This window comes from Bos mutus, chromosome 28, assembly GCF_027580195.1.
Source record: "Bos mutus isolate GX-2022 chromosome 28, NWIPB_WYAK_1.1, whole genome shotgun sequence".
Taxonomy (NCBI): Eukaryota; Metazoa; Chordata; class Mammalia; order Artiodactyla; family Bovidae; genus Bos; species Bos mutus.
The window spans coordinates 183,792-302,230 of NC_091644.1; the positions used below are offsets into that span (position 1 = coordinate 183,792).

The following is a 118,439-nucleotide window of genomic DNA, read 5'->3' on the forward strand; positions in this document are numbered from 1 at the left end:
TATGGGATGCTCTTCCTTCTAAATGTTTTTAGGAAGAAATTGAGTCTCCCCAGAGAAGCTCTAATGAATATGGAGCGGCCTGTCTTGCTACACAGGATTCTTTTCACCTGGGAGTTCTGAGTGTCTTCTCTAGCCTCCAGAAAGTGTAGGTGATCTTTAAAAATAATAATTAATAATTCAATGAGACATGGGCAGAGCTAGGAAGAACTATAGAGAGCTCCTAGAGGAGAAGGATGCCCAAAATGTGGAATACAAGGAAACTTTTTTTTTTAATCAGTGTAGCTATTTTCCTTTTAATTATATTGCTTTAAAAATACCAACATGAGCCTACATGTTGAAAAGTAAATCTTTCTCCTTCCCAGAATGGAACCATTGTTATGAGTTTGTGGGGTTTCCTTCTAGAACTTGTGCTATGCACATACAGCATCAGAGTGTATCAAAACAGACCTACATGTAGCTGGATGAAGAAGAGTCAGAGAGACAGGACCGGAGTGGGATGCAGAGAGGGACAAACACACAGCTGATGTCAGCTGTTCCTTCCGGTTATCAGGAACAGGGAATAAGAAGAGCCTAACTCTTGGGAACAGAGTGAGGAATAGAAGTGTTCTGTTTCTAGTCAGTTCAGCAGAGTTACATCAGGAGAAACAAGCCAATACTTGGGAGGAAGGAGAGGCCAGAGAAGCCAGATCCAGATTTCTAAGACCAGTGGAAGAGACGTGTTGGGGTTACCCAACACGACGGAGGGCCTGAGCCCCTCTGCCCCGGATTGCTGCAGGGTCTTTGTAGAGACTGGACTGTAAGCCCTAAAGCACTGAAGAGTGGCTTCAAGGATCTAATGGCAAGTGTGCTGTCAGCGGAGAAAACTACAGGGCTTGACTGAAAATACCAAATTTGGTGAGGATGTGGAGCAGCTGGAACTCCTACACACTGCTGGTGGGAATGAAAATCATACAGACAGTTTAGAAAACAGTTTGAGACCGTCTTATAAAGTTAAACATACACTGACCATATGACCACTCCTAGACATTGATCCAAGAGAAATGATAACAGGTGTCCAGAGGTTGCAGACAAATGTTCCCAGCAGCTTTATTCATAGCTGACAAAAAGCCAGAAACAACCCAAATACATCCATCAACTGGTGAATGGAAAAACAAAGTCTAGCATACATATACAATGGAATACTTCTTAGCAACAAGAAGGAATGAAGTACTGGTGTGTGTGTGTTAGTTGCTCAGTCATGTCCAACTCTTTGTGGCCTATAGACTGTAGTCTGGCAGGCTTCTCTGTCCATGGAATTCTCCAGGCAAGAATATTGGTGTGGATTGCCATTCCCTTCTCCAGGGGATCTTTCCGACCCAGGGTTCAAGCCCGGGTCTCCCACATTGAGGGCGGATTCTTCACCAGCTGAGCCACAGGGAAGCCACAAAGGACTAGTGTACACAGCAACAAAGGCTCGAAAGCACTATTCTAAGAGAAAGAAGCCAAATAAAATACTGTGTATTGTATGATTCCATTGATATGAGATGCTACAAAAAAAACTATAGTGATAGAAAGCAGACCAGTGACCTCCTGAGGCTAGCGGTCTGGGGAAGGGATTGACCACAAAGGGCCATGAAAGAACGATTGATCATGGGTAACAGAAGTATTCCATTCGACCACTGTGCAGGTGGTCGTAGACGACTGTATATGCGGGTTTCATCAGTTAAAACCGGTGAATTTTATCTCAATTCTTTAATAAAAAATTGTACTTTACTAAAGCTGATAAAACTGCTTTTAAAGAAAATTTTTGTGGTTTTATTGTAGCATGAGGCATTGAAACATCTGAACAAATCAGTATCTGAGCGGTGAGGCAGCTGCTTTCTCCTTCATTTCTTTGGGTTATTAGAGCCTGTCAGTAGATTAGGAAAAAAAGACAATCTTTTGCATTACTTAAGTCTTTCCAAGGCACATGCTGGTACAACACAAATCTCTCCTGTCAGATGCAACTTATTTTTTTTTTAATTCAAGCAAAAATAAGGAAGGAAATTGATAACTGGATTGAGAGATGGGATCTAACTAGAGGAAAAGCAGACTTCTTTTAGAATATCATTAGGAAGTGAAGTGAAAGTCACTCAGTTGTGTCTGACTCTTTGTGATCACACAGACTGGGGTCAACTTTGAATACGTATATCTTAAAATGTAGTTGAAATGGACAATGATTCAGAAAAATATGACTTAATAAAGTGAATCAATAGAAAAGTTCTTAGCTGGTTTTACTATGCTAGCATAACCCAGATGCCCCTGAAACTATCAAGGACAGTGAGGAGTTTGAGGGAGCAAGACTTCTTTTTGTTAAATATATATTTTTTATTAAATTTTTTTTTATATTGAGTATAGCTGATTAACAATGTTGTGATAGTTTCAGGTGGGCAGTAAGGGACTCAGCCATACATATATATGTGTCCGAGGGAGTAAGACTTTTGACACCAACTTCAAGTTTAGGGCTCTTGAAACCACACTTAGGTTTGATAATTCACTTGGGGAACCTGTAGATCTCACTGAATGCTGTTATGCTAGCAGTTATATTTTATTATAGGGAAAAGATATAGATTAAAATTAGCCAAGGGAAGAAGTACATAGGGCCAAGTCTAAGAAAGTGCCAAACTCAGAGCTTCCGGTCATCCTCTTACTGTGGAGTCATGAAAAGTGTTACTTTTCCAGCAGTGATGTGTGACAATATTCAGAATACTGGTGACCAGGGAAGCTCACTTGGACCTTAGTGTCCAAAAAAAAAAAAAAGTGAGAAGGAAATTAATAGCAGGATGGAAAACTGGGATATAATTATAGATAAAGCAGAGGTTTTAGAAAACATTGTATTCGCCTGAATGGCTTTATGGTGTATTCTGATACTTGGTAAGATAAACTTTGTCTCATTGTTCTTTCATGTAACTTGCACAACTACTTTCAGGCGTTTGGGCTTCCCTCATAACTCAGTTGGTAAAGAATCTGACTACAATGCAGGAGACCCTTGTTTGATCTCTGGGTTGGGAAGATTTCCCGGAGAAGGTAAAGGCTACCCACTCCAGTATTCTGGCCTGGAGAATTCCATGGACGTTATAGTCCATGAGGTTGCAAAGAGTCGGACACGACTGAGTGACTTTCACTTCACTTCACTTCAGACATTTACGTTTCCTTATAAAACTTGGATGTTATATTAGTTCAGCTTCATTGAGTTACAAGTGCACACTGTTTACCCTCCATGAGTGAGTTTAATTGCTGTGTAAAAATCTTCTAAGAGATGACATAGTGACTTGGCACTAAAGTGAAAAAGTCATTGTGAACACAGTTTTCATGGAAATAGCAACTGAAAAAATAAATTTATATTAGTAAATGAAATTTGGTTATCAAAGGAACTGACTTCATTTTTCTGTTTTCCTGCAAAGCAACAATCAAAATAAAAGACATTTATAGAGCCAAGAAATAAAGCTATCCCCCAATCACCCCTCACACACATATGAATTCTATTATATTTCACAAGATCCATGCCAAAGGATTATAAAGCAAAGGAAAATTCCTCAAATATCTTGATATAGATAAAAGAAATTCCAAAGCAATAAGAGATTGTTATCACAATTCATGTGTTTTGAAGGACTGCCATTAACATGTAAAACATCTATTTATCAAAACTTCCTGTTGATTTTGAGCAGAAGACAATAGTGGAACTGTTTTTAAGAAATGCTGCATTATCAGTGTTTCTAATAACCCAAGGATAATCAGTTCAGTTCAGTCATGTCCGACTCTTTGCGACCCCATGAACCACAGCAGGCCAGGCCTCCCTGTCCATCACCAACTCCCAGAGTCCACCCAAACCCATATCCATTGAGTCGGTGATGCCATCCAACCATCTCATCCTCTGTCGTTCCCTTCTCCTCCTGCCCTCAATCTTTCCCAGCATCAGGGTTTTTCAAATGAGTCAGCTCTTCGCATCAGGTGGCCAAATACTGGAGTTTCAGCTTCAACAGTCCTTCCAATGAACACCCAGGACTGATCTCCTTTAGGATGGACTGGTTGGATCTCCTTGCAGTCCAAGGGACTCTCAAGAGTCTTCTCCAACACCATAGTTCAAAAGCATCAATTCTTCGGTGCTCAGCTTTCTTTATAGTCCAACTCTCACATCCATACATGACCACTGGAAAAACCAGAGCCTTGATTAGGCAGAACTTTGTTGACAAAGTAATGTCTCTGCTTTTTAATATGCTGTCTAGATTGATCATAACTTTCCTTCCAAGGAGCAAGTGTCTTTTAATTTCATGGCTGCAGTCAAAATCTGCAGTGATTTTGGAGCCCAGAAAAATAAAGTCAACCACTCTTTCCACTGTTTCCCCATCTGTTTTCCATGAAGTGATAGGACCGAATGCCATGGTCTTAGTTTTCCGAATGTTGAACTTTAAGCCAACTTTTTCACTCTCCTCTTTCACTTTCATCAAGAGGCTCTTTAATTCTTCTTCACTTTCTGCCATAAGTGTGGTGTCATCTGCATGTCTGAGCTTATTGATATTTCTCCCGGCAATCTTGATTCCAGCTTGTGCTTCCTCCAGCCCAGCGTTTCTCATGATGTACTCTGCATATAAGTTAAATAAGCAGGTGACAATATACAGCCTTGACGTACTCCTTTTCCTATTTGGAACCAGTCTGTTGTTTCATGTCAAGTCCTAACTGTTGCTTCCTGACCTGAATACAGATTTCTCAAGAGGCAGATCAGGTGATCTGGTATGTCCATCTCTTTCAGAATTTTCCACCGTTTATTGTGATCCACACTGTTAAAGGCTTTGGCATAGTCAATAAAGCAGAAATAGATGTTTTTTGGAACTCTCTTGCTTTTTCCATGATCCAGCAGATGTTGGCAATTTGATCTCTGGTTCCTCTGCCTTTTCTAAAACCAGCTTGAACATCTGGAAGTTCACAGTTCACATATTGCTGAAGCCTGGCTTGGAGAATTTTGAGCATTACTTTGCTAGCATGTGAGATGAGTGCAATTGTGCGGTAGTTTGAGCATTCTTTGGCATTGCCTTTCTTTGGGATTGGAATGAAAACTAAACTTTTCCAGTCCTGTGGCCACTGCTGAGTTTTCGAAATTTGCTGGCATATTGAGTGCAGTACTTTCACAGCATCATCTTTTAGGATTTGAAATAGCTCAACTGGAATTCCATCACCTCCACTAGCTTTGTTTGTAGTGATGCTTCCTAAGGCCCACTTGACTTCATATTCTAGGATGTCTGGCTCTAGTTGAGTGTGACTGATCACACCATGGTGATTATCTGGGTCATGAAGATCTTTTTTGTACAGTTCTTCTGTGTATTCTTGCCACCTCTTCTTAATATCTTCTGCTTCTGTTAGGTCCATACCATTTCTGTCCTTTATTGAGCCCATCTTTGCATGAAATGTTCCCTTCATATCTCTCATTTTCTTGAAGAGATCTCTAGTCTTTCCCATTCTATTGTTTTCCTCTATTTCTTTGCATTGATAGCTGAGGAAGGCTTTCTTATCTCTCCTTGCTATTCTTTGGAACTCTGCATTCAAAGAGATATATCTTTCCTTTTCTCCTTTGCTTTTTGCTTCTCTTCTTTTCACAGCTATTTGTAAGGCCTCCCCAGACAGCCACTTTGTTTTTTTGCATTTCTTTTTCTTAGGGATGGTCTTGATTCCTATCTCCTGTACAATGTCATAAACCTCCATCTGTCTATCAGATCTAGTCCCTTAAATCTATTTCTCACTTCCACTGTATAATCATAAGGGATTTGATTTAGGTCATACCTGAATGGTTTATGGTTTTCCCCACTTTCTTCAATTTAAGTCTGAATTTGGCAATAAGGAGTTCATGATCTGAGCCACAGTCAGCTCCTGGTCTTGTTTTTGTTGACTGTATAGAGCTTCTCCATCTTTGGCTGCAAAGAATATAATCAATCTGATTTCAGTGTTGACCATCTGGTGGTGTCCATGTGTAGAGTCTCCTTTTGTGTTGTTGGAAGAGAGTGTTTGCTATGACCAGTGAGTTCTCTTGGCAGAACTCTATTAGCCTTTGCCCTGCTTCATTCTGTACTCCAAGGCCAAATTTGCCTGTTACTCCAGGTGTTTCTTGACTTCCTACTTTTGCATTCCAGTCCCCTATAATGAAAAGGACATCTTTTTTGGGTGTTCTAAAAGGTCTTGTATGTCTTCAGCATGCAACTGTTCAACTTCAACTTCTTCAGCATTACTGGTTGGGACATAAACTTGGATTACTGTGATATTGAATGGTTTGCCTTGGAAACAAACAGAGATCATTCTGTTGTTTTTGAGATTGCATCCAAGTACTGCGTTTTGGACTCTTTTGTTGACTATGAGAGCTACTCCATTTCTTCTAAGGGATTCCTGACCACAGTAGTAGATATAATGGTCATCTGAGTTAAATTCACCCATTCCAGTCCATCTTAGTTTGCTGATTCCTAGAATGTCGATGTTCACTCTTGCTATCTCCTGTTTGACCATTTCCAATTTACCTTGATTCATAGACCTGACATTCCAGGTTCCTATGCAATATTGCTCTTTACAGCATCGGACCTTGCTTCTATCACCAGTCACATCCACAACCGGGTGTTGTTTTTGCTTTGGCTCCATCCCTTCATTCTTTCTGGGGTTATTTCTCCACTGATCTCCAGTAACATATTGGGCACCTACCGACCTGAGGAGTTCATCTTTCAGTGTCCTATCAGTTTGCCTTTTCATACTGTTCATGAGGTTCTCAAGGCAAGAATACTGAAGTGGTTTGGCATTCCCGTCTCTGTGACAAATACAGACATCAACGATTCTGAGTCTAAAAATGCAGAAGAGTTAAACTTTTGATGTAAAGATGTTTTAGGAATACCTTAACACATTAATTTCACTTCTATTTATCCTTTAAATTGTGCATGCAGTGATGTATGAGATAGACACTAGCCCAGGCTTAGACCAATCAGAGCACATAAATAGTCTGTCTACCATGACTGGCCGATCAGAGTGAGGCTCTTGACTTTGTTCCCTTCTTAGTCTAACTGGCCCCTCCCCATGCTGGGTCTTGGAAAGCATCCTTTGACCATAAGAGGAAACAGACTTAACATGAACCAACACATGGCTAACAGAGCAAAGAAGCAAAAGGACCTGGATACTTGATGACTATATTGAACCACAGGAGCACCTCGGGGCAGCACGTGTTTGGTCTCTGTTACTCGCTTTAGAAGCAAGCTTTAGAACTAAAGCTCTCTAATCGAATAAATGTGGATGGAGCAAATATAATAAGTGAGGACACTCAAGGCAGCCCTGCTGTGTCAACCGAGGGACCGAATGATCAAGCATACCATCCAGCTCTGGGTTAGTCATTGATCCATCTGGTGAACCAGGTATTGTCTACTGAGGGCGCCAGAGAGGTTTTGCTGTGAGGCACACTGTGGAGGGAGAGCATCTTTATAATACTTTTTAAAAAATAAGGAAGAGTGGAATTTGGAGATATTGGCAAGTAGAAAGATAGCTGGAGCTGATCCACGCACATCTCTTTCTGTGCTTCATACATGTTTCCAGATCTTGATTTGACTTGTACGCATCCACAGAATGAGAACCTGGCCTGAGAAGATGAAATCAAGCACCTATTTTTACTGTACTTTCATGTTGATGCTAGCTGCTTCCAGAACTGTTCCCAATGAGCCAGACACTTGGCAGGACCACCAACTTCAAGAATCATGTTATGCTGTTGGCCTGGATTACTGCTGAGTGAACAGATGAAGATAGGTCAGTCTACAGGCAGCTGTGACACTGAAAGAATCACAAATTTTTACTTACAAATCTCTGCCTCCTGTTAGCAATGTTTTCTGCCTGCCCCAGGGGATTTGTGAAGGATGGAACAGTTTCCCTGCCCCTATCGAGAGGGTAACACAGCTAAGTTGTCACAAAGCCCCTAGTCAACCCTCAGTTCTACTCCCCTAAATTCAAAATCTAGGTTATTTCATGGTCTTCAGGACACCAGAACTACTTTTCTCTTTAAAGCTTGGCAGATTGGTATTGGTGTTTTTAATCCTTGAGTTTTGTGAGTTTTCCTGTGCCTACTTGCTCATAACTTATTCTTCTGGTCTGATGACCACTTTTTAATGAGTTCAGCCTGTGCCTTCTTGGACCAGTTGGGAGTGTGAGGAGTGTGCTAATTAGCTATCAGATCTAGCTTGACTTTTGAAATCCAGAGCTTTGGAATGCTACAAAAATGTAAATATAATCCTGGCTTTTTGCATTTGGTAATTATCCAGAGCTGCAGCCTCAGGGAGCCTTCCACCTTAGGATTCTGAAACCCACAACCCCTGGATGGTTCTGTCATTAATGGTCAGTCTCCAGGGACCCATACAGGGAAATGGTTTCCTGTTTTGTTCTAAGTGGCTCTTCTTCCCTGCAACCTTTCTCCCTGTTGACTAAATATTCTATTTCAGGATGGCTAGAATAAGCCTTTTCCCTCTCCCCTTCATGCGGTAAGAAGGTATTTATTAACAGGAGTGAGAAAGGCCCTCTGGGGTAAACTGTCTTCTTATGACTACACTTACACTGAACCAAATTATATCAAATATTTTCAGGCCTTCAAATACCTACTTCTGCAAGAAATCTGCAAGATCACCCACAGATCGCTCTCACCTCCAGCCTAGAAACACCTTCTGTTTTACAACACTTCCCATCTATACCTCCGTGCTGGCCTTGGGCCAGGCTCTGGGCTCCTAACGATGAAGAAAAGGAATTCACCATCTGCTAAAGGACAGGTCTCTTAAAGCAAGGATCTCCATCCTCCAGAATCCGATGATCTGAGGTGGGACTGATATAATAATAATAGAAATAAGTGAAGTTGCTCAGTCCTGTCTGACTCTTTGCAAATCCATGGACTGTAGCCTGCCAGGCTCCTCCGTCTATGGGATTTTCCAGACAAGAATACTGGAGTGGGTTGCCATTTCCTTCAATAATAGAAATAAAGTGCACAATAAAAGTAATGTGTTTGAATCATCCTGAAACCACCACCACCCCATCCCCACATCTGTGGAAAAATTGTCTTCCATGAAAGTCTCTGGTGCCAAAAGGTTGGGGACCGTAGACTTAAATGGCCCATAAATTTACAAGATACTTGGAGTCTGAATTGGGAGGGTTGGGAAGGTGAACCAGACCTCTGGACTTTGCACATCAGTAGGCAGTGCCAGGTGAACTCAGGGGGCAAAATACAGTGAGTGTGTCAGCCCTGCTATGCTGTTTCATTGCACGCTACCTGTGACTGATCAGTTGTCCCAGTGATATTTTAAGTGTTGATCAGTTCTTCCTATCTCTGAAAAGGCGTTCTCTCAATCGCTGACTTTTATAAAATAGTGTGAACATTTAACACATAACAAGTAAACGAATGTATGGAAGAACCATTTGGGTCAGACTAGACCCTGACTTCAGAATCTGTGAAGTCTGGCAACATCCCAGGAGCCAGCGCTCCAGGCTGCCACTCACCACCCTCTACCCAACAGACAGCACTCTGAAGGTGAATGAGGTTGCGGGATGGGGGTCAGAGGCTGGCAATTGTGAATTTGCTCCTAAAGCTTGAAGGGACACTCACCACAATGCGTCCGACCTAAAGCTTCTCGCTCCCTATACAAAACAAAAACCCCCCAAAGACAGAAAAGCCTTGAAAAATTAACTGCTCAAAAACGGTGAGGACTGAAACTCTAATACTTTGGCCACCTGATGCAAAGAACTGATTCATTGGAAAAGACCCTGATGCTGGGAAAGAGTGAAGGCAGGAGGAGAGGGGAAGACAGAGGATGAGATGGTTGGATAGCATCATAGACTACGGACATGAGTTTGAGTAAACTCCGGGAGTTGGCGATGGACAGGGAAGCCTGGCGTGCTGCAGCCCATGGGGTCGCAAAAAGTCGGACACGACTGAGCGACTGAACTGACTGAAAGGGGCTGTCCTCGGGCTACAGGGCTTCCACATCCAAATAGGGCACGAGAGCCTCCTTTTGCTCCAGAAGGCGCTCCTGACAAATGAGTCAGGAGTCTAGGGTCACCGCTAGCGAAGGACTGAGTTAAGCTGGAGCTGCGAGAACGAAGGGCCGGAGGATAGCGGGTCTCGAGAGCCACAGAGGGTTAGACGCGCGTTCGGAGTGAGAGACAGCGTCACAGCGCCGCAGGCACCGAGCCGCGGTGGGCGGGGCGGGTCACTTGGGCGTGGCCCGCGCGGCGGCGCAGGCGCGAACCTGCGCAGGCGCGGGGGCCACCCCTGCGACCCCTTGGGCCGGGGAGGGTTTATCAGTCAACCCACCCGGCATCCTACGCTAGAGGAGGCGGGAGGCCGGGGAGCGAGAGTCGTAGGCGCGGCGCGCTGGGGGTCCGCGAGGCTCGTGACGTCCGCGAAGGCAAGTGAGGAAACTGAGGTAGGACGGGGCGAGCGAGGCCGGTTGGCGCGGGCAGGTTAGCTGGATGCCGGACTCGTTAGGTCCGCCCGGCGATCAGCTTCGGGGCCCGCGGGAAGCTGCTTCCGAGCCGGCCGGCTGCGGCCGCACCTGCTGAGCCCGAGGCGGCCCCCACTCCCGCGGAGGACGACGCCCCTCCCACCCCAGTGCCCCGCGCTCCGCGAAAAAGCCAGCGTTTGCGGTCAGAAAACCAGGTTTCGGGACCGGCGTTGATCCGTTCGGCCAAAAATCACCCTTTTCACCGCCCCCAGGCTTTGAGAGAGGCTGATTGCACAGGCCTGCCTAGATTATTAGGACAAAGAACGGAGAAACGGACTCTTGTCCTGGCGCGTCTGTCCTGTGGGGCCGAGCCGGGATGAGCCTGGGGTTGTTTCCCAGGGGGTGGCGGGCGGACCAGCTGGCAATGTGCAGGTAGAGGCCGAGAACCTGGTCATGCGGGGCTCTGTGTTTTATGGGGTAGCGATTTCTCGCTTTTTTCATAATCTCAGAGGCACCTGTTTTGCCTCCCTCCTACAAAGGCAACTGAAAAGAGCCCAACCGTACGGATTTTAAAACACTGTGCTGAAGTGTGGGAATGAAAAATCAAGGCACTGATGATCAGACAGTCGCACCTCGAAGTTGTTGTAGGGATCAGAGCTGAAGCAGTTGGAGAAGGTGGTTAAGGCCCAGCCTGGCCAGGGTCGTGGGGAGACAGCACCCCCAGAGAGGCCAGAAGCCAGCTTGGGCTTCAGCCCCAGCTGTCTCTGGGCTTCTTTTTGTTTACACACGAGGCTGTTTCCACAGCCCAGCTCCCTACCCCTCCGTTTAGTTTTTTTTTTTTTTTTTAAATATATTTTCCTTTGAACTTGGCAGATGATTAAAAACAGAAAATAATTACTTCGGATTTATTTAGCTAAGCCTTGTCCGGGAGCCAGCTTGGGAAGTCTCGGATGCTCCTGTTTCGGCTCAGTCGGGCAGATGAGAAACCCTGTCTCCTTGGAACGTATCCAGCCATTAGGAATCCTCCATCTTCATGTATAGACAACATTTTAGGGGCAACCACTGACTAATCGAGAAATGAGTAAGAATTACACCTCACATTCTGTCACTCTTTGTAAGGTAGCTTACAAAGCACCATGCATGCATTTAATCCTTCAGTTCTACAACTCTGTAGGTTACCTTTTGTAATTTGGGAATCGTTCCTGTTTTACTAATGCAGAGCCTTGTCCAGCTTCTTACAGCTTGCAGCAATTTGAATTAGGTTTGAGTTATCCTTGGTGTGAACCTGCTTATCTTGCCCTTCTTTATAAAGGCATGCCATTTATTTGAGATCTTATGCAGTGTTCCTGAGGTGAATGAAGACACTTCTTACTTAATCTGCTCCTGTCACTTAAAGAGTGCTAGGAAAGTCTGGTGAGGACTGGAATTCTGGGGCTTGAAGCCCCAGGATCTGTTAGTATCCCAGAAATAAGGCAGCTCTCCTGCCAGCTGGGTACTTGCCTTTTTGTGAAATGTTGAGCAGAAACACTCCAAATGTCCCTCTGCTGAGGCGTGTGTGGCAAGAACTCTCTGGAGGGAACCAGCCTCACCCCTGAACTCAGTAGCCTCTGGCCCAGGGAGATTACAGCTGGGCAGGGCCCTTTGCCTTTTCTGGTGCTGGCGGGCTGTAGAAGGACAGCCTGGAGTATGCACTGTAGAGTGGGCAGAGGGGCCAGAGAAAAGCCAGGGTTCCCTCCAGACCCAGAACTTATGCCCAGGAGGCAGGCCTGCAGTGACACAGCTGGAGCAGCTGTTCAGTGTTTGGTGTCTGTTCTGCTTCACATCTCCTGCCCTTATAAGAGAATGAGTGAAGCGGAGTCCTGCAAAGAAGAGAACAGTGCTGCTTTGCAGTTCATTCCTCATTGCTCTTCTCATATTTTCTTCCTGAAAGTGCCCTTATTTTAAAGGAGAGCTGAGGTTCAGAGGGACAAGGTGAACTCTCAGAATCAAAGAGGAAGAAATAGGATTTTTGTCCTGAAGCCCAGTGTCTTTCATAGATTGAGCTTGCCTTCCCATCCACACTCATAAAACTGAGCCCAGACTGGAGGCTATGCAAGCAGACGGCAGAATGGCCAGGGGTTTTGCAGGGCAGGGGGTGGGAGAAGCCTCAGGATACTGATGAGAGGAAAAGATGTCTCCCAGTCCTCACATTCCTTACACTGGCAAGTTTCCCAGTAACTGAGATGTCCTCTTGTTCTGCATTCAGCATCTGATCAGAACTTTGAATCTGGCATCTGGGAGACAGTCATCCCAAGGAGCAGAGCAGGAAGTTGGAGACTGAGGCAAGTAGGTGAGAGCTCCTTGCACCTGGCTAGTTCCTGGTGGTTGATGACAAGGGTGGGTGGGAGTGCGTCCCCTATTGCTCCTGGGGCCGTAGGTGCCATGACACCAGGCTGCTAAATTGTCATTTTCGAGGCTATCTTTTTATCATCCAGAATTGAGACGACCTTGTGACCGTGGGGAGGAGAGGTACAGAATGGCTTCTCAGCCAAGAATGGGCAATGTGACTCTCAAAAAAACATTTGACTTCGAATTATAAACTGCTTGCAAAGCACTGGACTTGGGAGAGATTAGTGCTCTCTCTAGCCACATGATTTCCCAGGCTCTGTTCAGGAGCAGTTTTGCTTTCAGCCTTCTTCAGACCAGTGAGCCTACTTGAGGATCTCTGGGCCCCTTTCCTGAGCCCCACACTGTTGCAGCCTCTGCAGGTGTGTCCAGTGCAGGCTAAATAGCCATGAACTGGGAGTTGGGAGCCCTGAGACCCAGCGTAGTCACTAACCAGTCTTCCCCAGAAGTGACCTGGGACTAGCTGGTTCCATCTCTGGGCCTTAATTTCTTCTTTTACTTCGTGAAAGAGGGGCTGAACTAGAACTCTGAAAGAACGTGCATTAGCGATAGCAAAGAAAAGAAGATGAAGCATGCTTTCCAGCCTCCTAGTTTCTTCTGTCTTCCTGAGGACCCCTTTCTTCCTCCTGCCCTGTCTCTGCCTCAAGCCAGCTCATTCTGAGTAGGGAAGATTCCCTGGGTGGGGCTTGGTTGGGCAGGTGTACCCTTAATGTTTGGAATATGATGCTGTCTCTACTTGTTTCGGGCATGAATTAACCCACCCAGTGCTGATACCTTGTTTTAGTAAGACTTTTATCAGTTCTTGCCCAGAGGCAGCTCCTTGAACAGGCAGAATGAGGCCTGGGGAAGCCGAGGGCGAGGCTGCACACACCCAGCAGGGGAGCAGTAGTGGCACGTGTCCCCATAACTTTCTGGATGTCAGAACCCTGGAGGTGCAGTCGTGCAGTAGTTCAGAGTCTTTGGATGGCAGAGCTGAGACAACCTCATAAATTTGTCAGTTCCCTCCTGTGTATGGATGAGGAGACCCAGGCCCAGAGCGTCTTCAGAGCTTGCGTCAGATCACCCTACCAATGAGCAGAGGAGCTAGGAACCCACCTAAGGTCACCTAAGCCCCAGGCTCAGGTATTTTCTTTAAGGTCAAACAAGCTACAAAGTAGTTCCAACTCTGCCTCACTGTGGAGTTGAAAGGGTAAAATTGAGATCATTGCATCCAGACATTTAATGCCTAGCAATTGACAGGATTTATGTTAAATAGATTCCTGCTGAATTTGCAGGAATGGATAAAGATGGCAGCTCCTACCCTCAGATTGATCCACCATATTGTGTAGATAGACGTGTAAATAACTAAATACACTTAAGTCCATCTGCTTGTGCAATGTGCAAAAGTTATGTGTGTGTTTGCACACATGCATGCAGTCTGACCAGAGGTGAGGGAGCAGTCAGTTGTCAGGACTTTGAGGAAAGGCTCCGGGGAGAGAGTGTTAACCTGTGCCGTGCCTTTACCTAGTTGGCCTGGGTGGGGAGGGCATTCTGGATAACGGAAACAACACGAGCTGCAGTGCGGAGGCCTGACATGACATGTTATAGTCCTTGCACATTGAGTGACCAAGGAGGGTGCTGAAATGGCTGGGAGTGAGGCAAGAATGGTGGCCTGAAGCTGAACTGTGAAGGGCCCTGGTGGTGGGTTGCAGAGTTTGTTTACAGTGATAATCTGAAGGCAAGGGAAGGATGCGATCCGGCTGGGGAGTGTAACAGTTGATCTGCCTACAGCACGGAGAATAAGCAGAAGAGGGCTTGGAGCCAGCCAACCTCAGATCTGTAGTTACTGAGGCCAGGTGCAAAGTAACAAGGGCTTCACTCTGGACAGCAGCAGTGAAGGTGAGAAGAGGGCGGGTACTGAACCCATTGCATAGGATGGACAGAACTTCGTGACTGATTTTGTGTGGGTGATGAGGGAGAATGAAGAAGAAAATGCACTTCTCAGTTTCTGGCTTGCACAGTTGGCTCCATGCTTGTGTCATTCACTGAGCTGGGGAAAAGGAACTCTGGAAGAGAAACTGACTTTAGTGGATGTCAGCTTTTGGTCACAGAGATAAACTATAGAACTCTCGAGTGGAAACTTCGAGTCCAGAGCAGCACATGGAACATGGAAGTCAATCCCAAGGTGGTGGGTGAAGCACCGGCCATAGGTGAGGTCACTGAGGCACAGAGTGTGGGTTTCAAGGTGTCTCGAAGTGGCAGGAAAAGAAGGGAGGGCAGAGGGAGGTGAAGAAGAGACAGTGGTAAGTGGCCTCAGTGGTGTGGGGTGGAGGATGGGGCAAGGAGGCTGTCTGCCTAACTTGCACTGCTCACCGCACAACAGGCCAGTAAATCGAGAGACAGGGTGTCAGGGGAAAGAATAGCGATTTTATTCAGAAAGCCACTAGGCCAAGAAGACAGTGGACTGGTGTCGCAAAGAATCATGTTACCTGAGTTAGAATTCAGCCTTCGTTTATATGGAAAGGGGAGGGGACATGGCTGATTGTTGCAAATTTCTTGATGCAGATATTCTTTGTTCTTGCAGCTGTCAGAGTAGGTCCGGTCACAGTGTTCCTTTAAACCATCAACAAGACAATTGTTATTTTCTGTTGTGCAACTTTTTAAAGATCAAAGCCTTGAGAACACCTTTCATGTATATTTCAGGTTCTAGGCAATGTTCTTTCACAAAGGTGCAGTAAGTACCAGCTGACTAAGCACAAAGCACGAGGGTTAGAGCTAAAGGAATAGAGCCAGCGTGGAGTCAGGCTTGTTTGTCTGTTACACAAGCAGCCATGGAGAAAGGGACAGCTCCTTTTATTTCAGTTACTGTGACCCCAGGACTGTGTTAAGGTCTGCGTTAAGGACTTTGCTTCATTAGCCTGCTCCAGAAAGCAGAGAGGGAGTCTGTTGGCACTTGATAAATGTTATAATCTGCATGACTGCAAATGACTCAACATTTGCTCAGTGTTTTGAAGGACTAGGGGGTCTTGGCAGCTGTCCATATTGATGTTTTTTGGAGATTGACTATTGGCAGCTGAAGGTGCCCCACGGTTTGTGGGTGGCCTGGTCCTGCCTATGGAGTGAGTGAGCTTAGGGCCAAAGGCGGGACTCGAGAGCCCAGCCTCCAGCCTTCCCCTGCCACCTGCTCCTTGCCTACTCCTAGCCGGTCAGCAGGACCCGGGGTGTGTACTCTGTGCGTGGGGGATGGTGAGTGCCTGGTTCCCAGGTTTGAAAGGTTGGGTATACGGGACCATATGTGGTCAAGGGCAGGTGCCTTGTGAAGCTCTGGGTACCGGGGAAGAAATACTCTGAACTTGAGACTGGAGGGGGGTGGAGGTAGGGTCATGATCAGGAACCCAGAATGCACAGGCTCCAAAGTGAGCTGTTCCTGAAAGAATCTTGTGATGTCACTGGGTGCTTTGGAAGCTTTGCCATTCACCTTGTCCAACCCCCTCATTTTGGAGTTGAGGGAAAGGAGGCTGGGGGAGGGATCAAGCCAGCAGGGCCTCAGGAGCCCAGCTGTGTCTCCTGCCCCCATGCTCATCCCAGCCCGGCGCTGCCACTCTGAGCCGCCCCAGCTGTTGTTTGTGGTCTTATCAGGCTTCACCTTCTTCTGTGGGAGAGCCCGGATCAGATAAGTCCCACAGTGGGCAACCGAATACTGTGGTGGTGTCAGGTGAGGATCGGCTCTTCTATAAACAGCCTCACTATTATCTTTCAGAGAAGCACTGACCCTTTCCTTAACAGAAGGGGGATAGAGAGGGGAGGAAAGAGAAGAGACCTCTGTCACATGGTGAATTTCCTTTCAACATGTGGTTTGACTGTATGTGATGAATGAAAAAATAAGTTGATCTTTTAAAATTCTAAGACAAAAGACACCAGGCCCCTTGACCTCCAGAAACCCCACCAGTGAATGCTTTGAGAGGCCTGTGTAGTAGAAAGATTCAGGGTCTTAGTGGTCTGGATCCAGGAGACAGTACTGCTGCCTGCTAGCTCTGTGACTAGAAGGAGGTACTGAACTTCTCTAAACTTAACTGTTGTCAGCTGCGCAACGGGAGGCTATGTGCGTGATAAGACTGGAGAGAGAGTGAAATTGAGGCACTCATTTTGGATGGTACTAAGTAAGTGCTTGGAGAAGGCAATGGCACCCCACTCCAGTACTCTTGCCTGGAAAATCCCATGGATGGAGGAGCCTGGTAGGCTGCAGTCCATGGGGTCGCTAAGAGTCAGACACGACTGAGCGACTTCACTTTCACCTTTCACTTTCATGCATTGGAGAAGAAAATGGCAACCTACTCCAGTGTTCTTGCCTGGAGAATCCCAGGGACGGGGGAGCCTGGTGGGCTGCCATCTGTGGGGTCACACAGAGTCGGACACGAACTGAAGAGACTTAGCAAAGTAAGTGCTGCTGTACTGGCCACCCTCTCTCTCTAGTTAGTAGCCTTAGAGGTTCACATGATTCGGCATTGTTCCATGCAGATATTAAGCTTCCCTCTACCTCCAGGCTTCCTTTTGTGAGTGGAAATAGCTGTGATTCAGGTTTCATGGCACATGCCCCAAGGCTTGTTGGGTTGGGAATTGTTTTGCAACTTAGTGGGGCTTGGCTGGGAGGTGGATCTATACACTCTACTTCCCTCTGGCAGAAGGGCCAGCTGCTCGAGGCCCACTGGGAGCATATGTTCCCAGAGAGGCCTGCCTCTCCCCTCTGGTGCTGATAACACTCTCACATCTTAGTGCTTCGGGGCCTGGGGTTGAGGGCGGAGCTCCCCAAAGGGATGACTCTGTGCTCACGCCTTCTGGATCACAGCTAGAGGTGCGGATGGGGTGCTGAACAAAGCTCCTGGGAGTTCTGAAGCCCCTGTCTTGTGTTCCAGCTCATGAACTGGAGGTAGAGAGTCAGGGGCCTGTAGGACATTCACACCCAGCCAGTCTGCTGTTTCCCAGGCTTATTGAACCCCAGCCTGGCCTAGCTCTTCCATCCTGCTCTCTGAGTCTCTCCAAAGCCACTTCCTTCTAGGTGCTTCTGTGGCTCCCCAGACCAGACAGAAGCGTTTTCACCCCTGCACTGCCCCAGCGCAGTGTTGATACCGTGCCTGCGGTGTGGTGTCTCACCTTTCTTTTTCCCCCTCACCTTTCCACCCTGTTACCAGTGTACTAGGCCTGTAGCTCCTAGAGGACTGTTTATCATTTAGTTAAAATTCCCAAATTGCCACTTATTAAACAGATCAGTGCTGAATAAATGTTTGGAAATAAATGTTGAGTCTATTTGAGCCTGATTCCCTTGTACTCAGGAGCAAACAGGCTCAATGATGATGGATGGGCAGTGGAGAGATGGAGCCTGTTTGTCTCCAGGAACAGCAGTGGTGTGTTAGAAGGATGCAGAGCTGACTGCGAGGGTCCCCGGACTTCCTAAAACTTAATGATGTGTCCCAGGAATTGAAGCGAGTCCTTTGGAAGGGTAGGTGTAAGCTGGCCTTTGTGAGCTGACGCAGAAATGGTATCGAATCTGTGATCAGAGACCGTAGCCTGTGGATCTGAATCACACACACTTATCAGGAGTCCAGGGAGGCTTTGGAAATACGTCAAGGTACAGAAATTGCACCCCGCTCTGGAGAATCTCCTGTTTATAGCAGGCAGGTGAGAGCTGTGGTTTTCCTCCTGATTGTTCTATGAACCATAATCCAATAATGTATAACTTTGCCACATAAAAAAACAAATTGGAAGTCGGCCTGTGGAATGTTCTTTCCTGCTTGGCCCAAGTGCTTTGGTCGTCCATAAATCACCATTTCCATCACTCAGTCTTGTCAAATTCATTTCAGCACACATTTATGAAAAACCCACTGTGGACCACAAACAGGCCCTGTGCTGTCCACCGGGAATTCAGAGATGAATTGAGGAACAGAGTCAAAAGAGAGACAACTTGAAATCGGGTTCAAATGAGTGTGGTGAACACATCAGAAGGACCATGGTGCAATGTGGACGCAGGCTGGGGAGAATAATCCCCTCTAGAGGGAAAGTGGGGATAAGCGGAGCATCCAGGAAGACCTCTGGAAGAGGTGTTTGGGTCTTAAAAGAACAGAATGAATGAGGCAGGACGTTCCGGGCAGAGGCGTGGAGACATGTCCTGGCTTTTGACTCTCATTGTCACTGTGGCAACTGAAGCTGGCCTTTGAGGAAGGCCCAGCTCTCCAAGGCCAGCCTGCCTTCATAGCTGCACTTGATTCTGTGGCTTATGTCCAGCCAAGCACGAAACCGGAATTCTTTGTCCTAAGACAATGCGTCTCACACTCCAATATGCCTGTGAATTGTCTGCCACATCTGATGAAGATGCAGGTTGTGATTCCTTAGTTCTGAGGTAAGACTGGAAATTCTGCAGTTCTCCCTGGTGCCAATGCTGCCAGCCCATGAGAGCACATTTTGAGGTTATACGACGTGCTTCTCTCCCAGTTCACTTGGTCCCTCCCCCAACACACACACAAATAGACACATACAGCCTCCCCTTCTTTTTCCTCTTCCCTCTGGTACAGATGCCAGATTCCTCTTTCTTAAAGGCTATTTTCATTGGTTATTCCCAGTTCACACCCCACACCCACTGCCTGGAAGTCCCCTTTTATGTCTGAACTCAAGTCTAAACTTCTCAGGCTGACCTAAACACTAGTCTGGCTTACCTTTTCTGCCCAAAACCATCACCACCAAGTTACTCCCAACCTCACCTCTTGGCAGTGGACCCCTCCCAGCCCCCTCCTTTGGCTATGACGTGCGAATTTCTGGGCCTTTGCTTAAACCTTTGGAGAAGTCCTCTCCTGAGTAGAGTCTCGCGGGGGGAGTCAAGTCTTTGGTTAGGTGGGATGAGGTCAGGTGGGTCACAGAGACACAGACACATAGATACACACCCCAGGACGGTCCCAGTGATCCTAGCAAATAGAGTCATGCTAGTACTTAGGGAGGAAGGCTCCAGTGTAAGTCAGATCCTAGGATGGCTAGTGGGCCAAATGGAAAGACAGAAACTGTACGTGGTTGTCAGGAAAAGAAGGCTGGATAGGGTATCTGCCACTCTTACAGAGGTGGGTTGCTTCGAGGAGCTTGCACCCAGAAGCACAAGGCTTCCCAACTAGAGGAAGCCCTAGTGCAGCCCCTGAGCACGAGCTGAGGATGAGGCTAGATTCCACAGGACCTGCCTGCGCCTCCATTTCAACCGGTGAGCCCCCTGCCTGACACAGACATCTGTTGCCCAGCCCTCTGAAACAGACCCCCCCCCCCACCACCCCAGCACCATGCTCTTTTCTTACACAATGCCTACTCTCTCAGACTGTGACCCTGTTCCTTCAGCAGACATCTGTGTAGTTCTGTTCACAGGGGGAAATGTCAGATTAATAGTAGCCATCTCTATTAAACTATATAGTAAGGGTAGATATTTAGAGGACATTTGCGTTGTCAACTATGGTTTTATGTAATGCTCCTTTTTTGTTATTTGCTTGTTTTCACTTCGAGCCTGTTTTATTTGTATAATGATCAGAAAATAAAAGTCTTCTCAATTGGGAGAAATGTACTCAGGTTGCCTGTCTGCCTCGAGTCAGGTCCTGCTGGGCACTGTTGGGGGCTGGATGAAATAGGAGGACTGGTCTCTCTGTGCCTGAGGGGTTCACAGTGAGGAGGAAGGGTAGGGTAACAAGAAGGGGATCGGCACTCTGAGTAATCTAATTACACAAGAAGCTGCTCCCTCCCCAGGGAGGTGGGAGCTGTGACTCCTGGACTGAAGGCATGGACAGGCATTGAGGAGGAGGGAGGGAAGTGCTGGGGGTTGCAGCCTGGAGGAACACCATCAGACCAGGAGGTGACAGCTTTGGGCATGGGAGAGGGAGCAGCAAGAGAGGCTGTCACTCTCTTGCCTGGCTCCTGACCTGGAAGTGAGCTCCTTGGGTCAGGAACCTCCATATGTCCGTCATAACCCCCCAGGCTCCTATGGTGGCAGATCCCTTGATAGCATCCCTTGTCCAGTCCTATCTCTGATGCTGCAGCTCCCCCTCCCTTGGCCTCTGGCACCCTGATTAGCTGTCCAGCCAGAGCCCTGTCCCAGAGATCAGATTACAGCTGTCCTGTGGGAGCAGTAACATCTTCTTCCTTCCTCTCAATCCCCAGAAATGTCTTTCCTCCAGGATCCCAGTTTCTTCGGCATGGGAATGTGGTCCATTGGTGCGGGGGCCATAGGAGTCGCTGCCTTGGCACTGCTCCTGGCCAACACAGACATGTTTCTGGCCAAGCCCGAGAAAGCAGCATTGGAGTATCTGGAGGACATAGACCTGAAAACACTGGAGAAGGGTAAGTGGTGACCCCACGGTGTCAGTACTTTTCCAGGGCACTGGGATGCAGGCCTACTTATTTTTTTTCTCTCTGAAGTAGTTCCTTCTTTTTGTTTTCACTGGGAAGGCAGTGTAACATTAGAAAAAATTTAATAACACTTTTTAAATTACTGATAATTTAAATTTTAAATTACCATTACCCTAACACAATAATCTTTTTAATTTTTGAACATTCTTTTCCAGGTGTACATGTTGTAATATGTATTTGTGATCTGAGTGTACATGATTTCTTTTACAGTATAGCTTTTTCTTATCAAAAGCATTATTCATTTTCTCATGTTGTCTCTCTAAATGTAATGATAATTGTTCCGTAATATTTAGTAACAGTGCACCATGGCCAACTCAGCCACGCCTTCCAGAGTGTGGAGTGTGTCCTGAGGGATTCAAGGCGCCTGGGCCTTCCCAGGTGGTGCTAGTGGTAAAGAACCCGCCTGCTAATGCAGGAGACAAGAGACGTGGGTTTGATCCCTGGGTCAGGAAGATCCACTGGAGGAGGGCATGACAGCCCACTCCAGCATTCTTGCCTGGAGAATCCCATGGACAGAGGAGCCTGGTGGGCCACAGTCCATAGGGTTGCAAAGAGTCAGACACGACTGAAGTGACTTAGCATGCTCACAGGCATGGATCTTCAAAAACAGGAGCTCCTGAGTCAAATAAGTTTGAGAAATATTGTGTGTCCAGTTCCATGTTCTGATGCGAGCACAGGGCTTTGCTTACTGAGATGAGGTGTCTGAATTTTCACTGGTACAGATGTGGGCAGCCTCACCTCTGGTACAGCCAGGGTACCCCAGGAAGCACAGTCACATTTTTAGAATAGACCCGCCTGTCTCCTTCCTGGGGAGCCCACTAGAGTCCCTGCTGGATGGCTGAGAGCCACATGTGATGACTCATCTGCCTTCCTGTGCTCTTGGCCTTGGACCTGAAGCTTAGGGGGTTTCAGTCGTACCCATACTGTGGGTTCAGTGGGCATGAGAATTAGGTGCAAGTTGGGGCTCACTGACTGGGTGGTCTCCAAGTTGACCCCTCAAAAGGAGACCATCATTTCTGTTCAGTAAGTGAGGAAGCTTGTGAAGGGAAGGCAGGAACTGTGATTGCAGATTTATGATGTAGCTTCCCTTGGTAAGGGACTAAGAAGCCATGGAGACAGAGAGCTCTGTTTCACTATGTTCAACCCAGAATTTCCCCGTATGATTTGATTTCAACCCTCTCCCACCTTTATTTTCCTAGGTAACATTTCACAGGCACATGGATTCCTCACTGAAATAATAAGGGATAGTGCTTACTCAGCCCTCACTGACTCTATTACGAGATGCTGCAGTGAGCTCTTTTATATCCATGTTTTAATACTCCTTGTGGCCCAGAGTGGAGCTGCTAGGCGTCTGCATTTACAGATAGGGAAAGGAAGGTTCAGGGAGGAGACATAGCCTGCCTGGGCTCACACCTAGATGCGACTCAGGCTGACCAGAGCCGGGCTTGAGCTGCACTGCTCTGCTACCCGAAGCATCTCCTTCTTGGGCATTTTCTACCCTCTCCTGTGGATAACACTGGAGTTAACATATTGAGGTTAAATTTAGAAAAAAAAAAGTTCAGTTGATTTCTTTAAATACTTCCTTCAGAGTTGGGATTTTCTTGGCCCAGTGCAAGATCTTGTTCAAGTTTTGGCCATGTGTTAGCCCTAAAGCACTGTTATAAGGTCCACCGAGACCAGCAAAGGAATACACTACTTTTCCAGAAATATTCCAGTTTGGGATATTGCAGTTCACAACTAGATTTTTATGGGGGAGGGGGCTTCTGGTTAGGGAGTAGGGCTCTTCCACTGGATTCATTTTCCTCCAAAAGATGAATATTGCCTGTCTGTGTTTCCTGTTTGACTTTTTCCTCAATGTGTGAAGTACTTTTCCAGGTCCTCTGTTAGGCCTGGTGCTGTTTATGAGGTGCTTAGAGGTCGGGGGCAGCCAAGAGGAAATGATACTGAATTCTCTTTTCTTCTCCTCAGATGCAGTAACTTTTAAAGCGAAGGCGCTCTGGGAGAAGAATGGAGCTGTGATTATGGCTGTGCGGAGGCCAGGCTGCTTCCTCTGTCGGGAGGTGAGTGCACTGGAGGACCTGTTCATAGGAAGGGATCCTAGCAAGTGGGAACTGGGGCATTTCCAGCCAGGACCAGCACTGGCGCAGTCTGTCATTTATTCCAGGTTTTTTGTTTTGGTCTAATTCTCTGTTTCTCTTCATGTAAGAGTTCACCTTATCCTAGGGTTAACACCATGCTTGACCTTCCTTTGGCAATCCAAGGCCTGTGAGTCTTGTACTCTGTCCTGTACCAGCTCCAATGCCCATGTTCCTGATGTTCAGCACAGGGCTTTGCATACTGAAATGAGGTGTCTGGATTGTCACTGGTACAGGTGTGGGCAGCCTCACCTAGGGTGCAGCCTTGGCACCTGGGGAAGCATGGCCACACTTTTAGACTAGACCCACCTGCCTCCTTCTTGGGGAGCCACTGGCATTCCTGCTGGATGGCTGAGGGCTGGAGGTGGTGACTCCGCTGCCTCCCTCAGCCTTGGATCCGAAACTCGGGTTTCAGTCTTGCTGATCATGTGAGTACAGTGGGCATGAGAGTCTGTTCTCCTGCATTTGGTGCATTTGTCTTTCCTACACTCTGGGCCTGTAGGAGATGGTGTTGGCTGGCCACAGAGTCCCAGGAGTTCATGCCCTTGACCTTTCCATTTTTCTGCAGGAGGCTACAGATTTGTCCTCCCTGAAGCCCAAGTTGGACGAGCTGGGCGTCCCCCTCTATGCAGTGGTAAAGGAGCACATCAAGAATGAAGTTAAGGACTTCCAGCCTTATTTCAAAGGAGAAATCTTCCTGGATGAAAATGTATGTGTGGTGTGAGCCAGTCAGACACAGACTGCTGGGGATGGTGCTCATGCATGAAGAGTTTGGTGGCTCCCAGCCTGTCTGGCCAGGAGCTGAAGTTGGCTTCCCTTTCAGCTTCCCCCAGCCCTCTGAGCAGAGCACGAGTGAAAAAAAAAACTTAAAAACTGTCTTTCAGATTTTACTTGAGCCCTTCCTGACTTGTGACCCAAGAATGGGAGCCTTGAAAATAGCTAAGAGCTCTGCTGGGTCCCCCGCCCTGTAGGGGGGTGCCCAGCACCAACGCCTGTCCCGTAATTCACTGTGCCCTTATTCTTTCCCCTACACTCGCCTCTGCAGAGTGTAGGACTGTTATCACTTGGTCAGGCCCAAGAAGCCTGTACGTCTGTAGCAAGAGATAGCAAGAGTTGCAAGCTGCAGGGTTCTGTTTGGTCCCGCGCAGTTTAGAGCGCTCTTGGGCGGGAGCTGTGTGTGTGTCAGGGGTGGAAGATGTGAACCAGCAGAAGGCAGGAAGGCAGGCATACGGGCTACTCACATGGGGTCTATCTTCCTCAATCCTGCAGAAAAAGTTCTATGGCCCACAGAGACGGAAGATGATGTTCATGGGATTTGTCCGTCTGGGCGTCTGGCAAAACTTCTTCCGGGCCTGGAATGGAGGCTTTTCTGGAAACCTGGACGGCGAGGGCTTCATTCTTGGGGGAGTCTTTGTGATGGGACCAGGAAAGCAGGTAAATTCCTAGCATTCACTTGGGGGTCTGTGAGCATAAGACACCAGTCTGTTGGTGGGAGGGTGATTTTCCCTAATCGGAGTCTCCCAGCCTTCCTTCCAGAAAGCCAGGGATGATGTGGATGGGGAAGCGGGCTCCTCCTGCTCTCTCGGCACCTCACGCGGGAGCCGCCTCCCCCGTCACAGTAACATCACAGCATAGTGTGAGCCTTGCAGGAGTACCTTGTGAGGGCGGTGAGTGAGCGCACCAACCAGGACAGCTCCTCAGTGGCACTGTGGGGGCCTGACCCAGGTTTTCTGATGTCGAGTTCTGTTTTCCACATTAGAACAAAAGCAGAGTCTTTATTCTGTGAAAAATTTACTCCCTTGCACTGTTCCCTGTTATTGAGGACGGATAGTAAAGTGACGAGAAGGAATGGAAACAGACCTCGCTGGGGGAGCAGCTGGGGGAGCAGCTGGGAGCTGTGGTGGGCGGGGTGCTTTCCGCATGGGGGTCCTGGTGGCAGGGCACAATTCTGTGTACACTCTGGCTTGGGTCCCAGCCGTGGGGATCCAAAACAGGGGCCTAGGAGGAGAAGGTGTAGAGAGATGAGGACTCTGTGGGCCCAGGAGGTGGTGGGTAGATGTTCCATGTCAGACTCAGGGCAGTGCCAGCAGAGGCTGGGCAGGTACAGAGCTAGGACAGGGTGCAGTGGGTGCCGGCTCAAGGGCCTGGCAGGAGGACCCAGAGACTCAAGGTCTGAATTCTAAATCTCTAGGCCTGTCTCGCCAACTTTAGGCATGACATTAATACTTGGGCTCATCTGTAAAAAAGACAGGATTGGGAATTCCCTGGCAGTCCAGTGGTTAGGGTCAGTACTTCCACTGCAGGGGGAACAGGTTCAATCCCTAGTTGGGGAACTTAAAATCCCACAAGCCTTGTGGCACAGCCAAAAAGACAGGGTTGGTCTTCATGGTGGAGATTCCTACTGACACTGCTAACTGCATACTTTTACCAGGCAGGGAAGAATAAGCTAGTGGGAACAGAAAGCCTTCAATTTTTTTAAAAGAACTTTTTATTTTGTATTGGGGTATAGCTGATTAACAAGTAGTTGTTGTTCAGTCGCTCAATCGTCCAACTCTGTGACCGCGTGGACTCCAGCACACCAGGCCTCTCTATCCTTCACCATTTCCCAGAGCTTGCTTAAACTCATGTCCATTGAGTCAGTGATGCCATCCAACCATCTCATCTTCTGTCATCCTGTTCTCCTCCTGCCTTCAATCTTTCCCAGCATCAGGGTCTTTTCCAATGAGTGGGCTCTTCGGATCAGGTGGCCAAGGTATTGGAGCTTCAGCTTCAGCATCAGTCCTTCCAATGAATATTCAGGATTGATTTCCTTTAGGATTGAGTGGTTTGATCTCCTTACATTGCAAGGAACTCTCAAGAGTCTTCTTCAACACCACAGTTTGAAAGCATGAACAAACAGTGTTGTGATATTAATAGTTTCAGGTGAACAGCAAAAGGATTCAGCTATACATACACATATATACATTCTCCCCCAAACTCCCCTTCCATCCAGGCTACCACATAACATTGAGCAGAGTTCCATATGCTATACAGTAGGTCCTTGTTGGTTATCCATTTTAAATATATCAGTGTGTACATGTTGATCCCAAACTCCCTAATTATCCCTTCCACCCACCCGCACAACTATAAGTTCATTCTCTAAATCTTTGAGTCTTTCTATTTGGTAAGTAAGTTCCTTTGTATTGTTTCTTTTTAGATTCCACATAAGGGATGTCAGACGATATTTCTCCAGAAAGCATTCAATTTTAAGCTGTATTTCAAGTCTTTTTCTTTTAAACCTTGGGTATCTGCAGTTGCTTGTCTGAGAATCTAGCATGATCTGGTGTCTGGTATAACATTAACTTATTTGCTAACTTTCTGGTAAATTTATCAACATGTCTTAGTGACAGGGACTGCCAGTGAGTACCTGCCTTGTGCCAGATGCTCATCTACATGATCTCATGTCTTCTCTGCAGTCAGTCTGGGGTAGTCAGTATTTTTATTCCCACCTACATGTAAGAGAATGGGCCTATGAAATAACTCAGCAGGAGAGAAAGTGACTCTCTCCTGCTGCAGAGACGCCGCCCTTCCCTTGCCCATAGCTCCTTCTTGCAGATGGTTCCCAGAGATCCCTTCTGGGTACCCTTGCAGTTGGGCAGGCCACTTCCTTAGGATCCTTCAGCCTCTCCCCACTCTGGACTCCTAGGATTCCTTCTCTTCCTATCCCTGCCTCTCTCAGCCCCCAGGGCAGGGCCCGGCTCCCCTGCCAGCCTCCTCTTGCCTGGCAGTGACTCACCTGGTGCTCACAGGCTCCCTAAGCCCGGCTGCTTGCTCTGATGTTGCTAGGTGTGTTGCTTGACTTTGTTGGTGCCCCTGGAGCTCCTGCCTTCTTCCTTCCTGGTGGAAGGTTGACCAGGCTGGCCCAGCTTCAGGACTCACCTCTGTGTTTCTTGAGAGCAGAGTTTTTGCAGTTCCACTGTGCCAAGTGCCACTCAGTAGGGATTTTCTTTGTAATAATCTTTAAAGCATACTTACTTTTAAAATAATGCACTTTCAGCGTAGGAAATATGAAAATGGAGAAGGTGGGGAGAGCTCAGTTAACAGGGTCAACTTGTTAGAACAGAGCTGAGCTGAGGGGCCTTTTATTTTTTTTAGAAAATGATATCTTACTAAATTAGATATTCTCTTTTAACTTAACAGTGTATCATGAACATTTCCTCATGTCATCATATGTTCTTCCTCAGTGTTTCTAATGTCTGCAAACTGCCCTGATGAGCAAGTAAATATAATTTAATTTCCTGCTGTCCTTCCCGGTAGTGGAAGGAGATCACCCTTCCCACAGGGTGGTGATACTTTTTATTTTTTTTTTAAGTCTTTACGAATAATGGTAAAAAGAACATGTTTACAGTGTTTACTTTTCAAATTCAATTTGAGTTTAATTTATTATGTGTCGGAGAACTCTCTAACAAGGATTCCTTGATGCTGATCTCCAGCATATTATTTTGTCTTTTTACCACTTCAGGGTACTTTGGGGCATACCATGTCTTAGTGCATTATGCTTCACTAAATGCACCAAGACTCGCAGGTAAACTGAAGAGAGGGTCACCCTTCTCAGGTCGTCATTGGGTGCCCATCAAGGCCTGACCTCGGAGTTCCACTTCCACACCATCAGGCTTTTCTGAGCAAGCTCCTGTTCTCTTCTGCCTGGAATGTCCTTTTCTCTGCACCTCTCCCTTCACCGTCCATGGTGTATTGTCTGTGAAGCCTTCCTTGATCGCCCGTTACATTAATCACTCCTGACTTCCTGCTCCCAAAGTGCTGCATGTAGAGTCCAGATTATTTTGAGGGAGACTTCCTGATCCACCTTCCCCAAAAGACTGCACTGCTCAAGGACAGAGCCCATCCTGATTTGGATCTCTGTGCCTTGCTGCCCCAAGCATAGGGCTTAATGGACAGCTGGCACTCAGAGTCTGTCTCATGAATTTCTCAAGAGTAAGGACTGATGTAGTCTCTTGTTTCCTTTTAGGGCATTCTTCTCGAGCACCGAGAAAAAGAATTTGGAGACAAAGTAAATCTGACTTCTGTTCTGGAAGCTGCTAGGAAGATCAGACCACAGACTTCGGCCTCAGAGAAACAATGATTGTGTGAAACTGCCCAGCTCAGGGATAACTAGGGCTCTCACCTGTGTTTGCAGGATGTGTTGTGGTTCCACTGCTGTCCCTAAGGAGTTATAAACCCATTTATGCCATATTCTCAGTATAGACCATTAACATATTTTAATATTGTACTCTGTGTAGGTCTCATAAAGCAAAATAAGGTCTAATAAGCCCCCAAACAAGACTGATAAAAATCTAAGAAGTTAATAAGGCTTATTTCAGCTAAAACCTGGAAAATCTGAGGCTTAAAGTTGACTGTTACACTTCATCACAAATGTACATGGTGTTTGAGTGCTATTATTTGAAATGATTTTTATCTTCATGTCTTTAAAAATCTTAGAAAAGTTGATGATTGACTTGATTAAAGATACAAAGTTTTTGGCTCATGTTTTCACAGTAATAATGAATGATTTATTTTATAATGTTAAAGTAATACATAAAAGAATTGATGTGCTTTGGATGACTTGATAAAGGTAAATAATAAAGTGAAATCTCATTGTCTTCCATTCTAATCTTGGAAATTTGATTTTCTAGAAGGAATGATCTTCTAGAAAGCATGGTTCTGGTTCTAATAAAATTAAGCATCAAAAATTGTCCATATATACACATTTCTGATAAAACTAACAATAAAAATATTTACAATAATGGCTGAATTTATTAAATCATTGGTGTCAAAGACACTGAATGTGAAAAATCAGTGCTCTGCATGTATATGGGGTATGGTTGGTAAAGGAGTTCCCCTCGTTCTAATGATCTAGGAGATTTCCAAATGACCAGAAAAGTTCATCCTGTCATTCACGTGAGTGATTTTGCTGTCTTTTCTAGAGAAATGACTTGGCATTTAAAATTGGTAGTTGCTTTCTTATTGATGGTCTTTTGGCCTAATTTGGTAACTGAAGGGAAAAAAGGACAGAGAAGATGAAATGTAACTTAATTCATTAGTTTGTTACGTTTGAAATTTTGTCGTGTGAGTAAGTATGATGCCCACAAAAGCCTGAAGGGGACTCTGCCCTAGAGAGTCTGCTCAGGGCACCAGACCAGCCCAGGAATAGGAAGGCAGCGATGGGAGTCCAGAGGAGAGGAGTACAGTGGTCCCCCTCTACATGTATATGTTCCAAGAACCCCTCTGGCTGCCTGAAAACATGGAAGACACTGAACCCTATGTATACCGTGTTTTTTCCTATACATGCATACCTATTATAAAGTATAAATTAGACAAGAGATTAAAAACAATAATAAAATAGAAAAATTATACTCTGATAAAAGTTATGTGACTGTGGTCTCTCTCAAAGTATCTTAACGTACTATACTTATCCTCCTTGTGATGCTGAGATGGTATGTGCTGAGATGAAATGAGGTGAATGACGTAGGCATTGTAGGGTCAGGCTACTGCTGACCTGACAGTAAGTAAGAAGAAGGATCATCTGCCTGCTCCAGGTGATCCTGGATCCCTGAGCCATGACAGTGTTGGGGTTTGGGTGCCAGAAGCAGATGATGTGGATGCTTGTGCATCCCACGCAGGGCAGCGGGGCAGAGCAAGATTTCATCACGCTACTCAGAACAGTGTCCAATTTAAAACCTCAGAATTTTTTTTTCTGAAATTTTCCATTTAATATTTTCAGAGGGCAGTTGACTTCAGGCAGCTGAAAGGGTGGAAAGCAAAACCATGGATAAGGGGGAACTACTGAATTTACCTAAGAGGCCAAACCGGCCAGGAAGAAGGGAGTCAGTGTTTATCCGGGAAAGCAAGAAATGAAGATGGAGGGTGGACATAAAGCTGGGAAGGTAGGCATATCGGCACTGAGCGTACAGTGAGGAGGGGTGGCTAGTTCAGGACTAAGACCAGGACTGGGTCTGACTTCATGTGGTGGCTGTATGGTGTGTGCAGTAGCCCGTGAGGTGCTGGGCTTCTTGGAGGCAGCGCTCTTCAGTACTTGAAGAGGGTGAACAGTGACTCATCCCCTACTAGCTGTGACCCCTGGGACTCCAGGTAATGATAGGATTTTCCAGATGAGAATTCTTTGGTGCCTAGGAGACACTTGATTCTGAAACAGTTCTCATACAACCAAAGAAGAGCAGAGCCTGCAAGATGTCGCTGAAATGGATGCCTGGAGAGGAACCAACCTTATTGTGATCTTCTTCATCAGCTGTTTCACTCCTGGGTCCTCGCATGCGTTGTGTCTTCTCTCCCCAATCAGCATGGCGTTACGGAATGAGCACTGGACTGAGTTATGAGATGAGCTCAAGTTCTAGTTTAACCGTGTGACTTTAAGCAAAGCTCTGACCTTAGGCTCTCAATCGTAGAATGGGCATAGTAATTCCTATCTGTCACTGAGGGCTGTTTATTAGAAGTCATTGAGGGAATGATAAATACGAAACGGTACTTCTCCAACTTTCATATACATGCAAATCACCTAAAGATCTTGTTAAATGAATAAGGTTAGAGAAAAGCCAAACACTAGTTAAAGGCACTGTAAGTGGAGTTTACTTGGTAACCCCTACAGTTAGGGCAGAGGCTTCAGTGCAGAACTGAATTCAGCCAGGCTGTGCACAAAGGTGACTGGAATTTTAAAGGGAAGATGAAGGAGTGGGAGGGGAGATGAGCTGGGATTTGAACAAAGTCAAAGTGGTGGAAAATTACAAACGGCAGGTGGGGGGCACTGATCACTGTGATCAGGCTGTCTCTGCTAACTGGCTCATTCAGCAGGTTAGGTTTCCATCCTTCCACAGAGACTGGAAGATGGAGCCCTATCTGTCTTGCTGAGGACATTTCAGAGGGATGCCCCCAGGTCCTTAAGGAAGATACTCCTGGGTTTCAGGAGATAACATACACATCTTAAAGGGACAGAGAACATTTACAGTTGTGAGGGGTTTTTTCTTTCCTTTTTTTTAAAGTAAATGCTCTAAGCAAAGGGAGGTAAAAAAAAAACAAAAGGAAGAAAATGGAGTCTGTTTGCTGTCCACCTGAAAATATCACAATGTTGTTAATCAGCTATACTCCAATATAAAATAAAAAGTTTAAAAAAATAAAATATACATCAACTTAAAAAAAGAAAATGTAGGTCAGAGGCCTATGGTCAGATGTTTGGCTGGAGCAATGGGTAAATTCTTTTGACAGCCTTGAGCTTCCCCAGGCAAGGACTCAGGGGGCTGGATCTCCCCAAGAAACCTTGAGTGCTAAAAACTATGCTAGGGAGCATAGTTTTGTTCAGGTCTCCTACTGTGGGGGATGGACAAAACCATTTGTACTGAAAGTTACACAGTTCTCAAGACTGGAGGAGGGGTGGGGCTTGAGTTTTCACACCTCTAACAGGCTCCTGGTAATGATGTTCTACTGACCCATGGACCACACTTTGAGAAGCAAGAATCTAACGACCCTACAGAGCAAACCTTTTAATATCTGTGTACTTCGGGCTTGAAGCTTCAGCAGCCTTTGACAAGCAGTAGCATGTTCCCTTTTCTTTATTTTATAAACTAATCAAGAATCCATAATAATTTAAACTACCTGCAGAGAGAGAGTCCTTGCAGGAAAGCTGATGGTTCTTAAAAATGTTGGCACGATAGAATTACCTGAGGAAGTTGGAAAGATTCTGATGCCCTGGACACACACCCAGGCCCATTAAATCAGAATCTCGGGGGTGGGACACAGATAAAACATTTCTGAAAGCTCCTGGGTGACTCCAATATGCAACTAAGGTTGAGAAGCATCTTCAAAGAATTTAGCATCAAGTCTAGACCAGCGCTCACACCTTAAAAGAGAATTTACCCAGAACCAGACTGCCTTTGGTAGTCTGTGATGATTTTTGTAAAATGGTCTTTGGATGGCAAGGGTCAGGGATGGCATGGACATGGATGTAGGGGAAGCCTGGGCTGAATCTTCAGGGTGGAGAAGATCTGGGTCGGTGCACAGGATAGTAAAGAGGTCATTTCAGATAGGATCAAGCCTCTGAACCTCAGAGGGAAAGTACGTAGGCATGGGAAAATGGGAGAGCCTACTTTATTTACCTGGTTCTTCGTTCTCTTTCTCAATACACTGATTTCTCAAAAGCATTACCCTTCTCACATCAATGAGGAAACAGCAGATCCAAAGGCCCAAAGGTGGGGTTGGGATTGTTATAGTCAAGGAATAAAAAGAAAGCAAGTGTGGCTGTAACAACATAAGTGAGGGGGCAGAGGTAGATGAGACTGTCTAAGAGAGAAAAACAACCCTGACTCATTGGATCTACTCCTTTAGCTCCAACTCCTGTGCTCTTTGCCTGTGCGTAGTCACGCTGGCGCTGCACCTTTGTGAATGAGTGTTGCCTAAAGCCTGAAAAACACAGAACAGTCCAGTCTCAAGGCTCTGACTTTTAAAAAGTTGAAGAACAGAAAATAGCACCTGTCTTCTTGGAGGTTTACAGGAACACTGTAGCCACACCTATGTGGACAGTGGCAGTCATAAAGGATCCCTGCATCAAGAAGTATGCAACAACCAGCCACCTGCCTCTCCTTTCAGAGGCCCCAAATTCTAACTCAGGTAATATGGTTTTCGGGACACTAGTCCACCATCTTCTCGGTCTGCTGGCTTTCTAAATAAAGTCGCTATTCCTTGCCCCAACAATCCCTCTCTCGATTTATTGGCCTGGCATGAGGCAAGCAGTATGACCTTGGCCTTGGTAACAAGATGAGAAGGTGGTGAGATAGATGGTGGAAATGTACACCATGTTCTGGCATACCATGGTAAAACGTTTGAATTTTACTGAGAGATGGGAATCCTTTGGAGGGTTTTGAGCAGAGGAATGATTTGACTTACATTATTCTGATTGCTTTTCGATGATCGATGATAGAAGATCAGCCATGGAGACCAGTTAGGATGCTACTGCAATAATCCAAGCAAAAGATAATGATCGCTGGAAGCTGGTGGTAGCCGTAGAGGTGGTGAGAAATTGTCAGATGTATTTGAAGATTGAAGATGGAGCTAAGGGGATTTCCAAATGAATAAATTTGGGACACACACACAAAAAGAGGAGTCAAAGATGACTCCAAAATCTTTGACCTGAACAACTAACTGCTCGTGAATTTTGCAGTAAAAGAGAGCAGAAAATGATGGTGTAGAAGTAAGGTTTTAATAAGCTGTTAACACAATAGTTGGGATGAATGAACCAGGGGTCTAAGTATCAACTGAGACGCATAAAAACAATCTTAGGTAAAAACCAAGCTTCCCAAGGCTATACTCAGTAGCACACAATTTACATAAAATTTTAAGACTGACCAACAGTAATGTTTAAAGCTTCATACATATGAAGTAAAGTGTAAAAACACATATGGAATGATAAACTGTGTAGCCAGGGCTGTGCACCATCTGGTTGCTTCACACTTTTACAACTAATGCCCAGGCCAGATCCTACTCCAGTTAAACCAGAATTTCTGGGTGTGCATCCAGGATGGATCCAGTATTTTTTAAAAAGCTTCCTAGGGGTTATAGTGTGCAGTCAAGGTGGAAAACACTGCCTTAAATTGAGAAACAACTGTGGTATGTTAGAGAAGTATAAGGAATGTTCCTCATCTATATCTTAAGCCTTGAATAGAGCATCTGTTTAAGAGCTAGATAAGAGACACCCATGCCCTAGTTAGTATGGTGTTCAGTCCAGAAACATGAAAAAACTCTTCTGCTGCTGCTAGGTTGCTTCAGTCATGTCCGACTCTGTTCGACCCCAGAGACGGCAGCCCACCAGGCTCCTCCGTCCCTGGGATTCTCCAGGCAAGAACACTGGAGTGGGTTGCCTTTTCCTTCTCCAATGCATGAAAGTGAAAAGTGAAAGTGAAGTCCCTCAGTCGTGTCTGACTCTTAGCGACCCCATGGACTGCAGCCTACCAGGCTCCTCCATCCAGCAGATAAGCCCACACTGTCATCTTCCAACATCAAAGAAATGGCTGATTACAAGCTTAGGGCCAAGAATGTGTACAAGCTCACCTGGAATATCTTGTCATATCAGTTATCAAGCAAGTGCTCCAAAACCACTGAAGGCTTGTAGAAAGAAAGGACTCAAGATCTACCGTGAAGGGTTCTTTCTTGCAAAAGATGGGACAACATGAGCATCTTTAGTTAAGATGGATTAGAACATATAAGATATGTTTAAATTCATAAGTTCACAACAATCCTTTAAAAATTTTTAAATGCTAAAAAAAAAAATTAAAAAGTCTTTGGATGATACTAGAAAATTAATTCATTTTAAAACCTGGGAAAGAAAAAAAGAAATGAGCACTTATCCTGTCTCTCTTGATTCAGAGGAACCAAAGAGTTGGCGAGAGAACCTTCTCATTACACAAGTACATGCTCAGGGCTGGCCCAGCCATATTTAGAATGGGAGAGGTCACGGAGTAGCCAGAGGCAGAGGCCAGGTCTCTGGAAACTCCTCTCCTGGCAGAGCTTCTTTCCAACAAATAATGCCTCAAACTACTCTCTACATCCAGCAAGACACGCTGGTTCCATTTCCTACTTGAAATACTCCCACCATAGACTCAATGAGTTAAAATCTTGATCCTACCCCTCACTTTATGGGGTAAAACAGAGTTACAGAAATATGATGTTATAGGATCCCAAACAGGTCAGTACCAACATTTTGAAGAAGACAAAAGAGCTCTGAATTAAGCCCCCAGAGCTGAGGCTACAAAACCTTTTGCTGATGGCCACAGGACTGGAAAACGTGAGTTTTTATTCTGATCCCAAAGAAGGGCAGTGCCAAAGAATGTTCAAACTATTGTACAATTGCACTCATTTTATGCTCAAAATCCTTCAAGCTAGGCTTCAGCAATACGTAAACTGAGGACTTCCAGATGTACAAGCTAGGTTTAGAAAAGGCAGAGGAACTAGAGATCAAATTGCCAACACCCATTGGATCATAGAGAAAGCAAGGGAATTCCAGAAAAACCTCTATTTCCTTTTCATTGACTATGCGAAAGCCTTTGTGTGGATCACCACAAACATTCAGTCCGTCAGTTCAGTCGCTCAGTCATGTCCGATTCTTTGGGAGCCCATGGACTGTGGCATGCCAGGCTTCCCTGTCCATCACCAACTTCTGGAGCTTACTCAAACTCATGTCCATTGAGTTGGTGATGACATCCAACCATCTCATCCTCTGTCGTCCCCTTCTCCTCCTGCCTTCAATCTTTCCCAGCATCAGGATCTTTTCCAATGAGTCAGATCTTCACATCAGGTGGCCAAAATATTGGAGCTTCAGCTTCAACATCAGTCCTTCCAATGAATATTCAGGACTGATTTCCTTTAGGATTGACTGGTTGGATCTCCCTGCTGTCCAGGGGACTCTCGAGTCTTCTCCAACACCACAGTTCAAAAGCAGCAATTCTTTGGCATTCAACTTTCTTTATAGTTCAACTCTTGCATCCATAAATGACTACTGAAAAAACCAAAGCTTTGACTAGACTGACCTTTGTTGGCAAAGTAGTCTCTGATGCTTTAATATGCTATCTAGGTTGGTCATAGTTTTTCTTCCAAGGAGCAAGCATCTTTTAATTTCATGGCTGCAGTCACCATCTGCAGTGATTTTGGAGCCCCAGAAAATAAAGTCTTTCACTGTTTCTATTAGGGAAATCCCCATCTATTTGCCAAGAAGTGATGGGACCAGATGCCATGATCTTAGTTTTCTGAATGTTGAGTTTTAAGCCAACTTTTTCACACTCCTCTTTCACTTTCATCAAGAGGCTTTTCAGTTCCTCTACGCTTTCTGCCATAAGGGTGGTGTCACCTGCATATCTGAGGTTATTGATATTTCTCCCAGTAATGTTGATTCCAGCTTGTGCTTCATGTAGCCTGGCATTTCACATGATGTAATCTGCATATAAGTTAAATAAGCAAGTGACAATATGCAGCCTTGACGTACTCCTTTCCCGATCTGGAACCAATCTGTTGTTCCAAGTCCAGGTCTAACTGTTGCTTCTTGACCTGCATATAGATTTCTCAGGAGGCAGGTCAGGTGGTCTGGTATTTCCATCTCTTGAAGTATTTTCCACAGTTTGTTGTGATCCACACAGCCAAAGGCTTTGGCATAGTCAATAAAGCAGATGTTTTTCTGGAACTCTCTCACTTTTTCGATGATCCAACGGATGTTGGCGATTTGATCTCTGGTTCCTCTGCCTTTTCTAAATCCAGCTTGAACATCTGGAAGTTCACATATTGCTGAAGCCTGGCTTGGAGAATTTTGAGCATTACTTTGCAAGCATGTGAGATGAGTGCAACTGAGTGGTAGTTTAAGCATTCTTTGGCATTGCCTTTCTTTGGGATAGGAATGAAAACGGCCTTTTCCAGTCCTGTGGCCACTGCTGAGTTTTCCAAATTTGCTGGCATATTGAGTGCAGCATGTTCACAGCATCATCTTTTAGGATTTGAAATGGTTCAACTGGAATTCACCTCCACTAGCTTTGTTCGTAGTGATGCTTCCTAAGGCCCACTTGACTTCGCATTCTAGGATGTCTGGCTCTAGGTAAGTGATCACACCATGGTGGTTATCTAGGTCATGAAGATCTTTTTTGTATAGATCTTCTGTGTATTCTTGCCACGTCTTCTTAATATCTCTCCTTCTGTTAGGTCCATACCATTTCTGTCCTTAATTGTGCCCATCTTTGCATGGAATGTTCCCTATAGTGCAAAATCAGAAAGTGTAATGCCTCTAGATTTGTTCTTTTTTAGGATTTCTTTGGCTATTTAGGGTTTTACGATAGGTTTCCCTAAAAGGTATTCTAAAAATGCCATTAGAAATTTGATAGGGATTACACTGAGTCTGTAAATTCCTTTGGGTAGAATGGATATTTTCACAATATTAATTCTTCCAATCCAGGAACATGGAATATCTTTCCATTTATTTGTGTCTTCTTCTTTTCCTTCCCTTTTTATTTCTTGTATCCTCTTTAGGCTCTTTCATCAATGTCTTATACTTCTCAGTGTACCCGTCTTTTATCTCCTTGGTTTATTTAATTATTTGGATGCTATTGTAAATGAGATTGCTTTCTTTTTTGCTATAATCTTTTTTATTTCTGAAAATAAAATAATGGCCCTTTTTATTAATGATTTTAATAAACTGAGTTTTTTTTTTTTTTTTTTTTTTTACTAGTCTAGCTAAAGATTTGTCAGTTTTGTTGATCCTTTTAAAGAATCAGCTTTTGGTTTTGTTGATTTCCTCTTTACATTTTTTCTACATTTTTATTTCATTTATTTTGGCACTAATCTCTATTATTTCCTTCCTTCTGTTTGTGTTGGGTTTAGTTTGCTCTTCTTTTTTAGTATCTTGAGGTACAAGGTTAGGTTATTGATTTGAGATCTTCCTTTTTTTTTAAATATAGATGTTTACAGCTATAATTTTCCATCTAAGCACTGTGTTGGTTGCATAAACTTTGGTATGCGGTGTTTTTGTTTTCATTCATTTCAAAATATTTCCTAATATCCTTTTTGATTTCATCTTTGACCTTTTAGTTATTTAGGAGTATGTTGTTTGTGTGCTAGTCAGTCAGTCATGTCTGACTCTTTGAGACCCCATGGACCCATGAGACCCACCAGGCTCCTCTGTTCATGGGATTTTCCAGGCAAGAATACCAGAGTGGGTTGCCATTCCCCTCCAGGGGATCTTCCCAACCCAGGGACTGAACCCAGGTCTCCTGCATTGCAGGCAAATTCTTTATTGTCTGAACTAACAGGGAAGTGTAATATCCACATAATTGTGAATTCCTCAAATTTCCTTTTGTTAATGATTTCTAATTTCATTCCATTGTGATCAGAGAATAAGCTTTTGTATGATTTCAATTATTTTACTTTTTAAAGATTTATGTGATTGCCTAACATATGGTCTGTACTTAAGAATGTTTTTTAGGGAGACTTCCCTGGTCCAGTGGTTAAGAACCCACCTTACAGTGCAGGGGATGTGAGTTTGATTCCTGGTTGGGGAACTGAGATCCCACATGCCACACAGAAACTAAGCCTGCATGCCATGTGCTGCAACTAAGACATGAAGCAGCCAAATAAGCGCCCAGAGTGTTTCCCAGGCACTTGAGCAGAATGTGTTCTGTAGTTGCTGCGTGGAATGTGCTTACAGATGTCTACCGTGCGCTCACTCACTCAGTTGTGTCTGACTCTTTGTGACCCCATGAACTGTAGCCTGCCAAGCACGTCTGTCCATGGGACTTTCCAGGTAAGAATAGTGGATTGGGTTGCCATTTCCTTCTCCAGTGATAGATGTCTATTAGCTTAGCTATCTATTAACTTAGAAAGCTTAGGTTGCTTTCTTGCTCTTTTAGATAGCTTGTTGTTAGTGTATAGAAATACAATTGATTTTTATATATTGGTTTTATATCTGCAACTTTACTAAATTCATTTATGAGTTTTAGCAGTTTCAGGGTGGCCTTCAGAGTGATCTGTATCATGTGATCTGTAAACAGATTTCATTCTGATGAAATTCTGACTGGATGCCTTTTATTTATTTTTTTGTTGCCAAATTGATATGACTAAGACTTCCAGTCCTATGTTGAATAGAAATGGTGGTAGTGGGCACCCTTGTCTTATTTCTGATCCTAGGAGGAAAGGCTTTTAGCTTTACACCACTGAGTATGACGTGAGCTGTGGGCTGAGGAATAATGCTTCCATACTTAATCTGTCGGTATGGAACAGATCCTTCCATACTTAATCATACTCAATCCTATCATGAAAGGATGTTGAATTTTGTCAAAGGTTAAACGTACTTCTTTCTCTTAAGGTATGACCTAGAAGAAGCATGTATCACTTTTGCTCACATCCTACTGGCCAGGATTAAGGGCTGCACGTGCATTCCTTGGAGATTTCATGGGTTCAGTTTCAGATTACTGCAAAAAAGTAAATATAGAAAATTTAAAAAAAAAGCCAGTCAGATGAATTTTTTTGGTTTCCCAGTGCATATAAAAGTAATGTTTACACTGTATTGTAATTTGTTAAGTGTGCAGTAGTATTATGTCTAAGAAAATAATGTACATATCTTAATTTAAAAAGTTTGTTGCTAAAAACGCTATCATCTGAGCCTTCTGCAAGTAGTAATCTTTATGCAATAGTAGTAGCATCAGAGATAACTGATCACAGATCACCATAGCAAAAATAAGAATGATGAAAGTTTAAAATATTATGAGAATTACCAAAAATGTGACACAGAGACACAAAGTGAACAAATACTGTTGACAAAAAATGGCGCCTATAAACTTGCTTGATGCAGCATTGCTACAAACCTTTAATTTGTAAACACACATACACAGATAAACAAAGCAAAGCTCAATAAAATGAGGTATGCTTGTACTTAACTGTAACAGTGGCTGGGAGAATGTAGTCTTTCTCATGGATGGGTTTATACCTTGCCAAACTTTGATGACTCTATCCCTAGAAAAAGAAAACAGAATGGATTTGAGGATTCAACCGACAGCGTCTTCCATAACATCCTGATAAGGGCCTTCCCTGTACCCTTTCTGATTGTGCCTGTCTAGGGGGAGAGAAGACTAGCCTGCTGCCCTTATCGGGAAAATAAACGAACAGTAACAGTATTTGCTTTGAGGAAGAGGGTGGTAGGGACACAGGTGAGAAGAAAATGTCCGTTCCAAAGCCTTTTTGAACTTTAATACATGTGAATGTATTAACTAATTAAATATTTTTAATGAAGTAATAAAAATAGCATTATCCTATCTGCTTAGTAAACCTCTGTATCTGATTTACTGACCAAAAGTTTTTTGCACCCTCACCCTCAGCCCCTCCGAGAGGGTTATAGATGTGGCATGAAGCTCAGGGCACATTAAATTGTATAGAATCAGTATGGCTGGGTAAGCCCAATGGGCCTGCATGGGGAGAGGAGGCCTGGAGAGGAATGCAAATTCAGACAAGCCCTTGGGAGAGTTGCTCTGCCTGTCAGTGGATCCAGTCGGCATTGGGCCTTCCCTGTGCTCTTTCTAATTGTGCCTGTATAGGGGGAGAGAAGACTAGCCTGCTGCCAGGCCCTTATCCCGGCACTGCCCATACTCAAGAGGAGGAGGAGGCCAGGGCCCTGAGGGCCAGAGGGGCTGGGGAGCTGGGCCTAGAGACACAGCCAGCTCCTTGGGTGGGCTGTGCGGCTTGCCCTTTCAAGCAGGAAGCCTTTGACACGTTTGCCAGGCAGGGGCCTCAGCTGCCCTTATCTGGCATTCATCTCTTCCCCAACATTCATGACTCAAAAGAACCTTGAATCAACTTCAGGCCTGTGTGGGGTGAGGGCTGGGGGGCCACCAGCAGTGACTCCCTTACCCTAGAGCACAGGGTCAGCCCCCTTCAGTGGCCCCAGCTGGGCCACAGGGCAGAGCACAGGACAGACACCTTCTCACCCCCGGTGCACAGACAGTGAGAGTGTCCTGCTCCCTGGACTGACTCTCAGCACCCCTTGGGCTCCCCACAGCTTACTCTTTAATGCCCAAGGAACTCTGTGTACACAGAGAAACACAGCCAGCTCCACACTTTGTCTCACATGCAACATGGGAAAGCGGAAACAGTTAACATTTCTTTAAATATTCACATACTATGTCTGACTCTTTGCAACCACAAGGACTGCCCCATGCCAGGCTTCCCTGTCCTTCACTACCTGCGGGATTTTGTTCAAAACTTAGCAAAATCCCGGAGGTAGTGAAGGACTTTTTTGAGCAGTGAAGGACAGGGAAGCCTAGCATGCTGCAGTCCATGGGGTCGCAAAGAACCGGACACGACTTAGCGACTAAACAATAAACCCCCACAGTTAACAAATTGACCTTTTATAATTTTAACAAAGTAGATTGCCCTGAACATTTGAAGTTAAGTGTAGTCAATGACAGTCTTCCGAATTCTGATGATTCAGTCTCATAAATGTTTTAAACACCTTTAAAAATCGACCAATAAGACTATAATCATCACAAAACCGGATCTGCATACTCATACTCAAACTGGTTGCAAATGCTAATATGTAGATCAAACTTTATTATCTCGAGTCAGCAGCCCTAGCAGCAGACAAGAGAGGCACTATGCACTCATTTGCCATGCATCACTGCCCTCTCCTGGGGCTTTCATGCAGCAGCTCCACTGGAGTCCCCTCACCAGAGCTCTGTACCCCAAACTGTCCTGGACAGAGTGGCTGGACCAGAGGTGGGTCCTGGACTCTGAGTTAGGGCCCCATGGACTGGTCAGGTATGCAAGGCAGACCAACCTGCAAAGCTAGCACAAAAGTTTTGTCCAAGAAGTGATATAGAGGGTGACAGTCAACCAAGGTAATCAGCTTCTCACTCTTGGGGTACACAAATGTGCCTCTCTGAAAGAGGAAGAGGGCAAGGGCTGAAGACTCACAGGGCAGCAGGCAGAGCCCCCGCAAGGAAACTGGGGACCAACTGGCCAGAAGTAGCTGGAGCAGGAGAAAGAAAGGGAGACACTAGGGCCAGAGTGTGAGTGACACTCTGGAAGCTGGTGACATGGGAACATCCAGGCCCATTCTTCTGAAGGACCTGGCTGAGCGGTGGGGCTGGCTGGTTTCTTCCTTCTGTATTCTCATACAAAGGGAATGGGCAGAAGATGTTCTGAGTTGAGGTGATAATATGTGCTGTGGTCAAGTGCACTGGAAACAGAAGCTGATCCAGAGACCTGTGTGCAGGAAGTAAGGGAAGCAGGACAGGGTGGAGGGAGAAATTGAACTGAAACTGAACTCTGGCTTCATCTGACCCCATGGGGAGGCCAGAGCCAGGATCACTCATCACTTGTCCAGAGTGAGGTAAGAGGATTTGGCAAGCTCTGGGTCTAAGAACTCTGGGTGAGGCAGCTTCCTTCAGCCAGAAGCCATTCAACGGATTCCAACACTGGGACCTGAAGGGCAGGCTGTGCAGCCAGCCCTGAACTAGAGGTGGCAGACTGGATCACCGAGTGTGAAGAAGGCCAGTGGTCAAAGCCGTGGTTACGGGGACCTGCTCAGATGTGGTTATGGGGACCAGGCTTGTGGAGTTGTGCAGAGTTCAGGGACATGAACTTCTCAGGGCCTGGGGGAAGGGGAGCATGGAATCAAGTTCTCCTTCTAGACTGAGGCTGGGGCTCATGAGACAGGGCAAGTCTGGTGATGAACATGAAGTGTGGCCAGTGCATGGAAGGTATCTAAAGTCACATCAGCAACAGAGACCTCAGAGAGCCTGTGGAGACGGTGGAAGCAGGGAAGAGAAGAAACATTTACAGGGAAGGGAGATTCGGATACTCGGAGGAGGAGGCGCATAGTCCTGTCTGAGTGGGTAACTAGGAGAGGGGAGCCAGGAGAACTAGTGCTCCAGGAAGGAAGCAGCCTCAGACCAGACCGAAAGCCCTTTTCTCCTGCCCCAACACACAGAGCAGTGGTTCCATAAAGCCAGTTCAGCTGGCTGCCCCTAGATGGCAGTGTGTGCACGCGCAGGAGCTAGCACGCACTGCTCCCCAGGGACAGCCAGCTTCTCTCACGGAACCGGGGGAAAGTCCCCAGAGCTGTGAGGCATCCAGGCAGAAGCGCTTGTGATGTGTACAGCATCCACCTCTGCTCTGCTCTGCTTCAGGCAGCTGGGGCAGGTGCCTCTCTGTCCCCCTCCCTGGGGTTCCTATCAAGGGTCCCTCCTGGCAGAGCCTGAGCATAGGGGTCCCAGCGGCTCAGTGAATCCCCAAATCCATGTGATCATGACTCTCCAGTCTGGGGTGGAAGATTGAGACACAAAGGTCTGGACATAAAGCCAACAGTTCTGGTTCTACGTCTTATGGGGTGAGTGACTCACTCTGAGCCTACCTTTCCATGTTGTTTTACAAATGCATAGCTTTGTCAAAGTCAGTTCACATGAGATTATTTCAGAAGGAATAATTCTTCACTGTCAAGTGATTTTCACATTTGCACACAGTCCACAGTTCCCCTAGTAGACAGCTTTCAGGGGCAAAGCTGGGGTTGACCTTACTCTTAATCTCGCTGATTGGCACCCTCCCTCTGACGTCTTACTGGCAACATGTGGACCTTCCTGCTTTGGCAAAACTGTCTTCACCCATTTGGAGAAATTACAGTAGGGTTGACTCACAGGCAGTCAAGGCTGGAAGGGCCCTGGGAGGTTACCTACTAAACAACTGTCCCCTCTCTCCCACCCTCAGTTTATAGGTTGGACAACTAAGGAGAGATAGGTAGGACTCCCCATTACCATCATCTATGACAGTCCTGGCCTCCACCATTAAAGTATGCTCCACTGTGTCCTGTGCTCACACATGGGATCCTATCACAAATCTCTATGGTCTGGTAGGGATACTTCTGAGGACAGAAGACTCACAGCCGCGGTGGCCGCTGTATATCGGAGCAAGAAGCCCTTGGAAATTTACAAATTCTTTAAAACAGATATTTGGGTAGGCATTGGGTGACAGGCTAACAAATTACTTTCTTTTTACCTTTCTCCACGGCTCTCTGATCTTTTCAAGAAAGGCAACCTTAATTCAAGATAGCTCAGGGTGAAAGATGTTAGCGCCCGGCTCACCTGAGTCCTGCCATACTTGACCCTGACTTCCTCACTCCAAGGGTCACTGATTCCTTCATTCCAGCTCAATCATTCCCACCCGTGGATACATCCCTCTGTCCGACCTAGCCTCGTGCAACCACTCCTGTCTTTTGTAGTCAATGAGGGCCCTCCAGCTCCACTCCCATCTTCTCCTTTCTCTCCGTCTACTGGCCCTTCCAGCTATCACTTCTCTCCCCCAACACCCACAGCTCATGATGCAACACTTCAGTGCTTTCTCTTCAATTGTCTTCAACCCTCTGTACCATTGTTTTCTATTATGCCTTTCCAGCAACTCCCTCCACACTTTGATCAATTCTCCGGTCTGTGCTCTCTACACCGGGACACACCCCAGTCGCTGAGGACTGATGAAGGCTGTCTCATTTGAGCTGTGACTCTGACTCTGGTTCACCATCCTCAAACCTTCCTGCCTGCCTTCCTCAGAAGCTTCTCTCATTTTCTACTAAGTTTCTCTAAAAATCCCTGGATCCCACCAAACAGCCACTTTCTTTCTTTCTTTTTTTTTTTTAGCCACTTTCTTTTAACAGGTGACCTATTTCTCCTATTTTCAGAAGGAAAAAAAAAGCCTGCTTTCAGTCAGGGACCCCCACTAAACCCACAAACATCTGTATCCAGCTCGGCTCTTCAGTTTTTGGTTGCCCACTTGTCCTGAATCCCAGTCCCTCCCACCTTCTCCAGCAAGCATCATCTCTTTTCCTTCAGACTCTTGGATCTCTCCTCTTCTACTGTCTTTCCTGCATCATTTAAACGTCTTCAAGTCTCTCTCTTCATAAAAAATCCAAACAAACCTCTCCTTCAGCCTCTTACCCCCATCATCTTCCAGCTAACGATCTCACTCTGAGCCTCATTTAGTCTCCAGCCCACTTTTGACTCAATTATTCCACTAACCCAGCTCTCTGAAGCTGCCGATCCTCATTACTCCTCAGCTTCGTCTTGCAGTCCTCCTTTCAACACTGGAAACTGGGGGCCACTCCTTCCTTCCTAAAACCCTCATTTCCCTTGACTTGTATACATACTACCTTTCTGGCTTTGCACCTGCCTTGCTGATGCTCTTTCTCAGGTTAATTAATCCCTCTTCTTTTCTCTTTCTGGTTGGCCCCACGTTCATCGGGATTCGGCCTCAGTTACTCTCCCTTCTCAACTCCCAGTCCCAGGATAATTTCCTCTACTTTTATAGTTATTAATCAGTTTCTCTGTGCAGCTCTCTCAAGAATCATTCTCCTTTTCTTTCTGTCAAACAGGCTTGGACTTATTTCTTTAAATTACATTTCCCAGCCTCTCATGGAGCTAAGGACTTCCATGTGACCAGACTTGGCCAATAAGGCATAAGCAGCAGGCAGTGGGGATTTCTGGGAGAGGGGTGCTTTCCTTAACACAGGTGCTGCTCCTTCATCCATTCTGCTCTTTCTCCTGCATATGTGGAACGCAGTTGGGAAGCTGGAGTTGCAGCAGCCACTGTATGCCCACAGCTGACTCTGAGGATGCAAGCTTCCCAGTAAGGAGAGCCAGAGCAGACTGACAGGGCAGACCTGGGCCCTGAATGACCAGTCTTGCTCTGCTTACCTTCAAACTTGGCGTTACGTCAGAATTTTCAATAAAGAGAGCAACAAAGAGCAACAAATACCATTTAGTTAAAGCAGTGTGGTTGGGTTGATGTTACAGGAACCGAAAACAAGTTCTGATTAATACAGTTCTCAAATATATAATGTTGCTTAGGTGTTTCTCCTGAACTTCAAACAGCAATTTGGACCTCTTTTCTCTATCCAGAAATCTCTCAAAGGGAAGAGGTCCAAGTTGTGACCCCCTCACCAAATACACACAGAGTCACTTGGATTCCTGGTCTCAGTAAACAGCATCACTGTCCATGCAGCCAGAATTCCTATTAGTCACCATCCTATTAGTTCCCCCTCAGTTCTACCTCCTAAATATATTTTCAATCTGTTCACCTCTTACCATTTCCTCATTATCAATTTTCTGAACCACTGTACAGGTTCCTTCGTAACTATTTTAAAATTTTGCTCCCTCCAATCCTTCTGCAGCCTTAGGGATCTTCTCAAAGCACAAGTGTAATAATGTTACTATTTTGCCTAAAACCTTTCAGTGACTGCTTAGGGCCTAAGGAATACCAGGCATATATATACTGTAAAACTCTGCCAAGAATTAGGCTGGTCCTGCACCCACCACCTCTTCTTTGGCAAAGATGTTGCTCTACTGACCACAGGGATGGACATGTTGACCTATACCTGGTGGAACTAGGGAAACCTCTCTCCCTTGCCACAGTGATTGGTTCAAGAGTGGGCACATGACCAGTTTGGCCAATTAAAGGCCTTCCTTGGGATTCCTAGAGTGTAGAGTTATGTGGAGTCACATTTCCAACATGGGGCAAGCTCTGAGCACTAGGAGAAACAAAGAGAAAAGGGCTCCTGGTCTGTGTAGCCCACAGGATCAGCCCCTAGTATCCAGAATCAATCGAGTTTCAAGTTCTTCTTTTTGATTTTGTGAATGACTTGAGTATCCTTCTAATAATTTTCTTTCCTTTGGCCTAAGCTAGTTTCGGTAGGGTTCTGTCACTTCCAACCAAAACATCCTGACTAAAGTGAGGACCCTTGGTCGTCTGGCCCTAATAAGGCATCTTTCCAAGAAAACAGAGTTTCTTCTAGCTTAGAGGATGTTTTACAAACGTTATTTCATTTGATTCTTACTACAAGCTTGTGAGGTGGGTTCTACTATCTTGACTTCACAAATAAGTAAGGCTCAGAGATGTAAAATATTTTGCTCATGATCAAGAGGCTGAGAATTAGGAACCCTTGGACACCAAATCCCTCTTATATTCAAGGTGTTTCTGTTTATTCCCCACCTCTTGTCCTGTACACACACACAGAAGTGCTAGAGTGGAGCCCAGCGTGAGCAAAAGCAGCCCTGGGACAAGGACCAGACTGGGGCGGGGCGGGGGGCAGAGTGGGGCAGTGGGGGAGGGGGGTGATGGGAGGGTTAAAGGAGGAAGTCAGAGGATGGTAATGCCAAGTTCCTCCATTTAAATTTTATAGCCACTCCAGGTCCAGGAGAAGAAAGTACTCTCAGCTTCTTTCTTTTACCCCTCCTTGTACTATTTTCTGTTCCGATAATCTATACCTCAGGCTTGCAGTAGGTGCAATAATTCAGTTATATTCTTGGCAATTACAGTTCTAGGGGCTAGCCCGGAAACTAAATCACCGTTAAAATACAGCCTTTTTATGAGTTGGGACTGTCCATATCTCCATTCTTCCGCTTTAGGTTACATGGTACTTTTTTTTCCTTCTTTCAGTGCTATTGAGATGTAACTGACCTATGGCACTGTGTAAGTTCAAAGTATATGGTAAAATGATTTGATCTACAAGTATCATAAAATGATTACCACAATAAGTTTAGTGAGCAACCATTAACTCATACATTAAGAGAAACAAAATAAATTTTTCTCGTGATGAGAACTCAGGATTTCCTCTCTGAATGACTTTCATATGTAACATACAGCGGTGTTAATTACATCCCTAGTACTGTATCTCACAACTAGAAGCTTGTCCCTTTCAACAGTCTTCATCCAATCCCCCTCCTGCCCAGGCCCCGCCTCTGGTAACCACAGATTTGATCTCTTTCTCCCGTGAGTCTGCTTTTGAAGCATGTAATTGACCTACAACACTGTCAGTCTCGGTGCACAACATAGTGATTTGATATTTCTGTACATTTCAAAATGATAACCACTGTGATTCCTTTTAGTTTTTAAAAAAGGAAAAGAAAATGGGCCTGCTCTGAGTGTCCCTGATGCTCTCTGAAAGCCACAACAAATTATTGTAAAAATGGGTCAGGTAAAGCTTGGTGGGTCTCAAAGGGCAGCTGGGAATGGCAGGTGAGTGTCACAGTAACTCTCAGTGAGGCCTGGTGGGGGTGGGGTGGCGGCCTTGCTGGCTTTAGGGCACTTCCCTCACCCTCTTCATGTCCTGCAGCAGTATGGCCAACTGCGCCAGGAAGCAGCTGTCTCTCTGAGGCTGCTCATGCTGGCAGGACCACTAACATCATGGGGTCCATGATTCACAAAGTTGGCTTTACTCTCTCCTCCTTGTTCTAGGCTCACGACATTCTTCACCATCCAGGGTTAAGCAGAAATCATCAGGTGTGGATGATCATCTTTCCAATCCCAGCCTTCACTGGAAATATCTTGTCTGCCTCCACATCCCCCTTAATAATGGTGGGGGCACCCCTCTACTAGAGGGGACAGCAGCATTCCTGCCCACATCCCATCTCCTTCTACTTCTTCCGAATCATCACTCCTGCCATCTCTCCTGAGTCATTCCTATCACTCTGCAAGCTTGTTCTACTCCCTTCCACATTTGAATAAAATCCAAATATCCTAACCAAAATTAAAATTAGATATGGCTATAAGCACTGGAAAACAAAGGATGAAGTAGGTAGCCCAGAGTAGATACAGCAAATCCCTAAACATCAGGAACCCAAAAACTTGTTGCCCTAACATCCTCAACACACAGCTTCCACTTCAGCATTGAATAAGCCTGCTTGAGCTGCAGCTACATCTTTACATATTCCATTGGTCAGGAGAAAACAATGGCTGAGGCCAGCACACCACTTCCCTTTACAGCTACTTATCCGGTGTTGCACATGCTCACCTCCATTTACTTCCTGTTGGCTAGAACTGAGTCATGTGATCATGCGGAGCCCTGAGGGAGTCCTAGAAACTTGGTTTTAGTCAAGGAAGCTATGTGGCCAGCTAGAATTGGAAAGTCTATAATAAAGGAAATAGGGGAGAATGGCTGTTAGGGTCATCCAGCATTCTCTGCCAAAGCCTCCTGTCCTTCCGCATCCCTTCTAGACCTCTCCCAGTTCTGTGTTCCCTGTTGGAGAAGCTGTCCAAACACAACCGCTCTACCATCTCGTGGCAGCCACCCACTACTCTAGGAACACTGCCCTTATCATGCGCACCAATGACTTTCATGTTGCCAGAATCAAAGGCTCCTTCCCTTTCTTCATCTTATCTGGTTTGTGAGCAGCATCTAACACAGCTGACCACTCTTTTCTGGAAACACTGTTTTGTCAGTCTCTGGGATATAGCACTCTCTGGTTCTCCTTTCGCTTCCTCAGCCTTTTGAAAAAGAAGCCTTTTTCAGTCTTCTTTCTTGCTCTGACTCTTCTGACTCCTCTGGGTCTCTCTTGAACCCCCCTCCCCCCTTCTACATCTACCTCTTTGGCCTGGGTGACTCCCTCAGATCCCAAGGCATTTACCATCTTTAGAATGATGTCTCTCAAAGCCTCACCTCCAGCCCACGCCTCTCTTCTGGGTGTGTAGTGACTGGACAATCGAACTGGATCTCTGATGGGCATCTTGAACTCAACATAAACACAGGATTCTTGATGTGCCTGTCTGAGCTGTAGTCCCTTTCCTCCAGCCTACCCTAACCAATAAATGAGGCACTGTTCACCCACTTACTCCAGCCAGAAACTTGAAAGTCATCTTTCGTTTCTCCGTTGCCTCCCCCACATCCATCCTATGGATGTCCACGTCCAAAACAGCATCTTTCAACTACTGATCTTAGTGTGGCCATCAGTTTGGTCCAAACCACAATGAGTTTGGGCCAGGGCTGCCATAAGAGTCTAACTGTCGCCTTGCTTTCATTTTTGCCTGCCACCCACCCAATTTATTCTTCACACAGTAGAAAATCAGGATACATTAGTCTTCTGCATAAAACCCTTCAATGCTTTAATGAAAGGTCTCCAACCTAAATCAAATCCCTTATGATTATACAGTGGAAGTGAGAAATAAATTTAAGGGACTAGATCTGATAGACAGAGTGCCTGATGAACTATGGACAGAGGTTCGTTACATTGTACAGGAAACAGGGATCAAGACCATCCCCATGGAAAAGAAATGCAGAAAAGCAAAATGGCTGTCTGGGGAGGTCTTACAAATAGCTGTGAATAGAAGAGAAGTGAAAAGCAAAGGAGAAAAGGAAAGATATAAGCATCTGAATGCAGAGTTCCAAAGAATAGCAAGGAGAGATAAGAACGCCTTCCTCAGCTATCAATGCAAAGAAATAGAGGAAAACAATAGAATGGGAAAGACTAGAGATCTCTTCAAGAAAATGAGAGATACCAAGGTAACATTTCATGCAAAGGTGGGCTCAATAAAGGACAGAAAAGGTATGGACCTAACAGAAGCAGAAGATATTAAGAAGAGGTGGCAAGAATACACAGAAGAACTGTATAAAAAGGAGCTTCACGACCCAGATAATCACAATGGTGTGATCACTCATCTAGAGCCAGACATCCAGGAATGTGAAGTCAAGTGGGCCTTAGAAAGCATCACTATGAACAAAGCTAGTGGAGGTGATGGAATTCCAGTTGAGCTATTTCAAATCCTGAAAGATGATGCTGCGAAAGTGCTGCATTCAATATGCCAGCAAATTTGGAAAACTCAGCAGGGGCCACAGGACTGGACAAGGTGAGTTTTCATTCCAATCCCAAAGAAAGGCAATGCCAAAGAATGCTCAAACTACCACACAATTACACTCATCTCACATGCTAGCAAAGTAATGCTCAAAATTCTCCAAGCCAGGCTTCAGCAATACGTGAACCGTGAACTTCCAGATGTTCAAGCTGGTTTTAGAAAAGGCAAAGGAACCAGAGATCAAATTGCCAACATCTGCTGGATCATCAAAAAAGCAAGAGAGTTCCAGAAAAACATCTATTTCTGCTTTATTGACTATGCCAAAGCCTTTGACAGTGTGGATCACAATAAACTATGGAAAATTCTGAAAGAGATGGGAATACCAGACCACCTGACCTGCCTCTTGAGAAACCTATATGCAGGTCAGAAAGCAACAGTTAGAACTGGACATGGAACAACAGACTGGTTCCAAATAGAAAAAGGAGTATGTCAAGGCTGTATATTGTCACCCTACTTATTTTACTTATACACAGAGCACATCATGAGAAACGCTGGACTGGAAGAAGTACAAGCTGAGATTAAAGACTGCCGGGAGAAATATCAATAACCTCAGATATGCAGATGACACCACCCTTATGGCAGTAAGTGAAGAGGAACCAAAAAGCCTCTTGATGAAAGTGAAAGAAGAGAGTGAAAAAGTTGGCTTAAAGCTCACCATTCAGAAAACTAAGATCATGGCATCTGGTCCGATCACTTCAGTGGGAAATAGATGGGGAAACAGTGGAAACAGTGTCAGACTTTATTTTTGGGGGCTCCAAAATCACTGCAGATGGTGACTGCAGCCATGAAATCAAAAGACTAAGTTTACTCCTTGGAAGGAAAGTTATGACCAACCTAGAGAGCATATTCAAAAGCAGAGACATTACTTTGCCAACAAAAGTCCGTCTAGTCAAGGCTATGGTTCTTCCAGTGATCATGTATGGATGTGAGAGTTGGACTGTGAAGAAGGCTGAGCACCAAAAAATTGATGCTCTTGAAATGTGGTGTTGGAGAAGACTCTTGAGAGTCCCTTGGACTGCAAAGAGATCCAGTCCGTCCTAAAGGAGATCAGTCCTGGGTGTTCATTGGAAGGACTGATGCTGAAACTGAAACTCCAATACTTTGGCCACCTCATGCGAAGAGTTGACTCATTGGAAAAGACCCTGATGCTGGGAGGGATTGGGGGCAGAAGGAGAAGGGGACGACAGAGGATGAGATGGCTGGATGGCACCACTGACTTAATGGACACGAGTTTGAGTAAGCTCCAGAAGTTGGTGATGGACAGGTAGGCCTAGCGTGCTGTGATTCATGGGGTCGCAAAGAGTTGGACACAACTGGGCACCTGAACTGAACTGAACCAAACCTAGACACAGTCTTACATGTCTTGGTCCCATATGGTCCGCCCACCTCCCCATATCATCCTGGTTCTCTTTCCCAGGCTCCATACTCTGGCCATATTATTTTTGTTTTTTTTCCTTCCTAGCTCCTTGACACATTCACAACTTACCTTTCTCAGGACCTTGGCACAAGCTGTTCTTGATTTGGGAGAATTTCTCTCCCTGGCTTTTCCCAGCACTGTCTCCTCATTCTCTTGACTTGAATTCCAACATCAACTCCTCAAAGACATTTTTCCTGCTGGCTCCACCTAAAGAATTAATGGCTCCTATCTTCTAACCCAGTCCCTTGTTCTTCTCCCAGCATTTACTTCAACTTGCAATTATGTCTCCATCACCAAAAATCAGCTTTATGGAGTAAGAGGCTTCCGCTGTCTTGTTTATGGCTGTATCCTGAGCATCAAATCAGGGCCGGGCACTCAATCAAACACCCACTATCTCCTCTAGATGAACGGATGGGCAGTTCTCCAAGGTCTCTGAGCTGTCTGGGTGTCAGAGGCTGGCTGCATACCCCTTAATAAGAAAAAACTGAGAATGGACCCAACAGTTCCTTTACAAGATCTCCTCCTTACATTGCACTTAACCTGTTGGTTGCTTTTACCATAAGGTGGAGCAACCAGTCTGTCGGCCCAGTTCTAACAGATTCGAATTTCCTGCTGCCCAGCAGAATAGCCTAGTTCTTCCCCACTGAATGAGTTCTAGGCTCAGTGGCGGTGCCTGGGTCTCATTTTTCAGATAGGTGGGTTGAGACCCCAGAGGTCAGCCTTTTTAACACCAGAGCCCAGTCGGCACTGTGAATACCTGTCTACCACAGGCTGTACCTCTAGCCCCCTTTCCCCTCAAGAACCCTCTCAGCCATCTTCTCAGGATGAAGGTGAGGGACAAATCTCGGCAGGTGGTCCAAAGAAAGCCTGGTATTTTTAGCACCAAAGCTACCAGGAGCCAGTCTTTACCTGCCGGTGGGTGTGTAAAGGAATAAACGTTAATTTACTATTCTAGGTTGGAATCCTACCCCCACTCCCAGACTCTGAGGCCGGGCAGGAACGCCTTTCTGTATCTTCAATTCAGCCATTTTTCTAACCCTGCGCTCACCTCTCTACCCGGTCACCCTCGTAGTGCCCCGCCGCGAAACGTGGCCCCCAGAGCTCGCGCTCTCAAGAAGGCTGGGTTCCGGTTGGGTCAGTGACAACGCCGACGTGGCGTCCGCATATTGCGGAGGCCCCAAACGCGGGGTGCGGGTCCCGCCTAGGCCTGCGCCACGAACCCACCCGGCGAGCGCCGACCAGGGCCGCCTTCGCCTCCCGCCCCGCCCAGACTGGTTCGAAGGGGCCCGGGGCCCCGCGGGCTCAGCCCAGGCGCGGACTGGAAGGCCAGGAGGGGCGGGGCGGGGGCGGGGCTATAGGCGGGGGCGGGGCGCGGAGGGCGGTGCCGCGCCGGGAGGCCCAGGGAAGCGGCGCCCCTTTCTCAGCAGCCACCCGGCGCCGCGCCCCCGGCCCCGCCCTCCGCGCCCCGCCCCCGCGCTCGGACGGCCTGAGTCGCGCCCTACCGCCCCGCGCCGCCGAACTTGCTCTAACTTCCTTGGCCGAGCCCGGCCGCGTCGCTGCTGTCGCCGCCGCCGCCGCCGCCACCGCGCCCGGGTGAGTAGAGCGCGGAGCCCCCGCTGGAGCGTCGGGCCCTGCCCCGCTCATTGTCTGAAGCCGATCCCCCCCACTCCCCCCAGCGCCCTCTGGGGACAAGGACTGATCCCCTGGTCCAGGTTCGGTCCCTCCAGCGCCCTCGCTCCTGCCCCGGGGCGGCCCGGCGGCCAGCGCTGGCTTTGTCTGCTCAGATAGCCCGCGAGGGGCTGAGGCCTTGGCCCGGACCCCGCTGAGCCGAACTCGGGCGCCGAGCGGAGTGAGAGCCACAGCGGTCGACCCAGCTGGCGCTCGGGGTTCTGTCGCCCTCGCCCTGTCCGCATTCCCGGACGGGTGCCTGCTGGGGCCGGGCGTGGGTGGGAGCACTCGGGGAGGGAGGGATCAGATCGCCGTGGTCGTGGGCTCTGCTCCCCTCCCCAGCCGCGAGCCTTGGGATGGGCACTCCTTTCGGTTCCGCCACAGACCCTCGGCCGCCCGGAGCTCGGGCTAGAGGGTGAAGGGTGGCGCCGACCGGGGAGGGCGGTCCCCTCCCCTGCCCCCCAAATGTGCTCCCAGTCGCCCACCCTGGCCCTAAGTCCCATTCTGCCCTTCACGGATTTGGGGCGGTCGGAGTTTGAGTAGGTGGTGATCCTGCTTCTCTGTGTTGGTCGTTTGGAGTTGTGCTTGGGAGCAAACCAACTCCTGATATAACTGGAACTTCGGTCGAGTTGGGTCTGTGGCTGTGGAGTTCGTTCGTCCCGGGCCACTGCTCCTGCCCGGTAGGGGTGATGGTATTGGTAGGTAGGGTGTGTGTGTGTATTTGTGTAGGGACTTGTGCATCAGGACCGCTGGGACACGAATCCGGGGGAACACGAAGTTGGTCTCTCGCTGGAAGCAGTCCGTGCTGTTGGGAGTCGTGGGGAAGCGGCTGGCCCCGGTGCTGGCCTGGCAGCTTGATCTGGCAGCAGTGTACCAGTTCGCAGGCTGTCCCTGGTGGTGGGGTCTAGGGGCATCAGGTCAACCTGGGCCCTGAGTGCAGGGCATTGCACTGGAGCCTGTGCAGCTGTGCTCTCTGAACCACAGTCAGCTCCATAGGATTCTTCTCCACTTCTGAGATGGGGGTTGCCCTCTGGTTGATAAAAGTGGGTGGAGCTGCTTGCTAAATCCTTCAGGGTAACCTTTCCCCTTCCCCTTGACCTCAAGGTACAGGAAGTTAGTGCCTGCAGAGTGCTTGGGTCACCCTTCCCTGGTGGTGAAGAGAAAGCTGGCGCCTCGGTCATCAAAGCACCCCAGCACCCCTACATCACCTCTATCGTTCAGTAAGCCCTGTGGAAGGCCGAGCGCCCTTGTTTCCAGGGATCCTTCAAGCACTCTCAGAATGAAACTCATACTCCTCCATGATGGCCCTACATGTCCTTCCAGCTCCTCTGCTATCTCCAAGCTTTGTCTTATCTTGAGGATCCATGATGTCTGAGGGTCAGGCCTTGGAAGCCCAGGCTACTAGAGGGATTTCCCCTTCTGTCTTCCTGCATCCTCACATCTCTGAACTCCACTGCTTGAACCACTAAACATGGTCTTCAGTTCATTCAACAAAGCGTGGTTGAGAATCTGTGGGGTGCCAGGCATTGTTGCAAGCACTGTTCTAGGCTCACAGCTCCCTGATTGGCTGTCAGTTCTATGCGGTCTTAGAACCTGGGCTGGACATGTAGTAGATGCTCTGTAGTGTTTACTAAGCTGAACTCAGTCTCAGCTTAGCAGCACTGTTCAGGCACTGGAGTTCAAGCCCACTGGTGCATCCTGAGGTTTGTAGCTGCCTTTAGCAAGAAATTTGGAGAAGGAAATGGCAACCCACTCCAGTGTTCTCTCCTGGAGAATCCCAGGGACGGGAGAGCCTGGTGGGCTGCCGTCTATGGGGTCACACAGAGTCGGACATGACTGAAGTGACTTAGCAACAACTAGCAAGAAAGGGCAGGGAAAGGAAGGCCGCGGAAGGGTTGACTGCTTAGGAAAGTTCCATCCTTTGCCAGCTGGGTAGCTGTGCAAATCTCTGAGGCCGGGTGAGGGTGCCTCCCATCCTGCATTTGGGAGTGGGAGGACAGAAGGCATTCTCCCTGGGGGAGGGGAGGGAGCTCTGCCCCATGGGTCCTGGTGGCAGTGAAGTTTCCAGAGAGGCCAGGAAACTGGGTTGTGGAAGCATTTCCTGAGGCCCCACGCTAGGGTTACCTTGTGCTCAGGGATTTGACTTCAACTTTTACTGGGACAGAATTCAGCTTGGCAATGCTTACAAAGTGCCACTGTGCCAGTCCTGGGAAACCTTTGCCAGATTTAAAAACTGGACAAGCTTATAGCAATTACATGGAATGTTTAAATGTGTAGTAATTGTGTTTATTAAGACAGTGTTTATTGAGACATATCACATACTATTGAAGAAGCTTTGTGTGTATTCATTTAATCCTTGAAAGAACACAGTGCAGTGGGTAATGTTAATGTCCCACTTTACAGATGGTGAAACCATGGCCCAGAGAGGTCACCGAGTGAGGTCTGAATGTGAACTGGGTTTTCTCATATCTAATTAGATAAATTAGATAAAGCCTCCTCTCAGAAGTGATTCAAGTTGATTAGTACACTGAAGAGCCTGGCCCACAGAGGAGCTAGTAAATTCTTCAGTGCAGGTCCCCTCATATCCTCTGCTTCTGAAAGCATTTCATCTGTCTGGGCACAAAGCAGGTGTCTCTGAACCTCTGCTGGTTGACTGTCAGTGTAGCTTTTATCTCCCTAAGGCCAGGGAATGGGAAGACGACCAGCACTACCTTGCACAGAACACTGGGGAGTGAGTCATTGCCTGTAGCTGTCTAGATAGATCAGGGTTTGCCGTGGTAACAATCCTCAAATCTCAGAGGCCTGAAGCATTGAAGGATTATTTCTTACTCACACCACATCCATCGCATATCTGCTTTATGTTGTTCTCATCATGGGACCCATGCTGATTAATTGGAACGCTCCTAGTTACTTGCACCTGGAGACAGGGAGCACAGTGAATCTCACCCTGGCTCCTAAAGCTTCCACCTAGAAGTGGCGTTTCAGTAGCCAAAGCAGTCACATGGCCATACTTCCCTGCAGGGTGGGGAGCAAAAGAGGACTGGAAACATTTGGGAAACAGCACTGATGTCTGCCACCTGCCCAACACTGTGCTGTCCCTGTAACTTATTTCCAAGGTCTAGATCTGAGTGTTGTGTGTTTCTGTGCCACCAGGAACACCAATCATGAATTAGTCAAAGAAATGTCATTTAGGTTAGAGATGAATTGAGGTGTCACATTTGAAGGGCAGAGGTATGGTGAACAAAAATGCTTATTAGCATAGTAAGAGGTGGTCTGCAGAAGCAACTTGTTCCTCTGACCCTGGACAAGGTATTTTGAGTTCCTTGAGTTCTTCTTTTGTTATTCATTTATTCAGTCATCAATTCGTGGGCCCAAGGACTGGTGCAGAGACCCTAGCCAGGGATTCTCATTAAGCACTTGTTTATCTCCTTGCCTGGCGCTCGGGGCTGTGAACTGGGTTCCAGGATCCCTGTTTCCTGCTGCTGGGTCCTGTGGCCTTTAAGGAGGGATGGTATTACCCATGGTATGGGAAGCAGGCTCCTGCTCCCTGTCTCTGCCCTGACACGTCAATCCTTGAATTTCTTGTCTTCCTCATATTCTGTATGTGGCGAGTAGGGGCAGCCAACTTTCTTAGAAGCAGGAGCAGGCAGAAATACCCCATAGGCTTTGCTCTTCCCCTTCCACCAGTGAGATTCCGAGGCTGAGCTTGCAGGCCTTGGGGTGTGGAAAGGTAAAGTGGTGATGTTACCTGAAGGATGGAGCCACATGGAGATCAGGCTTGGATGTGGGGTTGGGGTGGTTCTCTGGCCTGTGAAGCGGGTGGAACCCCTTTGTTAATTGCATTTTCCCACCTGGGCCACCCTTGCAGGGTGTCTAAGAGCTGGCTACACTTTGCACCCTGCTTTTGTGCTTTGTCGCCTGCTTTGTCCCTGGTGACTTCCAGCAAGGCCAGGAAACCCTGGTGGAGGTGGTGAGACCTCAGGTTCTTCTGCTTGTGGTTAACTCACTATCTTTGGGCATCTTTCCTCCTTTTTCAGGGCTTCTGTTTTCCTATCAGGAATACAGGGAGAGGTAATGGTGATCTACAGCAATGGTCTCGATTTTGGCTGGTCATCAGAGTGCTCAGGGGACTACATACACCAGTTTTTTGAAAGTCTTTGGCCTAAGTGAATGCCAGCATTCCTGGTTTGTCTTATCTTCATTATAGCAATGGGGGTAATTCATAATGTGTCAACATCTGTTTTCTCCTTTAACAGCGTGTTTTTTTTGGTTCAGACAGAAAAGTGGTGTGTTGGACTAGTAGAGGGTCTGGCCTGGCCAGTGGGAAACAGTGCCTTTGCTGGTTGAATGTACCAGTGAAGAATGTTGTCTGTCACACAGAGTGGACAGTGATGAGGCCAGCTTTTGAGCTGTACCTACTTTGTCGCTGAGTGATCTAGACAAGCCTTTGAATTTTCTTTCTCCCTTTCTTGAACTTGGTGTTTTCATTTGTAAAATGAGAAGAATCCGCCCTCCCTGTTCGTGGTGGAGTTACTGCGAAGCATACACACTTGGGGTTTGCGATGCAGTATGTGCAGCTCTTGAGTTAGGCTGATATACTCTGCTTTGGGACTGCTGCCATGACTCTGATGGCTCCCAGCAAAGTGCTCACCAGCTGCGGGTTCTGGGAACCCCACTTCCTCCATTCTTGGGCCTGGTGGGGGCTGGGCGGGGCTGGGCAGGGCTGTGGTTTTCTTTTAGGAGGCAGCAGGCCTGGTAATCTGAGATACGGTGGGCCTGGGCAGGCTTCTGGAGGTCTGTTCTGTCTCCCTCACTCAACAGCCAGAGAGAAGTTCCTGGAGCCCTGGTGTCCATCAGCTGGACAGCTGGAGGGACCGGCCTCTCCCTTCTCGGGCTCTGTCCACCTGTGTTTAGTGGCTGTGAGCTGTGGTGGTGGGGCCTTTGGGATCCTAGTCAGAGGTGCATTCCTGGTGCTGCCTCTGTGTCCCCCTGGAATTTAGGAGAGCTGAGGCCAGGCTTTCCTGTATGGGTAAGGTTTGGGGAGAAGCCACGCTTTGGGACTGAGTAAGGGTTGACTCCGAGAAAAGGGTTGATGAACCTCCCCCTTCTCTGGCTTTTCCCTGTCTACCTGTACTAATCACTGGGGCCTGTGCCAGTCTATTTTGCAGGGCCCAAAAGTTAAAAAAAAAAAAAAAGCTTGGAGGAATGTGTAGTCCTGATACTCAGGAGAGGGGCCCTCAACAGCAGTTGGAATTACAAGAGTGTTTCCTGAGTGGTGAGCCTGGGAGGGCCGAGGGTAGCAGCGTATCCCTGGACACAGTCCTAAGTCAGGGTCTGCAATTATGCATCAGAAGCCCCCCAGGGCACCGTGGGAAACTCAGGCTTATTGGAAAGTGGCAGGTGGGAATAAGGAATATGATCGCCCCAGCTTCAGATTTGGTCTCCCCTGGAGGGGCAACTGGGCCCCACACACCCTGCTCAAGTTCAGGCCATGGTGTGACTTTCAGCTTTCGGTGTGTTTTGATGCCCAGCCTGGAGAGCCCATTCAAGCTGTGCTCAGGACTAGCTCTTTCCACGCCTCCCGGCTGCAGCCACCAGCTGCTCCAAGGAAAGGCTCTGATTGCCCACTTGAGTGACCATTGCTGCGAAGAGACTCTGTTTCCTCTCCAGGTGACTTCCCTGATGTCTCGCTACTCTGTAGCTGGTTTCAGCCCTTTACTTCTGGGCCAGGCAGACAGCATCTGTCCCTGGGGATTCTTGGGGGAGGTCAGCGTCCAGCCTGAAATGCCAGCCCCAGTTGTTCTCACAATCCAGGTCCAGGAAGACTTAGAGCTCCATATTGTTAAAGGAAAAAATATATATATATTATTCTGACACTTGTGAACACAGTAAGGTAGACTTTCTTCAGGACTGTCATGATAGATGTAAAGACTATAACAATGGAGCTTTGCAGTAAGGGAGAGAGATTGGGCTCACCCCCAAATATTACAGGGAAAAGTGGGAATTTACAGCCAGGGAACAGAGTAGGGGGAGGGTGGATGGATGGAGAATTTATGAGAGGGTAGGGTAGTTCTTTGTTAACAGACCTAACAGAATTCTTGCTGAAGTCAGGCTAGGGTGATCAGATAACGTGGGGGATGCTGCACTAGGAGGGTGAGGATTTGGTCAGACGTGCAAGGTGACCAGCAGTGGAGGGGTGGGGGATCCTGGCTAAACTGCCTTAGCGGGATTCTTGCTAAAACTGGAATCTAACAGGACAGAGACAGAAGGGGCAGAGGGCTCAGAGGAGCCTGACTGGCTCGGTCAAAGAAACTGTCAGTGTATGAGGCTAGCTCAGCCTTTGTTCGGTCTTGCCCACGCTTCTCGCATTGGCCTGAGCTCATCACTACTCACGCTTGTCACTCAAGGGTGGTACCCTCTTTGTGGGCATCACTCTCTTGTTTCCAGAAACCCTAGTCCTTTTCTTTTCAGCATTTACTGGCTCCTTGGCCCCTGGCTCCCTCACAATTGGCCCCTTGACCACCTTCTGCACCCAGGAAACAGACTTGGGTGAACCCTCGGCCTTGGTTCCCTGGGGCCCACCAGTGCTGGCTGCCCTTGTTGCCAGATGTGTTGGGAGCCAGATAACAGCCTTTTGACTCTGGACAACCCTCCCTACTTGACCCTCTTTCCTCGGCCTCTCTACCTTGTGTTTCCTGTTCTCCGCATTCTGGGCAAACCAGTCCGACAACTTTATGGATCTGTTTCTCTCCCACAGGCCTTGGATACAACTAAACTGCCTGACCTGGGCCAAGGGAGGTACAGTGGGTAACTCTCCCCTCCCCACCCTGCTCCACTGCTGCAGCTCCAGGGCCTTCTGGCTGGATCCCCCCCTACCCCCAACTGCTTCCTTCCGCTGTCTGTGGCCTTCCCATCCTCCTGGTTCTCTCTGACCTTCTTGTCTGTTTGCTCACACCTGCACAGAAGACCCTGTTGGGTGTGTCTGCTACTCTTGGAGGTGTTCGCGTCTCAGTAGCCAGCTTTTTAGGAACGACGCCACCCGCTGTTGTGAGGAAAAAAAGGGAGTGTGGAGAAGACCTGCTGGCTGCGGGGCTCGGAGCCTTCTCCACTTCCTGAAGGCTGGCTTCCACCCCAGCAGGGGAACAGTGGCCCTGTGCACCCATCCTGCCTCTGCTGTCATCGTCTCCTTTGTCCTCGTTGTTTCCTGTGAAATACAAGTAATGATATAAACAAGGGGCCTGTCAACAACAAAAGAGCCAGGAGTTGCCTTGAGGTATTCATTCCCAAGGGAGTAGGGCGGAGCCAGTGGCGTGAACCCTGGTGCAGGGGTGTGGTGTGCAGATCTCTCTGGGGCTCCTCTGGGCTGGGGAGTCCTGATGCTCTCTCTGTGGGAAGACAGATGTGGGGAGGGGCAAGGGGGGAGGTGCCAGCTGGGATGCTGTAGGATTCAGTGTGTTGAGCATCAGTGCCTACCTGGGTGTGGGAGCCCTGCCCATTCATGCAGAAAGACTGTGGGAGAGGCCAGCCTTGGTCTGATGGACCACAGCTCCTGAGGGTCCACTGAAGGGCCAGGAACTTGTTTCCAGTAGCTGAGGTCAGAGGGCTCTGGCTGCCTGCGTGATTCTGCTTGTCATGAAGTCTCATTTGTACTCCTTTATTTCCAGCCTCCTTGTTGAACATTGAACACTCATCAGAAAGCCTCTTACAGAGTAGGGGAGCAAAACTTACACCTCCCCCATTTCTAGCCACCTTTCTCTGTGGCCTGGGCACTCTGCAAGTCCTTAGGGGATCTTTGTGGTGGGCTGGGGGTGGGGCAGGGGACCTCTGCTAGGTAGAGACAGCTCCATCCAGGAAGCACTCACTCCCTGCCTTCCAAGTGGCCTCACTCCAATGGTCTGGCCCATCCTGGTTCTAATAGGCATTGTGTCATACCCCTCAGAAGCCAGAGAGAGACTGAGATTAGTTATTCTGTTGTCCCTTAGGGGGAAAATCACTCGGAGGAAATACATCAGTGCTTCTGAGTGCAGAGTATTTATTGATGTGTCAGTTAAAGTAGGCTTTTAAACAACATGTATGTATCCCTTTAGTAAGGAGGAAGTGTGCACACCGATCTCGCAGCTCCATTTTGCAGCTTGCATTTCCTGAAAGGTGCAGGGAGTTTAGTGGTTAAGGGATTGGAGTTTAGAGCTGGGATTTTGGAAAAACTGTTTTTAGCCTGTCCTTGGAGTTGGGCCAGGCCTAGAAATCTGTTGAAATAGCTTTCTTCAGCTGCTAAAATTGGGATGGGTTCGTAACATGAGGACCTTGAGCCTCACTGATGATTGGGGAGGGCCCTGAGAAGGGTCTCTGCCTAGGCCTGGGATGCCTGTGACTCAGCGCCCCCTGATCCTGGGGGTCTTACAGTCTCATCACAGATGGAGTGGACCTGGCTACAGATGGTCCTCTGTATGGAATAACAGGTTTCCTTTCTGCCTTGGTCAGAATCCGCTCTTGGTCTTCCTAGGAAAACTTTCTGTTTTGGGACCTGGGGAGGACTTGTGAGCTGGGAGCTCTATGAGTTGGTATGTCTGTCTTTATTTCAAAGACTGGCACCCCCCCACCCCACCCCCACCCCTTGCCGCTTCTTATTCTAGGGAACCGCCTGCAGAGAGCTACAAGCCAAATTTTTTGTGCTATAAATGAGGGGTTTTAAATGTCAATTCAGTTTTAACTTTTTTCATTTTTAAAACTACATGTTTTATTTTTAAAAATACATATTTATTTCAAAGATCTGATATGTAGTGAAAATTAATATTTCCACCCCTGGCTCCTTCACTTCTGCTCCCCTGAGGCCACATAACCATCACCAGATGTTGGGTGCCTAGTGAAGCGTGTCTGTCCTCTTGTTTGTCCCCATGCCGTACACACCTAACGGTGTTCTGATTTCTACCCTCAAGTGTATCTTGGGATTGTTTGATTTCAGCACATGTAGTTCAGGCCATTCTTTCTAACAGTGGCATGGTATTCCTCTGTGTGGTCAATCATGGTTCACTTTATCAGCCCCCTGTGGATGGACATTGAGGTTGCTCTCAGTGTTCGGCTGCTGCAAGCCAAGCAGCAAGAAATGCCTTGCATGTACACGCTCAGAGGTTTGTTGTAGAGATGGTTAGATGGGGAATCCAGGTGTGGGGTGCTTGACCAGAAAAGAAACATGCTGTTTTGATTCCAAGAGGGAGAATGAACGTTTCTGAGTTTTCCTTGTGGAAGGATCTTGTGTTTATGCCGTCATACCCTCGAGCTGGAGGGGCCATGGTGCTGGCTCGTTCCCATGTGGTCTGAGCATTTCAGCTCAGGTCATCCTGCCTCTGGAGCACCTGGTGTTTGTAGCCTTTGGCTGTGCCCCGTGGGCCGTGCAGCCTGTGCACCCAAAAGTGTGATTATAAGAGTGTGAAGAGGCAGGCAGAGCCGCGGAGGGTCTGGGGAGGCCAGGCGTGGGGAACTTCTCATACGTGGGCTTGAGTGACCCTAGGAGTTTGTAGGAATTGAGCTGGGTATGAAACCTGGAGTCTTGGAGAAACAAACAAGGAATTGGGGATCAGTTTTTAGAAGAAAAGATCCTCCTTGGGTTTCAGGGGTTGGTGTGAGGCCTCTTGTCCAGGTCTCACTAGACCATCCACCGCCCTGAGATCCCCCATCTCCTAGCTGCCCAGCAGCCCTGCCTGGCTTTGTGCAACTTCAGGCTGCTCTGGAGAAGACTGCCCCCTTGTGATTTTAAAAGCCTGTCTAGAAGGCACCTGGTGTAAATAATAGATGAGGTTTTCTGTTTTGAGCAGGCAGCCTCCTTGAAGAGCAGATGCAGGGGGTGAGGGCAGGTGAGGTTTACTTACTGGGGTGGTTTTGAGGGTTCGTGTCTACTGGGAATCCTTCTGGGGGTCCTGGGAGTGCTCTGGCAGTTTCTTCACCCCTGTGGCCACCGTGTGCCCCTGAAATGACCATAATATTCCCCTGTCTGGCTCTGGCGACCTCATGCCTAGACAGGGCAGGGCAAGAAGGGAGGAGATTTTAGGACTGGCTGGCAGATAGCTCCCCTAAAAAACAATGTGCTTGGTATGACCCTGCCCTGGTGAGTCTGAGGCCCACATCTCTGCCCTCTCTCTCCCACCATTGCCCTTACATGCTGCCCGGTGAGAAGTCCACAGCTTCCCATGCCCACAGCTCTATTGTATGGGGCCTGGAGCTTGGCGGCATACAAGTTTCTATTGTGGCAGGGTGGCAGCTAGGGCTGACCTGTGGGGCTGAGGAGGTGGGGCCTAGGGACTGACAGTGGAGCTATTCATGGGCTCTGCCCCATTTCCTGCTGCCTCCCATTGTGGACAATTTTGGGGGGAGGGGAGGGGAGGAGGAGAGGGGGTGGCCAGTGCAGCTATTGTTCCTGGCAGTGGGAGCCCATTATGCTTAATAGAAGTCCTTTGATGAACAGATCTTAGCCACTCCAGGGCCCCTGTCCTGTTCTCTGATGTTGGGTGAGCTGCCTAGCCAACCCTGCCCTCTGTCAGCACTCCCCATCGCAGGAAGTCTGGAAGGATCCTGCCCTTTGGGTACTTCTGTCAAGACTCCCCGTCCTCCCTCTCAAGTCCCCAGGTTCTGCCTGGAACCTCCCTGGGTATGAGCACTGAGCAACTGGGCAAGGAGTAGGGATGCCCAGCCACCTGCCCACTGCCTCTGGGAGTGGGTTTCTGCCTGAGCTCTCTCGGCCCAGCTGCATCCTTGGGTGGGGGCCAGGCGTGTGCCTGGGCAGCTGTCACTCTTGAGGCCCCCACTTTCCTTTGTACTTCAGCGCCCTGTGTCCCTGTGCCTCACTGGAGTACTCAGCTGCAGAAAAGCCTGCTTGCTGGTCGGCCGGCCTGCAGCCTCCTCGCGCTGCCTGAGCCACAGCCATTTTTCTTTGTTCTGCCATCTCTGGGCTCTTGAATCTCAGGCAGGCGGTGGCAGGCTGGGCAGGCAGCAGGCAGCAGGCACACAGCACCAGCGGAAGCCCTTATGACATGAATCTTCCCACTGAGCCGATGCTATGCGGTCTGCTTGCTGTACCGTCACTTCCCCCAGCTGTACCCCCGGCTCCCCAGTGGTGCTGAGATTTCTCTTTGTTTAAAGAGGGTCTTGCCATCTTATTGGATCACAGTGCTGCTGGTTTGTACAGTGGGGACAGAGAAAGGGCTCGCCTGCTCGTGCCACTGAAGATGTGTAAGAGAGGGGAAGGACTGAATTCATGGATGCCTTTGGGAGCACCGTCCTTCTGGTCTTTGGCAGAAAAAGCCACTCCCAAGTGCAAAATGTGATCTTCCTTTACCTCCTGGTCCTTCTCCATGAAAGAGTCATATCAGGACAAACTCTTAGCATTTAGTGGCAGGGGTAGATGAGAAAACAGTGATTTTTGTTTTTCGGGTTTTTTTTTTTTCCTTTTGAAGGGTCTCTATGGTTGTGGTATTCAGTATTCTTGCCTGGAAAATTTCACGGACAGAGGAGCCTGGTGGGGGCCGCAAGAGTTGGACATGACATAGCGTGCACGCGCCCCCCCAACACACATAGCATGCGCCACCCACACCCCCAACACACACACCCATCATCCCCGGCCCCTTTGCATCTGAATGTCTCTCATCCTCAGTTTTTGGTGGGCAAATTGAGCTTCCTCCTGGGGAGTCTGATTTTACCCAGTGTGAGGTCACAGCCTAAGCTGAGGGTTACTCTTTCTGAAAGTGTGCCCACCCCAGCTCACAAATCTCCAACTTTCTTAACTGCAGTCTGTAATCGTCTCCCTGCCTTTGACATAGAGTTGTTTGATATGAGAACTCCTGAGCTCTCACTACTTTCTGTATTTATCATTTTATCTTTCCAAAACCCATCCATCTTGAGATCAGCCTGGCTGTCTTATCTGACTCTTATCAGCCAACCTCCTAAATTAGGAAGCAGGTCCCAGGCCTGGACAGGGTTGCCCCCTTGGAGTGCCCTTATTGCAGCAAACGTTGAACCAGACTCAGTAAAAAGAGCTAGGTTCGCTGTCATAAATGTTGAAACACAGATGCACCTTTTAGGGTTTTTTGTTTGTTGTTGTTCTGTCGCTAAGTTATGTCCAACTATTTTATGACCCTGTGGACTGTAGCCCACAGGTCTCCTCTGACCATGGAATTCTCCAGGCAAGAATACTGGAGTGGGTTGCCTTTTGCTTCTCCAGTGGATCTTCCCAAACCAGGAATCAACCCCTTGTCTCCTGCATCGGCAGGTGGATTCTTTACCACTAAGCCGTCAGGGCAGCCCAGTTTTTAGGGTAGTTGGGCCCAAACGAGGGTGGGAAAAGCGTGATTGAGGCAGCATGCTGCTCTGGAAAATCACAGGGAGGTAAGGCGAAGCGTTGGGTCCCAGCTGTGCCGCTGGCCTTCCGGGTGACCTTGGTCACTCATTTCCATGGGCGTAGGTCTCTGGAAGATGGAAAGGTTGCTCAGATGAACTTTGGTTGTTTTTGAGCCGGGACTTTTTGAGTTCTATGAAACTAAGTCCAAAATGCTTGTTCACTACACAGATCCCCTCTCGCCAACTCTGGGTACGTTTTTGGGAGAAATGTCATTGAACGGGGTTAACGGGGCATCTCTTCCCATGGTTTTTTTTCCCCTCATGTTCTTGAGGGACTGGCAGTGGTGATGATAACCTCCCCAGATGTCTGTGGTTTTCACAGGGAAACCCACCCACCAGGAGCCAAAAGCACACAGCAGCCCTCAGGGGCTGAGTGTGACATTGGGAGCCCACTCAGACAGACAGACAGTCTGCCTTAGACAGTAGCACTGGCCCTTTTCTTGGACATACCACACTCCCTCTCTGGCAAACCTGGGAGGAGGCAGTGAAGGCTGTTTTTTATGTCCTGCCAAAATGAGGCCGGGCTGTTAAAAGTAGAAATAAAACTTATAAGACGGAGATACCCTCTGTATTTAAATATCCTCTTTAGTTCTGGGAGGTGGGAGTGGGAGTTAGGGAATTGGGGTAGGAGGCTGAGGTTACATTTTGTCTCTATTTTGTTAAAAATTCCAGGAGGCAAAATGGGTTTCTGGCTCTTTATCTGCCTTTCCCCACCCAACCTCTACCCCCTGGGGGACCTCCTGTGTCCCTTGGCTTTCCTGCCTTTGTCTGCTGGGCTAGGATTGGCCTCCTTGTCACAGCTCTGGCCTTTGTGCTTCCGCCCTGCCCTGCCCTGCCTCACGGGAGGCCTGTGCTCTTGGAAGACATCCAAGGGGCAGGGAGCCCAGCTTTGATAAACATTTGGTTAGAGTAGCTTCCACAGCTGTGAAATGGGAATAAAAATAACCTGTGAGGATGCACTAAAATACCAAACAAATTCCACAGTTAAAGCATCCCTCCAAGAAAGCTGATGACATCCCTGGTTAAGAGGGGTGAGCTTTCCCTGTCACTTGCCCTAAAGGGCCTTTTGCTCCATCAGTGCTGTTGCTTCTCACTCGAGGCCTCTTACACCCTCACTGTGGAGAGTACTGCCCGCAGGCCTGTCAGCGGGCCGGGCTGCCAACACCTGGGAGCCTGTTGCCCTGCAGACTCACCCCACAGCAGCTGAGGCAAAATCTGCATTTAACAAGATTCCCGGGTGATTTGCATGCACTTTCAAGTTTGAGAGGCTCTGTCTCAGACACCTCCGTCCTGCCCTGCCCCACCTTCAAGACTGTTTTCTCTCTTTTGTGGTTTAGTTGTCTGCACCCTCCTTCCCTGCTTAAAGTTGCCTACTTTAAAGGGGTCTGGCTCCGTCTCTGGGACACGAAGATTGCAGCAGGTAGCCCTGGGCGCTGGGGGTGTCTAGGAGGTGGGTCTGGGAACCATGGAAGCCGCCTGAGCTGGCAGCTGCGGGTGCCTCCTCCAAGCCTGTCGGCAAGGTCAACTCTGGGGCACCGGGCCGAGGAGGTAATTGGAGCCCTCCTTTGTGAAAGGGGGCTAAGAGCCTCCCTGGGCCATCTGCTGCCACCTACCCCACCGCATCCGTCCCAGCTGGGCGACATGGCGATCAGAATCAGGTTGTAAATGTTGTTTGCTTTTTGTAGACACACGAAGCATTCTATAAAAAGGTTTTTGGTATATGTTGAAGTTCAAATAAATAGTCCAGAAAACGGACTGTAAATTTATTTTTTGTAGTATTTTTTTAGCGGGAAAAATGTTTGAAATTATTTTCCTGATTTCGCTAAGATGGTCTGCCCTCCCCCTGCCTTCAGGTAGAGGTGGGTGGAGGGCCTGTGGGGGTGAGTGTGGGGCCCCAAGCCTGGGGATGCCCCTGGCTGTCTGGAACTGTTTTAGGTACTAAGCTTCTAATCTCTTTGCAGATTTTTCTCAGCTTTTTTCATTAGAGTCCCATCACTGATTTGTGTTTTTTAAAAAAACATCTGCTTCTTCCTTCCCCTCCCTGCTTGTTCCTCTTCTCTCCTACATTTCAGCGCATTTCATTTTACTTATTTTTCTCCAGCAGGCTTCACCTTTTATAGCTTGTTGGGAAAATTTGCTTTCTTCCCTCTGTGAGACTGACCCCAGGCTGTTTGCCTTGCTCAGAGGCCAGGAGCCAGGCTCTGCCCTGGCTTGGTGAGTCCTGTCCGCCCTGGGCAGGATTAGGGGGTGGCCCTCCAGTGCTGACTTCGGGAGTCAAGTGGGTTGGTTGGTTGGTTGGTTGTCTTAAAAAGTATATTGCAGTGAACTGTGCAATTTTGGATACAAGGATTTTGAACATCTTAGAGCCACAGTCTTTATGTCTTTCAGGCATGAAGAAATGGAAGAAAAGGTGTTTAATTCTAAGTTTTATATAGTTTGTGTTGCGGGGGAGAGGGTGGGATATCTCTGCAAAGAGAACGTTTCCCACCCACGTTAGACACTCAGGTCACATCCTCGCACTGAGTTGGAGCAGCTCCCCTAAAGGCTGCCCAGGACTCAGTTATTGGAGCAGAATTTATTTCTGCCCGAGAGCAGGCCCACTCGTCACTCAGTACGTCCGTGGCTGTTAGGAGCGTCCCATTCCCCAGCTGTGTTGGTTCTGCCGGGGCAGCCGGCCCGATGGCGCCTTGGTGCCATCCACAGGGCCTGACCCAGAGCTTTGTTGAGACTCCTGGCTGCCACCATGCCGGCTTGTAGTGGTTAAAGCTGCTGCTCTAGGGAACATTTCCTGACCAGCTTCCCGCCTCCTCCTTCCTTCCTGGGCCGCATCCTGCCCTCCTGCGCCTGCCTGACAGCATTTAGCAGAGGGAAGCGTGTCCTGAGCCCCTCCCGTGAGGTGCAGGGCTCACTCGAGTTCTTGGTCTCCACAGCCCCACTCTAGGTGCCTGGCAACAGCAGCAGCAGCCAGGACGTGTAGAAACAGGTCCCGAGGTGTTCGTCTCCCACAATAAAAGCCTTTCCTCCCAGGGACTCGCAGAGCGAGTTAGTACACTGATAGGTTGCTGGACTCTTGGCTTCATTCATTCGTGCTGTGGCCTTGCCTCAGGCCATTTGTGGAGAAGCTCAGGGTGGACAGAAGGCCCAGGCCTCTGGGTCCTGAGGTCCAGAGGTCCCAGCATGCAGGGTTCATGGGTTCTTGTCCATGTTGGAGATGTTGCCATAAACTGGGCCCAGAAACCGCATCTCGTGCGCGTCTGCTTCTGAATGCGGACATTTCATGTGCACATTGGGCTTTCAGAAACAGGCCTGCTGTGATCATCTGGGCTCAGGCTCCCCCTCTGCATTTAAACAGGCGGTTTCACATTCAGCGGCAGAGGGAAGGCCCCTGGAGGCCAGGCCGGTGCCAGGCCTGCTTCCGCAGTCCTTTGAGAGGTGGAGCGGCAGCCGCTGCAGGTGGCCCGGCCCTCACCTGTGTGGGCAGGCAGGTGAGGCATGACTTGCCTGATGTATCATTTTCAAGATCTCTCTTTGGGCCCCAGGATTGTCTGTTGCCCCAGAGTTTTCTTCTCTTCATTTCTTTTTTTAAAGAAAAATGGCCACAACTTCTTACATTTTACTTGAGGTGAGTTACTTTTGTAAACTCTTCATTTGTTTTGTTTGTTTTTTGATCATTCCTCAAGATAGGACTCAGGTTATGCATTTTCGCCGGGAACACCACAGAAATGACATGTCCTCGGTGCATCCCGGCAGGAGGGACAGCCGTTGGCTTGACTCATTGCTGGTGATGACAGTGGTGGTCACTCGGTTAAAGGTGATATCTGTAAGGTTTCTCCATTGCTGAGTTACTATCATGCTCTTTGTAATTAATAAGTGTTCTATGGGGAGATACTTTGAGACCATGTAAACATGCTGTCTCTAATCAAACTTTCGTTGACTAGTTTTAGAGCCTGTTATGGTCTAATGGTCTTTGTGTGTTCCCGCATTCACATATTGAAATTCTGTCTGGTGCCTGGCTTGATGATGTTAGGACTTTGGGAGGAACTTAGGTCATGGGGGTGGAGTCCTCAAGAACAGGATTGGTGCCCTTACAAGAGACCCCTCAGAGCTCCCTTGCTGACCACCATGTGAGGACACAGTGAAGAGGTGCCAGCTTTGAACCAGGATGAGGCTTGAACCCCACTTTGTTGGTGTCTTAATCTTAGACTTCCTAGCCTTCAGAACTATGAGGAATAAACTTCTGTACTTTAGAAATTGCCTGGTCTGTCAGTTTGGTCCAGTCTGGTGTTTTGTTATAATAGCCAGAACAGACTTAACCCATTATCAGTTATTTCTGTCATACTAGAATTCTCCAACCTAGAATTCTATGGTTACTGAATGCTGATGATTTAATTACATAAATTTTTACATTTATCCTTCTGCTGTAAAGAACTTTCCCTTCTCTTCCATTTATATATTATTTATCCATTTATATGTATTAGAATGGAGTCATGGGTTCTTTATTCAGTGAGTTAAAATGCATCAATATTATTTATTTTGGTGCACACATAGTTCCAGATTGGGCCAGTGGGGGGGTCCCTTCAAACTGTCTGCTGTGAAGGACAGCTCTTAAAAATGTGGCTTTCCAGGTCTGTCACATTCACTACTGAACGAGTCTCCATGTGCAGTTTGGAAAAAGCTCCTTGAGTGATTCCCCTGATTCCTGAATTTGGGATCAGCTGGGCCAGACCCATCATTTTCAAGCATGTATGTCATAGAGCCTCCCCTTCCCCCTAGCCACTTGAAGAGAACTGCTCTGCACACCTCATGCTGGGTTTCTGGGTCAGAGTCTCTTTGTACAAAAGCTCCTGTAGCTTAAAAAGTAATAAAAATAGTAAGTTTGAAAATCGCTGGATTAGGTGACCTCCATTCGAGGCCCAGCATGTCTCCCACTGAGCCCTCGCCTCACTGCTTCCTCCTCTGCCCCACGTCCCTCCCTCCCTTGGCTTCTTTCCTGGTGTCAGCACTGAGGGAGACAGATATCTCCTCCCCAGATTAGCAAGGGGCCCCTTGGTGCTTCTCAGACTCAGCAGGTCTGGGGGTTGTGGGGTTTTGGTGGTGGAAGCTCATAATGCTGTGTTGGTTAAAAACAGTTTCAGACAGGAAGCCAAGCTCTTAGAATCCCAGGCCCATTGGAGAGCCCGATGGGGCTCAGAGCTGGCAGCCCAGGTGTTCCTGGACTTCCACCTGGAGGCCTTCCCAGGTCGGGCAGTCAAGGGCCTGAGAGTCTCTGAACTCTGGGAACCTCCCTTCCCCCACACCTGTGTGGCAGGGCTTGTCACCCGGTGATGAGGGACGGTGAGGGGTGGGGGTAGGGGGTTGAGGGGCCCAGCCTAACTCCTGGCTGAGTTTGTAGTGTTTTCCCAGGGTGAAGAGGCAAACTTCTGGACTCCTGCGGTAGTTGCTGCCACCCTGTCCATTTTTGCACTGTTTGTGGCAGACCCTGAGTACGGAGAGTTGGTCCTAAGGGGTATGGGTTAGAGTAGGACTTAGACACTTCTGGCTCTGAGGGTGAGTCGGAACCGAGTGGGGAGCCTGTGGACTTGAGGCCCTCTTTCCCCTCTGAGTGATAGTGCCCCTAGGCTGAGGTATGATATGATATCCTTCCTGTATGTGAGATTCCCTTGGGCAGTGAGGCAGCCTACAGGCCTGCCTTACGACCATCTCATTTACCCATTTCCCTTGAAAGTCGCCTGTCTCTTCCTAGACTTCTCCCCTTGGGCCTCCCTGTTCCATTGGCCTGTGAATGGTCCCCAGCACACAGTGGGCTCTGAGGACCTGGAGAGTCGAAGGCCTGTGGTGCGCTGTTTGGAGGTGCAGCAGGGCCCCCAACTCTGTTGGGAATATGGCTGCTCTTCCTGGGGATTGGCTTGTGGGCAGATACAAGTACTGGGAGCCTCAGAGGTCAGGTGGAAAGGTTGAATCTTGGTCAATGGCCAGGTCTGGAGAATGAGGTAGGGAGGAGCCAGCAGAATAACTTGGTAGAGTTTTAGCTTGGTATATGGGTGGATAGTGTTGTCAGGTCAGCACAGTTCCACTGGGTTCTTTGCCTGAGGCTGTCACATGGCCCAAATCAAAGGGTTGGCAGGGCTATATTCATTTCTGGAGGATTTGGGGCAGAATTTAGTTCCTTGTTGTTTGTTTTAGTACTGAGGCCCTGTTTCCTTGCTAACCGTCAGCCAGGGTTCCCCTGAACTGCTGGAACTTCTCTCTGCTCTTTGCAGGTAGCTCCTCTGTCTTAGATCCAGCAACAATGCATTGCATCCTCATACTTGGAATATGACTACTTCTGCCCTCAGCTGGGAGAAAGCTCTGCTTTTAAGGGCTCATCTAATTACATTGGACCCACTCAGATAGTTTCCCTATTTTAAGTAAATTGATTATTCATCTTGATTACATCCGCAAAATCTCATTTGTCCTTTTATATGGTTATAAATTATACTTCCTGTTTTTCCTTTTTTTTACTTTGCTCAGTAAAAAGATGGCAACTAAAATATTTCTGAAGTCTTCCCAGAGATCTGTGGATTTAGTGAACACACTTAATTTTACTTTATCCTAAAACCCCACAGAAGTTAAGATAAAGGGAATTTTAAAAAATGAATCACTCTACAAGGACATGGAGAATGGCAAAGGAAGCAAAAGCAAGAAAAAAATGTTCAAATCAGGAATTAGATGGGTGAGTGACCCACTTTGAAATGTAGGAGTTGGTGTCACCATATTATTTTAGGGGGGCTTGGAGGGGAGGAGCCTCAGAGCTGGCTGAATATAAGAACTGAAGGCAGTTCATGTGGTTAAACGCCTTTCTTGTCTCCATGGTGCTTGGTGACTGCATTTTCTCTTTAGTGGGACATTGGAGATTCCTTGTGCTGAAGGAAAAACCAAGGGCCTGGGAGATTCCAGTTGTTCTTAGTAAAGCCTTCTATCCCACTTGGCTTCTAGAACTCTGACAGCCAGCCCCTTACCTTCCAAGCAGGAGATTAAGAGACCTCACTGAGGAACCTGACTGACCTAAAGATGTCGACAACATGGACTTATAGCAGATGGGCCAGTCAGATCGCCCTGCACAGAAACTCACCTACCTGCCCAGGGACTCAGTGCTTCTAGTCAATTCTTAGGCATTTACTTCTAGTCATGAGGATTACTAATGATTGCTAATACCTGACGAAAGCACCTAATGTGAAAGGAAGCAAAACAAATGGGGCAGGGGGAGCAACTTGAAATAAATATTCTACTTGGAGAATATTTTGAAAAAAATTAGACATTTTCTCAGAGAGATAAGAGAAGTACCCATGAAAAAGGAATAGGATACTATACAAAAGGAACATTTAGGGAACAAACAAAAAATTAAAATTTTCAAAGAATAAGGGCAGAGCAAAAATATCAAACCATTAGAATAATTATAAATTTTAAAGAGTTTTCTGGAAAATAGACAAGAAAGATGAAGAAGAGATGGATAATAGAGAAGAAGAGGTAAGATGTTTAAAGAATCAGCTCAGGTTCCCATATCCATTAATAGGAGTGGCAGAGAAAAATGCAAGTGGGAAAATCACCCGGAAAAAAGTTTCCTAGAAGGATATAGGTTTCCATATCAGATGGACTCATCAAATGTTGAGCTGAGTGGATGAAGATAGGCCAGTACCCTGATCAGTTAGCCCAGTACCTTGAAATGTCAGGGTGCTGGGAAGAAAAGGATGATCTTACAAGTTTACAGAGAGAAAGAAACAGGTTAAGTACAAAATCAGGAATCTGAGTGGTTTCAGACTTCCCATTACCCTGGAATGAAGATGATGTTAGGGCACTGCCTTTAGTGTTCTCAGTAGAAATGGCTCCCAACCTAGAATTCTATACACAGCCAAACTTATTCACAAATGAAGGTAAAGTAAAGATGTTTTCAGACATACAGGGTCTGAAAAATTTTCTTCTTGCCCTGAAGATTTCTTCCCCAAAGATGAGCAAAGACTGGCTCTTTCATAGGCTGTATCCCAAATGAGGCCGAAGGAGTTCTTCTGGGCACCAGTCCAGATTAAAGTAGCTCAGAAGGTTCCAGGAGAAATTTCTTCTGGAAGAAGAACTAGAAATAGAACATCTGATGTGAGTGAACTTATTGAGAGGAGATTTGGACAACTGACATTGAATTGGGGGTTGAATATTAATAAATTCATAGAAAATTAAACAGAAAAAATGAGAATTATTGACTCTAGAGAACAAAAAAGTTGTCTAGGAAAAGTAATCATGGCTTACATGGCTCGCTGTGATGACTCACGTGGTCCTAATAATGTAGACTCTGAAAATTAGTGTCGCCGTGGGTATGATTGGAGTGGAGATATGGGAAAGGAGTGTGAGGGGAGTGGTTTGGGACAGGTGGCTTGTACAGGAGTAGAGTTACATTTTCGTCTTCAGGGCAGGAAGTGGTGAGGTAACACCTAACAGTGAAAAACCAGGGACTAGTAATACAAGCATAGCATGTACTGAATTTTCTAAGACATTTGGAATGTTAACATCAAGACCAGCTAGAAGTTAAGGGAGCCCCTGGAAAGGGGCTGGGGCCTTGGGGCCTAGGATCTGTTTTTGTTTTTTGTTTTTTTTCTGAACACAGCATTTGCAATCATTGATTCTTGCAGGGATATGTTCAGGAATAATTTAAAAAAATGAAAATAGCATATCTGGAACACGTGGCCTGTGATAAGGGCAAGTATTGTTTCACAGAGCTCAGATGTGTATGGGAGTATGTGTGCATTGGATTGATTGTTCAGTGTGATTCTTGTGTGTGCTAAGTTGCTTCAGCTGTGTTTGACTCTTTGCGACCCTGTGGACTGTAGCCCGCCAGGCTCCTTTGTCCATGGGACTCTCCAGGCAGGAATACTGAAGAGCTTCTTACTGTGGGCCATCGTAAAAAATTTGAAAGCCATTGTCAGTGGCTTCTCATCGCCAGTTCTCTTTGTACACTTGTGAATTGTCTAAGTATTTTACAGTTCAGCATGTGCTACCTTTTTAATTAAATAAAGCCGAGAGACGGAGGAGGCAACAATCTTACAAGTTAATATAATCCCAAAGTAGATGAGCCCTGTTTACAGTGATTGCAGAGGTCATCACACTTGTGGGGCCAGCACCCTCCACCAGCAGTGGCCTCAGTTTACATTTTAGTACAAAGGTGGTCATGGTAAGTGCCACAATAGAAGCCTTTTTAGAAAATCACTTGTAAGCCTACCAACCCACGAAGCCATTTTCATGGTTTTAGCTTCCATTTTGACCTTTAACCACAAGCTTACAAATTGTTTCATAATTGCAAGCTAGGATATTTAGATTTTGAATGCTTAACTCGTATTCTCCTTCTTCTTTTGGTTTCTTTCCTTGAGGCAAGCTCCTGAGTCATGAGTTTATTGGATTAAGGGTAGGATTTCTTTTTTTTTTTTATGTCTATAACTGTATTGCTTACCAAAGGGTAGTAACACTTTATTCCACTCCCAGCAAGGTATGAATGCAACAGCCTCACCATGGGGTGATTTTGTTAAAATAAAAAGTGTAAAACAATATCTGTGAGTTGTCTTTAATTTCATTTCCAGTGACTTTGAGTAGTTTTCCATCTAGGAATTGTTTTGTTCTTCAGTTTTAGAATACTGCCCATATCCTTTGTCCATTGGTCTAAAATCAGTCTTCTATTAAGTGTGAATTTCTTTGTGTTGGAAATAGTATTTACCTTTTGTCATAATCACTACAGCTGCAGATAATTTATCATTTGTTTCCTTTTTAATTTTAATGTTACTTTTAATTGTTATATGGGAATTTAAAAGCATATCTGTTCTATATTGATAATTTTGTACTTCACTTAGCTTAAATGTGAAGGATACCCTGTTCTTGAGTGTGTGTGTGTGTTTACTATTTAGATAGACTTTAGTGTATTATTCAATTCCTCTCAGGTTGCTAACCAGCTATCTTAACACTGAAATAATTCTGACTTTCCCTCTTGTTTTAAGAAGTTGATGTTTGGACAAACACAATGCCTCCTGCTTGCCGCGTAAAGGCTTTATTCTGTTATAATAACTTTTGGAGTTGAGACAGTTTGAGGACTTGGAATTAAATAATTGTTTTCTCTACAGAAAACACAACATAGCTTTTGGAGAGTTTTCAGTTGTGGTGGTCATTAGTAGCTGTGAAAATTTATCTTCTGTTAAGAAGCAGAATTTTTAGTCTGTGTATTTAGGGTATTCAGGGTAAATGCTTTTGGTGCTGACTGAATTCGTTAGCTGGTAGAGAGCTGAGTTTCGCCTTCCTCTGATGTGACTCTACTCGGGTTAGCAACTATGGTGAGAAGTGAGGGACCATAGTCACTCGAGTCATTTTGGCTGGCTTCTGGGTTGGATCTGGTTCTAGTTACAGCACCACCATCCTCGTCACCTTCTGGGGTTCTTTGAAATGTGGGTAACACCTCAGGCTGGTGGGGGAGCACTCATCAGTCTTTTCTCCTTCCCTGAAGTTCTGAAGCTGCCAAGCCAGACCTCAGATGCTCTTTGCCTTCATTCCGCCCCAAACCCAAGGCTCTGTGTTGGAGGATGTGGCTTAGGCTGGAGTCCAAACAGATCTCACTTTTACCTCCTTGCAGTTAAATTCAGAACTTGCCTATGTGGGGACCTGGATCTTCTGGCTGAAGCTCAGGACCTGCCTCTCTACCCACCCTGGTCCCAGGACAGAGCTGGTGGGTCAAGAGCAAGAGGCAGCTTTCCCTTGCTGCTCCTTCGACGGCGTGTGGTGCGGGACCCCTCTCCCCACCCCCCGCTCAGTCGAGCGCCTTCTCTCCCCATGGGGAGGAGTAAACAAGGGGTGAAGAAAGACTAAACTGCACTGTTTCCATTCAACAGCTTCCTCTTCTGTGGGTTGGAATGGGGAAATAAGTGTCATTAAAACACCCTACCCCAAGACCTCATACGGTTATTTTGGTCCAGCAAAAATGATGCAACGTTCAAGCGAGTGTTCTGGGGGTGAGTGGCAGGCATGTAAGGGGACGTATCTGGGGGCGATACATCATCTCATGGATGATTAGGGTGTTTCTTTCTGATTATTCCCTAGCATGGACCTGGCTAGTATAGTCTGAGTGGTTAAGTTACCATGGAGTGAAGGCTTGGGGTTTATATCACGGTTGTTGAGATTCTCTATGTGTGGGTTTGAACCCTGACATTTATAAAGGCAGAGTTATTTCCTGGTTGGGTCTTTATGGGGTGAGACCCTGGGAGCCCAGTGGAAGAGGGGGGAACAGGTGCTGAGAAAACCAGCCCCCTGCAGAGAACCCACACTGCAGATCACTGGCTCCCTGCAGTGTGCATGACAAGGAGCTCGCTGTGGCCATTCCATGTTCTCCCCATGTACGTGGCCGGAGCAGAAGGAGATCAGGGATCTCCGGGTGGAGAGTCCCTGTGTCACCTCAGGGTCATCATTGTTCAGAGGCCCTGGGCTAGGGGGCAGGGATGAGGTCTGCCCTGCTATGGAAAGCATACAGGCCAGTGGTAATTAGCTGGTGTCTTTGTGGAGCCAAGATCCAGGAGAAGGAAGGGAGCCTGGCTTTGTTTACTGCTTCAGAGCTTTAAGGAGAGTTCTTTACTACGGTTAGGTTAAATAACTCCAAGGAGCACCCCTTAGGATTCCTGAACTTCAGGGTATTGTGCCTGAGCAGCCCTCCCCAATCTCTGGGGACCTTAGGGATCGGCCCCATTTTATTTGAGGCCTTGAGAGGCAGACGCTTGCTCAGGGTCAGGTCATGTGGCCGAAGGAAGGAGTGTGTCCAAGAGTTCCTGTTCATCTCCTTGCAGCCGTCCTGTGTGGCCCAGGCTGTGTTCAGGCCTTCTGTGTCCTTACCGGGAGCTGTGTTCATGTGTATTCTGGGAGGGGAGTGTTGTAGAGATGCTGCTCTGCTGGTGGGACGAGGAGGTGGGGATGGGCTGCAGGGTCACTGCCCCCTCCCTGGCTGGTTTCAGGCCAGGCAGGTTGGATACTCCCAGCTGGGCCTTGACCATACTCCCGTCCCTCTGGGAGGGAGGGGGCCAGTGGGCAGTGGTGTCCAGTCTCTGCCTGTTGGTTCTGCTCTGCGGGAAGGATGGTGGAGCAGTCAGAGTACCCATTTCCAGAGGGATGTGGTTTCATGTGCCTGCCTGGCAGCACTTTCTCATAACATTACACACCAGGGGCCAGGCCGCCAAGGCTGCCTCGGCAGGAAGGGATTCTGTGGTGGCTGCTCCACGGCAAGGCGCAGAAGCTGGTCTCTTACTGGCAGCTGTGGGTGGGTTGTCTCCCCACTGCCAGAGTAGCCTTGTTTGTTTTTGCCCTAGGCCTTGGGTTACCTCTTGTTCCTCTCCTCACCCTGGGAAGTAGGGTGAGTTCTGGGGCTAGGGGTGGGCATTTCCAGTGAGCCTCAGATCCCACCCGAGGATCAGCTTGAGGCGCCTTCCCCACCATTCAGCCACTGTTAGGCAGCAGCAGATAGTGGAGAAGTTAAGGATCCACCTGGGTTGCCATCGTGTTTCAAAAATGAACATAGTGAAGGTGGAGCATGCCCTCGGAGTGCACTCCTTCTGAGGGCACCTCCTTTGTAGGCCTTGAACACGGACAAAGGAGAGTTGGCCCCACCCTTCACCCTGTGCAGTTCAGAGTTCTATAATCTAAGCTTTACTGTAGCCCAAGGAGGCCAAAACAGTGATCCTAGAGGGTGGGAGGTTAGGCAGGGGAAGAGGGAATGGGATGAAGACTGGCTGCTGTGAGTTCACGGGACCTCTCCACCTAGGCCAGGGTGCTCTGCCTTCCTTACCTCTTGAGGGCTGAGCTTGAGAGGTTGTCTCAGAGAATGTTAGATGAACAAATGTGACTTCTCCTGACTGGCCACTGTTAGGTCATGCCCAGACTTGCTCTTCATCTCTTCTTCCCAAACTCGACTCTCACTAGTCGAGCCCTCATTTCTTCGTTTGGTTCCCTCAACTCCTGGTTGCTTAGCCCGGGTAGCAGTGGGTGGGAAAACGTGGATTGCGGGGACCGCTGTCTCCACCCCCACGTTGCCTTGGTGTGGGTCCTGAACGCTGTGCTTTTTGTCCTGCTGTTGGGCAAGTCATGTGACCTTTCTGAACTCCTGTTTCCCTGTTGTGAAGTGGGGGAGTAAACCCAATGAAGAGGTGATGACCTAAATGTTTGGGAAGGTTCCCAGCAGAAGTCCACAAGACACTTTTTAGAAATTGCTATTCTCCATTCTTTCAAAAATTTTCCTCTTATTCTTTTGGCTGTTTATGGAAAGTTGACTTTGCTGATTTTTGTCTAACCTATAGCTGGCATTGATATTAAACCTATGTCTGGACTACTGAAAGACCATGGGACAATTTGGGAATTTCAGGAGTCTGTGTCTTGCCTTTGCTCCTTCCTTGGGGAGCAGATTTTGGGGAGACGGTTTGAAAAATTGAACCTGCCATCTCATCACTCTTCCTCTCTCCACAGATCCTGCTTCTCAGAAGATGCACTATTATAGATATTCTAACGCCGAGGTCAGCTGCTGGTACAAGTACCTCCTCTTCAGCTACAACATCGTCTTCTGGGTGAGTGGCTGAGAGCGGCTGTGTTCTCTGTCCTTAATTAGTAAACCGTTCTTCTTCACGTACTTTGGGTTTACCTGGCCCCCCATGAGGTGGCAGTCATTGCTCTACCCTCATGAAGCCAGTAACAAGTAAATTATAAAATAGACCATAAAGTGCTGGGGAAGGCCAAATGATTAAAGACCAGATTAAGGTGCCCTTCTTCAGCCTTGGGGGTTTAGGAAGCCTTGGGGGTTCAGGAATGCTTGGGGCTCTGACCCCGTTTCCCTCCACCCACACTCCAGGAATGCCCCAATGAGACATCAACTGTAAGGTCCTTTGTGCACACTGGACTGTGGGCCAGGCCCTGTCCTGGTTTCTAGGAGGTAAGGGTGGGCAAGGGTAGTAAAGCCCTGCCCTTGTAATGCTGGGGTTCAACTGGCAGAGGTATTAGCTTAAGAGCCTCAGAGCAGGGAAGGAGAAGCCACTTGGCCAGGGTGCTTGGGAAGGACATTCAGAAGAGAAGGCTTGTGGGCAGAGACCTGAATATTAATGAATACACAGCCATGTGGGGTCTTGGGAAGAAAGCTCTGGGTAGGGAGAGCAGCAGAGGTCCTGAGGCAGGAATGAGCTTGGCGTGTGCAAGAAACAAAAGGAATGCCATGTGGCTGGGTCTGAGTGAGTGCAGGGCATGGGCAACACAGGTTAGGACGTGGGCACAAAGAAGCCAGGTCATGTGGGACTCAGTGGTTCCCAGTAAGTAGCTGGAATTACTTTCTGCTCCTTTTAATAATGCTTGGTAGGTTATAAGTTGGATGGTGTCATCTGATTTTGGAAAGATTCTGAAGAGTGAAGAGATGGATGGTGGTCCCAAGTTCTGAGATGAAATTTGGGGCAGAAGAGTTAGAAATATCTCTTAGCCAGATACTTGGAGTTGTCAGTTTCCTGGAAATGAAAGTCTTGGCCACCATCGGAGGAAAGGGTGACCAGATTATTGAAGGAGAGGAGAGGAGGAGTCTGAATATGGAGGTGGGGATGCTAGAGGTGGGTTGAGGAGGAGAGTCCACTCCAAAGTTGGCTGTGAGTGAGTGGCCTGAGGTCAAAGGAAGACCAGGATATTTTTGTGTCATGGAAGTCTCAAGAGGAAGCCCTTCATGTAGAGAGGAGTAGGGTGAGAACAGAATATTGACATTGGCTTTGACAAGGTGGAGGTTGTGACCTTGACCAGAACTGCTGGGGAGTGGAAACCCACCTAGAGTTGGCCCAGGAGCTAATGGGACGTGAGAGAGTGGAGACCAGTGACTCATGACAGTTCTTTCAAGGACTCTTGCCTTAATGAAAAGCAGAGAAATTGGGTACTAGCTGGAGACAGTCAAGGGGTTAAGAGGGATATCGGAGCATGTTGGTGGGATTGGTTCAGACAGAGGCAGACATTGATTCTGTGCAGGAGAACAAGACCACGTGACCATACACAGAGACTTTTTAAAACCTCCCTTTAATATAAGCACCGTTTCTGGTGTCTGGGGCTGCAGCCTGTGTCTGGGGGGACCAGATGGAGACAGGCACAGGGTGAGTGGTCATGACGCCACGTGTGCCTCTGCTGAGGATTTTGACATTTCCTATTTGGACTGGGACACTTGACAATAAGGCAGACTTACCGCACTCCTCAGCTTTTCAGCCTTGTTTTTCCAGCATCATCTCCTGATGATTTATCCGGTGGGGGGCTGGGTTTCTGTCCTGGAGAAATAGGGTGGGATTCAGTGGCTTGGCTGTTTCCCCCAGGACTTTTCTGGTCCCAGACAACCTTTCATTAGCAACCACCTCATTGCCTCTGTAGTAGAGCAGTGCTGAACATTTGAGGTGGTTCCTGTGGACCCCTCCTAATGGGAGGGCTGTGGCTGCCCCTCCCTGAGATGTGTGACGTCCAGACCTGCATCGCTACCTGTGTGGAGGGGAGCCTTCTGGCCCCACCTGGAGTCCCCACCCACCAGCCAGATGTACAGTTCAGAGCCACCTGGTTTAGACCGGCGGTTTGACCTTTTCAGCTTTGTCCACCCAGCTGTTGTACCCCTCAGCCAGCTGGCCAGCTGTGTTTGCTGGCCTTACATCTTGACCTCTGACTCTCATCCTGATTTTTGCATCTGGAGTGAAACTCTCCTGTGGCGGCCGTGGCTGAGGGCCTGGGAATCTCCGTTTCTTCAAAGCCTCTTCAGAACAGATTCTTTGCTCTTGGGAAGCTTTACTAACCTAACCAGTATAATACACTGGCAGCAGCAAATTCAAATTGTAGAGTTCATGAATCCAGAATTGTAGCAGGTCTGTTTGGTTATTGAAGGGGGCTGCAGTGTTATCAGAGTTTTGCAGAATTGGCTATGTGTGTGGTTGAGAGCTAATCATTTTTTAGTTGGTGTCCACTGGGGCAGAATGGGATGGAACAAAAAGGAACAGTCAGGAAAACAAGGACGGAGAGCTTGGTTGGGAAAATGAGAGGGGGAGGCCGCCTGGCCCCTCCCTGCTGAGTTCTAGGCACAGATTTTCTGTCTTCTGTGCAGGGGCTGGAAATGTGGAGTGAGGTCTGAGAACTGGGATGTAGAGCCCTTCGAGAAGTACATGGTGCAGCCGGGGCTCCTGGGTGCCAGTCTGGACTCCCACCAGAGCTAATTTCTTTATGAATTGCTCTCACCTGCCTGCTTCCTGCTTCACAAGGTTTCTGAAAATGTGTAATATGGTATGCCTTCTCAGAGGAGTTTTCTTTTTTAAATGGAGAAAATACAGAAATAAAACAATATAATGAAACATCCCCCAACCCCATCCCACCACCACCACCATGCTCCCATCAACTGGCTTCAAAAGTTACCAACTCAGCCGATCTTGTTTAATTTATGTCTTCTTCCACCTTGGATTATTTTGCTGGATCGTTTTGCCGAGAGTTTTTCTTTGATTTTGATGAATTAACAGTGAGCAGTGGAGCAGGATGACAGCCTTAATGGTGGACTTGGGCTCAGTAGGCAGGTTTGAATATGAAGAAGCAACTTGTTGATTCTTTGACCAGTTCTAGGTGCTGAAACAAGCAGAGGTTTTGTTTAGCAGGTTGCCCCATCCAGAATTATTTTCACAGTAACATTCTTTATAGCAAATACCTGTAGTACTCTTCTTTAAGCTGTCTCTTTCCAACTTTAGGACCAAGATTTTTCCATGGAACATTTAATACTTACTGGAGGCAAGAAACACGGATGCCCCAGTATTTGTGTCTGTTCTGAATTGCATGTTTTACTAGGTGAGCATGGAGCTGGGCTTCATGGGGTTTTCATCACAGGGATGTCAGGGAAATGCTGCCAACACAGCATTTTGAGGACACTAATATTTTTTACCCTTCTTTTGGTTTTTTAAATTTATAATCATTCCTTGGTTGTGTTAGATCTGTCTCTAGGGTGGACTCTCACTTTGACATAGGGAAATGCAAATCAAAACCACAATGAGATACCACTTCTCACCCCTTAGAATGCGTATTATTAAAAACAAGAACATAACAAATGTTGGCGAGGATGCAGAGCGATTGGAATCCCTATGCACCATTGGTGAGAATGGTGCAGCTGCTGTGGAAAAAAAGTATGATGGTTCCTCCAGAAGTGAAAAAATTTACCGAATGATGCAGGCATTCTCCTTCTGGGCATATATCAAGAAGAATTTAAAGCAGGATTTTGAAGAGGTATTTGCACACCCTTGTTTATAGCAGCATTATTCACAATAGCTGAGAGGTAGAAGCCACCCTGGTGTCTACTGAAGGTTGAATGGATAAACAAAATGTAGTCTATACGTGCCATGGACTATTCGGTTCAGTTCAGTTCAGTTGCTCAGTCATGTCTGACTCTTTGTGACCCCATGGACTGCAGCACGCCAGGCCTCCTTGTCCATTGCCAGCTCTTGGAGTTTACTCAGACTCATGTCCATTGAATTGGTGATGCCATCCAACCATCTCATCCATGGAATATTACTCAGCCTTAAAAAATAAGGGAGATTCCTACATGTACTCCCACATGGGTAAACCTTGAGGACATTATGCTAAGTGAAATGAGCCAGACACAAAAGGACAAGCACTCTATGATTCCACTTATATGAGGTACGTAGAGTAGTCAGAGACAGAAAGTAGAATGGTGGGAACTAGGGACTGCGGGAAGGGAAAGTGGGAAGTTACTGTTGAACAGGGTGTCAGTTTTACAAGATGGAAAGATACCTGTGGATGGAGGTGATGGTTTGACAATTCTGTGAATGTACTTAATGCCACTGAGTAGTCTTACTTAAAAATGGTTAAGATGGTTAGTTTTATATTATGTGTTCAGTTCAGTTCAGTTCAGTTGCTCAGTTGTGTCTGACTCTGCGACCCTATGAATCACAGCACACCAGGCCTCCCTGTCCATCACCAACTCCCGGAGTTCACTCAGACTCACGTCCATCGAGTCAGTGATGCCATCCAGCCATCTCATCCTCATCGTCCCCTTCTCCTCCTGCCCCCAATCCCTCCCAGCATCAGAGTCTTTTCCAATGAGTCAACTCTTCGCATGAGGTGGCCAAAGTACTGGAGTTTCAGCTTTAGCATCATTCCTTCCAAAGAAATCCCAGGGCTGATCTCCTTCAGAATGGACTAGTTGGATCTCCTTGCAGTCCAAGGGACTCTCAAGAGTCTTCTCCAACACCACAGTTCAAAAGCATCAGTTCTTCGGTGCTCAGCCTTCTTCATAGTCCAACTCTCACATCCATACATGACCACAGGAAAAACCATGGCCTTGACTAGACAAACCTTTGTTGGCAAAGTAATGTCTCTGCTTTTCAATATGCTATCTAGGTTGGTCATAACTTTCCTTCCAAGGAGTAAGCGTCTTTTAATTTCATGGCTCCAATCACCATCTGCAGTGATTTTGGAGCCCCAAAAAATAGAGTCTGACACTATTTCCTCTGTTTCCCTGTCTATTTCCCATTGAAGTGATGGGACCAGATGCCATGATCTTCGTTTTCTGAATGTTGAGCTTTAAGCCAACGTTTTCACTCTCCACTTTGACTTTCATCAAGAGGCTTTTTAGTTCCTCTTCACTTTCTGCCGTAAGGGTGGTGTCCTCTGCATATCTGAGGTTATTGATATTTCTCCCGGCAATCTTGATTCCAGCTTGTGTTTCTTCCAGTCCAGCGTTTCTCATGATGTACTCTGCATAGAAGTTAAATAAGCAGGGTGACAATATACAGCCTTGACGTACTCCTTTTCCTATTTGGAACCAGTCTGTTGTTCCATGTCCAGTTCTAACTGTTGCTTCTTGACCTGCATACAGATTTCTCAAGAGGCAGGTCAGGTGGTCTGATATTCCCATCTCTTTCAGAATTTTCCACAGTTTATTGTGATCCACACAGTCAAAGGCTTTGGCATAGTCAATAAAGCAGAAATAGATGTTTTTCTGGAACTCTCTTGCTTTTTCCATGATGCGGCGGATGTTAGCAATTTGATCTCTGGTTCCTCTGCCTTTTCTAAAACCAGCTTGAACATCAGGAAGTTCACGGTTCACATACTGCTGAAGCCTGGCTTGGAGAATTTTGAGCATTTCTTTACTAGCGTGTGAGATGAGTGCAATTGTGCAGTAGTTTGAGCATTCTTTGGCATTGCCTTTCTTTGGGATTGGAATGAAAACTGACCTTTTCCAGTACTTTACTGCAATTAATTTTCCTTTTTAAAAAATTTTTTATTTATTTTTGTCTGTGCTGGGTCTTCATTGCTGCACGGGCTTTTCTTTAGTTGCAGCAAGCGGGAGCTACTCTCAGTTGCGATGTGCAGACCCCTCAGTGCGGTGGCTTCTCTTGTTGAGGAGCACAGTCTCCAGGGCTTCAGTAGTTGTAGCATGTGGGCTCAGAGGTTGCTGCTCACAGGCTCTAGAGCACAGGCTCAGTGTTTGTGGCACACGGGCTTAGTTGCTCTGTGGCATGTGGGATCCTCCCGGACCAGAGATGGAACCCGTGTCTCCTGCATTGGCAAGCAGGTTCTTTACCACTGAGCCACCAGGGAAGCCTCACTATGATTAAAATTCTTGAAATATCTCACTTTGACTTCAGAGGAAGGGAAGCTGAGAGAGGCATATACAGCCTTTGTCTTTGTTCATTCTCACCCCACCTGATTCTGGAGAGAATTTGGGCTTCCCTGGTTTTACTGAGTGTATCCTCAATGAGGGATGATTCCGATGATGCTGGCAACTCCAGGATTGCTTACCACCTCAAACACTGAGTTTAATCTGCAAAGGTTCTGATGAAGCCCTTGCCAGGATCTATTTCAGAGATGGATTAAAAGTGTAGAACCGAGGCCCCTGGTAGGCACAGACGATCAGCCTGTTTCACAGAGAGCCCCTGCCCTGGGCCTTCTCAGTGACATGAGCCACAGCTTCCTTGCTTGTAAAATGCAGGAATTCGCTCCTAAGCCTCATGTGCAGCCTGTTTCTGGGTGAGAAACATGGACATTTGTGTTCTGTGACTAGCATGGCTTGAGGCCCCTTCCTTCAAAGTAACAGATGCCTCCCATGAGTAGGGTAAGCATGTAATTTGTGGTCCAAGTTGGGAAACTTTAAAGAATGAAAGAGAGGTTTTTAAGAATTTTGCCGTAACAGCAGATGTGCCCCAGGACTGCCCCAGGCAAAACAGGACAGTCCCTAATCCTAACCCTGCCCAAGAGAGGCAAAGCCAGTCTAACGTGGAAGGACTTAACAGCAGCTCCCTGCCCTCGCTCCTGTTTGTGGCCTCTCTGTGGGTGGACAGTCTCTTTGTCTGACCCTACAATGGGCTGTTGACTCTGGATCGTTCTAACCACTAGAGAATTGCCCTTATTTGAGCTGAACTCTGTCCATGTGATATTGGACCCCAAGGCCTGATCCCCACACAGATGGTTTCTCTGCTTCCGTTTCTTGGTTGTTTAATGCAATTAGAATGGAAAAGTCTAGTGTTTAATAATGTTTGTAGAGTATTTCGCTTTCACTGCTGAGAAGTATTACCTTTTCCCCTTCCAGTTTTATATACTGAACTTTTGTATTTGCCTGGAAATTCTGGAGAACTACACAAGGCCTCCCAGCTTTACTGTGTTCCCTCCTACAGGCTCCATTTTCCTGTCTGTGGTCACTCAGTTTCACTTGGTGAAAGTATCCTCATCATCTTGCAGTCTGAGTTTTCGTATTAGCATCACTTAGGATAGAGCATTCCAGGTTGCCAAGTAGACTTCCTGACCAGGTCTTTGAAAATTCCCTTATCGGACATTTAGGTTGTCTTTCTACTATCCTGGATAAGGACGCTGTGATTAGCTTTTGTAACACAGATTCTTGCCTTTGGGGAAAGGACGAGAAATTATTTGCTGGGATAGGTTCCCAAGGGTGAGATTAAATGGGTCAGAAGGTGTATCCATTGTTTTGACTGGCCTGACACATTTATATAATCATATTCACCAGAAGGACTGCCCCAGTTCAGAGGAAATAGATTGCCTTATCATTTGGCGCACACGGGTATGTGTTTGTTTGTGTATTTTTCCATATTTTGGCTTGCCAAGACAGAGGGCAAGGATTGCTTAACTATAGACTCCACTTGAACTGGGAGTGGCTGATCCTTGCAGGCCCTCAGCTCCTGATCTCATTGGTTCAGGTGCATCTGAGGCTGGGACCACCAGGAGGAATTTGCAATGATGGGCAGTATGTGTACTGTGATTATTGCCTGGGACATGTGATTATTACACACTCACAGGGTGGTGTCAGGGCTGAGTAACTCTGCTTCTGGCAAATAGTCAGCATGGCCCAGTCTGACGGGGAGATTTGTCATCTGTGGGGGAGTGTCCTACTCCCACCTTGTTTTACCTTTCCCCTCCCAGAAATGTGTTTTAAAAAAATCACGTCTATTGAGGTGTAAATTAAATAGGATAACATGTACCCATTTCGGACGTTCAGTTCACTGAGTTGGCAGCTGTATACTCTGTATAATCACCATCACCACAATAAAGATATCAAAGATTTCCATCACTCCTGCAACAGTCCTTGCACTTTTCTGTAATCATTCTCCCCCCACCCCTCCTCCAGCAACCGTTGATCTGCCTTCTGTCATTATAAATTAAATTTCACTCTTGGATCTGGCTTCCTTTAATTTAGGGGATGTTTCTCTGGTTTTGTTTTGTTTTGTTTTTTCTGTTTTTAATTTCATGAATTTCTTTAAAAAGTTTAAAAATTTTTTTATATTTAAAAATTGTGGTAAAACCTATGTAACAAAACTTAGAATTATAACCATTTTTAAGTACCCAGTTGAGTGGCATTAAGTGCATTCATATTGCTCTTCATCCATCACCACCATCCATCTCCAGCCTGTTGCGTGGATTTCTGCTTTTTATTATTTTCTCTCTTCTATGTGTTTTGGGATCATGCTGTTCTTTTTCTGTCGTCTTGAGGTGGAAGATTAGGTCATTGATTTTAGATCTTTCTTTTTTCCTATAGTGTAAGTACCTCATTTTATTGTGTTTCCCAGACACAGCAGTTTTAACAAATCGCAGGTTTTCTGGCAACCCCGATTCGAGCAAGTCTATCAGCACCATTTTCCCCAGTAGCAATGGCTCAGTTCATGTCTCTCACATTTTGGTAATCTTTGGAATATTTCAGACTTTTTCATTATTGTATGTGTTATGGGGATCTGTGATTCATCACTATTGTAAAAAAGATTATGAGTTGCTGAAGGCTCAGATGATGGTTAGCATGTTTTAGAAGTATAGTATTTTTAAATTAAGATATGTACATTTGTTTCTTAGTCATAGTGCTATTGCATACTTATTAGACTACAGTATAGTATAAAGACAATCTTTATACGCACTGGGAAACCGAACAGTGTAGTGTGACTTGTCTTATAGTGGTGGTCTGGAACCGAACCCAAGTATGTCCAAGGTATGCCTGTGTTTGGTGATGCTCCATGTTTTTTTGTATCCCACACATTTTGAGATGTTTTCATTTCATTTGGTTAAATATCTTGTAAATGTGTACTGTTTATACAAGTGTCTTTTCTTTCCCTTCCAGGCTTACTGCAGGAGTTTCTCTTTTTCACTGGGTTCCAGCAATTTTATCATGATGTGTGCTGGTGTGTTTTCTTGTGTTCTGTTTGAAGTCCATTGTGCATTTTGGATTTGTGGGTTTATATTTTTCATCAAATTTGGGATGACTTCAATTATTATTTCTTTAAATATATACCCCATCCCCGCCTTGAATTCCTTGTTGTCCCACAGGTCACTGAGATGCTGCTCAGTTTTGTTTTTTCTACCCCCTGCATCATTTAATTTAGATGGTTCCCACTGCTTTCTCTTTGAGTTCACTCATCTTCTGTAGTGTCTAACTGGCAGTTAAACCCATTTAGTGAATCTTTCATTTCTAATGTTGGTTTTTCTGTTTCTTATAGTTCCATTTTAATCTTTTTAATATTTTCTATTTCTCTCTTTGCTTATTTTCCTGTAAATCTGAGTATATTTACAGTATCTGTTTTGAAGTCTTTGCTGATTCCATCTTCTCTCTCATTCCTGTCTTGTTTCCAGTTACTGATTTTTTTTTTCCTTTTTATAGGTCATGTTTTACCTCTTGTCTATCTGGTAACTTTTGTTTGGATGCTAGATACACTTTTTCTGCCCGAGCATTCTTCCTGTCTTGGTCAGCTTGGGCTGCCATTACCACATGCCATTGCTTTTGTTGCCTAAACAATCGAAATGTATTTTCTCCCATTTCTGGAGGCTGGAAGTTTGAAATCAGGGTGCCAGCATGGTCAAGTTCTGGTGAGGGCTGTCTTCCTGGCTTTCACGTGGCTGTCTTTCTGCTGTGTTTTCACATGGCAGAGAGAGAGAGAGAGAAAACACAAGCTCTGGTCTCTCTTCCTCTATTCATGGAGGCTCCACCCTCATGACCTCATGTAACCGCACTTAACCTCCCCGTCTCCAAATACCATCACACTGGGGCTGCGGCTTCAAGATGTGAAATTTGGAGTGACATAAATTTCAATCCATATCAAGTCTTTTGAATTTGCATCTTTTGTCTGAGATTCATTCTTGCTGTGGTACGTAGCTGTAGATCATTGATTCTCATTGTTGTGGGATATTCCATTGTGGAAGCATATTATTTGAATTACTTGTAGTTTTAGGCTATTAAGACCTGTTGAAGTGATATAGAAACATACCAGGGTTGGAGACCCGAATTATAGGATGTCCTGGGGTTCACGTGGCTGAGCTGAAGGAAATCCTGTCTCAGTTCAGATGGTTTCGGTATGATAGTTTAGTGCAGGACGTGGCTGACTATGGCTTGCACGCCAAACCTGGCTCTCTGCCCGTTTTTGCACATATGACTTTTTTTGGAACAAGCCCTGCCCATTTTCCTGTGAAAACAGCAGAATTGAGTAACTGAAACAGAGACCTTCCACCCAGCAAAGCTGAAAATACTTACTATTTGGCTTCTGGAACTGCCGACCCTCAGCTTAGTATCTTGTTTTCTACTCACTGTTAATCATCCATCTGTGCCAGCAATGGCAGGGACTGGGACAGGGGTGAGGCGGGTTTGGGGGTTCCTTCTCGCTATCGCCTGGGGCCGCTGCCTGTAACCGTCCTCCGCCTTCGTGTCTTTCAAAGGCTGACCAGAGTCAGATCCCTGGCCCAGGCATTGTGTGCATGGGCCCCCTGTTATCTGGGAGCACAGAGTGTCTGTGGAAGCTGCCCCAGGGCCCTGTGGGGTGTCCTTCCCCATCCTGGCGCGGCCCCTCACAGGGGTTCACAGGCTCTGTGGGAAGGGCACACATGCTTCTGGTTTTCAGAACCGCCCTTCCGGCAGGAGGAAAGGCTGGTGTGTGATAACTGTGTGACCCAGGGCAAGGCACTGACCCGCCCAGGGCCTGTTTCCCTCTGAGATGAGGAAGCTGGGCTCCAGCATCCCTTCCGGCCCCCAGAACTTCCAAACTCCCACCCAGAAGTGGCTGGGTTTAAGCTTTTTTTTTTTTTAAAGAAGCAGTCCTTTTATGCTTTCTTTATGCTCCAGAGTGGATGCAGTCTGGAAGGGCAGGGCCTCCTCATCTTGACCTCAGCGCACTGGCTGTCAGGGCCAGGTTGGGTCTAAGATCTGTGCCATCTCTGGCATCCTTTCACGTGACCACAGGCATCTCTGGTGTTCCCTGGACTTGCCAGGCCAGGATTTCCAGTTCTGGAGAACGAGTGCCAGGACCATTGGGTTTCCACCTGGCATGGTTTATGGTGGCGGAGCTTAGGGAGCAGGAGAAACAGAGGTCTTTGGAGATCATTGGCTTCCACTGAAGTCGAAGAGAGAAGTGGTTTTCTTAAAGCCACAAGATGAGTTAGGAACAGAGCTGAAACAGTTTTATTATAGCTTTTTCTACTCCCTGCCCTGTTTTCTATCCATCATCCTTTCCCCATTTCACTTGCCTCCAGGAGGCACCTATTTCCTTAAACTCTACTCTTCTGACCTTGTGTCAGGACAAAGCTGTGAGTCATTGGAGGGTGGGGCACTGTGTCTTCAATCTAGCAAATCCTGATAAGGTCTGGAAGGTCCCCACCCCAGGACTCTGCTCTGCCTCCAAGGCAAGGCAGGGCTCTCTCAGTACCCCAGGGTAAGCACATTATTCGGGATGCTTACTGAATCCTTATGACCCTCCTTTGACCCAGGAGGGGTCACCTTCATTTTGCAAAGGAAAACGGGTTCAGAGAAATTTCTGGACCCACACAAGTCCTCTCACAAGGAACTTGTAGGGTAGAGCTGGAATCAGGACCAACTGACCCATGCTGTTTGTTCAGCGCTGCCCAGGACTCCTTTGGGTTTCAGTGCTTCCTCCTGGGTTTCCTTCTGGTTCTTTTTGGAGCCTCCCTCAGGTAGCCCAGAGGAGCCTGCCTCAGCTAAAGGAATCTACAAGAGTCAGGGGCTGGCAGGCCAGCAGCCTGAAAACATTTACAGCTGCTGGTGGTTTGTCTTGATCTTGTGGAGGAAAGGCACTGGGGCCCGAGCACTTTTACACTGAAATGAAATCTTGTAAGAGACTAGGGCCACTAAATTGTGGGTGATGAGGGGCTGCTTTCAACCTACTTGGTGTTTGAATCCTCCTCCAGTCCGGCGAAACCTAGCCAGGTGTCTACACTTCCATCGTGTCTGGAACCTGCTGGGTAAAGACTTGCCCACTTAGCAAGTTGACTCCATGTGGGCTTCCAGAACAAAGCAGGGCTGGACCAGCCCAGAATGCCCCAGAGGAAACCTCTCACCTTCTTACACAGGGGGCCTTTGCTTCAGGTTATTCCTGAATCTTCACAGTGACCCCCACAGGGGTCCTGACTGGACACAGAGTGATCCTCCATTGGCTTTACTGTTGCACACCCTAGAAGCCCCTTCTGCAGCCTCCCACACCACTGGGCACTTGTGACTGCCCCTTGTGGTGGAGGGCGTATGCTGGTGCCCACTATTCGCGGCTGCCCTGTGCAGTGAGATAACGTGATGTCAGGACAGTCAGAGACACATAGGTTTGTTTCTTGACTTCTCCACCAGCTTGCTATGTGAGTTTAGGCAATAACCAAATCATCCTACATCTGAACTTTCCCATTTGAAAAATAGGGGTAACAGTACCAGTGTTATGGGGTGTGGAGGGCCTCTTTAGGTATATTGTGTTTAATGTAGCATCAGTTACCCAGGAGAGGGTGGTGCTACTCGCCCTGGTGACCACCACAGTGTGCTAACCTGATGGTCCAAGCCTGTCCTCTTTGAGCTCCTCCCAAACTGGTGGGAGTTGGACTCCGTTCTTTGAGAAGGAATTTAATCAGGTCATAGATGAGAAACAAAGGAGGTTACTCTGAAGCTGGAAGGCACTCCCAGATGGTTGGCAGCCAAGAGGCCAGCCCAACTACACAGACCATCTGTCCTGGGGGGTGGGGGCTGGCCAGGGAAGGGGCTCCTCAGGGAGCCATGCCAAGCTGGCCAGAGTCCTGGCTCATTCAAGAGGTTGCTGTTTGAGCTTCCAGACAGGTCACTTCCCTGTCTGGCCCTCCTTCAGTCTTGTCTCTAAAACAACTGTTAGTCCTTGAAGTTCCTGCCTTGGGCCAGTGTTCATTGAACCCATGATCTGGCATGTGACACCCCTCCAACCCCCCACCTCAGTTCCTGTCTTTCTGCTGCAAGTTAACTTTAGTTCTTCCTTTGAAACAGAATGGGAAAAAAAAAAATGTGAGCTCTTATTCTTGGAGCCCTGTTGTTTTGAGAGGAGGACGGGGCTGTGGTGGCACGGAGCTGGTGTCTCAGGCTGATTGTGTTCAGCGAGAGGGCTGCAGGGGCCAGACCTCCCTCACCATCCCGTGTGGTACATGGTGGTGGGTGGCCTGTCCTGGAAAGTGGTCAGGCAACCCTAAACAAAATAGAAAACTTCTCTGCCCTCAGAGGGCTTAAGTAGGGGAGGAGACACAGTAGACAGCTCACGTGGTCTAGGATGAGTACCTTGAAGAAGATCCAGCAGGGAAGGAGGTCAGGACTGACGCATGGGGAGACAGTCTGCGCATGATGGCAAAGGGAGGTGTGTTTGAGGAGGTGAAATTTGGAGAGACCTGAATGGAGTGAGGGAGGAAGCCAGGAAGGGATGTGGAGGAGGAACCTTCTAGGCTAAGGGATCGAGTCAAAGTTCTGAGGCAGGGGTGAGGTGGGTGAGTTCAAGAAACAATGGTGGGGAGGGATGTCTAGGATTCAGCAGAGATGGCCGGGATTGGGGGCGGGTAGGTGGGTGGGACGGGGGCTGGGGAGATGGGTTGGAGATAGTGTTGGAGATGTGGGCTACAGCCTGGCTGCCCAGGCCCTTGTGAGCCACAGGAAGGAGTTCGAATTTTATTCTACGTGTAAAAGGAAGTCATTGGAGCATTTTGAGGAGGAGGGTGATCTGATATTATTAAAGCGTTGTTCTAGTTGCTCGGGACCTGTGGGGAGACAGTGGCGAGGTCCCTGCAGGGGTGATGGCATGGACAGGTGGGAGCAGAGAGGGTTCTTTACGTATTTTGAAGGTAGGACTAATAGCAGGTCCTGGTAGGTTGAATGTGGAGTTGGAGGTCCAGAGTGGTCAAGCCTGAGGTCGAGGTTTTCTGTCTTAAGAGTAGATGGTCAGTATTGCCATTTAGTGAGAACGGGGTGGGGGGGGGTTGGGAGGAGCCGCTGGGGATCTGGGAGACCACAGCTGCCTTTGGGGGCACGTGAAGATTGAAATGTTGCTGGTTGTATTTAGAGGACAGGTCAAGTAGTCATTGGTGTGTTTGACTCGGGATCAGCTATGGCTGGAGGTTGGGGTTTGTGCGTCAGCTGTGTGAGTTATGAGATTACCCAAGGATTAGGGGAGGGCAGGGGTCAGGACTGAACAGTGAGGTTCTCCAGCATTTAGAGGCCTCTGATTCCAGTTGAGCTATTTCAAATCCTGAAAGATGATGCTGTGAAAGTTCTGCACTCAATATGCCAGCAAATTTGGAAAACTCAGCAGTGGCCACAGGACTGGAAAAGGTCAGTTTTCATTCCAATCCTAAAGAAAGGCAATGCCAAAGAATGCTCAAACTACCACACAATTGTACTCATCTCACACGCTAGTAAAGTAATGCTCAAAATTCTCCAAGCCAGGCTTCAGCAATACGTGAACCGTGAACTTCCTGATGTTCAAGCTGGTTTTAGGAAAGGCAGAGGAACCAGAGACCAAATTGCCAACATCCGCTGGATCATGGAAAAAACAAGAGAGTTCCAGAAAAACATCTATTTCTGCTTTATTGACTATGCCAAAGCCTTTGACTGTGTGGATCACAATAAACTGTGGAAAATTCTGAAAGAGATGGGAATACCAGACCACCTGACCTGCCTCTTGAGAAACCTATATGCAGGTCAGGAAGCAACAGTTAGAACTAGACATGGAACAACAGACTGGTTCCAAATAAGAAAAGGAGTACGTCAAGGCTGTATATTGTCACCCTGCTTATTTAACTTATATGCAGAGTACATCATGAGAAACACTGGGCTGGAAGAAGCACAAGCTGGAATCAAAATTGCTGGGAGAAATATCAATAACCTCAGATATGCAGATGACACCACCCTTATGGCAGAAAGTGAAGAGGAACTAAAAAGCCTCTTGATGAAAGTGAAAGTGGAGAGTGAAAAAGTTGGCTTAAAACTCAACACTCAGAAAACGAAGATCATCGCATCCGGTCCCATCACTTCATGGGAAATAGACAGACTGAATTTTTGGGGCTCCAAAATCACTGCAGATGGTGATTGCAGCCATGAAATTAAAAGACACTTACTCCTTGAAAGGAAAGTTATGACCAACCTAGGTAGCATATTGAAAAGCAGAGACGTTACTTTGGCAACAAAGGTCTGACTAGTCAAGTCTATGATTTTTCCTGTGGTCGTGTATGGATGTGAGTTGAACTGTGAAGAAAGCTGAGCACTGAAGAATTGATGCTTTTGAACTGTGGTGTTGGAGAAGCCTCTTGAGAGTCCCTTGGACTGCAAGGAGATCCAACCAGTCCATTCTAAAGGAGATCAGCCCTAGGATTTCTTTGGAAGGAATGATGCTAAAGCTGAAACTCCAGTACTTTGGCCATCTCATGTGAAGAGCTGACTCATTGGAAAAGACTCTGATGCTGGGAGGGATTGGGGGCAGGAGGAGAAGGGGATGACAGAGGATGAGATGGCTGGATGGCATCACTGACTCGATGGACATGAGTCTGAGTGAACTCCTGGCGTTGGTGATGGACAGGGAGGCCTGGCGTGCTGCGATTCAAGGGGTCGCAAAGAGTCGGACATGACTGAGTGACTGAACTGAACTGAACTGAAAGAGGGTAAGCCCTCAGAAGAGACTGAGGCGGAATGACAGGGAGAGTGGAAGACAACCGTGTGTGTACCCTTCATGTCCCCAAAGCTGAGGGCCTCAGTGGAGGAGGGAATGACCACTGTGCTGGATGAGGGTGGATAAGCTAAGGCAAAAGACTTGACCTCCCAGCTTGGAAAGAGGGAAGTGAGTCATCAGAGACTGTGAGGAATGGTGGGGAGGGAGGTCTATAGGATTCAGCAGAGAGCAACTAGTCACCTTCCAGCTTGCTTACCGCACAGTGTCAGACACTCAGGAATGGAAAGTCATGCACCCCATGAAGGAAAATAAAGTCCTTTATCAGCTGGCTAATCCAATGGGAGGACTGAAAAGTGGGGATCGGTGTGATGTGGTGGAAGGAACCTCCTTGGCACCCACGTTCCAGCAGCAGAGGGACCTTTGGCCGCGTGGTGCAGTGCTGTCTCCAGTGCTTGAGGTGGTGCCTAGCATTTGCTCAGTGTCCATTGCACGAATGAGTGAGTAAATGAATGAACTGAGACTCGGGATCGGGGTCTTCTCCCTCACTGCTTACTGAATTGTTACTGACCGGAACTTGGGTTCACTCTCCCAACTTGAAGCAAAGCCAATAAATTGACACAAGGTTGTGGTGAAGGGAAGTACAAGGTTTATTGCAGAAAGCCCAGCAAGGAGAATGGGCAACTCGTGCTCAAAAGACCCCAACTCCCCGAAGGCTTTCAGACAAGTGTTTTTATTTATTTATTTATTTATTTTTTAAATTTTATTTTTAAACTTTACAATATTATATTAGTTTTGCCAAATAGCGAAATGAATCTGCCACAGGTATACACATGTTCCCCATCCTAAACCCCCCTCCCTCCTCCCTCCCTGTACCATCCCTCTGGGTTGTTTCAGTGCACCAGCCCCAAGCATCCAGTATCATGCATCGAACCTGGACTGGCGACTCGTTTCATATATGATATTATACATGTTTAAATGCCATTCTCCCAAATCATCCCACCCTCTCCCTCTCCAACAGAGTCCATAAGACTGTTCTATACATCAGTGTCTCTTTTGCTATCTCGTACACAGGGTTATTGTTACCATCTTTCTAAATTCCATATATATGCGTTAGTATACTGTATTGGTGTTTTTCTTTCTGGCTTACTTCACTCTGTATAATAGGCTCCAGTTTCATCCACCTCATTAGAACTCATTCAAATGTATTCTTTTTAATGGCTGAGTAATACTCCATTGTGTATATGTACCATAGCTTTCTTATCCATTTATCTGCTGATGGACATCTAGGTTTCTTCCATGTCCTGGCTATTATAAACAGTGCTGCGATGAACATTGGGGTACACGTGTCTCTTTCCCTTCTGGTTTCCTCAGCCCACTTTCGCCATTACTATTCAACATAGTTTTGGAAGTTTTGGCCACAGCAATCAGAGCAGAAAAAGAAATAAAAGGAATCCAAATTGGAAAAGAAGAAGTAAAACTCTCACTATTTGCAGATGACATGATCCTCTACATAGAAAACCCTAAAGACTCCACCAGAAAATTACTAGAACTAATCAATGACTATAGTAAAGTTGCAGGATATAAAATCAACACACAGAAATCCCTTGCATTCCTATACACTAATAATGAGAAAACAGAGAAATTAAGGAAACAATTCCATTCACCATTGCAACGGAAAGAATAAAATACTTAGGAATATATCTACATAAAGAAACTAAAGACCTATATATGGAAAACTATAAAACACTGGTGAAGAAATCAAAGAGGACACTAATAGATGGAGAAATATACCATGTTCATGGATTGGAAGACTCAATATAGTGAAAATGAGTATACTACCCAAAGCAATTTATAGATTCAACGCAATCCCTATCAAGCTACCAACGGTATTCTTCAGAGCTAGAACAAATAATTTCATAGTTTGTATGGAAATGCAAAAAACCTCGAATAGCCAAAGCTATCTTGAGAAAGAAGAATGGAACTGGAGGAATCAACCTACCTGACTTCAGGCTCTACTACAAAGCCACAGTTATCAAGACAGTATGGTACTGGCACAAAGACAGAAATATAAATCAATGGAACAAAATAGAAAGCCCAGAGATAAATCCAGACAAGTGTTTTTAAAGGCAGATGTTCGTAGTGAGGGCCACAGGGTATGTGATTAGCTTGTGGACTTTCTTCTGATTGGTTAGTGTTGAACAGATAATGTTTCAGAAATCTGAATCATCAGCCTTCCCGTTCCAACCAGTCTGGGGTCTACACTTCTTGTGGTCAATGTGTAATTGCCCTCCTCCACAGAGTGGGGGTCTTACTTCTGCAGAACAACTTAAAGATAGTGGTAGATTGTTATCTAAATCCCTTCTGGAGGAATCGGGAGTCCTGTGACTCCTGTGTCATTATTCTAATCATTAACTGCTTGAATCTGCTCTTTGGAACAGGTAGGGGGAGGGGAGGCCAACAAGAAGCAGGGGTCGTGGAGGGGCTTGTACCCGGCAAGGTCCTTCAGGGTTCTGCTCGGTTTCAGTCTCCCCTTTTCTTTGATATTCCTTAATCTCAAGGAGAACGGGGTGGGACAAGAAAGGGAATGAAGTTATGGATAGAGTGATTAATCATCAACTTGTCAGGGAACTTGGATTCAGGGAGACTTGGGTTCAGAGTTCTCGTCCTGGCCCTGTCGGCCCCTGTGGTACTTAGTCAAGTTGCGGGGGGCGGGAGCAGGCGGATCAGGTCACCTGGCAGGACTTTTTCACTTAAAGTCCACAGACTGCTGTGGGAACCAGCAATGAGGAGTCTGTGAACCCTCTGAAATTCCCTCCAAAATGTGGGGCATGTGCACATTTTCTGAAAGTGGCCTGTGATCCAGAGGAGGTTGGGAACTCCCGGGCTTTCTCCAAAGGCCTTTCTTTTGAGTCCAGCCTCCTGGGGCTTGCAGTGGGCAGGAGGGTCCTGGAGCTGGAGAACACACTTGGGAAACTTGCAGTCACAGAGAACCTTGCCCTGTTGTTTATCACCAGGTCCTGATAAATGGCGGCACAACGCCAGCAGAATGTACGGCAGTTGAGCAGAACAACAGGGGGCTGCTTAATTTCCGAGGCCACGAGGTGTTTGTTCTGGAAAACCCTTCCTGGTGTAGGGAACTGTGGGGTGTATCTGGAGGGTCTCTTTTTGTCATGGGGCAGGTGGGGCACCTTGGCACCAGTGGGCTCCTGTTGATGAGAGGTCAGGGTTGGGGGACACGGTTCTGGGGTTGGCACATGGCTCAGTGCAGGCCTCTTAATTCAGTAACATAACCCAGCGTTCCCTGATCACAGGTGTGTCCCGCCACGAGAGTGTAAGTATGGTAGGGGAGGAAGCTCAGCCTGGCAGCTGCTTTTCTGTGCTTGGAGTATGTCTCCAGGGCTGGGACCCAAGAAGGGTGGCAGTCCTGTGCAGAGCCTTACCTGCACTGGGAGCCCTTGAAGGCGTCACAAGGGATGATGTCCTCTTCACACCAGGCAGTGCACTGCATTGAGAAGGGACTTGTGGAAGAGGAAGGAAGCAGGGTGTGGCTCAGTGTCTCTGACCCCAGAGTCTCTCCTGATCAGAGACTGTTCGAGATCTTTGTTTCTGCTCTCCCAAGCATGGGGCCAGCTGGGGTTGAAGGACTTTGTCCCAGCAGTCGGGGAAGACAGGTGTGAGTTACCTGAAGAGCCTCACTGTCCCACCGTTCAGCTGGAGTCCCTGTCATCTGCAGGGACCGAGGGGCTGCCTTGCCTGCCCAGCGTGGACATGAGCCAGGAACCCCCTCTGACACTAGCAGTCTGGTCCCTCCTCTGAGAAGCATGTTCGTGGAGCTGGTTTCTGACCTAACTTTCTCTCTCTTTCCCCTGCCCTGCTCAGCTGGCTGGAGTTGTCTTCCTCGGAGTTGGATTATGGGCGTGGAGCGAGAAGGTAGGTGTGACTGTCACTGGAACCCTGAGCAGTAGTCCACCAGGTTCATTCAGCTTTAATTGTCCCTTCCTCCAAACTCCTCCCCAGAGAGCCCCTCCTGTGCAGGGCAATGATTTGTGGTCATTAACCTTTACAGAGCCAGTTCTTGGAAGTTACTTAACTTGTGATGAAAACTCTTGGGGTCCTGTGGCTAGCCTGGCTTCCCTGTGGCAGGTTTGCTGCTAGAGGCCAAGGCTGGGCCAGTTGGGATTTTGAGCCCCATGAGCATGGAGAGCCCTCTCTTCCATTTCCAGAAGTCCCGAGTCATCCCGGGGCGTGTCCAGAGCTGTGTCCAGGGCAGGCCTGGGGCTACCTTCTGGAATGGACTGTGCCTCTGGAGCCAGCAGGTCCCTGAGCACAGCTGTGGTGATTCCTGAAGCTCTCGTTCTCGCCCATGGATAGGACCCCTGAGTCAGGGAGTTAGGCTCTGGGTTGTGCCCCCTGGGTGCCCTGCGGTGCAGGGGCACATCTTTAGCGCCCACGAACCTCATTGCCCAGCCTATGGAGGATGGGGGAGGAGAGGAAAGCAGGCTCTTACTGTCTGGAAGGACAAGGGGCATTTGGAACTCCAAGGAGGGGACTAGACCGCATGTGAGCAGAGTGGACCTTTGGTGCACCTTTTGCACCGTAAGTCGGTGGGTATTGGGGAGGTGGAGAGACGAGGCAGGAAACAGTGAGAGCTAAAGCTTTCTCTTAAGCCTAAGGCCCAGGGCCCTCTGTTCCTTCAGTGGAGCCTCTCTTTACTTTCAGAAGGAGGCAGGAGCACTTAGGTCTGTGGGCTTTGTTGCCATGGCCTTGGGAACTGGATACAGTCTGCCTTTAGGTTTAGGCCCCTTTAAGTGCTTGCAGTGCCATGTCCCTTTGCCCTAGTGACCGAGAAGCTGGTGCAAACCATGACTCATAGCGCCACCGTGTGACCAGAACGGAGCAGCAGCATCTCAGCCAATCGGGCCCAGAGCCTAGGCCTGGCTACCCTGGCTGCCCGGTTCCCGCTGGGTGTCTGGCCTGGCTGCTCTTTGCTTCTTCCTCCGTTGAATCCTGTAGAACTGCTCTGTCCATTCCGGTTCCCATTAGCCAGATGTGGCTGATTATATCTGAATTAATTAAAGTGAAATACAAATTAAAATGCACTTCTTCAGTTCCACTAGGCCTCATTTAAAGTGCTCAATAATAGTACGTGTGACCAGTGGCTGCCATTTTGAACAGCGCAGATATATACGGGACATCTGCATCGTCACGAAAAGTCAGCGGACAGTGCTGTCTTCATCTGTCCCTGGTGCCTGTGCTGTTCACAAGCCTGTTCGTGTTGAAGCTGTTTTCATCTCAAAATAATGGCGTTCTCCATGAATTGAATGCAGAGTCAGCTGCCAGATGACCAAAGGCCAGGGCCTTTGGGTGCCTTGACCACAGGGTCCCCCAGGGCCCCTTCTCACCCCATCTATATCCTACAGGCTACAAAAGAAGCATGGGGTCTGCCTGTGAGGAACTGACAGCCTAGATGGAGTCTGGGAGCAGGAGGGCCACTGGGAGCTGAGGGAGGCAGAGATCTGCTGGGCCTCTAAGAGGGCAGCGGGGCAAGGCCATGCGCTGGCCTGGCACTTAACGAGAAGACAGCCCCGGAAGGCAGCTCCCTGTCCTCATTTAGTTGCAGCTCAGTCCCCCCAGGGCACCCTCGACTCTTCAAGGCTGATGTTACCCTGCTTTCTCTGCCTCTTTCAGGGGGTGCTATCCGACCTCACCAAAGTGACCCGGATGCATGGAATTGACCCGGTGGTGCTGGTGCTGATGGTGGGCGTGGTGATGTTCACCCTGGGCTTTGCTGGCTGCGTGGGGGCCCTGCGGGAGAACATCTGTCTGCTCAACTTTGTGAGTGGCCCAGAGTGGGGGTGGGAGGAAGTATGGTGGGGGAGGTAGGAGTGCAGGCTCTGTAGGACAGGCTTAGCCTTATACCTGCTGGAGTGGGTGGGGCGAGGTAGCCACTCTTACAAGCCTGCCCCAGGATCCGGCAGTGAGGGGAGGAGGCAGCCCTCTGTTCCCTGCTGCCCCCTGAAAAAGGTAAGGTTCCAGGAGACACTCAGATGAAGTAGGCCCTCAGCGGGAGAGAAGTTGGGCCCCTCTGGTTTTCAGCTCCTAGTGGGCAGGGTCACCTGCCCCTCCCTCACCTTTTATCTGCCCCCTGCAGTTCCAGCTGTTTGTCTGCTGGTCACCTTTGCCCTTCCTGGCTAAGATCAGAAGATGTCAATAATGTTAGGAAATCTTTTGCTTTCTCCAGCGGGTATGAATCTGTTGGATGTACAGTGCAGAATCCTCGATTTCCTGGCAGAACTTTGAGTTACTAAGAGTTAGTTTTATATTTAGATACACATTTATTTTGAAATGCGTTCAGCGAAAATTAAATAGCACCTGGTGGGGGAAACACATAATCATATTTTGCAATATATTATTTGTTGAATTTATTAGACCAAGCCTTTTATTCTGGGCTTAAATTAAAAAGCAAAACACACTTTTTTTTTCCCCATGCTTTTCATTTTTGTTTGGTTATCTTGCTTCTCTGTGAATGGAGATTACATTCTGGGAGGCCTTGTACGTATGTATGTTTGTGTGTGTGTGTGTGTGTGTGTCTTATTTTGAGATACTGCTGGCTATAGCATAAATGCTTAGTGTGCGGTGTGGCCAGTGCTAGTGGCTGTGATAACACGAGCTCCGCAGGCCGGAACCCCGCCTTGACAGAGGGGTGTGGACCTGTGGCTGCAGTGGCTTTGACAGAACTCCACCCCCGTGGTGCCTCTGCTCTGCAGACGTTTTAACGCAGTTGACTATCGTATGCACACAGAGTAGGTACTGATAACATTAGCAACTCCAGAGTTGTCAAGAGCCCTGCCAGGGGACTCAGATGTCCTGCATCTCAGGCATGTGACCTGAGTGAACCTCGGTTTCCTTATCCCTAAAGTAGGAGTGACAGATTTCTAGCAAGTGCGATGGCTGTAGGTGTGAGGAGAGAGGTCAGATAGGATGTCTGGGGCACAGTCCCTACACTAAAGGAGCTGGCAGCCTGGTAGGCCAGGATAGCCATTCATTCCTATTGTGGGGTTTCCTTGTTGGAGGGGTGCTCCTTCATAGGAGATGGCTGGCCCATTGTCTTGGAGCTTGCTTGTCCTTTCACTCATCTGACTCTTACCAATAGTGCAGCGATGTGAGCAGGGATGAGGTGAAACCAGGGTACCCAGCCCATCACGTGGGATTCCTCAGCTCCAGCGCAGGTCTCTTGGCTGCCAAGCCTGTGCTCTTAGTGGGAGGCAGAGGTTCTGGGTCAGGTGGGGCTGTGGTCTGGCTGGGAGGCTGAGGTGCGGTGACACCCACTCCCTGCTTGTCCCCCCTGCAGTTCTGCAGCACCATCGTGCTCATCTTTTTCCTGGAGTTGGCCGTGGCCGTGCTGGCCTTCCTGTTCCAGGACTGGGTGAGGGACCGGTTCCGGGAGTTCTTTGAGAGCAACATCAGATCCTACCGGGATGACATTGACCTGCAGAACCTCATTGACTCCCTTCAGAAAGCCGTAAGTACCACGCCCGCCTTCTCCCTGATAGAGCTTGGTTGTCCTGGCTTCAGTCTGTGTGCGCGGCTGGGGGCCCAGGCTGGTGAGGAACATTGGACCCTCCTTCCTCAGCTCTGCCCTCAGCAGGGAGGCCAGGGTGGTGCCACCCCTGCCTCTGAACAGATTAGCTTTGTCCACTCCTGTGTGCTGATGGGCCAGGCTTGCTCAGGGTACTGTCCCCCAAGTGCTTCAGGCAGGCAGTCTAGCTTCACTCGTGACCACCCCCACTCCCTCGGGCCTGGACCTCTCCAGCCCTGACCACGCAGACAGCCACAGTCCCTTGGGCCCTGTGGGCACTGAGGGGCAGAGCTAGGCACATGACTCCCTGTCTGAGGCTATTCCTGTCCCTCTCCTTCCCGGGACCTTTTCCCCTTCCTGTTTGAGAGGACAGAGCCGCCTGGAGCAAACTTCTTTAGACCGAGAGGAATGTAACCTCCCTGGAATATGTCCCCGGAGGTTAGTCTAAGCAGTCCCAGGCGGTGACCTTTTCTCGTCTGACCTCCATCCCCGTTGTGTGTGGCTGCACCTGGAGGCTGGGACCACAGCTGTCCCCCATCCCTTACCTCCCTTCCCCCGGGAGAAACCCACTCCCCACCATGCCGGCCTGTGCAAGGCTGCTGTTTGATCTCTGCTCTACCAGAAAACCTGCTGCTGCTGCTAAGTCACTTCAGTCATGTCCGACTCTGTGCGACCCCATAGATGGCAGCCCACCAGCCTCCCCCGTCCCTGGGATTCTCCAGACAAGAAGACTGGAGTGGGTTGCCATTTCCTTCTCCAATGCAGGAAAGTGGAAAGTGAAAGTGAAGTGGTTCAATCGTGTCCAACTCTTAGCAACCCCATGGACTGCAGCCTACCAGGCTCCTCAGCCCATGGGATTTTCCAGGCAGGAGTACTGGAGTGGGGTGCCATTGCCTTCTCCAGCCAAAAAGCCTAGCTTCCTCAAAAACTTTTTATAGGGAACCTTTTGGTTCTGAGAAGAAAATAGAGAGCATTAAAAATAACTTTGATCTGTTCTCCTTATTAACCAGAACTTGTTTGCCCCGTGTTTCACGTATCCTGAGATCGATCCAGCAAAACCCATTTATGTGATCAGAGATCCTTCCTGTGTTGTTGGTAGAGACCCGCGTGCGTCTGTGAGAGTCGGCACCCCACCCCCTCCTGACAGCACTGCCTGAGGCGCCTTTTCCTTTTCTATTCAAGGCTCCTCGATTCCACATAGCCTGGGGCTTGCTGGTATCAAGGATCCAGGTCTCTGCCCTGGCCTTAAAGACACTGTAGTTTCCTCCACTGCCTTCCTCTCCTCATGGTGAAATATTGGGTATTCGTTAGAGCGCCTGGAACCCTGGAGGGTGGTTGCGGGAGAGAGACGGGCTTTTACCTCAGAAATGAAAGTAAAGCAGAAATCCTGGTTGTGGGCTTGTAATTAGGGCTGTAACTGTGTCAGCTCTAAGGACAAGTGCAAAAACAATATCTGGTTGGGACACTGCTGATGTCACAAAGCTGCTCTCAGTGCACTTGGTTTTATGAGTTTTTAGACAAAGGGAGGTTTTCTTTGCTGCTTCACCAGATGGGGAGTGCTTGTGGGAAAGGAGGAAGAGACCCTGGGTCAGGGGCAAAGCTTCGATTGCATTACCATTCACCCTAGTTGTAACTCTTTCCTTGGGAGTACGTGTTCAGCAGCTGTTTTCTGTAGAGACACAAAAGGTGACTGGGGTCAGCTTGGCCTTTTCTTGGGGAGGAAGGCACACTGACCATGGGAGGTGTTCTCTTGCCAGGTGATAGAGGACCATATAGGAAGGAGAACGAGAAGCCTGCTCTGGGCTGGTTAGGGGGCAGTTGGGGAAGTTCCAGGGTGAGGAGGGAGTAGAGCTGAGGCCAGGGCGCTGCCCGGGGTGTTGGGCCCAGACAGGGCCTGGACGCAGTTCCCTTCCTTAGGACCACCAGGGTCACCTTGGTCACGTCCCTGTGATGGCAGGTCGGTTGGGTGGGCCTTGATTTCTCTGCGTGATACATAGAGGCACACCAAATCCCTCGTCCCTCAGACAGACACCACCCTGTGCTTGGAGCTCTGATGGTCCCTGGCGTTGTGATTGCAGAACCAGTGCTGTGGGGCGTATGGCCCTGAAGACTGGGACCTCAATGTCTACTTCAACTGCAGTGGCGCCAGCTACAGCCGTGAGAAATGTGGGGTGCCCTTCTCCTGCTGCGTGCCTGACCCCGCGGTAAGTCGGCTCACCTGTGGACAGTCCCTCTGGAGTGGAGTGAGCAGTTCCTGCTTCCTTGAGGGCTCTGGCCACTTCTCTCCTGCGGACTCACTGAGCGCCTGGCTCCCCTTCCACTTGCCTGGGGCTCGTGCAGCTCTGAAAGCCTATATGTAGAAATTCCAGGAACGTTTTCACACGGCCCACCCTGGCTCTAGTGGGTTGGGTGAAGCAGGAGAAAAACAGTGTTACCCCTGCCGGGAGGGGCTCTCACTCAGAGAGCCTGAACAAGATGCTATGAGTGTAATGAACCCAGGTGTCCCTTTCTCTGGAGAAAATGCCCAGTCCTCAGAAGCCTGGGACGATGGGGTACATCGCCATCTGGGGTGACGCAGAATTTTTACTGTTCTTTCTTCTTCACTGGTTTTCCTCTCCGGTCTGCAGACTAACATCCTTGAGTTCCAGAAACTGAGCTCTTGGGTGACCTTTTTTTTTTCTTTTGGTTACACTGTGTGGCTTATGGAATCTTAGTTCCCCAACCAGGAATTGAACCTGGGACCTGGCACTGAAAGCTCCAAATCCTAACCAGTGGACTGCCTAGGGAGGTTCCTCGGGTTCCCTTGAAGGAACACTCAGTGTTTGCCTGAAGAGGGTCTGAGCCGAGAGGACAGTTACACTGTACTGTCAGTGTGGTCACACTGTTGGTGCTGGGCCACAGGCCCTGGGCAGGTTCCTCAGATCAACAGAGGCTGCAGAGCACAGCTCCACGGTGACTGTGAATTCTTCAGCAAGGGTAGGTTTTCCCCTCTTGCACAGGGATCGGCAGACTGCAACCCCTGTGCCACAGCCGGCCTGCTGTTGGTTTTTGCCTCACCTGTGAGTCAAGAATGGTTTCAGACATTTTTAAGTGAACATAAATCAAAACAAGAATAATTTGTGACACGTGAAAATCATGCAAAATTCAAATTTCATTGTCTATAAATAAAGTTTTATTGAAATACAGCCATGCCCATTCATTTATATATTGTCAATGGCTGTGTTCACGCTCCAACAGCAGAGTTAAAAAGCAGCTACGTAGACGGGTCAGAAATATTTACCGTCTAGTCCTTCATGCAGAAAGTTTTCTGACCCTGTCCTAGCATGAAAGGTTAGCTGGCAGTGTGCTGGAAGGGTGTGTGCTGTAATGGAGTTGGTGCTCATGTTTGGTTGTGACTTTTCTAGAGCTTTCTACCACTAGCTTCTCAAGAGTACAAAAATGATGAATTTTTCTGTTTTTTCTAACAGCAAAAAGTTGTGAACACACAGTGTGGCTATGACGTCAGGACTCAGGTGAGAGCCCCCATATTGCATATGAATTTTGAATTCTTTAGGTCTATTCCCCAGGGTCTGACTCCCTGATTTAGCACAAGTGCAAATTGGATGGGAAACCCAGGGGAGACTTAAGGAGCCAGAGGTGCCACCTAAGCTGGGAACCAGGCAAGCTTGGAACCAGCACACACATGGTCATGCACACATCCTCCCGAGAACAATGATGCCTGTGATTTCAAACTCTGTGAACTACAATCCCAAAATCTAGCAGTTGCTACATGAGTGGAAAGAGGTCAGGTGGAAGTTTGGGAGAACAAAGGCTATATGTTGGAGAAGAGGCTCCTTGGAATCCTAGGAGGTATCTGTTATCTAGGGGTCCAGGATGGAGCTGCAGGAGCATATGGCTTGGTCCAGCTGCCGAGTGGAGACAGTGGTGGCAGGGCAGGAGTGGGGCTCAGCCCTCTAAGGGCTTCTTCAGGCTCCACTCGGATGTGAAGAGGTGAGGCCTCACCCAGCCCTTGCTCTGATGGCCTCTGCTGCTGTGAATGACAGCTGGTCTGAAAGAGAGGGATCTCAGGGAACCTGCAGACACCCCTCCTATTGGTCGTGGACACGGGGGACGTGACCCTCCTGTTTGGGAAACCTCAGCTCCCTCTGCAGTGAGCTCCCTTGACAGGGATGGGCCCGTGTCAGCATCAGCCTCTCCAGTTACTGAATTTTGTCACCATTTGTACTAGTCACTAGGGCTGCCATAACAAAGCGCTTGGGCTGTGGGGAACAGAGGCTTATTTTCTCACAGTTCTGGAGGTTAAAAGTCTGGGATCAAGGCGCCAGTAGGGTTGCTCCCTTCTGAATCCTCTCTCCTTGGCTCAGATGATATCTTCTCCTCCCTGTGTCCTCAAATGGGCTTCTCTGTCTATGTCCTAACCTCTTCTTAGGGGACCCCAGTCATACTGGATTAGGGCCCACTCCAGTGACCTCATTTGAATGTATTTACTTCTTTTTTTTACAAGCCTGTCTCCAAGTACAGACACACTCTGAGGTCTTGGGGGTTAGGACTTCAACATACAAATTTTAGGGGGACATAATTCAGCTCCTAACACCGCTAACAAATGAATGTTCTGTCAGTGTTTCATGAGTGATGCTGATAGGGGAGGGGGGCCGGAGCTGGTTGCTGTGTGGGGAGGTGGGTGGGGACATAGGAACCGGCTGTGGCCCATCCCTTTGTGCTTCCTGAGCTTCCACTTGGGGTCAGGATTAGAAAGAGCCGGCCGGCTTGTGTCTGCTTATGCAGGCTCTGCTTCCTGGAACCGGTCTCCCATGGGCTAGGGGACACGACCTGAGAAGCTCGTTCCCTTCCCTTCCCTCTGCTGACTCAGAAGACGCTGAACCCTCTTCTCCCAGTTTCTCTCTTTGAGGCACATCTTTCCCCCGCACCTCCCAGCCTGCTCCCCTTTCTCCAGATACGGGCTGTGGAGTGTGTTGATCTTGAAATCTGTGGAGACCCTCACAGAAAAGGTTAAAGATCACAGTGAGGGAGCCTTTACTTAGGCAGACTGTCCAGGGAGGGGCAGAGGCCAAGGCCAGCTGATGTACTTCTGGGGAGTTCTGTCTGTCCATCTGTCCTCGGCACCTCCCTCTCAGATCCCTCATTCCCCACCAACCTTTGCCCTGCCCTTGACGGGAGCCCACTAGAAAACCAACGTGGGGACAGCCTGCGTGTCACAGGCTCAGGGCAGTGTCGTGTCTCCCTGCAGCTGAAGAGCAAATGGGATGAGTCCATCTTCACGAAAGGCTGCATCCAGGCGCTGGAGAGCTGGCTCCCGCGGAACATCTACATCGTGGCTGGCGTCTTCATCGCCATCTCCCTGCTGCAGGTCTGTTCCCACTGCCCGTGTGGCTTCCTCCCCGCTTATAACCACACCTGTCCCCTTGAGTCAGATTTCACACGGGGAAAGACGCTAGTGGCTGGGGGTCCCTGAGGCCAGGGGTGAGCAGGCTGGCTAGTGTCTGCCAGGAGAAGAACTAGCTAGGGAAAGTCGAGAATTCAGTGAATCAGAGAAACCAGGGGTTTTTCAGTACTACCCAGGGCTTGGAGGAGAAGCCAGCAGCCTTGTGAGCAACTTCTGAAGCAACTGAGGCTGCTGCTCTGTGGAAAAACACACCGTTTAGAAAATGTACAGCTCTGACCTTTCCTGGAAGGAGGGTCACTGACGTGGACTCGGGGTCACCAGCTGTCCATGCCCTTTTCCCTCCTTTGCTCCGTGGCTGGTTGATCTCAGAGGAAAGCCGAGAGACAGACGCAACGGGAAAAGGAAACAAAAAAACTTACTTGCAAAGCAGGCAAGAACTCAGACTTAAGAAGGAGTGGCTCATCAAATACCAACCACAACAAGAACTTAAAACTGGGGAAAAAGCCAATTTCCTCAGGTCACCGAGTTCACATTAGTCTGTTCTTGGTAGAAAAACATCATTCTTCCCACACGGTTATCCCAGCCACTGAGGTCAGAGTGTAGCTTCAGACATCAGCACAGGCCAGGGCGTATTTATTGTAGAATCCAGGTTTATGGGAAATGTTCAAGATTTGTTATTTTGGGAATCAGAACCAGTCACTGACCCTGTCATTTCCAGTTTCACCCAGCACACAAAGCGTGTTGTGGTTTGCGGTCTGGGACATGCAGGGTCATGTTGCAGGCAGGCCAGAGCATCCCTTGTGCTTCTGTGGTGCTGCAGTTTGCCCCTTCCAGGCTCTTGGGACATGGCAAAGCAGACCCCAGGCTCCTCTGTCTTAACTGTGGGTTGGTCTCCTTTGGTGTGTGCCCGGTTGCTGCTTTCTGTCCTCAGTCTCTGCGGGCAGGTGTGGGGGTGATGGGCAGTGTGGGGTACCCTCTCCAGCATGCCCTCTGGGCCCCGATGCTGATGGCCGCTGCCTCTGCTGCCCTTTGTTTCCAGATATTTGGCATCTTCCTGGCGAGGACCCTGATCTCAGACATTGAGGCGGTGAAGGCAGGCCACCACTTCTGAGGAGCCAGAGGCAGGCAAGCGGAGCTGAGCCACACCGTGGAGGCAGCAGCCCTTCTCCAGCATTAGCTTCATGTCCACAGGGAGAGAAGCAGAAGCACCTGGCCAGAGCCGGCACCCCGCCTTCGGCATCCGCGTGATGTGACCTCTGTTTCTGCTTGCTGGTGCTGAAGACTGAGGGGCCCCCTGTAACCCGCAGAGACTTGTGACTGACACCCCCACGGGGGTCCGCCCAGAGTCAGAGGCTCCGTCTTTAAGTGGGGGAAGTGACTAAGGGACCGACTGCTCTGGTGGCTGCACCCTGGCCTCCATCGCACATGTGGTTGGTGCTGGCCTCAGGGGCAGCCCCATCTTCTGTGGACCTCCGAGTGCCAGCGGGGCCTGCGGTGTCTGCACACATTGGGGGTGTGGGCGGGGATCCTCAGCCACATCCAAGTGAAGTAAGCCTGAGCCAGCACGTGGCTGGTGCCACGGGAGTGCCTCGTCCCCTGTCCCCTCCAGCCCCCCAGGACAGGAACTGCTCCAGCCTAACAGCATTATGCCCTGATGGCACGGGGGGCGGGGGGGGGGGTGGCGGTGGGCGTGGCTTTCCTCTTGAGCGTCAGCTCTCCTTTTCCTAAAGTGTGTAAATAGTTTATTTATAGGGGTAAGAATGTTCTCACACCACGTCTTCATTTCCTCTGGCATTCTCCTCTCAACAGCCTTACGCGGTGTCTGGGACTGACGCCATCCCTTTCAGTTCCCTTGAGTGTCTCTCAAACCAACTCCATCAGCTTCTCCTTATCATCCCTCATCACCTAGCTGCACTCACACACTCCCCCTTTGTCTACGTGCCCCTGACACGCATACCGTCACTCCCCTCCCCACTTGGCCTCACTGTCTTCTGGTCTTGGTGCTACTGAAACTGTTACCCGGAACTTGAATCCTGACCCTGCTCTACCGCAAAGCCAGGGAACCCTAGCCAGAGACAGCCAGCCGGAGACCTTTGGCCAGGGCTCCTCTCCAGGCTGCATGCAAAGGGCCGGCTGGCCGGCCTGGCATTTTTTTTGCCTCTCCTTGGACAGAGAAGCCCTGTAGCCAGCCCCTGGGCTGAGCCATGGACCCCAGCCTGTAGCTGGATAGAGGCTCATATATTTCGTTGAAGACTTTCGTGGTGACCCTCCAACCCCTGAAGGGGATATCTGTGGTCATTGTGTCCACCCTTTGTGTCAGGGTTTATTGGGGGCCTGCTTTTGGAAATGAAGTCTGTCTGATGTCCTGAATAACTTCCCGGGGGAAGCTGGGATGTCTGTGCCGCTTTGGCTGGGCTACACTCTAACGCCTCTCTGGATCTTGTTCTGCCAGTTCTGTCCTCCTCGTTCAGGAATGAGCGCTACCTTCACTCACTTGCCGAAGTGTACATGCCGGTGTTTGTTGATGACGTTGGTTTTGTTGTTTTTTACAGTTTTCTCTGTAGACTAGAGGAAGAAGAATGCTTGTGTTTTTAGGAAGTGTGATGCTTTTCTTTGACTGCCAAACTCTTTTATGGAATATATCTTTATATTAATGCTGTTGCTTTGATTGTTTTTGTTTGGGGTCATAGCAAGATGGCATTAAGCACCTCAGTGGTAAACTTGGTTGCCAAGGGAACCAGTGGGATTGGGTGTAAGCACCACAGGAAGGTAGCCAGTTGACACAATCTGAAATAAATTTCATCAGGTGATTTTTTTTTTTTTTTTTAGATTCCATGTGCCACTTTCAGTGATTGGAGGTTACGATACAGCAAGCTGGCTTGCTCAGCTGTAAGCACAGGGACTTTGACTCTGTAGGCCCAGAGGCAATGTTATTTTAGGTCATAAGCATACAGCCCCAGGTGGTAAGGTCCAAGCAAAAGAGCCTGGGAACACTGGGCTGGAATCTGAGACTGTGTGAGCTGTGTGCCCCAGACCTGCTGGCCCACGTGTGGAGAGGGTTAGCGGCTGTGCCGCCTCGCCAGTATGTCTGATCCAGCCCGCCCTGGGGGAGTCAGTGTCCGCAGGCTCTCCCTGCTGGTGTGTGTGCACCGCAGCTGCTCCTCGACAGCTCTGCCGTTCCGTCTATTCGGGTGGACCTGGTGACCCCTTGTAAATATCTTTACAGGTCCCAGCCCAGTTCAGGGTAAAGTCTACCTACCTGTGACTTTTTAGAGTTGGGTTTGTTTCTTATTTTACAGAACTTGCTGACCACTTTCAGCCATCTCTTCTGACTCTGAGTTGTGCTGAGGGTAGAAGAGAAATGCAGGCTAAGGAGTGCTGACATGGCATCTCCAACGCTCTGGACTCTCCGCAGAGCCACAGTGCAGCCTCCTGGTCATGCCCTGCCCAGCCTCCCCTGAGCCCCCAGCCACTCCCTGTCCTCTCAGACCACATAGGCCAGCCTGTGCCTCTGCACGTCCCCTCCTGCCCCACCTCCCCCCCACCCCATACACTCTTGCTTGAAAGTTTCAGGGTCTTTGCTTATCCTTCCTGTGACTCTCCTGTCCACCTCCTCCTCCTGGAACTGCCATGCTATTATTTTTCCCAGTTGCTCTCCTTCTTGTCCCATCCCACATACCCACCTCCCAGAAAGCTTGCCTACCCAGCTCTGTGCTGCCCTGCTCCAGCTTTCCTTCCCAGGAAGCTGCTTGTCTGGCACTGTCCACCTCCCGCCACTACCCACTGCTTTTCTCACTCGCCTGGAAGCCGCTTAGCCCAGTCACCAGACTCAGTGCCTCTCTCTTGTTCCCTGTGGCTCCTGAAGCCCCGGACCACCCCATCCTCAAAGTCCTCTGCTTCTGCCGCCCAAGCTCCCAGGTGCCTGGCCCCCTCATGCCCACCCTTTTCCCGCCTCTCGCTGCACCTATTGCACGCACCAGTCTCCTTGGGCTCCTTTGACCCCAGGGCAGGGCTGCGGGTGGGGCAGGAAAGCCGTCTGTGCTGGTGCTGGGCTGGACTAGGTTTCCCCACATGAATAACAAGAAAAATGAATGGATCCAGAACTTCCTGGAACAAAGGAAGTACTCAGAGTACCTAACAGTTAAAAGCTGATTCAGTCCCCAGATCAGCTCTGGAGGAACCATTTTTGTGTCCAAAACACAAGAAAGGTAAGTTACCAGTGGAGATTTGGAAGAGGTGGATTGAAACTCTGGGAGCCTTGCCCCTGAAGGAGATTTGGTGCATGTGAACCTTGCTTCTGAACCACTGATTGGTGCCTGCTGAGGAAAACCAGCACCAAGGGCAAGGCTGTGAGAAGGATCACTTTCCTGAGGAGGATCCAGTTACTGAGCTCTGTGGCAGGTTGACAACCATCCGGAGAAAGTCAGTGAAGATCCCTAGCTCTGTACCTGGATCTGGGTGCCTGGTTGAGTTTGGGGGGCCTTTGGGAGAGCATGACATCATCCCAAAGGACCTCTGTCCCACCCTGGGCTAGAGGCCCTGGTTTTGAGCCGCAGGCTCACTCCCTTTCATGACCAGAGCTGCCGTCTGGGCAGCTTACTTACCTTCATGAGCAGCAGCCTCACTCCCCTCCATGACCAGAGCAAGCCTAGTGGGCAGTGAGAAATCAGGCATAGCTTTCTGTCCCAGAGATACTACTTGGGCAGTAATGGGCATGTCTGGGAGTGTAGGCCACTGCAATCTCAGGGACACAGGGGAGAGAGCTCCTCAGAACAGGAGGCTGGGTCAGAGCCAGCGGAGGAGGGAGTGAGTCTCGGCAGTGGGGACCACCCAATTGCCTCTTGGCCGGCAAGCTCAGAGTGTGGACTGCAAAAAAGGGGGAGGAGATATTGCAGTGGTCCCAGGACATCCTTCTGCCCAGGTGTCCGGAGCTCAGCCAGGTCACCTCTGGGTCCAGTGCCCTCAGCTGTCTGGGTGAGTGGAGTGGCTGTATGACCTTGGGTGGGTGTTTTCTAGCTCCAGGCTCATCCACAGGGTTTGTAGGCTGTCTGCCCCCAAACTGTGGTAACCTGTCCCCAGGGACCCACCTTGGTACAGGCCCTGGCATGTGCTCGCCTGCCATCCAAGAGGATGCTGCCCCGCCTTCCAGGGCAGACTGGGCCTCCTGCAGCACCGTTCTCCTTCATCTGGGCGCTCTCTCCAGAGATGCAGTGAACTGTACACTTTTAGCTCCTGTAAACTCAGCAAGACCTGGTTTATCCTCAAACCCAGGTCTCTTGCATTGCAGGCAGATTCTTTCCAATCTGAGCCACCAGAGAAACCCAAGTGTTAGTCGCTCAATTCTGTCTGACTCTTTGCGGCCCTATGGATTGTAGCCCACCAGGATCCTCTGTCTGTGGGATTCTCCAGGCAAGAATACTGGAGTGGGTAGCCATTTTCTTCTCCAGGGGATCTTCCCAAACCAGGGATCAAACCCAGGTCTCCTGCATTGCAGGTGGATTCTTTAACATCTGAGCCACCAGGGAAGCCCTCAAAGACTACAGTAAAGATATATTCATTCTCAGAATGCTTTTAGGGTCTCCAGGGCACCTCAGGACAAGCCGACATGGGCACTATAATACGGCGACTGTGATACAACTTTGGGATTCAAATGGATACTGTTCTGGTGAACTTGCCAGTTTTAGAGATTCCAGCTTTGGAGAAGGAGGAAGTCTGCCTCACAAAGGTCTGGGAGAGTTCTCTCTTCCTCAGTTTCCTTGCCATGCTCTGCATTTTGTATGTCAGCAGTGGCTTCAAAAGCATGGTTTAATAACTACCAAATTAAATTATCACCTAAGACTCTATCACCTCAAGTGACTTTTAAACTAATCTTTCTCTCTTTTTTCAGTATAAGTTGAGACAGTCCACGCACAGAGTATAAAGTAACAAGTACGTGTTCTGTTCCCCAGTGACATCCACCACAAAGTACCCTCCTCGGAAATGTGCATGCATATTCAAGTATCTTTTCCACACAAACGAGAATTGTGTTTTGCAATTAACTACTTAACTATATCTCAGAAATATTTCTCCGCAGCCAAATACCCATCCACAATGCATTATCACAGTCCACTGAAGGACTGCCATGAGTGAATGAACCTAGTTTTAGAATGGGGATTGTGTTCACAGTCACAGGTAAAAGAAAACCCAGTTCAAACTGACCGAAACAATGAAGGGAGGTTTTTGGCTCCTGAACCTGGAAAGTCCAGAGGTGGGGTGAGTTTCAGGGTTTGATCTGAGTGACTCAGTGATGTCAGCACTGAGGATCTGGTTTCCTTTCCTGTCTGCTCCACCTGTCAAGGTGTTCTCATCACCCAAGGCAGAGGGAGGGAAGACCCCACCACGAACCACCTGGAGCCGCTGAAGAGGACGGCATGGTGGTAAAGCCATTGAGGGGATCCCCTCCAGCAGCCCCCTGTGTGTGTTCATCCCACTGAAATGCCGTGGTGGGGGAACCAGACTCCTGTAGAGGAGACGGACATGGGAAAGACTGCCAATCACCCCTATTACACTCCTGTGGATGAACATTTTGGTTACAGGGTGTTTTGTTCTTACAAGGGCTATTAAGAACCCCACTATATTTTACTATTAGAATTACTTCCAAGAAGGTTTTCGTAAGGTAAACATTTTAAAGAAATTCTCCAGGGAGGTGGGCTGCCATCATAATGAGCAGCTACTCAGGGCTGGAGTGTTCCTGTGCTGCCAGGCTATTGAGTGGTAAGGGTGGCCTGAGCACCTGGGATGTACGGGCTAGTTCTGGGGTGAGGGGTGGTGGGCAGGGGATGGGTGATGTGTCCTCCAGGAGCCTGTGGCCTGCGACAGCACAGCTTCCACAGGGAGGCTGAGCAAGGTGGCCCTGCAATCCACCTTTGCCTTCGGAGACAGCTGGTCCTGTGAGAAAGGAGTGGTTTGAATGGCATCCTTGTGTACAAATGAGGACATGTGCACTGGAGATCCAGGGCCGCCCTGAGGTTGCCAGGGAGGGAGCTGCAGAGCCCGGCAGACAAGCCTGCAATGGGGCTTTGGGGTCCAGATGGCTCACTGCCTGACTGCTGGGTCGACCACCTCCTGGAGAAGGGCAGATCACCTGATGGGCTCAGCCTATTGGTGTGGCCACTTCCCCAGACAGGTAGCTATGTGCCAGAGGCAAAACTAGACAGTGAACCCAGGGTAGGTGGGGAAGCGGGGGCAGTCTTGGCTCTGTGAGGGTGTATTCCGCGGAGACTGAGTGGGGTTGCCATTGATCCTTTGCAGTACCAGGCTCTCTGCTCTAGATTAAGGCTTGTGCAGGAGCTCAGGCTTGAAAACAAACACCCCAAGCAAATACCTCACTGCCTCAGTTTCTTCATTTCTCAGGTGGAAATAATTTGAGCTCTTGATTTCACAAGGTTTCTGGGAGAATCTGATGAGTTTGTGTAGAGGAGAGACAGCAAGGTAAACTTGAAAGGTGCTATCAGCTGCCCAGCCACCTACTGCTCACTAGCCTGTAGCCTTTGGGAAGTTATTTAACCACTTTGGGTGTTTTTTGTGAAACACACCTCCAACATGAGGTTGTTTCAAGGTTTAAATGAGATGAGGTGGGCTCATCTAAGCATTTTAACATAGGTTTAGATGGATTACTTAGTAGGCACCCCTCACAACTACTGCTAATGCAATTATTGAATTCTATCTAACTACCAGTCCCCACCAGGCTCAGCTGCCTGGGTTATGGGAAACACAGCTCAAGCTCCCAGCCAGAGCTGGGATCCAGCTCTGCAGCTCCCTCCCTGGCAACCTCAGCGCGGCCCTGGATCTCCAGCGCACAGGAAAGGCTTGTTCCTTTTAGGAACAAGGCTTAGGTCTGTTGGGGGCTCAGCCGGTATTTGAGGTTCAGGGTCTGTTTGCTTTCTATGTCATGGTGGTGGGGAGGCAGAAGACGGGTTTCTTCTTGCCGGGAGTGTGGATCCTGCCAGAAACCAACACAGCCTGAGACGTAGCTACTGAAGCCCCCAGAGGAAGCAGTGTTCCTCTCCGGCCAAGGGGGCCAGCAGGGGGCCACAGCCTGCCTTCAAGAGCTCCTGAAGGGATGATCTGGGGGAGACTGGGGAAGGAACCTGGGTTAAAGGAGCTTGGACGAGAAAGAAGAACCTGAATAGATGCTCTGAAACTAGCAGGATGACGTGTTTGGATGGGATGGGAAGGCTCCTATGGTTGGAGACCATATTTGGTTCCATTCCAGGCAGGGAGAACAGAGATGAGAGAAGTGCTGGGACCCACCCTAGGCCTCAGAGTGAGGGGCTGAGTCCAGCGGAGGGGCCTGGAGCAGGCCTGAAGCCAAGGCCAGGAGGTGGTCCGTGCACCTCCCACCTTGACAAGCGAGCGTGTCCAACCCTGATGCAGGATGGCTGCAGCAGGACTGGAGGCACTCGTGTGTGTGTGTGAGAGACGCATGCAGTCCTGGAGGCATGTGTGTAAGACATGTGCATGCAGTCCTGGAGGCATGTGTGTGTACATGTGTAAGACACGCATGCAGTCCTGGAGGCATGTGTGTGTGTGAGACATGCATGCAGTCCTGGAGGCATGTGTGTGTGTGTGTGTGTGAGACACACATGCAGTCCTGGAGGCATGTGCGTGTATGTGTGTAAGACATGTGCATGCAGTTCTGGAGGCACACGTGCATGTGGGTGTATATACGTGTGTATGTGCACGCATGCACTACAGGTGCTGGAAGTCCTGCTGTACTAGCCCAGGTCCCCAGGAGGAAATCTTCATTTCCAAGACCTTTCGGATTTTATTTATAGCCCTAAGGTCAGGAGGGCAGCTGGTTAACAGTGTCTTAAGACTGTTCTAAGGCACATGAGCCCAGCAGTCTCACCTTCGGGCTCCACCTCATGGCGGCACCTTCTTCTGGGTCACATCATCCCCTCTCTCCTAGCCCTCACCGCCGAGCCATTTCAGCCTTACTGTGCCTTCGCAGGGAGCCCGGGGTTGCAAGCTTTGTTTGTAGGTGATTTGGGGGGTCCAAGCAGTCATTATCAGCTGGGGCTGGGAGGAGGGCTGTGTTTTCTTTTCAGTTTTAGATCTGTTCTTGCTTTGTTCTACTTTTAAAAGTCAGCACAGCTATGATCATACATGTGGAGAACTGACCTCTGGGAGGGACTGAGCACCCTGTTGCTAGACGTAGGCAAACCCAGGCTGGACACCTCCTGTTGGGGGTGATATGGATGGGGCTGCCGGGGAGGTTTGCACTGCATGGCAACTCTTCTCATCCCTGAGAGGCTCTCTTTCCTGTGTATTTTGTCAGATTATTTTTCAAAAATGCGGCATCACTCATCTACATGTTAAGCACATGCGAAAGATTTAACTCATTAATTAAACAATGGATCTGGCAAGATTAACAAGCAGTTCAAAGGAGAAATTGCAGTGGACTATAAATCTAAAAAGAGTAAAGCAAATGTTGAGACTGGCTTTTTTTTCAGGGGGAAAGGGTCAATGGTCATTCCCCTTTCCTGAAGGATCATGCAAATATACTATATGCATGTCCATAGACAAGAAGTATTTTGCATTAACTACAACTTAAAGAGTTGTAAAACAGCTCAAAGGCAATGACATTTGAGAATCAGGATCAGATAACTGAAGGCTGTTCTCTAAACCATGCAGAGTTTTCCACCCACAATCTCTTGCTTATTCCAAATTTCCTTCCACTTCTTGTTACTCTGGCAGAGCTCACTTTTAAAAAAAATAGGACCCATTCAGGGAGTCCAAAGGAGCCAACTTCTCACTGTGAAGTGGAGCCGGGGGATGAGGGTGTCTCCCAGGTGCCCTTGGTCAGGGTCAGCCACTATCAGAGGGGTCCTAAGGGCACTGGCTGCCTTCTCAGTGGGGACTGGATGGCTCAGGTCTGCTGCCCAGAGAGCCCACTGTCAGCAAAGCTGCTTTAGACCCACGGGGTCACCCGCTCCTGCAGACGT

The 118,439-nt window shown here is 48.1% G+C and overlaps 2 protein-coding genes and 1 long non-coding RNA gene across 8 annotated transcripts; 2 read left to right on the plus strand and 1 right to left on the minus strand.

Annotated features, from left to right (window-relative positions):
* Positions 1–10,243: 10,243 nt before the first annotated feature.
* PRXL2A (peroxiredoxin like 2A) lies at positions 10,244–29,157 on the plus strand. Of its 6 annotated transcripts, XM_070364521.1 has the most exons (8): positions 10,322–10,433; positions 11,365–11,532; positions 12,697–12,780; positions 20,994–21,173; positions 23,211–23,302; positions 23,946–24,086; positions 24,647–24,811; positions 28,383–29,157. In XM_070364521.1, the coding sequence occupies exons 2-8, from the start codon at positions 11,529–11,531 to the stop codon at positions 28,494–28,496; spliced, it is 780 nt and encodes a 259-aa protein (XP_070220622.1). In that variant the 5' UTR covers positions 10,322–10,433; positions 11,365–11,528; the 3' UTR covers positions 28,497–29,157. The 6 variants fall into 6 exon arrangements, with proteins under 6 accessions (XP_005902796.1, XP_014335929.1, XP_014335928.1 ...); XM_005902734.3 differs by lacking the exons at positions 11,365–11,532; positions 12,697–12,780 and having other exon boundaries at positions 10,244–10,433; positions 21,011–21,173; XM_014480443.2 differs by lacking the exons at positions 11,365–11,532; positions 12,697–12,780 and having other exon boundaries at positions 10,283–10,415; positions 21,011–21,173.
* Positions 29,158–29,401: 244 nt separating this feature from the next.
* Positions 29,402–53,270, minus strand: LOC138986073 (uncharacterized). Its single transcript, XR_011462967.1, has 4 exons — positions 53,014–53,270; positions 52,035–52,434; positions 39,824–39,898; positions 29,402–39,357 (listed from the first exon to the last, which is right to left on the minus strand). It is a non-coding gene; the product is annotated as an uncharacterized lncRNA (long non-coding RNA).
* Positions 53,271–53,405: 135 nt separating this feature from the next.
* TSPAN14 (tetraspanin 14) lies at positions 53,406–111,114 on the plus strand. Its single transcript, XM_070364480.1, has 9 exons — positions 53,406–53,558; positions 79,524–79,621; positions 99,350–99,400; positions 101,159–101,305; positions 102,822–102,992; positions 105,128–105,253; positions 106,517–106,561; positions 108,298–108,417; positions 109,493–111,114. The coding sequence occupies exons 2-9, from the start codon at positions 79,541–79,543 to the stop codon at positions 109,562–109,564; spliced, it is 813 nt and encodes a 270-aa protein (XP_070220581.1). The 5' UTR covers positions 53,406–53,558; positions 79,524–79,540; the 3' UTR covers positions 109,565–111,114.
* Positions 111,115–118,439: the final 7,325 nt, after the last annotated feature.

Coding starts and splice junctions, on each gene's coding strand:
- PRXL2A (XM_070364521.1), top strand. Junction 12,781..20,993: donor TTGGAGACTGAGGCAAGTAG/GTGAGAGCTCCT, acceptor CTCAATCCCCAG/AAATGTCTTTCCTCCAGGAT. Junction 23,303..23,945: donor GCTGCTTCCTCTGTCGGGAG/GTGAGTGCACTG, acceptor ATTTTTCTGCAG/GAGGCTACAGATTTGTCCTC.
- TSPAN14 (XM_070364480.1), top strand. CDS start 79,541: ATGCACTATTATAGATATTCTAACGCCGAGGTCAGCTGCTGGTACAAG. Junction 79,622..99,349: donor GCTACAACATCGTCTTCTGG/GTGAGTGGCTGA, acceptor TGCCCTGCTCAG/CTGGCTGGAGTTGTCTTCCT. Junction 99,401..101,158: donor TATGGGCGTGGAGCGAGAAG/GTAGGTGTGACT, acceptor TGCCTCTTTCAG/GGGGTGCTATCCGACCTCAC.